Source organism: Loxodonta africana, chromosome 15 (genome assembly GCF_030014295.1).
Source record: "Loxodonta africana isolate mLoxAfr1 chromosome 15, mLoxAfr1.hap2, whole genome shotgun sequence".
NCBI lineage: Eukaryota > Metazoa > Chordata > Mammalia > Proboscidea > Elephantidae > Loxodonta > Loxodonta africana.
The window spans coordinates 7,799,249-7,921,144 of record NC_087356.1 but is presented as its reverse complement, the minus strand read 5'-3'; the positions used below and the strand labels follow the sequence as shown (position 1 = coordinate 7,921,144).

At 40.6% G+C, this 121,896-nt stretch overlaps 1 protein-coding gene and 1 non-coding gene across 2 annotated transcripts; one reads left to right on the top strand and one right to left on the bottom strand.

The window, feature by feature from the left end:
• Positions 1–1,749: 1,749 nt before the first annotated feature.
• SLC9A2 (solute carrier family 9 member A2) lies at positions 1,750–109,469 on the bottom strand. Its single transcript, XM_064268575.1, has 12 exons — positions 109,292–109,469; positions 68,180–68,643; positions 59,020–59,270; positions 37,410–37,627; positions 36,119–36,321; positions 23,278–23,367; positions 22,834–22,904; positions 16,672–16,833; positions 8,020–8,116; positions 5,632–5,763; positions 4,138–4,228; positions 1,750–2,162 (listed from the first exon to the last, which is right to left on the bottom strand). The coding sequence occupies exons 1-12, from the start codon at positions 109,452–109,454 to the stop codon at positions 1,795–1,797; spliced, it is 2,310 nt and encodes a 769-aa protein (XP_064124645.1). The 5' UTR covers positions 109,455–109,469; the 3' UTR covers positions 1,750–1,794.
• LOC111751587 (U6 spliceosomal RNA) lies at positions 88,313–88,419 on the top strand. The gene has a single exon (XR_002786720.1). It is a non-coding gene; the product is annotated as a U6 spliceosomal RNA (small nuclear RNA).
• Positions 109,470–121,896: the final 12,427 nt, after the last annotated feature.

Below are 121,896 nucleotides of genomic sequence, written 5' to 3'. Positions count from 1 at the left end.
AAGTTTAATTTGTTTTGGCATAAAAACTATAGAAAAGAAGTTACATTTAAAGTTGAGATATTTTTGGCACAAAGTCCTAAACTTGGAGTTTTCAAACTACAAATCAGTGCTTTCCACTGATCAGCCTGGGAGAGTTTGGGAAAGAAAGTGTACTCTAGATGAACTTGGACCTTTTGTTTCTAGCCTACCCTCTGCCGCATGCCCAACAATCTAGCAGTACCCCAAGATTTTAGAACATGAGAAAAAAGGGTAGAATATTTACATCACGTTGGTGCGTGGACGAAAGGCACTGGAGAACCATTTTCTAAGTCCTGTGTCTTTTCGTCTAATTCATTTGTGTTTCTTCCAATAATACTATGGACACTTGTATCTTTTGATGTGTCTCCCATACAAAACCAAGGAACTACGTGAGTGGCTTCATCTAGTAGCTAAACCCAGAAATTTAGAGTCTTATTCCAGCCAAGTTTTAAATAGGGATTGTTGAGCAAAAATAGCAGGCAAAGAAAATATACAGTTTAAGAAACAGATTTAAATATTAATCTTTAATGATTGTGTTCCACGTTTTTTTTCTTTCTGCCATACTTTAAAATGGTACTCAGATGAGTAGAATCCATTTTATATGAAAAATAGGAGATATATTTTATTGAGGAGATGTACCAAATTACAGCCTGGTGCAAAAAAATAGAACTCCCACATTCTCTAAAGTGCTTCCTGAATAAAATTCAAAACCTGAAGTCTCACCCATTTGTTAAACACTCCAATACCATTCATATAAACCTCCATCCTCATGTGGAGCCTATGGCCTGAATTCAAATTCTAGAACATGCTAGAGGAAAATTCTCCTAAAGCAGTTGATGGGTGTAAAAATCACCTGCATCCTCCTCCAAGTATTGCACAATATAAAACCCACCAATAAGCTGTAAACAAGTGCTGCCTCATTTCCCCGCATGCCACATGTGAGGCCCATGTGCGTGGAACTTCATTCAAAGCTGCCACCAAGCCTGTCATACACTGGAAGCTGCCTTCACCCACACAATTCTCTCTCCGCAGCGTTTAAACAAGAAGGGGAGATGGACGTTATACGTCAGGACCAAACACACAACGGACAGAGGAACAAATTAAGAACCAATTGACTCTCGTCATTTCATAGGCATACTGGGGCCTATAATTTGTGCCATGGGACCCAGGCATTTTATCTGCCTAGGTGATCTGATTGATTTCCTAGTCTGAGTCATTGGATCTCTCTGCTACGTCCTGTGGTCTTCCTTTACCACCTGCTTTTTTTTCAGGATGGGAAATTCCAATATCATGAGCTGATGGACCCACCACCGTCCAGGAGCTGCCCTTTAACTCTTGGAAAGATGCTGTGAATATTTTTAGTGCCATTCACTTAAAAACTGATGACAGACATACATAAAAATTTTTACATAAATAAAATTTGAGGCATATACGTATATATTAAAATTTTCAACAACAGGGTATGTTAAAAATTTCAAGTTCTGTCATTCAAGTTCAATAAAGGCACACAGTTTTTGTTTTGTTTTGTTTTCCTTTTAGGACTGCAAAGAATACAATTGCTAAAAACAAGTCATAACAGATACTTGATGGGACTTTTTTTGTTTGATTTTCCTCTTCTTGAGATAAGCATTCATCCCATTAATCAATGACATGGCTCTACCACCCAAAGAAAGATCCATAGAAAGTTTAAAATGGATTCCATTATTGTCAGGTTTCAGAGTAATAAACTGTGGGTGTGTTGGGTTCATCTCTCCAGGTCTGCTTTGGCCGTTTCCATTAAGACTTATCGCTTCCAAATCTGGCTTTCCGATTTCCAGGCTCCGATGCCCTCCGGACCAGCCTCGGAGCTGGCTTAGGTCGGATACCTTCAGTAAAACCTTGGTGCACTGGGCCAGTCTGGCCTTTGGAGAGAAGGGGCTGTCGTAGTAGGCCTGGGGTCTGGGTGCCCCCCTCTTTGCTGTGGGGAGCCAAGGTGCTGCCAGGCTGCCCTCTGCTGGAATCTCCTTCTACCTCATTCTTGTATTCCATTTTGTAGGCCTGCTGGGCTTTCTTTGAGAACTGTTCCGGCAAGAAGCGCCTCGCTCGGGGTTGCAAATTGAGCACGGTGGTCCCATCACCTGTGTCTGAGTCACTGCTGTTGCCGTCTATCACAGAGCAAAAGGACAACCATTTTAGAGAGAAGGTGTTACCAGTGACAGCACATTAGTGGATCTGTGTGACTGTTGTGTTCTCAGGCCCTAGGGGGCGGGGAGCCCCCAGGCCTCACTGTAACCCTAGCCGTGTGACCCTGGGCATGGTACACAACCTCTGTGAGCCTTCATTTCCACAAGTGCAAACTAACAACAGAAACCCTGGTGGCGCAGTGGTTAAGAGCTATGGCTGCTAACCAAAAGGTTGGCGGTTTGAATCTACCAGCCACTCCTTGGAAACCCTATGGGGCAGTTCTACTCTGTCCTATAGGGTCTCTATGAGTCAGAATTGACTTGACAGCAACGGATTTGGTTTGGTTTTGTACTAACAAAAATACTAATTTTGCAGAGCTTACAATGCACCAGGCACTGTCCTGAGCACTTTAAAATGCATCAACCCACTTAATCCTCATAATCATCCATTTTAGGGATGAGGTAGCTGAGGTTCAAAAGTGAAGTGGTAAGTGGTAGAGCTGGAATTCAAACCGAGACAGTCTGGCAGCAGGGGCTACGCTCTCACCAGCCTCTCGGGAATGAGCCAAGGAGACAGTGTAGTCAAAAAGCTTAGCACTCTGCCTGGCACATAATAAGTAGTCTGATTAAAAAAAAAAAAAAAAAACGGTTGCCATCAAGTCGATTCTGACTCATGGTGACCCTATAGGACAGAGTAGAACCGCCCCATAGGGTTTACAAGGAGTGGCTAGTGGATTCGAACTGCCGACTTTATGGTGAGCAGCTGTAGCTCTTAACCACTGGGCCACCAGGATTCTAGGTAGGCCCTGACTCATGGCGACTCAGAGCAGAACTGTGCTCCGTAGGGTTTTCCATGGCTGATTTTTGGGAAGTAGATCATCAGGCCTTTCTTCCGAGGCACCTCTGGGTGGACTCGAACCTCCAACCTTTCCGTTACGTGTTAACTCTTTGTACCACCCAGCAACTCTAAGCAGCCTGATAACTTGCTGCTCTTGGGAAGATTTTTGTCTTAACCTGGAATCTCATACTCAGCCTTGCTTATTTCATTTCTATCTTCATAAAAGGGCAAGAGGAGGTCCAAGCCACCAACGTGTATTTCCCAAACAGAGGGAGGAGAAGGAAGGATTAGAACCAGGGGATTGTGAATATTCAGGTGGTGGAGTACTGGGAAGAAAAGGGAGCACTGAATATTTAGAACATTGGGCCACGTTGTCACCAGGTGACCACCAAAAATGCTCTCAGGTCCCAGGAACCTCAACTCTTGGGATAGCTGTAGGTGAGTCACCCAGTGTGCTTGCCCAAGTGCTTGAGGTTCTTGGGACCTGAGCGCATTTTTGATGGTCACCTGGTGGCAACATGGCCCAATATTCTAAATATTCAGTGCTCTCTTTTCTTCCCTTTCCTCCCTTCCCATTTCTCACCTCGCCCTCCATTAGCAGGAGCATCATTAGACTTTCTTCTTTTCGGCTAATTATGTAAACAAGCTCCTCCCAAAAGGGTATTTCTGTTATATCCCACATTGCACTAACATGAAGTCCTAATGTGGTTCTTCTGGGGTTCACAAAACTGACTTGAGAGTCTACATAAAGATTATAAGCAAATCAATAGATGGTAGTATTAGACCTCATGATAAAGATTTAATAATTAGAGTCAGAAGTAAAATACATGGTTCCTTTATGAATATATATTAGAATTGTAAAAATTTAAATATTTACATATTTATAATTTTCTGTTTACCTGAAATAGCATCATTTTGACGACTATCTGAATTATTTATAATGTGCGCAGAACTCCATTTATAAAGTCTGCAATGCCAGTAAAAGATCCCCATATTATTATCTGACATTTGCAAGCTATTGGACTCATGGCCCTTAGTGAAGAAGAATAGGGAAATTTTTCTTTTATGAGCAAATAGTAAATAAATTTGAAATTGTTTTGTTCCAAGGGTATTCGTTACCTGTATTAGAAAAATTATTTTTCTTTTGTAGCTTTTCTGGAAGCTTTGTATTTTTAGGTAAAGATAAATATCGGGAGGTTGCTGTAGAAGCCTGCCAAGGAAACAGAAAATCTTAATTAGACTACACAAATAGCTTTGATTGTACATTAGGAGTTTAGAAATTCTTGGTCAAACTTGAATTGGTGTTAAAAATTAAAATTTTAGTTCTTGAGTCCAGACTACTTTGTGAGGAGCTGTAGAGGTAGGGAGTAAATTTCTAAGCAATAATTACTGTATTTGAAATGACTCAATTCCATCCAAAATATAATCGAAATCAGTACTAAGGAAAATTAGAAGTAAACGGGGACTGTTAGAAAAAAGATGTGAAAAGCACTGGGTTTTCTTAAAGAAAAGCTACTGAAACATCTATTCCTAAGATTATTACTAAAAATACCTAGAACTTATATATAAGGGAAGAACAGATGTGAAAAACACAGCATATTTAAGTTTTATTTACTATAACAGATTTTGGGAAAATGATAGAACAATAAAAAGTATTACTATAGCTAATTTGCTGATATTTCAAATGCCATAGTCTCTGGTTTCTTTAACTTTTAACTGAGACCACCACATTTTATACATAAAAACGGTAATCTTGTTCACATATAGCCATTCTGATCCCTGATGACTCAACACAGAATATTCTAAAAGTGAGATGTAATGTCTGCTCTATTAAATCAATAAATCGTATCATTGAAGAAAGGCTTTTCTACTCGAAATTCCCCTGACCAACTGAGCAAACCACACCGTGAATGTTCCCATGCCCCCAGCCACTGTCGTCTTCTCACAGGTCCTCAGGGAACACACAGGCTTTCACACCTCAGGGCCTTAGCACTGGCTGTTCTCTCTCCTTGGAAATCTCAACTATTACTTTCCAAATGAAGCCTGGCCCAGCCATCCTATTTAAAATGGTAGCTTGATTTGACCCTTCTCTGTACTCTAAGCTCCTTCCTTGACTCTATTTCTGGTTATGTTTTCTATAGTACTCGTACCATCCATCCCAGTGTCATTTACTCAGTCTATTGACTTGTCTTCCCCTTTGCTAGAATATAAATTCTACGAGCATAGGAATCTTTCTCAGTTTTGTTCACTGATGTGTTTCAAGTGCCTAGAACGGTGTCTGAAACATAATAGGTATTCAAAAAAATATCTGGAAATAACTCATAACTAATTCCACCCCAGAATCAGTCCTCAGCAGCTCTTCTGTTTGCAGAGCCTCTGGAACAGCTGGCTCTGCCACTGGAAGCCACATTCATTCCACCCATTAAACCCAGTGCCATTGAGTCGATTCTGACGCAGGGCGACCCTATAGGACAGAGTAGAACTGCCCCCATAGAGTTTCCAAGGAGCGCCTGGTGGATTCGAACTGCTGACCTTTGGGTTAGCAGCTGTAGCACTTAACCACTATGCCACCAGGGTTTCCGCATGCATTCCAGAGGCACAAATTCCAGTTACCCTGCGATCGCGATTTAAGCTGCTGTCTTTCCTAATGCTCTCTCTCAAGCTGTGCCGTCGGCGGATCAGGATCTCTTTGGCTTGCCTCTCGCTCGTGTCAGCAGTCAGGTTGTGTCTGTTGTACGACAGAGTCTGAAACAGAAACACAGAAGTGCCATTTTACAGAAGAGCTGATCATCCTCCTAGACATTGTAAAACTTGACCAGGTTTCTTGGTCTTTGCACCTCAGTTAGGCATTTACAACGTCTGTGCAGAGCATGGAAACAAATAAAAATATAAAAGCTAACAGTCTTTCACATTTTGAGGGTCTACTTCATCCCTGAAAAAAAGTCAGTGAATGGTGTTTTCACTGAAACATGCAATCTTTATAAATAAGGAAAATGACTGAATTCATGAGGTGGCTTTGTCTACATCAAAGTACCTTATATGTATTTAGTCATCACTCTCAGCTGACAAAAAATAAAGATCATCTTCATACATTCTCTACTGCATAGAAATTACTGGTATATTAAAAACAAACACAACCACCACCACTTGAAGCCACTTGGTGGTGCCATGTCCTTCTGATCACCTTCAGAACATGCACTCTTTTCTACTGGGTTGTCACATGTAAAAGAAAGCTGTGGCCACCAGCAATGATCATGGCCCAGTACTGAAGCCCTGGTGGCGCAGTGGTTAAGAGCTCGGCTGCTAACCAAAAGGTCAGCAGTTCAAATCCACCAACTGCTCCTTGGAAACCCTGTGGGGCAGTTCTACTCTGTCCTATAGGGTTGCTACGAGTCCGAACCAACTCAACAGCACATAACAACGGAAGGCGAAAAACTGTCTATATTAGGCCTGTACAGGGCATTTTTAGAGTTTTATAAGCTACCTAGATATGTTTCCTAAAATAAATCATAATTAGTAATTAAGTTCATTTTTTGATACAGCTAACATATTTCTTGGGAGCATTCCTGTGCCCAGAACTATATTAGGCCCTGTAAGAGATATGCAATGGTAATACAGAACAAGGCTTATTCCATGTCTTGAAGACTTCACTATCTAACTGGACATGCAAAGCTATCAAAATAATACAAAATCAAGTAATTTACTGCTGAAATTATGTGGTATAAGCTCTATGTGTTATCCCATTTGAAAACTGTTGTTGGGTTGTTAGGTGCTGTCAAGTCAATTTGGACTCATAACAACCCCATGTGACAGAGTACAACTGCCCCACATGGTTTTCTTGGCTGTGATCTTTACAGGAGCAGAATGTCAGTTCTTTCTTCCACAGAGCATAAGTTCAAACCACCAACCTTTCAGTCAGCAGCTGAGCTCTTAGCCATTGTGCCACCAGGGCTATCGCATTTAAAGTGCTCTCCCACTCAAAGGTAGGGCTGGGAATAGTCTGGTGGCTGTTGGAGAGACATTAAAAACTGGAGGACACAGATCAGCTGACAGGAAGCTGTGGGGTATTCCAAATGGAGACAGAGAAGAGAACGCAGGCAAAGGAATGAAGACAGAACCCGGAAATCACGGGCCTTTGGGGAGAGTGGACAAGAGAGTTACGGAAAATAGGCTGTATGAAATGGAATTTGGAAATAGAAACCCCAGATTCTGAAAGAATAGCCTGGAAGCCACAGCGATTGTTTAATTTTGTTTAAATAGGAGAATACTGCCATTAGAAGGGGGCTTTATGGAGACAAGCAGAACAATGGTAATGTAGGATGCAACAGAGAAGGGTTTTCGGGAGACCTGCTAGGAAACTACAGAAATGAGCCAGACATGAGAGAGGAGGACTTCTGATAAGCTATGTGACCCTGTGTGACACCTCACCTCACTGTGCCTCAATTTCTTCATCTGTAAAATGGAGACAGTATTAACCCCTGGTCGGAGGTTAATTAATACACCAGTGCACTGAAATAGAGCTTAGGCAATTGTATGCACGTAAGTGTTAGCTATATTATTAGCATATTGTTAGAACGCAGTGCTGACGATGGAAATGCAGTGACAGAAGTGATACAAAAAACGCATTGCAAGAAAAAACTATAGAACTCTATGAATATAGCAAGGAGGACTGAATACATTTAAAAAGTCTTCTAAACTATAAAGTTATTTCCTTAAAAAAAATAGCAATCAGTTAATTTCTTCACAATGAGTCAACACATACTTCTTTCTCGCTCAGCCCATAGTAGCAGAAAACCCAGGGAACTCTGAGGCTTTAGCCATGGACCCCAAAAGGAGAGTGGTCCCCTGACAAGATGGAGATGCTGTGAAAAGGGGTCTGAGAAAAGAAGAGAAGATGCCGGGTGTGGGACATGCAGAATTTGAGGTTAATGGCGGGGCATCCAATTATAGAGGTTTTTAGCCAAAGGCAAGCAAGTGTTTTGGTAAATAAATTATTCTCACTCGCTGACGAATTTGATAGAGATTTCTTGATAATATTTCTCGAATTTCATCCATTTCACCAGGTGTGAGCTTTCTTATTTTTTCTTCACGACAGTCACTGCAAAAGTATAGGGGAAAAAAAGTGTTTTACTACTCAATAAATATTGGAATAATTGATTTATGTAGGATTATTATTTAAGAAGAATTATAGTTTAATGAACAATACTTAGGACTTATTACATGCAATATTTTTAACTAATTCCAGATTTTAAAACTTTCATTTCACTGTCAAATTCATTCATGACATGAACAGCTGCCTTTTTTGCCAAAAGACCAGGAGATCTGGATGGTGCCCAGCTGCATTACTGAACATTTTAATCAAAGATTCTGTAAAAGAATCTTGATCAAAAGGGGGAAAGATGTGGAACGGAATTTCAAATTCTCATGGAATCCAGAATTTCTGGAGCCATCAAGACTGGATGAACTCCCAGAGCTACTGCCCTGAGATAATCTTTAAAATTTTAAACTTAAAACCAAAAATATCTCTTTAAGTTTGAGCTTAATTAGTAAAGAACATCTGCCTTGAGCAATGCGCTCCTTTAAAGAACTATCTTTGTGGGATCAAATTGACAACAGCGACTTGAAAGGCTAGTTAGGAAGCTTAGGGGGCAGTGAGTGTATGTTAATGGAAAAGGAACAATTTGGAAAAGAAGGGTAAGAATGGTTGCACAACTTGAAGAATGTAATCACCGTCACCATTATTTAGAAAACCATTCTTTCTCTACGGCTTTGTACCGTAAACTGTGTCCTTAGTTGAGTGTCCACATGTGGGTGGGTCAATTCCAAAACTCTCTGTTTTGTTCCACAGGCGGATTTACCTGTAATTGTTCTACTATCACGTTGTCTTCATTGCTGTAGCTTTGTAATGAATCCTGTTTTTTCTAATAGAGTAAATAATCTGAATTTGTCCTTCTTCAAAAATGTCTTGGTTAATTTTGGCCCTTTAAATTTCCACAGAAGTTTTAGAACCTGCTTCTCTAATTACACACACAGACACATACACACACCACAAACTGTTGGGATTCTGAATAGTATTGCTTTGAATTCATCGAACAATTCGGTAAGATAAAACTCTACAATATCGAGACTTTCTCTTTTTATTAATGTCATCTTTAATTTCTCTGTTTTGTACTTTCTGTGTGGCTTTCTGTGCAGAGCTCTCACATGCTTTCTCTACATTTGATGTTCATGGTTGATGTTCACAGTTGATGTTGTTTGATATTGATGTATGTGATGTCTCACAGTGCTATATAAACAATTTTTTGGTTTGTTGATACTTAGGAAAATACCATTTTTTTACTCTGCATTAAAAAACCTGCATAAATTTACCTATTATTTCTAATTATCTACCTATAGGTTTTTTTCGATTCTGTATGAAAACAATCAGGTTGTTTGTGATTAATAACAACTTTGCCTTTTCCTTCCCTATTCTTATCTTTTTTTATTTCTTTTTCTTGCCTAGAACTGATAAAATATTAAATAGAAATGGTAATAATAGGCATCCTTGTCCTGTTCCAGATCTCAGGGTAAATCATTCAATGCTTAAATATTAAAAATAGTATCTGCCGACTAAAGGACCATAACTACCTCCGCCTCCACCAGACTGAGTCCAGTACAACTAGATGGTACCTGGCTACCCCTACTGACTGCTCTGACAGGGATCACAATAGAGGGTCCTGGACAGAGCTGGAGAAAAATGTAGAACAAAATTCTAACTCAAAAAGAAAAGCCAGACTTGCTGGCCTGACAAAGACTGGAGAAACCCTGAGAGTATGGCCCCGGGACACGCTTTCAGCTCAGTAATGAAGTCATTCTGAGGTTTACCCTTCAGCCAAAGATTGGACAGGCCCATAAGACAAAACGAGATTAAAGGGGCACACCAGCCCAGGGGTGAGGACTGGAAGGCAGGAGAGAACAGGAAAACTGGTAATAGGGATCCCAAGGTTAAGAAGGGAGTGTTGACATGTCGTAGGGTTGTTAACCAATGTCATAAGATAATATGTGTACTGTTTAATGAGAAATTAGTTTGTTCTGTAAACCTTCATCTAAAGTATAATAAAAAAAAAAAGTAGTATTTCCTATAGTTTTTCATGAATAGAATTTATCAGTTTAAGAAAGGGTTTCCTCTATTCTTAGTTTGCCTAGAGTTTGTTGTTGTTTTAAATCAAAGATATTGGATTTCATCAAATAATCTTTTTCTGTATCTACTGAGATTATAGGAAACCCTGGTGGCATAGTGGTTAAGTGCTACAGCTGCTAACCAAAGGGATGGCAGTTCAAATCCGCAAGGCGCTCCTTGGAAACTCTATGGGGCAGTTCTACTCTGTCCTATAGGGTCACTATGAGTCGGAATCGACTCGACGGCACTGGGTTTGGTTTTTGCTTTTTTTATTGAGATTATCATGATTCTTTCTCTTTATTAATGTGGTAAATAATATTGATTGATTTTTGACTGTTACCCAGCCTTATATTCCTGGAATAATTCCAAATTGATTGTTATGCATATCCTTTGCTGTAGAATCTCTGTATTTGGTTTGCTAATATTTTGTTTAGGATTTCTACAGAAATGTTATAGAGTGAAGTTTGTCTATAATATTCCTTTCTTGGAAATATCTTTGTCAGGTTTAGTATTAAGGTTATGCTGGTCTCAGAAAAACAATTTGGGAAGTTTTCCTCTTAATCTCTCAAAGAGCTTGTATGAGATTATTATTATTTCTTTCTTAAATGCTTGGTAGAATTCACAAATGAAGCCAAATGTTCTCAGAGTTTTATTTATGGAAAGGGTTTCAATTACAGATTTATTTATTTAATAGTTAGATGACTATTCATATCTATTCTTTTGTGAGTTTAATGTGTCGCTTTCTCTTCTAATTTCATAATATGAGTGCTGAGATAATTATTGATTTTCAGCCTGACTTCAATGCCAGTAATTTTATTTAAGGCTACAAGTTTGCCCTTTAAGTACTACTTTACACAAATTTGTATGTGTAATAATACTATATTTTTAATGATAACATTTTCATTATTATTCAATTCAAAATATTTTATGATTTCTACCATGATTTCTTACTTGATTCAGTTTTTATTTAACTTCCAAAATATAAGGATATTCTAGTTTTTGTTTTGTTTTTATTTTGTATGTACTTCTTTTGTGGTAAGAAAACATATTTTTCATAAAAATTTTTAAAGATTTGTTTGTTGATTGTGTTGTTGAAACCTTTTATATTCCTACTGAAAATTTGCTTGTTCTAAGGGAGAAATATTACAGTTTCCACAATGTTTATGAATATGTGTATTTTAATTGTGGTTCTGTCATACTTCGCTTTATGTATTTTGAGACTATGTTATTATTCATATACTAAGACTTGCTTTATCTTTCTGCTAAATTGAACATTTATCATTTTGCAATGTAGCTCTTTATCTCTAGCAATGCTTTTTGCCTTAAAGTTTAGATTTTCTGATAAAATAGTTACACAGACTTTGTAAAAGCTTTCATTACATATAGATACCCTGTTAGGTAACAAGACATGCTTTTTTTGTCCTTTTATTTGCAATCTTTCTATACCTTACATATAAGGTATGTCTTTAATAAGCAACGTCTAGTGAGTTTTGTATTTTTATCCACTCTATCTCTCCATTTTAATTGGAATATTTATTAAGTTTATATTTAATGTAATTGCCTTTGGGTTCAAGTCTACCATCTTACCATTTACATTCTATTTTTCCTGCCTCTTATCATTCTGTTTTAGGTGAAAATTTACGGTACAAATTAGTTTCTCTTTCAAAAATTTATGCAGAAATTGTTTTGTAAAATTGGTTGCAATCCCCCTAATGTGTCAGCACTCTCCCCCTTTGCCTTTCCACCCCGGGTTCTCCGTGTCCATTTGTCCACTTTTCCTGTCCCTTCCTGCCTTCTTGACTTTGCTTTTGGGCAGGTGTTGCCCATAAGGTCTCCTATACTTGATTGAACTAAGAAGCATGTTCCTTACCTGTGTTGTTTGTTTTATAGGCCTGTCTAATCACTGACTGAAAGGAAAACTTTGGGTGTGGCTTCATGTCTGAGTTAGCAGGGTGTCCGGGGCCCATGGTCTCAGAGGTTCCTTCAGTCTCTGTCAGACCAGTAAGTCTGGGCCTTTTTTGTGTGTGAATTTGAATTTCACTCTACATTTTTCTCCCTCCCCTTCTGAAACCCTCTATTATAATCCTTTTCAGAGCTGTGGATGGTGGTAACCAGGCACCATCTAGTTCTTCTGGGCTTAGGCTGGTGGAGGCTGTGGTTCATGTGGTCCGTTAGTCCTCTGGACTAACATTTTCCTGTCTTTGGTTTTCTTTATCCGCCTTGGCTCCAAATGGGATGGGACCAATAGATGTATCTTAGATGGCCACTTGAAGGCTTTTAAGACTGCAGATGATGCTCACCAAAGTAGGATGTAGAACATTTTCTTTATGAACTGTGTTATGCCAGTTGACCTGGATGTCCCCCAAGACCCTGGTTGCCAGCCCTTAGCCCCAGTAACTCGGTCTCTCAAGGTATTTGGATGTGTCTAGGAAGCTTCGACAACATTGCCTTGGCCAAGTGGTTCTGACTTCCCCTATACTGTGTGTTGAGTTTCCCTTCACCAAAGTTAATACTTGTTTGCTATCTAGTTAGTGATTTCCTCTCCCACCTGTTCCCTCTGTCATTACTATTGTTTTTGAAAGACATTTTAGCAGGGTATGCAACTCTAGTTTGGCAGTTGCTTTCTTCCAGAATTTTGAAGATACCATTCTTTTCCATTGCTTTTGTTAAGAAGACAGTTTTACTCCTTTATATTAAATGGGTTCCTCTACCCCCTACCTTTCTGGGTATGTTGAAGGTTTTCTCTTTGTGTTTGATTTTTAGCAGTTTTACTTACACTTGCCTAGATTTGGTTTTTGTTTTATCTTATCTGTTTGGAATTTATCATACTTCAAGTCTTTTATCAGTTTTGGAAAATTTTCAGTCACTATCTATTCAAATATTGATTCTACCCGATTCTATATTTCATCTTTTTGTACGTTTTCACCATATTTAATACATTTCTTACTTTCTTTTCCATATTTTTTATCTTTTTTTTCACCCTGTGCTTCATTCTGGTTATCTCCTTCTGGACTGTCTTCCAATTCACTACATTTCTCCTCAACTGTATCTGATCTGGTGTTAAACCCATCAAATGATATCCTAATTCCAGCTATTTTTATTTTTTTAGATACAGAATTTCCACTTAGGTATTTTTATTTATATAGTCACCATTGCACTGACAAAAGTGTTAATGCTATTTTCTTTCCTTCGACATTTAAGGTTTTTTTTTTTGTCTGATAAGTCAATTACCCCCTTTCTTCCTGTTTCTATGTTATACTTTCTTTGTCTTTTTCTCAATGTTTCAGTCACATTTTCTTGTCTACTCATAAGCTTGGTTATTTTTTAGTGATTGCTAGACATTATGTATAAAAATTCATAGATGTAGTTTAAGGATCTTTATGATCTTATATTTCTTCAGAGCAGATTAAAGTTTGATTTTCTCAAGCAACTGGGATAGGGGTATGATCGGTCTCAGATGATTGAAATAGCCACAGATTGAGATGATTCTAGACTGGACTTCTTTTGTTTAAGAGCTAAGGTACAGAACTTCAAAGTAACAGCCGATAGCTGGATACAAGAGCTCCCCCTTCTTGGTAGGTTCTGAATTCCAATTTTATGCTCCCAGACCAATTAGTCTGTTATAACTTCCATTTAGCCACTTACGTTCTCAGATGCCATCTCTTTAATTAATAGCTCAAGGAGGAAAATGGCCCCAATTGCCAGAACTGTCTTCCTCCTCTCTTGAATCTTGACTAAGTATTTCCTCAACGCCTTGGTAGCCCTCCTTTCAAGGAATTTTAAAAATATATTTTCTCCTCTTTTCCTAGTTGTTCTTAAAAAAAAAAAAAAAGTTGGCTTCGAGTCGATTCCTTAGAAGGTGATATAATGTGAACTACTCATTCCATTATTTCCAGAAATACAATTCCTTATTATGCCCCCTACTGCTTCTATTTTCCTCTAGAGAAAATACTTCAGGAGATGTGAAATGCTTAATATGACAACTATATAATCAGCCATTAATTTTGTTACATATTTCACTAATCCTAACCCTTCACCTTTACTCTGCATACTACCAGTTTAAAAGTAAATTGTGTAAACAGAGAGTAAAAATGAGATTTCCTTCATCTTTGATCACAAAGACAACAGCTTGCCTTGGAAAAGCTGGATAACTGAGTTTTCCTTTAATGCAATTACAAGTGGTATAGTACGTAAGGGATATCATAAAATTTTAAAGCTAGAGAGAACCTTAAAGATCAATTTGAACCCCATTTTCTAGTTGAAAAAAACTTGAATTCAGTGAATTAAATGGACCTGCTCAAGGTCACACAGCAAGTTACCTGAAGATCTGGGACTGTAAGTCAGTCATCCTGATGCTCCGGACACTACTGTTCCTAATGCAGTACCATTTCTTTACCTTCCAGATATCTGTACCAGCACTCCTTTTATTCTGAACCATGTAAACTCTCATAATTTTTATAGGGAACTTTTGAGTCCTAGTAAAACATCACAGTTTATATGGTTGGGTATAAATTGCAGCTTCCTTTGTCACTTCAACCCTACCACAGGCAATATTTTAATATCAGTGACATTTAGTTTAAACGAACTTCAAGCTCATCAGTGGAGAAAAAATCAGTGGGAACCTGTAATTTATGTCACTTTTGTGATAGAGAAGGGACAGTGCTTACATGATAAAATAACCTCATTTGCTAACTTAGGTTTTAATCTATTGACAGTTCTACTGCTGACAGGCTCTAACAATTGCGGTAAGTCACTTCATCTTTCTGAGTCTTTATTTTCTCATTTTTAAAATTAGGGAGATGGATTAGATCAGTAGTTCTTAATCCTGGCTGAGTATTACAAACATCTGAAGAAATTCTAAATACACTTATGCCTGGGCCTCAACACCAGAGATTCTGATTTAATTAGTCTGGGAATAGGGCCCAGGCATCTGTATTATATAAACACTCCTGAAGGTGTTTCTCATATGGAGCCAGGGCTGAGAACCACTGCACTCGATGGCCACTAACATTCTCTCCAGACCTTAAACTGTGGTTCTATTCTTCTGGACTAGGTGATCGCGAAACAGTAGGTGTTCTCAAAGTACAAGAACTGAAGCAAATATTGTAGTATGCTATTTACTTGGATTAGCTCAGGTTGTGCCCATAAGCACCAAGCTCAAGCCCAAGCTGTTTATTCTTTTTTATTATTATTATTACTGTTGTAAAGATATATATTATGCAATATTTGCTAATTTGAGGTTTTTAATATGTACAATTTAGTAAGGCTAATTATACGAATCTTTTTTTTTTCTATAAAGATCCAAATCTTGAGCTGAGTAGTTAAATGTTATGATTTACATTTAATTATAAGGGTACCACTTACATTTCACTGAAAAAATATGGGTGGGTGGATGGATGGATGGATGGATGGATGGATGGATGGATGGATGGATGGGTGGATGGATGGATGGATGGATGGAAACCCAGGATATTATAGGTATTTTTCCATGGGTACTGCTTTAAGCACAAAGGAATCTTACTAAAAATTAAGTACCCAGAAAAATACTTACAGTACTTGATCAAAACATGAATTGGAAATGCTATACTTTTCCTTTAAACTAGGCCCTCAGAAAAGGGATGCAGAGTGCAATTATATCCATAAGGTTGATAATCTATGAGAAAATGGCAATACAATTACATGTGTGCTTATCATATAGTTATAGAAGTGTACTTATAAAATATTCCATTTCGAAAGGCCTACTAAGGAGACTTTGATATACTTTCAATAAGCACTGAATTTCCCAAAGCAAGTAAAATAAAGGCATAATAAATCTCTAAATATGAAAGAGTATTTTCTGACTAGTCAATTCTATAATAACCTAACCTAACCTAAAATAATGTACGTATTTCTAGGCTTTCACATTTTAACATAAGTCAAAACTTTTTATTATTACTAGTTTCGAAAAACTATAAAGACATACTTAGTGATACTGAAAGAATGAATTTGTCAAGGGTTTCATTTTACTTGGATCCACAGTCGACACCTGACCCAAGCCATGGTGTTTTCAATAGCTTCATATGCGTGCGAAAGCTGGACGATGAATAAGGAAGACCAAAGGAGAATTGACGCCTTTGAATTATGGTGTTGGCAAAGAACATTGACTATACTATGGACTACCAAAAGTACGAATAAATCTGTCTTAGAAGACGTGCAACCAGAATGCTCCTTAGAAGCAAGCATGGCAAGACTACGTCTCACATACTTTGGACATGTTATCGGGGGAATCAGTCCCTGGAGAAGGACATCATACTTGATAAAGTAAAGGGTCAGCAAAAAAGAGGAAGACCCTCAATGAGATGGATTGACACAGTGGCTGCAACAATGGGCTCAAGCATAACAATGATCGTGAGGATGGCACAGGACGGTGCAGTGTTTCATTCTATTGTACATAGGGTCCCTATGAGTTGGACAACAACAGTAACACTGAAATTTATGTGCAAAAGTGTACTTACTTAAGAGACGCCAAAGAAGGAGTGGTACATATCATCCCAGTCTCTGCCATCTCAATGGCATGTTTGATTTCAAGCTTCTTATATAAGGACACAATGCTTGACTTAGGTTGGTTTTCCCGAATCAAAAGCTTCCGCAGATATTTATCATCAAACTTCTTAAACCTGGAAGAAAATCAAACCTTGGATTAATTACTACTATGCTGACTAAGGGAAAAAAAGGCTTTTACTAATAAAACCATTCCCACGACTCACAGGGAAAAAAAACTAAGTAGCAGTGGTTGGCTCTTTTGATCATTATGTATATATTTATATGTGCACACATATGTATATATGTATATAAAATATGTATATATGACACATACTGGTGCATTTCTGTATGTGCATGTGTGTGTGTAATATTTACTAAGCACGTATAATTAAAAACTTAAAATGAATACATCTATTTCTGCTTTTCCCATTTCCCTGCTTCCCCTTTCAGCAAATTACTCAGAAGTACCTCCAATACTCCACTGAAGCTACTCTCATCAAGGTCATCAATGACCTCCACAGTATTAAATCCAAAGGCTAATTAATAGTCTTATCTTTCTTGACCTGTCTTACATAAAACATTCTCTTCATCTGACTTCCAGGAAACCACACTCTCCTGAGTTCCCTCCTACCTCTTTCTCAGTCTCTTTTGTGGGTTTTTGTTTTTTTTTTTTTTTCTTTCTGACCAATTCATGTAGGACTGACCCAGAGCTTAATTCTTGATCCTCTTTTCCATCTCCACTCACTCTCTTAAAGGCCTCACCGACTCTCAAGTTGCATCTTTCCCAATGACCACAGTAATGGGTATGTGTATCTTTTGCTCTAACCTCTCTCCCAAACCCCTGAAATGACTATTCAGGGGCTGAATCAACAGCTCCACTTGGATGTCTAATAAAAAAAAAAACATTGCCATCGAGTTGATTCCTATTCATAGCGACCCTATAAGACAGAGTAGAACTGCTCCATAGGGTTTCCAAGGAATGGCTGGTGGACTTGAACTGCCAACCTTTTTGGTTGACAGCCAAGCTCATAACCACTGCACCACCAGGATTCCAGATGTCTCATAGGCTTCTCAATTTTGACATGTTCAAACTGATCTGATCCCCTCCCTCAATCCCCCTCCTCCCATAGTCCTCCCCATCTCAGTTAAGGACGACTCTACCAGGTCAAAAACCTTAGTGTCATCCTTGATTCTTCCTTTTGTCTCGCACTCCATATCCACTCCATCAGCAATTTCTGTTGGTCTCACCATTAAAAAATATATAAAATCCAACCATTTTCAACTAACTCTACTGCCACCACCCTGGTCCAAGACAACATCATGTCTCATTGGATTCTTGCAACATCCACTTAATTAGCCAGTTTCCACCATTGCATCCTTACGTTCTATTCTCAAGACAGAACTTAGACTGATCCTGCTAAAACGTAAATCAAATCGTGTAACTCCTCTGCATCTCACGTAAGTAAATGTATGATGGCCTGTGAGGTTTTCCACAATTTGGATCTGCATCTCTTAGTTCAGTTCTCTCCCCTCTAACTCAAATCAGCCTTACTGGCCTCCTTGCCATTCATGGAAACTCGCCAGCCATGTTCCCACCTCAGGCTTTTACGTGGCTCTTCCTTCTACTGGGAATGCCCCCCCCCCATACCAGCATGGCTTTCACAGGTCTTGTTTAAGTCTTTCCTCAGTAGTCACTTTCTTAAAAAAAACACCTTTCCTATCCATCCTATTTGAACTGCAACCCCTCCCCCCAGCACTTCCTATTTATTTTTCTCTAGAGGAGCTATCATTTTCTCACATGCTGTATAATTTACCTATTTATTTCAGTTATTTTCTGTCTCCTAGTACTTTTAGCACTAGAATCTAAGATCTATATGGGGGGATTTTTTTTTTTTTTTCCCCCTGAATCACCAGTGCCTAAAACAGTACCTGGCACACTGTAAAGCATCCACGGTGAATTGGATTATTTGATCCCATTCCTCCCTGTATCCATGCTCTCTGCCATATTACTTAGAAGGTCCTTCCATCATGGCCTGGGCCACTTGCCTTGCCTACCTGCCCCATGTCAGTGGGTTCAATAATGTTACCTGCTCTGGCCATTACAATATCAGGAGACATGATGAAAGCAGAGACTAATAATGGGCTTGCACAGTGAGGGTTACTTCTTGTGCTTCTGCCATTCCCATGAGAAGGATATGCTTGGACTGGCCCATTGTTCCCAGGACAAAAATAAAAGCCACATGAAGCAGAGCAAAGTCACCTTACTCACAGGAGACAAGGCCAACATAGATCAGTTGAAAACCAGCCAATCCACTGAAGCATGAGCAAGACCAGCCCAGATCAGCCAAGCCTAGCGCAGGTCAGCTGACTCTCAGCCTTGTAACTCATGAACTTTAATAATAAATGACTGTTGTTTTGAGCCACAGAGTTTGGGGATGGTTTGTTATGCAACATTAATTAGCCAATATATAAGTGACAGCATGCAGTAAATACTTGTTAATAAAGAAATATGTGTATTCCAGTGATCCCCACAAGCCCAAGGAAGGTTACAGGCACACCTTTGTGGAATTCGTGAAAGGAATGAATGTTAACTCACATTCTTGGTGCCAGTTCTTTGTTCTAAATGCTGGAAAGCTTTAAATAATTAGAGAACCACCCTTAGAGTGCTTTGCTGCTGACTGGTAGTTCCAAAAAGATTGGGCCTACCTTTTTCTAAGTTTACTTTGCATTATTCTAGGCCCATTGAGCCAGCACCCCTAACAGCACCTCAACATCTTTTTAAACTTTTATTATTATTATTATGTTAGCTTTTCACTAGAGATAAGCAAAAGGAAGAATAAATATTATGACAATGACATCCTATCTAGTTAGCATAGGGATTGTGCATGTTCTTTCTTTGCTTCGTTTCCACACCTTCCATTCCTCTGCCAAGCTATACATAAAAAAAAAAAAATACATAGGTGTATTATTTCACCATCATTAGACACCTTTTGCCAAGTCTGAGAACTTCCCTACTGCATAACCCTTTCATTTCATTCTCAAAGTATCAAATGCCCCCAGAAATCTCTGGCAAGGCCACTAGAAATACATAGCATAAAAGTTTCAAAGGAAAGGGAAAGATGCCCAACATGTCTGAAACACTTTTTTTTTTTTAATCTCACCTTTTAGTAACATCAAACATTATGTATATATCAGAGATGTGAACTAGGCAGAACTGATGTAAAAACTGACCTGTATTGGCAACAAATCCTTCCATCCCCACTTCCTTGTTCTACCTGTTATATACAGTGTATTTGATAATCCACAAAATTATTTGAAATTTACCTGGAACAACATTCTGCGTGGAAATACAGAAATGCTTATGGAATTATTAAATGAAGAATGTACACTACAGAGACCATATAACCTGCATTTATAGTGTGGTTTTTTAAGGGCAGAGTGGTTACTTTTTCTTTTAACACTAGAACTAGAAGGAGACATAAGAGGCCACTGACTTTGGTAGTTTGCTTTTGGGCTGGATGTCTTCAATCTCCACCAAGATGGGGAGATTATTTCAGGTTAGCTTTAAACCACATTCAAGAGATGTTAGGAAGATTGATTTGGTAAATTGCTTAAGTCCAATATTACCTTTTGGACATGAATCAAACTTGGCTCCGCCATCTTTAGTACATATAGACCAATTAGCCTGGAACAGATTCGTATACTCCAGAGACAGAATTTCTTTTGTCTAACAGATAGGACATAGCCAGACTTCCCATGTCATATTCTCGCTTCAGAGTTCCAGAATAAATTTACACGATCTTAGTGTCCACCTCTTCCCTGTTCTAACCGTACCCAAGTTCTGATGACCAGATTTGTATGCCTAATCATATCTTTCTCTTCTTTTTTGCTGTTTGGGAGGCAGAGGAGTGGTAGAAATCTTTAGCCATATCTTCACTTTTGAAAAGGAACAAACTGTTCTGGGTTACTCCTCATATTTGTCACTTCAGGGAAGTACAGATGGGGTGCTAGAGAAAGGGAGAAAAGTGGTTGAGCTGAAAGGGAGAAAGTAGATGAAAAATAGACATGGCTATGAAAAAGGAAAAAAAAATGGAGAAAGGGAAGTCTGTTTTAGTGGCTTGGCACAGACAAGGATGCATCTATGTTAGGAAAGGTCCAGGAACATAAAGCCGGGTATGGTAGAGAGACAATGTTTAGGGTTCTGTGATCTAATTCCTGCCTCCAAAACAGTGAATGCTGCCGAAGGTAAATGGTGATCGTTTTGGTCTTATTCTCCAATAGAGATTTTATTACCTTGTGCCCTCATGTGGCTAACAGAACACTCTCTCCATGCAAAGGAAATATTTTTCTTTAGTTGTGAAATAAGACTAAGTCCATGGGGTGCCTTTCTTACTTATTACACAACATGACTAGGCTTATAAAGATGGTTCTAGCATTTAAAGTCTTTGTAACTCATTTTATTACTTAATGATAGCACTCATACACCCCCCGCCCCCCGCAAACACCTGTTTTCTGTGTGAATATTGTGCCACCTTTGTTATGTTATGTTGCAGAATTTCAGAGGCTTGAGGCTATGTCTTATCCTTCTTACACAGGCCAATATCATGTCAGAACTGGTGAGGGAACAGTAAATATTTAAATGTTCCCTTTTAAATGATATATACCAATGTGGTAGTTTGGTCAATGTCATGTAAATTAGCAGTGGCAAAAAATCTGTTAACAAGTTAGGAAAAAAAAAAACCCCACAAAATGTATCTACCAAATATGGCTTAGAATGTTTCCTTATGCCTTCAGGGACTGGCTTAAATTCCACCTCCTTCAAAAGGTCTTTCCTAGCCAATGGTGTGCTCATACATATTTTTAGGAAATTGCTATAGGGAAAAAAAAAAAAAAAAAAGGCCCTGATTTGTAGCATTTGTCAAATTCTACTGTATAAATGTTCCCACCATCGTTGATTCAAGCTACCGTCAAGCTACCGCCACAGATGCGATGTCACTGAACTTGGAGTGGGGAAGCAATGTGCCCAGTCAGCACTCACTGGCCAGCACAGTGCTAACTCTATTGCCAGATCTTATCCTTACTTCTCGGTCCCATAACTCCGATTTTAGTTTATGTTAAAGCGCACACCTGATTCTGCCTGACTAGCCTATCTTTTCCAATTCAACTATAAGTTTCTTGAAAAAAGAATTTTATTTATTCACCACAGAGCCTTTCACAGGAAGATAAGCTAAATGTGCATTTATATAAATGTATATAACCTTTCAAATAGGTGTAGCCTTTATGTAAGCTATTTATTTCTACTAGTCCCTTTAGCCCTTGGGCGCTTGGAATCTCCCATTTGATAAAGCTCCTTACCGCGTGGGCCTGAGACTGACAGTCATGGAGTACCCAGTTTTTAATTGAATGGGCCACACATTCGTCAGCCTCTGTGCAGTGAGCAGTGGCCATGCCACTGAGTTCTGGCTAGTGGAAGTCTTGTGCGTCAGCTTCTGATCACTTAGGTTAAAAGGCAGTCAGTGCATATCCTTTGTCTCCTCATTATCTTTCCTCCTTCATGCAACCTGGAATGTGGGCCCGATAGCTAACGTGGGAGCAGCCATTTTGTTCTAAGAGGCAACCATGGAAATGGTAGCCACTTTTAGTGGATCAACTAGACAGAAGGGTCCTGGCACCCTGAGGACTCTGTGAGGCACAGCTGATTCTGTTGCCTTCCTCTGGCTTTTTACTTTAGAGAAAAATAAACTTCCACCTTGTTTAAACTACTATCATTCCAGATCTCTATCCCAGCTGAACTTTATCTTAAAGGATATGGTATGGCACAACATACGAAAGACTTGCAGCCCTCAAGAATAAATCCACTGCTGTCGAGTCGATTTTGACTCCTAGTGACCCTATAGGACAGAGTAGAACTGCCCCATAGGCTTTCCAAGGCTGTAAATCTTTATGGAAGCAGACTGCCACATCTTTGTCCCACAGAGCAGCTGGTGGGTTAGAATCTCTGAACTTTCAATTAGCAACCAAGCACTTAACCACAGTGCCACCAAGGCTCCTTAAAGAATAATACAAGTTAATATCTCTTGCTTCAAGAGTGATACAGATCCACTTTAAAATACAATTGCATAAGGCCTCCTTACTTGTCTCTCCAAAAGTTGTGACCCCAGTGTCCACATACATCTTCAATCCCAGTCTTCACATGATCAAAAAACTGAAAAAGAAAAAGCAGGCTAATTGATTAATTTTTACCTGAAATCAGTGATTTTTACTCTGTTTATGTCATGCCTAAACTCCAAAGCCCCTGATAGTCTTTTAATGAAAGTAATAAAGCAACAATTCATCTTCAAACAGATTGAAGAGATTATCTGTCCTATTAATATTAGGCAATTCTTGGGCACTTTTGCTCATCATTATGCATCTATGTTCACTCCACCCTCCCCCAGGTCCTCCCCCAGTCCTCCCTCCCTTCTACCTCTTCCATTTCCTTCTTCAGGAAGTGAGCAACTTGGTGTCAAGTTGTTCAACTGAATCCATTTTTTTCTTTTCTTTCATCATTTAAATCGTTACAGGAAGTTAAAACCTACCCGACAATGGATTTCTTCACTGACAGCTTGCTGTTTCTTATTTGACCTCTTAACATCAAGAAACTCCACTAGTGGTCGAATAGTTATTCCCTGCACAGAAAAACACAAGTGCACTGTTTCACAAAAGAAAACAATTTAAGAATCAAGACTAATTATTTCTCCTAATATTTGATAACTATCAAAAGCAATTCTGCTCCCAAAATTTTAATCAGTATATGTAGCATTTTGTTAAGTTTTTCTTCCCCTTTGCTAGCTGGCAGATTTTCAGAAGACTACGTCCCAATATCTGCTATCAGAAATAAAACAATGAACAAAATGGAAAGAAATTGAGAAAATAATTCCGAGAAATAATAAAGTATTACCAAAGTTTAACTTTTTGCATTACCCATAGAGTACTATTCAATGTTTCATTCATTTATTTATCAAAAAAATAACAGTAATTGAGTGTTTACTGCATACATGTCAGGGAGTTTGGCATTTGGGACACAAAGATGAATGGTGAAGGACCTCATCTTTAGGAGCTTTTAATCTCATGGAGACACAGATAGGGGGAATGAGAGAGATGCACACAGGAAGTACGCCAAGGAAGCCTTCATAGAAAGGGAATGCTGGGTAGGAGCCTTAAAGAACAGTGGTAGTTATCTCAGCAGAGATTACAACACAGCAAAGGATCAGCAGTGAGGAAGGGCATGGAGTGGGTTTGGGCATGTTTCGAGGTGAATTTGGGAAGAGAGGGGAACCATACGCTATTTAGCAAATTAGGAGAGAAGAAAATTTCCTTAACGTGATAAAAGATGTCTTCAAGAAATCTACAAAGAATATCTCACTGAATAATGAAATATTAAAATCATTTCCATCAGAGCCAGGGACAACACAAGGACTCTCCTTACCTCCCTGGCTCCTGACACAGCTCTGCAGGTCCTAGTCAATTAAATAAGAATAGACAAAGAGGAGGTAGAGGTGACAAGAAGTGAAAAGGAAGCGACAAGAGTTTTGTTGTTGGTGAATGATCTACTTTTTCTTGTTGTTGTTCTAAAAATCTAATCATTTTTAATTTAACAGTAACAAGCTACTTGTAAAATTACCAGACAAAAATTCGATACACACAAATCCATGTGATTAAGGTGCACCTGACCCAAGCCATGGTGTTTTCAATCACCTCATATGCATACAAAGCTAGGCAATGAATAAGGAAGATGGAAGAAGAATTGATGTCTTTGAATTATGGTGTTGGAGAAGAATATTGAATATACCATGGGCTGCCAAACGAATGAACAAATCTGTCTTGGAAGAAGTACAGCCAGAATGCTCATTAGAAGCTAGGATGGCAAGACTTTGTCTCACATACTTCAGATATGTTACCAGGAAGGATCAGTCCCTGGAGAAGGACATCATGCTTGGTAAAGTGGAGGATCAGCGAAAAAGAGGAAGACCCTCAACAAGATGGATTAGCACAGTGGCTGCAACAATGGGCTCAAGCGTAACAACGATTGTGGGGATGGCACAGGAATGGGCAGTGTTTCATTCTGTTGCACAAAGGGTCGCTATGAGTTGGAACCAACTCGACTGCACCTAAGGACGACAACAACATCTGATATACTTTTTAGGAAGCGTAACAAAATATAAACACCTACATAATAGCAATGAAAAAAAAAATATATATATACACACACACACGCCAAGCAATAACTCTATCAAAAAATGCACAAAACCTTTACAAAGAGAACTATAAAACTTAACTAGAGCATATTAAAAAGACTTGAATTAAGAAAAAGACATAAAATTCCTAGAAGGGATGACTGAACAATATTATGATGACAATTTTTTCTCAACTAACATGTGCTTTCAATACAATTCCAATAACATATTCCTAAGAATTTTTAACAAAACTTGAGTGATTGATTCTAAATTAATCTGGAAGAGTAAATGTAACTAGAAAATTTTAGAAAAAAAGAGTGAGGGGGAACTTGCAGGTATCAAAACAAACTATAAACTAATAGATTTAAAATTATGTGACAATGGCACTTAAATAGGCTGGGCTGAGGAGAGGGTATGTCTGAGAGTATGGTCAAGGAAAATGCCCAAGTCACTTCTTAGTTGGGAGGTGGCTACCAACCACCTAACATAAGCATAATAAATAGGAAGGATTGGTTTGCTGGGTTTTTGTTGTTGTTTTTGAGGGATTTTTTTTTTTTTTTTTGGCGGGGGTGGTAATATGTCCCCTGACATGCATTTGATCTTCGCCTTACTTCCTCCGTGTTTTTAAGTATTTAAGAATGTTGTTTGAAAATGTAAAATGACTGTGGTGTGCACACACACACATGCACACACATACATGCACACTTTTTAAAGGAGGTCCCATTTTTGTTCCATCAGTTTAGCTGTGGGCACTTTTCAGCTTGATTTAAATTTTAACCTTCTGAAGTGTGAGCTGATTTTTACCAAGTTTGGTGTAATACACAGCTCATGTTCTGTTTTATTTCAGTCTGCTACTCTGAAATACCACAGGAGGTAATAACAGTTTTCCAATCAACACAAAACCAAACCTGTTCTGTAATTTTTAACTTATGTAAATGAGGCGACTAGTTTCATAAGAGCTTAAGGCAAAATCAGCAAAATCAGTGCAATTTCTAAAACTATATAATGTGGTCTAAAGACACTAACTTGTTCCACATGCTTTTTATCTATCCGTGTTTACTTCTTAAATAATTAGGAAATGCCCAGTATCTGTTAATATGAACATGAAAAAATACAGGACACAGGACCTGCCCTGACAATCTCCATGTTGATTCCTTCCACTAGACGAATAATCCAGAAGTGAACATACTGCCATAAATAAAACACAAGAGGTCAACTGCAGGAAGCAAGTAAGGCCAAGTGTCCAGATTGCTTCAAATATCTGAAAATATAACATACTTAAATTTCTAATTAATAAAACTCATTGTTTACATACAATAGATTATTGACACCCATCTGTTTAAAATATGTGTTTTTTCAAAGGGCTCTTTGTCTCTTTTTCTTTTAATTATTTGTAGTTTCTATATCATGCTCATTAGGAATTATTTGATAGATTCTACCTTACTTCTTTCCCCTCCCTTCTTCCTTCCTTCCTTCTTTAATCCATCTATTTCTAGGGTAGATTACATGGCATTTGTGTATGTCATATTAAGTTCCCCAAACTGGACATTATATTCTAGAAGCCAGAGTCCCTAGTTTGGAGAGAGAGAGGAGGTAAAAAAAAAAAAAACTTTGAGAAGGCATCTTATTTTGCTACACTGGAAAATTTCTAATTTAGGTCACCTGGGGAGCCACCTGATAAGGGTTAGAAAAATAGCTTGTGACCATCCATGTAGGTTAAAAAAAAAAACCTCTTCATTTTCAACCAAACCACTGGAAATGTTTTGCAAAACGCGAGTTAAATTTTTACCCGTTCCTTGTGCTTTGGCACAATAACCACAACACTTCAGAGAGAAGCCTGCCTGAGGAGAATTATTTAACAGCAGTCACTGGGAGAATGACAGAGAGGTAAGATATGTTTTCTACATTGTTCCATCTTTGCCTTCTCCCTGCCTTGAACCCCTCTATTTCCATTACTGTCAGAAAGAAATGAGAACTGCTGTTTAATTAAAATGAGCATTCTTTTGGTAGAAAATGATTTCTTGTTTTGTTTTTGTTTTTTGGAATTAAATTTTGCAAAAACAAGGCAAACCAAAACAAAAAAGAGAGAGAGGAGCTGCCTTATATTCTCTTGTTGATGTATCAGGCAACTTCCCAAAGAACTTGAAGAAACTATTTTGTTTATTTGAAAAATATGGTGGAGGAGCCAAGATGGCGGCTTAGTCAGATGCACCATACTGTCCCTCTACAGCAAAGACCTGAGAAACTAAGTGAAACAGATGCAGATAACAGTCTTAGAACTCTGAACATCTAAAAGGATGGAGAAAGAATTGAATTGAACATGGATTGGAAGAAAAAATTGAATGAACGCAGCAAAAGAGAAGTGACAAGGAGCAAAGGGGCTCCTCCAGTTGCCCCAGCTCAACATGGCCATCTTGAGACAAAGCCAGTAGTGATCTCAAATGAGAAGTACAGGAAGGCAACTTCATGGCATTCCCATAAGAGAGAGAGACAAACTTTATAAACAGAACCAGAGAGAAGCTAAGTGAGTGGATCATGATCCAGATTTAAGGGAGGAAAACATATAAAGGAGGGTGATAATTCCAGGGATCCTGCTGTTCACAGAGCAGGGAGAGAACCAGGGTCCATAGTCAGGTATTCGCACGAGCAGCAGTCCCTGACTTCCAGGATGGGTGGTGCACACGAGGTGGTCGATCAACAACTATTGGTGGGAGGTCCCCCAAATGACTGGACTCCAGGCGCCCCCTCCCCACACTTGGTCAAGGACAGGTCCTGACTGCTAGCTGCAGCAGACACAAAGTGCCCAGGGCCCCATGCCTGCTAGCTGAAGTGGCACACTCACCCTTTCCCCACCCTCCTGATCGGAAGTGGCAGAGGGTCTCATACCCTGGCCACACCACCCAAATGGAGACCAAAATATGAGCCCCCCCACCCAGCCCTGTACACCACCCCCCACTCATATGAACAGCAGCAATAAGCATGCTCCTATGCACTCACCCACCCACCATTCAGCCCCCTCAAGCGGGCAAGGGCAGCAACCACAAACCATGTGTGCGCCTGCCTGCCACCCCCTCCCCCCTGACCCAGCAAGTGGCAGCAACTGCATACCCCCATGCTCGCCAGCCCATCACATCCCCCCTGGTGCAGCGAGCAGTGGCAACCATGCCCCCACTCACCCACCACACCCCCCACACTTGCCTCCCCATCTACTCAGCAAGTACCACTGCCCACGCTGTGCCATTGGATCAACAACGGATAGTGGCCAACACCCACCCAGCCCACCCTCAGCTGCCCCACACGAATAGCAAATAGAGACCCACATTCATGCTCCCAGTTGCTGCCCCACCCACCCAGAAACAGGTGGTGAGCACTCTAATGCTGCCAGACTAGTGACCAGAGTAGCACGCCCTCCCCACCCTCTCGTATCAAAACAAAACAAATAAAAATAACAGGATGAGGCAAACAAACATACAATCAATAAACTAATATAACAACACCTTTATGCCTTGGAGACAACAGACAGTATCAAGTCACATAAAGAAGCAGGACAAGATGGCTCAAGCAAGTGAGCCCAAAAATCTTCCTGGAGAAGAAATGACAATGGAACTACCTGATAAGGAATTCAAAAGACTTATATATAGGACCCTCCAACAGATAAAGAAAGAGATCAAGGAAGCACAGAAGGAAAACAGAAGCAAAACTCTAGAAGAATTCCGAAAAACAATATAAGAACAAAATGACAAAATGAATAGACAATTAAAAACCATACAAAAACAATAACTAGAAACTAGAAGATTAACAATAAAATTTTAGAAATAGATAACTCAATAGAAGGATATAGTAGAATTGAATCAATGGAAGACTGAATCAGTGAAATACAGGACAGAACTCTTGACACTAATTTGTTTGAGGAACATTCAGAAAAATGAATGAAGAAAGCGAAAAAGTTATCCTATCAAGGGGAATAATTTATTCATGCTAGGAATTCCAGAACAGGAGTAAACGAAAGAAAAAAAAAAGCACAGAGAAAAATTTTGAAGATACGATGGCAGAAAACTTCCCTAGTACCATGAAAGACTAGAAGATATTCATCCAAGGAATCTCAACGAGTCTCATTCAGGATAGACCCCAAAAGAAAGTCACCAAGACATATCATAGTCAAACCTTCCAAAACCAAAGACAAAGAAAGAATCCTGAGAGCAACAGATCCCTCAAGCTCAGTGTTCCCCTCCAACAGTGCAGCCCACTTCCGTGGGATTTGAGGTGTATCAGGAACCAGTACAAAGTAACATGAAGCTCTGGCTACTGCATTTGCCATGAGTAATGAAGTCCAGTGTCTCTGACCCAGGAGTGTTGTGTCTTCTGCCAGCGTCCACAAAGCAGTAATAGATTAATTTATTAACTTTCAAGTAGGAAAAATCCCAGACATTTCATTCTGCACAAAGATTTATAGTAAATTATAACACTAACCTGTAATAGAGGGAAAAATAAATAGCCATCTCTTTAATTCCAACATTGCTGTTGCTTCTTGATAACCACTAAATAGATTTCCAGAATTCTGGAAATTGGCTATTTGATGATAGAGATCAATTAAATAATAATTATTGTACTCTAAATATTTTTCCTTCCAAAGAAAAATGTATTGGAAGGAATTGTTTTGTTTTGTTTTGTTTTGCTCTTCTTCCTTTTCTTCTGTGTTAGATATTAAAACATAGCAAATCATGAAACTAAAACTTTATGCCAGGCATTGTTTTACATACATATTTCCCTTTTCATGACTGAAAGGAGTTAGTACTATCTACATTTTACTACAATGTAGTAACTACTGAAAGGAGTTACTACATTTTACAGATGAGTAAACTGAGGCTTACAGGACAGCCTTACTCTATAGTCTGTGCTTTGTACTACTGAACCCCACCCTCCCCAATTTCCGTTGTAATTTCAAAACATGAAACAGCTTATGTTTTACATAACATTACTAACCTTATTTAAAAGAAAATGAACTTCAATGTCCAAAGAATCTGAATTGTTTATTAATTCAATAGTCCACAAGCATGATTATATTCCAAAAACAGGAAAATGTATTTCATAAAGAAGTCATTTTCTCTAATTTTCAACATAATTCAAGAAATATTAAAACTGTCATTATAAATCTTGGTATCAAATAATAAATTATATGTCATGTGAGATTCTATTTTGGAAGATAGTGCTAACTCAACATTTCAGGATGGAATAGCTCATCATATAAGAAATACTGAAATAAGGAGGGAAAACCATTTTAATGTTTAATGGTAAGTCCATCAATAGAAAAGTTGTCATTTGGAGAATACATAGTTCTTACTAGGAGGGCAAAAATTTATTCATCAATTCATAATTCTGTCTACTATATTGGTAACCCATTAAGTATCTCCCTCCAGGCTTCTCTCAGGAAGTTCCTTAATTATTGATGTATTCTGGAAAGAAAGATCCTTTCTGAAGAGAATAATGTGTGTGTGTGCCTGTGTTTGTAATTTCTTGAGAGATGGTGGTATGTAAGAGAATGGGAGGAAGAGGGAACAATATCAAAGCATCAGCCTCTAATCAGTGCACATACAGACACACACACACACACACAAAGAGAACAGAGAGAAGTGAAGATATTAGTAGGTGTGAAACTACAGCAATTTCTCTTCCCAAAGTGAGTTTGGCCAGGCTGTACTTAGACCTAGTCAGAGAAAGAACTGCCCATAGGGTATGTTTACAAACACCAAATATTGAGCCCAAATATCTCCACCACTGGACAGTTAACCTGATATAGTTATAATACTCAATTATTCTTTTTCTTGCCTAGGTTCTTTCCCCTTTCCCATCAGGTGCCTACTCACCTTCATCTCTCTTCTTCACTTCTACCCTCCTCCTCCCCTCTTCACTCTGGGAGAAGACCATGCTCCTACTTTACTGAGAACAAGGAGACCATCTCAGACAAGCTTTCTGACTTACAGCCTCTCAACTTCCCCACTTCCTAAGAACTCCCTGACTTTCTGCACCACACAGGAATTATCAATTATCCTTGGAGCAATCCTTGATTCTGCTCGCTTCTCACATCTAGACTTGAATATTCCTCCAAAATAAATGGGAACTCTTTCCATTTCTGCCACTACTATCCATATACAAATCATTATCATTTCTTGACCAGGCTATGATGTAAGCACCCAAATTGGTCTCCTTGTTTCCATTTTTGTCTCCTATAATCCATTCTCTCACCCAATGGCCAGAGAGATCTTTTTCAAACACATGTCACTTTCCTGCTTAAAGATCTTTTCATCCCAGTGGTGTATCTACAGTATTGCACCAGCCCTGGGCACATGGCACCACTGAGCAGTTTCTACTAACCCAGTACAGCCCAACATCTTTCCTCAAGCACGTACTGCGTTTATTAAAAGATTAACAAGCAACCAGGCCAGGGCAAGGAACGTAACATTTCTTAATATGTTTTGCCACTTAGTTTAGACCAGTGCTACTCAGAGTGTGGTCTGCTAATCAATGCCATTCCACTGATCAATGCCAGTCTACAAACAAGTCAGCAATGAGATAAATATAGAATCTCAACCTCAATTAGGTTACAAAACAAGCAAGAAACAAGCTCATTTGTCACGTTAAAAATGCTAACTATTTTTACACATGGTATTTGTTCAAAATGGGCATGCAGACGTTTAATATGGGACATCAATATTTTACTTACATCTTCTAGTTTAGTTATGATTCCAAAAAGACAAAACAACTTATGAGATAAATAATGACACTCTATTTTAATCACATATATACATAATTTTTAGTGAACAATATTATACAGTTTTTGCAATGTTTTTCTTTTTTCTTATGCTATGTTGTTCTGATTATTAAAAAAAAATTTTTTTTTTTTTATTATTACAGAAAAGTAATTTTGGGTCAACTGAATCCAGTAAGCAAAAAAATAATTGAGCTTGTATTTTGCATATCCTGTCTTGAATTACATCTTTATATTAAGTCATTTTTATTCTATTTTACACATACGTATGTCCATGATTTTTGGGGGGGGGGGGAATGGTAATTCTGAGTCTACTGAATCCGATAAGTAAAAGAAATCAAGCTTGTGTTTTGTATGTCTTCTCTTGAATTACATTTATATTGTCATTTTTATTATATTTTATAAATTTTGTATGTCCACGATATTTTGGGGGAGTAATGGTTTTGCACTATAGATATTTGAGAGTTCCCAGTAACACTAGGAGGAGGCTGGTGGTGCAGTGGTTAAGTGCTCAGCTGCTAACCAAAAGTCTGGCAGTTTGAACCCTCCAGCCACGTCCATAGGAGAAAGATGTGGCAGTCTGCTTCTGTAAAGATTACAGCCTTGGAAATCCCATGGGGCAATTCTACTCTGTCCTGTAGGGTCGCTATGAGTCGGAATCAATTCAATGGCAATGGGTTTAGTTACACTAGACTAATATGGTTCTATTTTCATATTCGATACTTATTTTTGACACCTTAAGTTCTGAGAAGAAGGGAGAGAAGTCCAGAAGCATTTAATAAGCCTTGGCAGAATTCACCCTGGGTAGTAAGAATAGGGGTGGCAGGTCTAGAAAGAGGGGATGCAATCACTCACCCCTTGCCTGACCTTTCCCCTCAAGCATTCTGCCCCAGGATGTTCACTGAGAGATTAAAATACTCCAGGTAACATTGATTCATTTCACAATTTTGCCACAGGCAAGGTGTGAGAGTAACAAATTGGGTGACTAGTTACATAGATCCTATGAACACCCAAGCAAAGGAATGAAGATGAAAATTTGCTTCTCCTCTATGGCATCTCCCTGAGTTGAAGGAGGGAAGTCAAGCCCACAAGGAACATCTGAATCAAAACTATTAGGGATATGTATAATTGAAACTACTAATCATAAATAATGTCTTAAGGGAAGTCACTATAGCTTAATAGGTAAGAGCTTGGCCTATGGAGTCAGCAAGTCCTGGGCTCAACTTCAGCCTCGGTAGCTTACAAAATGTGCTTCCTTGGGCCACTGTGTTCCCCTCTTTTCATCTGTTTCCTTAGCTGGAACATTGGTCTCTGTCTCAAAGGTTGGTCATGAGGATGAAATGAGATGATGCCTGTAAAAAAGCACCTGCCAGAGTGCCTGGCACAAGGAAGCAACCACTAAAGGGTACCAGCATTACAAAGGGGTTGATAATAAAGTCAATAACAGGAAGTGGTCATCTTTGTAAGTCAGGAAAGGGTCTCCCAAGGTACTCCTCTCTAGGATTGCCACCAACCCACTGCTCCCAATATTGAAGAATGAATGTTTTTTGTTTTGTTTTGTTTTTGAGAAATGACTAAAGGGAGAAAATCACAATAAGTAATAATACTGAGCACTTACTATATGCCAAGCATTTTACTAGACATTTATTTAGAGTTGAGATCAAACAGGGCTTAACTCCCTGCTCCCCCACTTACTAGCTATGTAAACTTGGGGGAATTACTCAGCCTCAGTTACAGAGCTTCAGTTTCCTCATCTAACAGATGGGAATAGTAACAGTGACTTGCTCCTAGAGTTACCTGCCATAGAACTTCTATGAAGATTAAACAAGTTAGTATGTAAAGTGCTTAGAATCAAGGCAGGCACCTAGAAAGGATTATGTAACAACTGTTAAAAAAAAAATTTTTTAAATCTCCTGGTTTTCCTTCTTTGTCACCGATCGCTTGGTCTTAGTCTCCTTAGCTGCTTCCCAGTGAAAACCCTATAGATCACAACTGAATGTTGTCTGATATAGTGCTAGAAGATGAACCTCCTAACTTGTAAGGCACTTAAAATACACAGTGACCACAGCAATGGGCTTAAGCATACCAGCAATCATGAAGATGGCAAGCACTGGAGAATGTTTTGTTTTGTTGTACATGGGGTCACCATGAATTGGAGCCAATTCAAAAGCAACTAACAACATCTGCAGATAACGCCAAAACTTATATCTCCAGGCTGGACTTCCTTCCTGAACTCCAGAGTCATAATAATCCATTTATTCAATGTCTCCACTTGTACATCTAATAGATATTACTAGCCCAGCATGTCCATAAGTGAGCTATTAATCTGCTCTCTCATATCTCCTCTAGCCACAGCCTTTCCCATCTCACTTGAGGACAAGTCCATCATTCTAGTTGATCAATGCTAAAACGCTAGAGTCATCCATGACTCCTCTTTCTCTCAAACCCACAGCTAATCCATCAGGAAATCCTGTAGGTTCTAACTTCAGAATGGACCCTAGAATCTCACAACTCTACTGTCGCCACCCTGGTTTTGCTTAGATGACCACATTGGCATCCACATTGAATTTCCTACTTCCACCTTTGCCCCATGTCTTAGTCATCTAGCGCAGCCACAACAGAAATACCACAAGTGGATGGCTTCAACAAAGAGAAATTTATTTTCTCACAGTCTAATAGGCTAGAAGTCCAAATTCACCTCCAGAGGAAGGCTTTTTCTCTTTGTTGGCTCTGGAGGAAGGTCCTTCTCATCAAACCTCCCCTGGACTAACAGCTTCTCTGCACAGGAACCCCAGGTCCAAAGGATGTGCTCTACTCCTGGTACTGCTTTCTTGGTGGTATGAGGTCTCCCTGTCTCTCTGCTCGCTTCTCTCTTTTATATCTCAAAAGAGATTGGCTCAAGACATAATCCAGTCTTATAGATTGAATCCTGCCTCGTTAACATAACTTCCAATTATTCCACCTCATTAACATCATAGAGGTAGGATTTACAACACATAGGAAAATCACATCAGGTGACAAAATGGTGGCGATCACACAATACTGGGAATCATGGCCTAGCCAAATTGATACACATATTTTGGGGGGACACAATTCAATCCATGACACCCCATAACAGTCTATTCTCAACACAGTAACCATGACGATCCTTTTACAAAACAAGTCAGATTATACCATTCTTCTGCAGAAAACCTTCTGATGGCTTCCATTTCACTCAAAGAGGCAAAGTCCTTATAATGGCCTGCAAGGCCCTACATGATCTAGGACTCCAGTATCTCCCTCACACTCCACACCACTGTAGCTACACTAGCCAAGAGTACACTACCTTCAGAACTTTGTCCTTTAGTTCCATTTGCCTGGAATGTTCTTCAGCTTGGCTGATTTCTTCACTTCCTCAGAAGCCTTTTCTCAAATACAATTTTTCTCATTGAGGCCTTCCATGATCATTCTATTTAGAATTGCAGCCCCTTGACTCCCAAGACCACCCTCATCACTCCTGATCCCCTACTTTCTATTTATGGTAATACAACTTCCACTTTCTGAACTACTGTATGACTTATTTGTTTATTATGTTTATTGGCTAATATCTGCTTTTCCCACTAGAATGTAAGCTCCACAAGGACAGGGATCTTATGTTTTGTATTTTTATTCATAGATTTTAAGCTTCTAGAATATTGCCTACCACATAACATGAGCCCAATAATTATTTACTAAATGGATAAAACCAAAAACCAAACCCTTTGCCATCGAGTCGATTCCGACTCATAGTGGCCCTATAGGACAGGGTAGAACTGCCCCATAAAGTTTCCAATGAGCACCTGGTGAATTTGAACTGCCAACCTTTTGGTTAGCAGCTGTAGCACTTAACCACTATGCTACCAGGGTTTCCAGTAAATGGATATCCACAAAATATAATCTCCTAAGGGCTGTATTATTAATTTAAAGATATTAATTAACTTTCAAAGTCAAGATCTGGACACAGGTCCATGTTCTTTCCACCACACTTTCTGCCTCCCAATACTAACTTATTTTCATTCGTTCCACTGTTTCACTTATGTCAAATAGCTGTTGTAAGGTCATCACATACAACCAGCATTTAACAAGTACACTTATTAGGTCAGAGATTAAGACAAATGACAAAGATTAGCAACTGAGGCTCAGAAGTTTCCAGTAGTAAGCTTAGATCACTTAGCTGAGTTTCCTTAAATAATAATTCACCTGTGTGGGTCAAGTGGCCAAACTGGACTCTCTTTGGACCCTGGACAATCCAGGACATGAATCCAGATAGGAAATATCATTTTTCCTAATGTCATAACTACTAAAGCTTACACCTTTGCCACTTGACATCCTGTGAAAAGAATTCATCATCAGAGTCTGAAGATCTTATTTCCTCCAGATAAAGAGAGAAACATTGCTGGGAGAAAGACCTCTACTCACCAGGATGAAAACAGTAAAGAATATGACGACAATTGCAGCCGTAATGAACAGCTTTTTCCGGGGAAACACAGCAGCAGGAAGGAGAAACACTAATGCAAAACAGATGGCACCTCGGAGTCCTCCGTAGGCAATGATGAACTGATCCTTAAAGGTCAGGGGAATTGTACGGAACCAGTTAATGACCTGAGTCAGGATAAAGACACCTGAGAAGAAAGACACAACCCAAAGAAAATAAGCTGTGTGAGGCTAAGAGATGAAAACCTGCAGAGTGATTTTCATGCTTCTGTAACAGAAGTCAAGTATTTCCAGATCCAATTATTATTTTCTGCTTTGAATTTTTTGTGGCTACCGTGTGTTTTCATTAATGGAAGAATGCTGAATCATTGACTGTTACTGAATTTTGTGTAGGTAGTATGGATTTTTTTTCTTGCCCCCTCCCACAAGCCTACCCTTAGTATCCAGAGAGACATACGGTGTTCCACTAATTCTACCCCCACCCCCAGGGCTCCCCCACAAGTCTACTGGGACATATGTGTCCCAAAACTTTTTTTCAAAATTTCTCTTTTTCCTACCAAAAATGCACACACCTCATACAACACCCTGTAGAAACAGTAATTTGTGACACACACTATTTTTTTTTTTTTGTTTCAGACAATCATAAGGCCCCTGCCTTGTGACAGTGTGCAGTATCAGTGGGAAAGCACCTTCCCAATGAACCTAAGAGCAGAAAATATTGGTGGGCAACGGTATATCCCACTGGTCATAAAAAGGTTTGAGAATGGGCCTCCAAGATCTTTTCTTTTCCTCTACCCCAGTAGTACTACTAGGCTTTTGGTCCTTTGCTGTTGTTGTTTCAGAATAATGGGTGAAAAATGAGGAATCAGAGAAACTATTGTTGTTGTCAGTTGCCATCAAGTCGATTCTGACTCACGGTGATCCCATATGACAGAGTAGGGCTGCCCAATAGGGTTATCTTGGCCATAATCTTTACAGAAGCAGATCACCAGGCCCTTCTCCCACAGAGCTGCTGGGTGGGTGGTTCAAACCAACCTTTTCGTTAGCAGCTGAGTGTGTAACCATTGCACCACCAGGTTTCCTTTCAGAGAAGCTAAGTGAGGCTAATTTGATTTGTAACAAAGGCATGAAGATACTCGGGGAAGAAAAGATTATATCAGGAAGGGAGGGAGAGAAGAAGCAGCAGGAACAACAGAAAAGAAAGGACAAGAAGAAGTAAACTCCACTGTTTCAGTAAGTTTGCTGAATGTTTTTTTAGGAAACAAGTGCTTGTTACCCAGTGCTCGCCAGATCAGACAGAAGGCCAGGGTGAAGCAGACGAAGGGCCAGTTCCACTCGTGGTTCTTGCCAACAGTGGACACGCCCATGAAGATGAAGATCAGGGTCTCGCTGACACTGCTCAGCATCTTCATGAAATACTTGATGGTTGTGTAGGATTTCTGAGATACATTTTCTTCCACGTACTTATTCATAGTCATTGCACAAGCCGTGATTCTGAAAGAGAAAACATGGCATCTATTTTAGCATTTAACGAGGATCCTCAGCAGAACGCAAGAGTCAGCACTTAAGAGAGAAATCATGGCTCTACCCTTCTTCCCATGACTACAACATTATTGACTGATTTTTATAAATGAATGTGATTTTCATGTAAACTTCAGGTAATGTACTTTCTCTGGAGAACTCCATCGATACCCATAGCTTGAACTACCTGCCTTCACACAGCTCTCTAATCCCACAGCCCTCCTTCCTCCTGATCCGTATTCTCAAGTGTCTATGGACATCGGCACCTTCAGCTCTCCTGCCAGCATCTCAAATCAAACAAGTCCTAAATAAATTCAAAATGGATTATCTTTCTATAAAATCAATTTCTACTATATATTTTCCACCCCTCCATTGACTAAAATCTGAAACTTGAAACTGGGGTCACATTGGACTTCTCTCCCCTGCTACACGTACTCTGTGCTCCCCACCCCCCAGTCTAATTGGCCACCAGTGTTTTTCATCCTGAATATCTTTTGAATCCACTTCCTCCTTTCCACCCTAATGCCTTGGTTCTGGGTCTCATCTCTATTTAACTGTTTGAGATGAGGAACAGTTTGGGAAAATTCAAAATATATTCATAGGCTCTGAGAATTCTTAAAGACTTATCTTCCTTTTTTCCCACAACATTTCCAAACCATTGGAATAGAGACCAAGACCCCTTATTTCCACGTAATTTCTAAGTGGAAATTTCTAAATTTGCACACTCTGGAAAATGAAGGGCTCTAGGATCACATCCAAACTCCTAAGTTGGTCTCCAAGGCTCTTCACATTCTTCCCCCATTGGACAATTTCAGCTCCACATCCCACCTTCTCTCCACCAGGCACATACCATGTGCTTTGACTGTTTACAATTTCCCGAAATGTGCCACAGCTCTGTATTGTCTTCTGTCTGGAATGCTCCTCCTGACCAACCCAAATGCCACCCACAGAGGGAAATTTATTATGAAGTAAGTAGGAAAATTTTAGGTTTCATCTAAAGTGGTATTACCCATTGCCATCGAATTGATTCTGACTCATAGCTACCCTATAGGACACAGTAGAACTGCCTCACAGGGTTTCCAAGGAGCAGCTGGTGGATTCAAACTGCCTACCTTTTGGTTAGCAGCTGAGCTCTTAAGTACCAAAAGGACTTCATTATCAGAGAATGGAACACAAGGACAGAATTAGAGCAAGCTGTTGCACCTTTCACTCAGCGATAACCATGGCAGAAACACATTGCTGGTGATGATTTATAAAGTTTTCCATATTCTCATAACTCTAGAGCTACAATGGCCCTGTATACATTCTCCCTCCTCATTACCCCAGCCAAACAGTGCTCCTTCACCTGAGAAGACTTTCCTGATGTCTTAAGAAAATTCCCCTACTCTTAGCATAAGGATAGATAGAAGGATGCAAGCTAAAGGGCCCTCTGTGTTAAGACCTAAACAGCTAAGCCACAGAGTGTTTCTTGACAGGAAACAGGCTCGCTCCTCATATAGGAAACTTGTATATTTATTTTTGCACCCCATATTAAAACAAAACAAACACTCCATGTACTTAGCCGTGCACTGAGACAAATGTCACTGCCCCCGGAAGGAGCAGGTACTTCTTTTAGATATATACGAGTGAAGAATGCACAATTCATGCAGTTCCCCAAAAGAAAGAACAGCCTTATGAAATGTGCTAATAAAATTCAGCCACCACAAACACATGGCCCAGCCTGTGAATAGCCATGGGCTTGTCTAATAATTGTCACATCTCTAGCACCCTTACTTTGTGCCAGGCAGTGTGCAAACCTTCGTATGGATTATGTCAGCTGAAGTGCCTAACAAGCCTCTGAAGCAAGTCCTCTATTGTTTCCACGTGTATAGATGCAAGAGCAAAGACGGACAGAGGTCCACTTACTCAAGACCACACCGCTGAGAAATGGTGGTGCCAGGATTCTGAGGCAGGCAGTCTGACTCCGAGCCTGCGCTTTAAGGACTATACACTCATTCTTTCCAAGCTCTCAAAGGGTCTGATTATCTCTGATGTGAAAGAGGTCTTCCTCTTCCCTGTGAAGTCCTTGCTCATCCCTTATTTTAAGCACAAGCTTGACTGTATTATTTCCTACAAACTTATTGCTATGGCATAAACTTATCATCTTCCAGTTCTGGAGGACAGAAGTCCAACATCATTTCCACTGGGCTCAAATCAAGGTGTCAGCATGGCTTCTGGAGGCTCTAGGGCAGAATCTTTCCCTTGCCTCATCAGGTTTCTACAGGCTGTCTGCACTCCTTGGCTCAAGCTGTATCACTCCAGCCTCTGCTCTGCAGTCCCATCTCTTCTGACTCCGACCCTCCTCCCTCCCTCTTAAAGGGACCTTTGCCTTGTGTGAGACAAAGAGTTAACACGTTTGGCTGCTAATAGAAAGGTTGGCAGTTCAAGTCTACCCACCAGTATCTCAGGAGAAAGGCCTGGCAATCTACTTCTGAAAAATCAGCCATTAAAAACCCCATGGAGCACAATTCTATTCCAACACACATGGGGTCTCTGTGAGTTAGAATCCACCTGACAGCAACTGGTTGGTTGGGTCAGGGCTTTGAACCAGGCTTGTTCTGGTTCAAACCCCTGTTGACAATTTGTATTTCTAACAATGCTAATGGTGCTGGTTAGGGACCAAGTCTGAGAACCACTAGCAGACCTGTGCTTCTCAAAATTTATTATACATTAAGAATTACCATCTCAAGATCCTAAAGAGCCCTGGTGGCACAGTGATTAAAGCTACTGGCTGTTAACCAAAAGGTTGGTGGTTTGAAACCACCTGCTGCCCCGCAGGAGGAAGAGGTGGCAGTCTGTTTCTATAAAGAGTTACAGCCTTGGAAACCCTATAGGGTCCCTGTGAGTTGCTTACATTCACCTTCCCTCTGTAGTGGCCAGGAACAAACGCACATCCCCAGGTGTGCATGGGCTCAGCTGGACACACTCTGCTTGGTGACAAAAGCTAGCAGAAGCTCTGTCACACTGACTGGACACTAAATACTGGAACCTGCACCAGCAGGCAACAGAATCTGGGAGAATGGAGTGAAAAGTGGCACTCCTCCTAGCAAGCCAACAGAGGGCAGCCTGCCAGCACCCACCTGAATACACAGCACTGGCTAACTACATTTCAAAAGGTCTCCATTTTTCATATTTTGGCTTAATTTTTTATTAACCCTGCATAAAAAAATAAGACTTGCCCACTACAAAGTAAGGAAGGGGAAAAAAAAAGTGATTAAGAATCTGAATCAAAGTTAAACACAGCAGCACAAATTAATGGCTTTCTTATATGTTGCCAAATAGTATGTATAACAAAAATAATTTCTAATGCCCATATTACTTCTTGAAATTCTCTAGTTCTTCGCCAAGGGCACTTTAAAGTGGTTTAATTAGTAAGTACTTAAGCTTATTGACAAATATGGAGAAGAAGGAACACCAAAGTACTCACAACCCAGATTTTTTCAATTGCTTTTATTGTTAAAAATAAAACATCCAGGACCAGATTACCCAATAAGCAAGGTACACACAGGCCCAAGTGTGCCTTCCCACCAATCTGCAGTGTACAATTTCACCTGTCCCCACCAAGTCAAAGATGTGGTGACACCCTTGTGAAATTACTCGCCACAGATTAGCAAGTAAATATAATTAAGCCCCTGAAAACATCAGTTATAGAGAAAGTTGAATTCCCTTTGTTCCTCACAGTAAGCCCATCCCCTTATCTCCCATCCCAGGTATGACCAATACCTTGGATTTGGATTTTTTTTTAATCATTCAAAAAGTAATTTTAAAGGCTAGAGAAAAGCGTTTCCATGAATGCACTAAATATTTCCCTCTGAAGTCATGCTACTAGCATTCATTGAGCAAAAAAATAAACGACATACGAGAAAAGTAAACTTCAGTTCAATATGTGAGCAGTATAACAAAGCCTTCTATTCAGAAATGATTGAAAATGTAGCTTCAGTGTAGGTGTAAAAAAAGAAATTAATTCTGCATGAATGGCTAAGGGCTCCTTTTCCATTGCTTAGTCTCCTTAACATGACACCAGAAGTGACGCTCATGTGTTTGCCAGACATCTGAAGTAACTGAACCTTTTCTCACCAACATAAAGTGAGGCACGTACGGGGAAAAGAGAGCTCTTATCAGGGACCGAGGGCCGCAGCATGAGGTAGTGCCCAGTTCAGGAAGTGTACCTATGTCTACTACCCTGATGTGCCCTAGGGTCTGGGGACAAACATCCCAAATGTGCCTCTTCTGATCTATCACGTAAGGCTTAGTCACATGGCCCACTGCAAAGGGATTTTTGTATTGTCACACAAACTGACTTGCAGTCAAACCACCTCGCCTTAGACAGCATTATAGTTACAGAAAGCTACAAATGAGTTAGACGCTCTCTCCAGTTAGGGAGGTACATGCTAAACATTCTCCAGGAAGAGTGAAGATGAACACGTTCTCTGCCCCCTCCTGTAGACCATTTTCTAGAGCTGATAGTCTTCTCCAGGACTGTAAATTTGAGTTTCCTACATTTTTTTCCAAGAGTCATAAGAGACCTATACTACCAGGGAATGGTGTAGGCTAGAGCCTGACTGGCCTCCGCCTTACTGGGTTTGGCATACGTGGCCAGGAGTGTCCTTGGTTACATCAGGTCACAGCACATCTCAGTAGCACTTATGCTACAGAGAGGCGCAATTTCTTCTTCCATCATCACATGAACATGTGGCAACTTCATGCCTGAAGTCCACAGGCTCTCATCCACATCCTGTAACATCAGTGTGATAATATCAACACCATCATAATAACGTGAACGGACTCTCTATATTTTGGAAGAGTCTAGTTGAATTTTATAACTCTAAAGCTTCCTTTAAACAGAAAACTATGGGCCTTTAATATTCCCAGTATAACCCGACTTTTATTAGCCCATGCCGTTATATTATCTTTTTCCCCTTTCCATACATTCCTCTCTTCTCTTATTGTCATATTTACTTAATATGATTGTGAATAGTAATTTAATATCAGCAAGTATTTTCCGAGCATCTACTCTGGGCCAAGTCCTGTGCTGGGGTCTAGGAAGATGCAATCAAATAAGATGCAGCTTCTACCTTCAAGAGTTCACAGTCTACGGTGAGAAACAGTCATAAATAGACCATGAAAAGACAATACTTTAAGGGCTAGGAATAGAGTATGTGAATGATGGGAGCACAGAAAAAGAAATTGCTACTTCTGCCACATATTTTCAATTGCCTCATATGCATGTAAAAGCTGGACAATGAATAAGAAAGACCTAAGAACTGTCACCTTTGGATTGTGGTGCTGGCAAAGAATATTGAATATATCATGGGCTGCCAGAACAGCAAACAAATCTGTCTTGGAAGAAGTACACCCAGAATGCTCCTTAAAAGCAAAGATGGCAAGGCTTCGTCTCACGTACTTCGGACACGTTATCAGGAGGGACCAGTCCCTGGAGAAGGACATAATGCTTGGCAAAACAGAGGGTCTGAGAAAAAAAAAGAAGACCCTCAATGAGATGGATTGGCAGTGACTGCAACAACGGGCTCAAGCATAACAAAGATTGTGAAGATGGCACAAGACCGGGTAGTGTTTTGTTCTGTTGTACATGGGCTCACTATGAGTCGGAACTGACTAGATGGCATCTGACAACGACAACACTTTTGCCACAAAAGGGGGACTTTGAACAATGTCTCATGGATAAGTAAGAGCTCACCAAACTGGAAAAAGAGGGGGGAAGTAATTCAAGGAAAAGAGGAGATCACATGCAAAGACATGAAAGAGAAACACAGGGTGACATACTCAGGGAATTGCCGAATGATTCTATTAGAAAGGAAGGGAGGGAGATGATAATGTTAAGAGATGAGGAAAAAAGTCAGGAGCCAGATGATGAACCTGCTTCACGTAAAGCTTAGGAGTTTCAACTTTATTCTTTAGGCTGAAGAGAAAAAGGAGAGATGCTTTGATCATATAGCCATTGTCTATCTTTCCAAGCCAACTGAAAGCTCATGGAGGGAAAAAGTGTCATCAATGCTTAGCACTATGTCTGGTACACCAATAATATATTTTGAATCAATGACTAAATTAATGAATAATTTAATAGGAACGGTGGTGTGATATGGACAGATTCGCATTTTAGAAAGAGAACCCTGAAGGACGTATGAAGAATGGATTTGGAGGGGCATTAATCTAGACGGTTCGAGGATCAATTTGTTTCCTGCAATGGTTTGTCATCTTGTTTTCAAAATCTACTGCAGCAACTGGTCCCCATAATATCCCAAAACATGTCCACATTTTGGCAGGTGTTAGATTCCATCCTGCGGGACTGCATGGAGGTGGAGTATGTATAGAATTCACAGCGCATTCTGCGTTGTTATTATCTCGCCTCACATTACGCTTTAACATAAATGTATGGTGATTACCACCAATTTAGAGATGGAGAAGCAAAAGCACTATAATTAGTGGTTTTTACATTCACCAGCAATTGAGGTTTTCCCCATCATTACATCATTCTAAATACAGCACAGGCAAAATTCAGGCCAGCTAATATTACCCAACGGTCTTGGGCAGAGGTCGGGGAGGGGGAGAGACTTTCTAGTTAGATAATATGTCATTTGACTGTTTTCTAAATAGAAATTTCCAACAAGCATTTCTTTTCCTGCAGTACCCCATGACTTAACCTTATAGCCGCCAATACAGGCTGCCTTCTACAGATACTCATTTGAGAGAGCGTGGATTAGAGTTCGTCCACGCTTAGTATGATTCTACGCATGTAGCTGTATCAAGTACATGTTCAATTTGATGGTGGCTGAGTCTCATTTAATCAAGATACAGAGCCCTTCATCCAGGTGGTCATGATCACTAGCACCAAAGAAAACAGGTGTCGATTCTGAAGGTGAGTGATGAAGTCAGATTTCTGATGGCAAAGATAAAAAATGCATCCTGGCTGTGTTTCCATCAGGGCTTTGATCCAGTTCATTCCGGTTTGAACCCCTGCTGGGCGTTTGCAGTTCCACCCCAGATACACTGAATCAGTATATCTGTACTGCTGGAATGAACCAGTTCGAAGCCCTGGTTTACACGCGTATGGTGAAGAGGCTGTGCTTCAGTTGATTCAGTTCATGAATACAAGTGCTTATAATTTTTTTGATAGATTCTCTAATTTCTATTCACATGTTAGGAGACTTTTTTCTGTAATCTGAACTGCTGAGAATTAGAGTTGAGCTGATAGAAAAAAATGTTGCAGAATTCTTTTGCTCCCATTCCATATCTGCGTGTGATCTCAAAAATTGCAGAAAAAAGTAGCTCAAATAATCATTGTATATTCTCAACGAAGATTTTGCCAAAATACGAAACCATCCACTGATCCATGCCAAGTATTAACATTGATGAAGAACAATTAAAATTCTTTCTCTGTATTCACTAAAGCCAAACCTTGTGATGACTCAGGGTATACCGTGCATGTTCTCAGAATAAAGCACTCAATCATGTGAAGTAACTTAATTATTCCAGGGCATATAATATAGTGAATTGCCTCTTCCAGGAAATGAGAGAAAAAGTGTGAGTTTGAGATAAAAGAAAACACAAAAATTGTTTCTCAAAAGAAGATCCAAGTATCAAAACCAAACGATCTTTTCTGACATATAAAAAAAATAAGATAAAATAAAGTCAAACTACTGTAAATGCCTGATCATTCATGTAGTGTTGATAACTTCATGGATTTTCCACATCTTTTGTCTCTTTGTCTTTATGTGATTTTAATTCAACCAATGGCTATAGATCACTTAGTTTGCACTGAAGCAGCTACGGTTTTATGTAGAGAGAGAAGACACATGATGACAATTCATTGTCAAAATGCAATGAAACACAAGGTGTCTAGGGACCCACAGGAGTCCAGGCAACTTCAGTTGAGGAGTGTTGAGAAAGGTCTCAGAGAAGCTGGAATATTTGACCCGGAGCTTGACAATGGATTTAAAGTTTTCCAGGTGGAGGACTCCTGGTGTGCTTTGGGAGCAGAGGGCAGGTGAGACCCAGGTATGAGAAACACACATGCAAAAACCCTGAGTCAGACACATATAGAGAATGTTTTCGGGGCTCAACACAAGCATCCGGCACATCAGAAAGAGGCACTGCATTCCAGAAACTCTTACTGTCCCTAGAGTGTATATCAAAGCAGTGTTTTTAAAGCTGCGGGATACACTGAATTAACTGGAAATCCATGGTGACACAGGAAAGCCTGAGCTCCATAGAAGACCGATGGAATTGAAATCCCTAGCTGGGACCTGGGAGCCTTCCTATTTAACAACCTTTCCAGTTGATTCCTAAAAACATCAAAGTTTGAGGAAAGCAAGTGGGAATTTAGGCAGAGAATTTGGGGGAGGAAGAAGAAACAAGAAGAGTTTTTTTAAAAAAAAAAAGCTTGAATCATTTTATTTAAAATTGTATTAAAGCTATTTTTGGGGTGAAAATAAGTGCTAGTATGAGATTCAGGGACTACTGTGGATTTAATTATGCTTTTCACCTATTTTCCCTTCTCTCTGTCAAGTTTCATTACATGGTTCCATCTTAGGTTCCCACCTTCTCTTGCCCAGACTATTATGAAAGTGTCTTCACACTGTTTTTCTAGTCCTCATCTCTATCTAGGTATCTTCACCTGGGTGCTAGTAGAGCTTCCCCACATTCCCGCCCAGGGATCCCTCAGCCCTGGGGCAGCCAGTGAACCTGGGGTCATCAGAGCACCTAGATTTGTCACCCTCAGCGTTTACCTCAGAGTACCATTAAAATATCATTTGGTATGGGTGATGAAGTAAAAATGTTTAGGAAGCACTCTAAAAATAGCACTCATTAACAACCTATGAAATGCAGATGACACAACCTTGCTTGCTGAAAGTGAAAAGGACTTGGAGTACTTACTGACGAAGATCAAAGACTACAGCCTTGGATTACACCTCAACATAAAGAAAAGAAAAATCCTCACAGCTGGATCAACAAGCAACATGATGATAAATGGAGAAAAGACTGAAGTTGTCAAGAATTTCATTTTATTTGATCCACAATCAACGCCCATGGAAGCAGCTTTCAAGAAATCAAATAACACATTGCATTTGGGCAGATCTGTGGCAAAAGACCTCTTTAAAGTGTTAAAAGCAAAGATGTCACTTTGAGGACTAAGGTGAACCTGACCCGAGCCATGGTATTTTCAATCACCTCACGTGCATGTGAAAGCTGGACAATGAATAAGGAAGACTGAGGAAGAACTGATGCCTTTGAATTACGCTGCTGGTGAACAATCTTGAATATACCATGGACTACCAGAAGAATGAATAAATCTGTCTTGGAAGACGCATAGCCAGAATAGTGCTTAGAAGAGAGAATGGTGAGACTTCATCTCATGTGCTTTGGGCATGTTATCAGGAGGGGCCAGTCTCTGAAGAAGGACATCATGCTTGGTAATGTAGAGGGTCAGCAAAAAAGAGGAAGACCCTCAATGAGATAGATTGACACAGCAGCTGCAACGATGGGCTGAAATACAGCAATGATTATGAGGATGGCGCAGGACTGGGCAGTGTTTCATTCTGTTGTACATAGGGTCACTATATACAACATATCTATGCTCCTGTGGAGCAGCTGGTTGGTTTGAACCACCAACATTTTCATTAGCAGCCAAGCACTTAACCACTGTGCCACTCCTTCTTTCTGGTTTAATCTTGTTTGATTTGGGTTCCTCTCACTAACACAGAGCCTCCCTGTACTGTTAAGAGTTGAGCTCCTGGCTACAACAACCATAGGTGACTCAAGTTACTTCAAGCAGCCAGGGATTAACTGTAAGGACACATGTGGGAAGATGGAATCTTGGCCACTTGGCCAGGTGTCCTAGGAACACTGAAAATGTCAGGCGTCAGGTTTGACTGAGGTAAGGGAAAGTAGCAGCAGAGAGAGAGAGTTCACTAAGACAAAGGCTACAGCATCTAGAGGAAAGACTCACAGCCTCTCCTCGCCAAGAAAACCAACAGAGGAAATCTCTGGGTTCACCCAGGCCAGCTTCTGCTCTGGTATAGAACATTGCTGAGAAGTAAACCTAGGTTTGTTAAATCAAGGTGAAGGGATGACTGTTTCTCCTTCACATTATTGGAAGAGCAAACTTTGACCCCAAGGACAATTCCCTGCTCTCACCCACTTCTGAAGGGGCTGTCAAACAGTATTAGCCGCATGCCCCTGCTTGTCATATTTAGAAGTGCTAGCTGGATGGTCACCGTACACTTTGTTTCAATATCAGTTTTCTGAAAAAGAAAAGTGCGTTATTTCTCAGCAATTATACAATACTTTACATTTCTGATTTATAATCTTGTTTTCCAGTTTGGCTTAAATAATTACTAAAAAGTATTTGTTTGTTTGTTTTGTCTTATCATTTCAATTCACTGATACTTACAAGGCTCTGAAAAAGGAACTCCCACATTTTAAATAGTAAGCTTTGGACCAAGGGTAGTCTAGTGATGATCTGATCACCAAATCAAGCTATTTTCTACAATATACTTGAAACATAGAACTATACATGTATATATACATATATGTGTGTATATATAAAATACATATATATATATATTTAGATGAACACAGAGAATAGCCAAGACACAGTTCAAAAAGCAAAGTGATACACAACCAGTATTATCCAGTTATGCCAATGATCTCCATTCTTCACCTAGATCTCTGAGAATCAGTTCTTCAATCACGAGCAAACTATTAGAGTTTCACGTAATTTAAATCTAGATGGCAAAAACCATGTTTCTTCCTGCATAAAGAATTCACGAGTCGCTCGCTCTTAAATCGACTCTATGATTTACACTGAAGGGGAAGACCAGTAGTATGATTAGTCCCAAACAACAATAAAACAGTATCGATATTCTGTTTTTTTAGCTAAATGTCATTCTAACAGCGTAACTGATTTTCAGAAACCAGTTAAATACAGTTGAGTATTTGGTTTGATTATGCATTTTAATATTCCTTCCTAAAAAATTAGCTTTTCTGTTCGTGTCTTACTTAACCTAAAATTAATATTCCTTTAGTAAAAACTATCTGAGAAGCACAAGAAGAGACAAGTTACCAGATGGGGAAAGACTAAACAGCTTTAAAAATCTATGATAATCTTCAAAAATGGAATATTTGGTTTTGCTTAGGGCTATTTATTTGTTTTACTTCATTATTATTATTTGGCCTCCATCAAAAATCAAGTCTCATTTGAGACTTACCTAAAATAAGGCTCCTTGGAAATGACACACCTAAGAAGGCACCAAAACCTTTGGTCAGGTGGGCTCCCAAATTATATCATTTTATTCATTTGCTCTTAAAAAGAAACTAATAAAATGTATTTCACAAAATGAAAGCCTCTAGTGGTAGCATTTGTCATAAGAGTTATTTTTACTTTTCATACTATGTTTTTAGAAACTACTCTAAAATATGCCATATGCTGCTTCCTGCATTCTTAGCATACCTTAAAATACCTAATTACAAACTGCGTAATTGAATCATATGTGACTCATGTCATTTAGAAGTCATGGGTTGGATAAGTTATGTTACCCATACAGAGCTTAATGTATGGGCTTTATTGATCTTCAGTTAGTTTGCAGAGTAAATACAGACAAAAATAGAGATCAAAAAGTTTGTAATGATGTTTTAGCTCTTAGAAGGTCCCTGGGTGGTATGTATGGTTTGTGCTCAACTTGTGCTCAACTAGTAGCTGAAAGGTTGGCGGTTTTAACCCACCCAGAGGCACCTCGGGAGACAGGCTTTTTGATCTACTTCTGAAAGGTGAAAACTCTCTGGAGCAGTTCTACACTGCCCACATGGGGTCGCCATGAGTTGGAACTGACTCAAAGGCAACTAGCAACAACTAATCAAAAGATTGGCAGTTCAAAGCCCCCCAGTGGCTCCACAGAAGACTGGCCTGGCAAACTGTTTCCATAAAGGTTACAGCCAAGAAAACCCAGAGTAGGAGCTCAGTCCTACTCTGTAACACATGGATGGTCTAGTCATATGTTGGAACTGACTGGACGGTAACAGGATTGGTTTTGGTGTAGCTCTAAAATGAGGCAAAAAAATACATAATCTTGAACACTGGATGTTTGTGTAAATTTTCAATTTCAATTCAAGGAAAATATAAAATACCCAACTCAGGGAACATTTTTAAATACTTTGCTTATCTCCATTCCTGAAGGGATCACAACTTTTCCTCAGAGAGAGTACTATTTTCAGCCAAGTTTTGAAGATGTTTATCTCAAAGCCCCCTACACTGTGGTCTTTGGGGTAACCTTTTTCCTTTCCTCCAGCTGGCTTTAAATTGAGTTCTTAATAATCACCAGCCACCCTCCACCCTCCTCTCAATTATTCTTCCCTTACTTTCTGATTTTCCCTATTTGCAAAGAAAAAATTCTTTATATAAAGGTCATGGTTACCATCGATGGAGGGAAAGCATTTTTTTTCTGTTCTAATTTTCCCATCTTCTCATGCCCTAGTTTTTTTTCTTTTAGTTTGTCAAAGGGAAGAACAGCTATCTCAACTAGTCTTCAAATGTCCAAAGAGCAAAAACTTATGATGAGCACTGTAGAACAAGAACAATGCTGTGTAATAGAAATATTACGCAAGCCATCTGTGAAATCTTAAATTTTCTAGTAGCCACATTTAAAATAAGTAAAAAGAAACTGGTGAAATTAGTTTAAAAAATATTTTACACAACATATCAAAAATATTGTCACTTCAACATGTAATCAGCATAAAAATTATTAGTGAGATATTTTACAATTGTTTTTCCCACTAAGTCTCCAACATCTGGTATGTATTTTAAACTTACCCCACCCATTGCCATGGAGTCAATTCCGACTTATACTGACCCCACAGGACAGAGCAGAACTGCTCTATAGGGTTTCTAAGGCTGCCACCCTTATGGGAGCAGGCTGCCACATTTTTCTCCAACAGAATGGCCAGTGGGTTCGAACTGCTGATCTTTGGGTTAGCAGCTGAGTGCTTAACTGCTGCACCACCACATCTCAATTTGGACTAGCCATATTTCAAGTACTCAATAGCCACATGTGGTTAGTGGCCACCCTATTGGATAGCACTGAGGAACCAAGTGACAGCCCACTGGTTTTGCTCTTCCACCATCCCTTAAATAACTGACTTCAAGGAATCAAGCAAATGCTGGCATTCACCCATTGACTCTGTTTCATTAAATAGTTTAAAACACATACATAAGGAGGAAAATCCCACAAAAACAAATGCAGATGTTTTCATGACTCATTTACACCCTTCTGACTGAGGTTTATAATTTCAAATCCCCCCACCCCTGCTGCTTTTCTAATCTTACTGTGCAATTTAGGAAAGGTTGTACCAAAGCAAAGATGTGTGAGCAATCATGAAAATCAGGTGCTTTTTGTTTGTTTTTACTTTTTGCTGAATAGGCCGAAGGCGTCCAGAAAATTAAGGGAGATACAACGTGCTTCCTCATTATTTATCTAATTCCCTGACTCTTTTTGATACTTTTTGCCCCTCTCCGTGTGTTTTTCCTAAAAGCCTTTCATATAAAATTGATTTAAGAATCAGTTAGTATAGAAGGGCACAAAGTTAGAAGTCCGCTGACTCAGTGTCCATTCCTAATAGTGCATTAATTAATAGTACATTCATTTCTATTTCACCTTGAACAGTTGCTTAGCATTTCTTTTTCACTGATATTTGGGTAAAACAATTTCTTACATTCACTGGTTTCTACCCTGTACTGCAAATGGGCACCTAAGAAATGGGAAACTGAGGAAAATGTCTTTGAAACATGTGAAAACACAAAAGCAAGATGATTTTCATTGCCTTAAAATAAAATTTCCAATGAAGTTTACAAAAAGGGTGGAAAACAAATTAAATCTTTACCTCCATTTTAGTCAAAAAATGTAATGCAATTGGTACTATTCACGGCGTCATTTTACCTTGTTGCCTTGGCTTCAATCTAACACAGGTTTGCCAAAGGAAAACCTTCAGAGGGCAATGAAAAGATCATTGTCTAAATCGTGTCTAGGCCCAACTTCTGGAATGCTGGGCTTGAGGAATTCTGAATGACCTTCACAGAGGAAGGTATTAAAACAAGTTATCCCACGGAGGTGTCTTTAAAAGACTTAAAAACAGCCATTAAAACGCAAACACACTCAAACACACACACGCACAACAGCACAGTGTCCCTCTACCATAAAAGCGTCTTTAGCAATGTCTAATGACAAATTCTTATTTGATTGTTCTTAGTTTGAATGATACAATAATACATTTTCTTCTGTAAAATCTTTTTTAAATTACTTTCAAAAAGCACCTTTTTGTAGTACATCTATCTATAGAAAAATAGATTATACATATATATAGTTGCCATTTCAGCAGTTTTTACATGTATAATTCAGTGACATTATTACTTTCATCATGTTGTGCAACCAATATAAGCCCACACGTACTCTACACATCTGTGCATCTTTTATGCTGGTAAATTCAGGTCAAACGTCTCACGTGCACACAACTGAATTTCTCTCCATAACTCACAGGTCTCTGGTTTCTTACCATTGCTCTTGCAAGAATACTTTCATAGTCACCATCAATTTTGAACATAAAAACAATTTGAAGGTTCCACCCATTCATATTTAAGGGATCTTAAATCTGTTGAAATTTGTTAAGTATCTAAAAACATAAAAACTACATTAATGTTAAAACAAACCTCTTAAGTTTAGGTGGAAAAAAGAAAACCATCACCTCTACTGCTGGAATTCATTGTCTTCAGAGGTCTGGGGTTTCTTCCCCTGTATTCCAAGCCTCCCAAGCTGAGTCTGCCATGAGTGAGAGCAGCAAAAGCCCAGCCACGACATGCTTCCGAGCCACAGACGTGTCCTATCCCATAATGCCTTGGTTTCTGTTGTCATGAGACTAAACTAGCCTGTCATCTCAGACCCCTTCGTCCTATACACCAACTTGTCCGCCGTGCATTGGGCCACTTGATTCATTTACCCCCACTTCCCAAAGAAGGAAAGCAACACATTAGGTTATTTTGGGTGGGTTTTACATGCTGTCCTAAGGTGGCCTAACTGTGGGCCTAGATGCATGTTTATGTCGTGACAAGGGCCACGGGCATGTAGCCGAGTTTCTGGCTACACATGACGATCCCATCAGATTTTAAAGGGATCAGTTATTGCCAGGAGAACCATCAGTGAAATCAGACACCATAATCAAAATACAACTTTACTTACAAAGGCAACGTAAGGTGTAACGTCACAGTGAAAAGACTAGAGAACATGGTACCAGAAATCCGAGGTGATAGTCTTGATCCTTCTCTCCATTCTTCCAAACCTGATCTTCCTCACACTTCAAAGAGTTGACATGAAGGTCGTATTGACTTCATGTATTTGCAAGTATTTTATAAATATTATGTTTTGTATAATGTTTTACGAATGGCCTGCGATGTAATGGGTTCTTTGTTTTTGTTTTTAAACTTTTGAGAAGAAGGGTGTAAAAACGGTGTGGAGCATCAGGCCTCATCTAACTTCACAAGGGGGAGGGGAGAGAATCAAGGTCAGCATCAGCCCCAGGCTGATTGCTATGAGGTGGAGGTGAGACATACCGCCTCTCCCCAACCGTTTTACCAATTCTGACACCAGCCATCCCTCCCACAGCACTCTCTACTTCTCTGCTGGGTTTGATAATTCCTTGCAATGGCCACATGCTCACAGACCATACTCACAGTTATGGGGTTTATTAGGGAAGTAACAGATTACAATTCAGAATCAAGAAGGACTCAGGATACAATCCTTTGGTCAGGACAGCTTCTCAGCTATACCTACAGGCAGGCCTCTCCCTCAGCCACTTGGCTCCTCAGCCTTTGGCCTGGCCTGGCCTCTGCCCTGCTTGGACCAGTGTTACAAAGCTCTTTAGCTCTGCCAATAAGTGTCTGGAGGCACCCCACTCCGCCAGTAAGCCTCGGCCAGAAGGCACCTAGTTCCCCTGCTCTGTGGGTCAGGGAGCCTGCCTCTGTCAAGTGCCCAGAGGCGCTTCGCTCCATCAGCAAGCCTCAGCTGAAAGGCACTTGGCTGTCTCGCTCTGTGCATTGGCACACCCATCGTAGCCACCTTGCTCTGCGGGTACCAGTCTCCTGGTTCTGTTGCCACTGTTTCTCTGCCATTGCTTCTTATCATCTTGTGCCATCTCTGGTGTTATAGCTCTCTCTGTGTCTCCTGGGTCTAGGAGGCTTTCAGCCCAGGGACCCCAGGTCCAAAGGATGCAGTCTGCTTCTGTGTCTTCTTATTGGTGGTAGTGAGGTCCCCTCTTCCCACCTCTGGAATGGTTCATTTTACATCTAGTGGAATGGCAAAACTGACCAATCCCCTAGGTCAGATAGGGTTCCATACACCTTATTTGCATGGTCCCACCCCTGTAAGGGTTTCATGCACCTTATTTGCATTGTTATCAAGCAGTCCAATCCCCTTGGTGGGCCACGAGCACCTTATTTGCATAGTCCCACCTAATCATTTTGTGGGAGTCACAAGACCACAAACGGCTGAAAGGGCCGTATTAAGTAATTCACTGCACCGAAAACAATAAGAATGAACTAGTAATTCTAGCAGTGTAGGGTTATGATTTCCTATGATTGTTTCTTGAAGAGATGGTTTTGTATATGCTACGGATGGTGAGCAAACCAAGAGAAAATCGATGGAAGCTATGAAATGGTAAACAAAGGTATGCCTTCCTATTTTTCTCAAAGTTTTAAACAGATGCCAATTTCCAATATCTAAAGAAAATCTGGAAAAAGAGACAATGTGATCTTCACGTCTTCAAAGGGAACTGCCTCAGGCCGGGGAGCTGGACCTGCTCTGGAGACTTCATTCCTGAACCTATCATTACAGGAATTTATGATACATTCTCGTTTTTTACATTTCATTGAAATTTGCTGGTTCCTGTTTTTAAAAGTGGATATTGGGATATATTTTGGACTGGCCTAATAACTGGAGGCCCATGTTCTGGATCTAACTCTCCACTGAGTCACTCTTTGACCACGGTTTGCCCATCTGGGCCTCAGTTTACTCATACGTAACGTGAGATTAACAATCTCCATTTCCTACTTTCTTCACAGTAACGGTGATAAATAATTAAGACAACAGACAGAAATTACCCTAAGTACCCTCAAGGGGAAAGAGATGAAGGAATTATTAATCTCTCAAAACACAACTATGAATTGTTAGGCATCTACTCTCTTATCTGAAGGAAGAGTTAGCCATTTTCTGAAATTCCTGGACCACATCAGAGAAAAATATTTCCCTGGCAGGTTGCAACTGCTATGAGTGTCAAGGGTCTCTCTCTCTCCAGAACAGTGAGTTTCAGTGTTCCATTGATCAGAGCAAAGAGGACTGTGTAGGGGCAAAAGGTGAGGACCAGAATGGTGTTTACATCCAAAGGGGAAAACCAATGCCCCACCTCAGGGCACTCCGTATTGGTCCAAATTTTAGGACTCGTTTTAGGCATCTGTTGGCGTCCTTGGGTAAAGAAAGGAATAATCAAGCATCACAGTGTTATATTTCTGAGAATTTTTCTGAACATAAAGCCCAAACACATGAGGCCAGGCATGAATTTTGTAAATCAACTGCTATTAATTTATACCTTATATCCCCTACTTGGAAACTCTGTGGGGCAGTTCTACTCTGTCCTATAGGGTCGCTATGAGTCGGAATCAACTCGACGGCACTGGGTTTTGGGTTATCCCCTACTCTGGTACTTTCTTTACTCCAAGGCATTCAGTGTTATTAACATGGGAAGTCACTGGTTTAGGAGACAAATAGCAATGATCCCTTAACTTTAGCCAGGAGTTCTGTGAAAACTAACTCTGAACACACACACACACACACACACAGAGAGAGAGAGAGAGAGAGAGAGAGACAGGTCTCTATTACAACCATTTATTCCAGTAGAGTCTCAAATGAACAGAAGAAGAAAATTAACAAACAGGGAATTTCATCTACCCTCTTGGTTTCTGTAGCTAAAACCATCATGAACTCACAAGAAGACATGAGCATAAGTGGTTCCTTAACATTCAATTCAACTGTAAGGCATTAAGAAAGACCACAAGGGGGAAACCAAATCTAAAATGACCATAAATCATCTCTCCAAAGAGCTTATAATACAAGGGATGAGAAGACCAGTATAATGCCACCTCATAATCTTTCACGTATTTGGTATCAGTGAAAATCACAGGAAGCTAGAGTTTCGTGATAAAAATAAAGAGCAGCAACAGTAGGCATTGTGAAGAGCAAGGCACATTGCTTTCAGCATCTCAAAGAAATCAAGATGCTGGAATCCTGCCCAGGGCTTTCCAGGCTGAAAGACTGATTGCATTTTGAAGCCAAATCCGGATCTTCTGATATACAGAAGGATATTTCTTTTTAATCAGATTTTAACAACTACCTGCTCATTAAGTAATATTCTCAAAGAGGCTGCCGAATAGTCTACCCAAGACAAAGGTGACCTACAAGGGGTTACTAAATATGGAAGGCTATAAGGAGAGGAAAGGAAGAAGAGAGAAATGGCCAGAAGAAGGGAGGGAGAGAGAAGGCAAGGAAGCAGACCAGTAGGCAAAACTCAAAAGACCACATTTTATAGCTTTACACCATTTTAGAAATTAACAGAGAGGTGGTTTAACCTCTACACAGGCTTTCCTTTCTGGGTGGCTGCTGGTTGCTCTTCAGGAAACAAAGAAAGCACTGAGCATGCTGAACATGCCGTGTGCCTTCATTCCATTAACCTTCAAATTTGTTATTGACCGGCAAAAGAATGAATGCAATTAGCATAAAGTAGGAGAGGAATGTCTGCACTCAGTACAACTTAAGCCCAGAAAAAAAATACCCGTTCTAGAAAAGAGCTGTCTATGAACGTGCAATTTTAATTAAGTTGTTGTATTGTATCCTCTTGACCCACATCCCAAGGCAAACACGGGAATTACAAAGTGGAAGTGCACCTAGTGGACTTCCAAGGTGGAAGTCCCTACCTATGCCACACAGAAGCATCACACCTGGGCTGATCACAGCGCATTAGAAAACAGGCTGTTACATCTGAGATCAAACACATGCCGAGAAAAATCTGTCCCTTAATTTGCTATCGTATTACATTGGGTGTGCACAATAACGCTACATGCCAAGCATTTTAAACCTCCTGTGATGTCTTATTTAATGGTTAATTTTAGTAAACTCTGTGCAATGAATTTATTAGTTTAAACATAATAAAGTAATTTTCTGGACACTAAGTTGTAAGATAAATACTCACTTTTAAGTTGGAAACGAAGGTAACGTTTTTCATCCAACAGCATTCTGCAGCGGATAATTAACCCAGGTGGTGCAGTGATTAGGTGCTTGGCTGCTAACCAAAATGTCAGCAGTTCAATTCCACCAGCTGCTCCTTGGAAACCCCATGGGGCAGTTCTGCTCTGTCCTATAGAATCACTATGAGTGGGAATCAACTTGACAGCAACAGGTTTTGGGGTTTATTTGCTGGGGTACATGGCCCCATTGGTGCCTGATCTCTCAATTTCCAGAGCAAGTGAGCCCATGGTCAGTTCTTCACAAGGGGTCAGCGACTTAACGCAGTGCACGCCTTCCCAACCCCGTGGACTGTGGGTCTCACCGCCATTCCAGAGCAGAGCTGCACCAGGACTACAACTCCATCCATCCCCTCAAACCCTCCTCCCATCCTCTGGCTCCTCACTCAGCCCAATACCTGCTCTTGAAATTAGAAAGGCATTTAGATAACTACTCTGTTGGTGTTCTAGAACTTGTCAACAGGCACATCTCCGGGAGTATCGGACCTACACACAATGCAACTCAAGGCCCTCACACATACTGTTATGACAACGCTGCTAAGAAAATAGACATTAACTGCCGCCCCCGCAATCTTTTTACAGACCTTGCGTGCTACCTGATCTTGTGTTTTCCCTGACACTGGCTAGGAACAGTGGGGAACTGGAAGTCGTACAAATGATATGAATAGCAACCAGGAAGATGCACAGCACTTCATTATTGGGTCAAACTGGATTAATATGTTGCTTTATTTAGATTCTGCTCTGAAGCAGAAAACCGCACAACGAACGTTGTAACTCGTAACTCAGTGGATGCTGGCTCTCCTGGGGGAAGTGAATTGGACGTTTTAGCTTTCTTTCACTGCTTTTGATACAAAGTTGCACATTCCAAGAAAACCAAACCGGTTGCTATAGAGCCGATTCTGACTCCAAGCAACCCTATAAGACAGAGTAGAACGCCGCACAGAGTTTCCAAGGAGTGGCTGGTGGGTTTTAACTACCGACCTTTTGATTAGTAGCTGAATGCCTAACCACTATGCCACTAGGGCTCCAAAGTAGTGCATGGGAGGAGAAAATCAAAATAGCCCTTAAAGCATCACCGAAACCAGGGTGCAAAAGAAAATCTTAGAAAGAAACCCGGCTTATGTTTACAACAACAGAGCTCTAAATACACACAGCAGGTTTTGCATTGAGCCTGGCACATACCGAACAATAATAAATATTTGTCGAAATAAAAGGCATTAAATTATTAAGTATGTCTCACTGACCATATATAGGATGTGACCATAACATAGTAAGGCTTGTTTCTGGAAGCTTCCAAAAACATCCACACCCAATGAGTACCCTCCTTGAAAGTGATTCTCTAAAGGCTAAAATCAGATTCAAACACTGCCAGTCTTCAGCCCACTTGTAGAAGCTCTCTTTGAGAACATCCTTCAGAATCAGTTTGCACCTGATACAAATAAATGTCTTGCTTTATGATCATACCTGTTGATTTAAAAGGAAAAAAAGCTAAACTTTTTGTGCTTTGAGTGACTTTATGCTATTATCTCAAATCAAAACTATCAAAGTAAGTATTTTCTACACCAAGATTATTCAAATGAATATGCATATGTGTTTCCAAAAGAATGCCAAAAGCAGTTTGGGCAATGCAGCCTTGTGGGAATGAGTCTACAGACTCCAACACTGACAACAATGAGTGGGCGTCAAACCCATATGGCGTCAGATCTTCAACCCAACATTTTATTGTCGTATTTCATGAGGCCCAGGACATAACTTTTAAGGAGTTTTCCATTTTAGTACCAGATTACTTTAAGTAAATTTGGCTGATAGATATTTTCACTTCAAAGAGTAAGAAAAATCGATCTTTAATCGTTCTTAAAAGAATTTAAGGGAAGCTACTTTTTTACAAAACCTATTCAAATGTCATATCTTTGCTTAAACTACACAAATTCAAGAAATTAAGTGGTTTTGACAGAATGATCAGTTAAATACTTACGCCATGATGCCTGAGAGGTGAAACATCTCAGCTGTGATATAGGACAAATAACTGTACAGGAAGACGAAGAGTGGCTCGATCACCCGGATGTTGTGTGTGAACCGAGTCGTAAACGCCGCTATGAATCCCAGGAAGACACCAATCAGCACCCCACCAATTCCCACGACAAAGAAATTGGCAATTCCAGCAAACACATCAATGGTCTCAATGGTTTTCATCTGGCAAAAAGACTTGAACAAATTGTACAGGACCTGTGGGACAAAGAAAACACACTGTCAAGACCCCTTCCAATTTTCCCATCATCATTCAGGCCACAGAAAAGTCCACCTGGCCTTCTAATAAGGAAAATTCTTTAGTGTATCAAGGTGGATGATAACTGGTGATAATTCTGTATTTGTTTATCTCATGTTTTAATACTGTGGTTTAAACAAAAAAAACAAACAAAAAACTTAGATAATAATGTGTTATATGGGAAACTGTTTCTAAATGGCAGGGAAAGGAGAATTCAAAATGATTATATAACTTATGCTTGAAACATTCTTCTCTAGATATCATCTGAAAGGTTATTTTAAAATATGTGCTTGCTATTAAACACACCCTTCTATTGCCATCCCTTGGGAAGTAGTTATGTCATCAGGAAAGCTCCTCAGTGCTGCTGTGGATTTATTTACCATTTAAGGCCCTGTCATGGGGTCACACCATAGAAGGGATTTGCCCCCTCAGTATAGGTACCCGACCTGAAGAATGCCTCCTCCCGGATCATGGAGGTGAACCCATCTCTTTACTCCCCTCCACCCCGTCCCAGACACTCATATACATGGCTGGTAATATCGGGAGCGTAACAAGAGACCCAAAAGAATTTTCTTAAAGCAAAGAGGCATCACGCTCTGTGTGTGTGTGTTGTTGTTGTTAGCTGCCATACAGTCACTCCCCAACTCATAATGACCCCATTTGTACATGAACAACTAAACAAAACACTGCCTGGCCCTGCGTTATAGTCGGTTGCGTATTGAACCCTTGTGATCTACAGGGTTTTCATATGTTAGTTTTCAGATGTAGATCTCCAGGCCTTTCTTCCTAGTCCATCTTCATCTGGAAACTCTGCTGAAACCTGTTCATCATCCTAGCAACACGCAAGCCTCCACTGACAGGTGGCTGCTGGCTGCACATGACGTGCACGGCGAGAAATTGAACCTGGGTTTCCCACATGGAAGATGAGAATTCTGCCACAGAACAACCAATGCCCCTTGTGTGTGTGTGGGCAAGGGGGTGTATATCCACTATAACCACATACGTACGTAATTTGTTCCCTTTAGAAGTTGACTACATTGCTGTTTATTTCCTGACAAATACATGCAGTATTTATACTGTCTGAGTTTAATCGGAATAGACTCGACGGTACTGGGTTTGGATTTTGGTTTTTTTGAGTTTAATTAATGCTTCAGAAATGTGAGGCAGTTTATGACAGTTGTGCAATATGCTTTCAAGCATGTTTCTGGGGGTCACAGAGTCGATTAGAATGGTAACGAGGGCTTAAAATCCACTGCTTTTTCATAAAGTCATGAAGTAAAATAACAATCAAGTGGGTGCCCAGCTTCTCTTCTCCATGATATTTATATTCCGGGGGCATCTGGGACCTCCAGGAGGGCAGACTGACAGAATGTCAGGGACAAAGAAAGGCCTTTCAGAGCGGGTGCTGTGTGACACCCTCATGTGGGTTTTGAGAAACTCAAAATTTAACCAATATCTCCACAGTCACACAAAATACCAGATACCATACCAGAATCTGGGTCTCCTGACCAGGAGCGAATTATCCAGTAAGCAAGGTAAGCACGGTGCTTACCTTGCTGACCAGATCATCTGTAGTGAACAAGTTCATGTTTTTCACCACACCAAAGATTCTGCATCTGGGTATGGCTGGCATCTGTCTCTCTCCCAACCCCACAGCACCTTCCTACAGAATCAAAGCCTCTTTTCAAATGTACAATCCCTGACAGGGGCAGATGACCCAGTAAGCAAGGTAAGCACTGGCTTACTTGTAAAATGCAGTGAAACTCATGTGAAATTGTTCACTACATTTTATAAGTAAGCACAAGTAAACCCATGCTTACCTTGCCTATTGGATAATCCACCCCTCCTTCTGACCTTCTGGTTAAGTTTTTCAAGGTTCAGCCTCTGGAATCTCCCTGCTAAATCTAGTGTGTCCTGGTGTCCTGACAAAGTGTCACGTCACTCTCTGCACCTCACCCACGGTCCTTGACTGCCTACCCATTACCAGTTTTGTGTACTTTCTTCTTTTTCTACCTCACCCATGGCCCTTTATAGCCTACACATTACAGGTTTTCCATAATTCCTCCTCTTTTCTGCTGGATTATAAACTCTTTGTGGTCAAGAATCATACCTTGTTGTGATTCATATTTTCAAGGTTGCCTAGCCCATGACAACAGATGTCTGCTGCTGTTGTCTTTTAAAAAGTAGAGGATAATTACTTAGAAAGCAGTGGGATTTCCTTTACTTCTAGTAGTTGATATAACACTCAAGAGTATTTGTCACCTTTCCACCAAGAAATGACCTGAATAAGAAGAAGAAAGCAATTCACTCCCCCAAGGGCTTAAGTATCTTGAAGGCATCATTGTTCCCCAGAGAAAATACCGGCTTCAGGCAGCAGCATCCGCTTCCTACTTTCTTCCAGAGGCTTCGGTTTCATCAGCATTGACATGCCCCAATCACTTCCTGAGAGGATAGAAGATGTGCTATACACACCCCTCACCTCAAACAGCCGAATCCAAAAGGTGACCATCGCTGGCAGCACTGAGGAGAGATGGGTTCACCAGCTGACCATTTCTGCACTGACAACCTCTCTACCAGACCATTCCAGGCACTGTGCTGCCATCCACAGACTCCTCAGCTTCTGCCATCCATGCTTCCTGCCTGCATAAGCTAATCTCATCTCTCCTTTGCTCTAACCCCCCTGCAGCCACCATAAGACTTACTTTCTTTAAATGTTGCCATTCTGTTTTTCACTCCCAAGTTTGAAATCTATGACTGCTTGACTCTGGAAAGGCTTAATAGTCTCACCCCATACACCTGGCACACTGTTCTTTTTTTTTTTTTAACCAGTTTCCAACATCCTTCAGTCTAGGGGTGAAGGTCTTATCGTACCTGCCCTTGGTTTTCTTCTTGTGGTTTCTCTTGGCAGAACCCAGCTTCACTTTCTTCCCTAAGCCTACAGAAACGTCACCTGTCTTTCAAGGCCTACCTGAAGCTGCTGTTCCTCCAAAAAGTCCTCTTAGGTTCCTACGCCCCTTGTAAACCACTTTTCCTCTCATGTCCTGCAACGCAGATGATCTCCAAAACCATTCAGCACTTAATACTGTGCCACCTTGTGTCGTTGGAGCTGTCTCATGAGTGCTCGCTTCATTTCCCCAACACAATTATGAATTCCTTGCCCTCAGAACCCTTGGCTCATTCTTCCTCCCTCTCATTCCCCAGTCCCTAGATCATCTAACACAAGGATGAGCCCTCCAAAGAGATCTCGAATACTAATCTCTAAGGAGTAACTGGCTTCAACAGACCGGCCACAAATGTATCCTCTTTCCAAAACCTTGTTCCTGAAAACTCCATCCATCAAATCTGTTAAAGGTACATTTTGTTTTAAATATCCCTTTAGGTTTTTCAGAGAGTAAAGCTGAGTCCTAGGAACTTTTTTTCCAGCACATGGGTCAGAAGCTACATTTTAATCATTCTGCTCAGATGCCTCTGGTAAAGGAAAGTGCCAGAAAATACCTGAGGTAAAATGTTAACTTGACAAACAGAAAGCTTTCCACAACCTCCCACCTGTTTTACACTGAACCGGATGTCTAATGAAAGCACAAGATAAAATTCTTTTAGTTATACTAGCCACTATCCCATAGTGAGCTCATTCCAATTAAACCCTTTACTTTATCATAAGGGAATCTATGTAGACGAGTGCTTTTGAGTTGTAATTAAGTATGTGCATTTATGTATGTGTGTATGTGTGTGTCAGTGTGTGTGCGCTTTCATTTTGTTCCGGAGAATGTCCTAGGCTACAGATACGTCTCTACTCTGTCTGTGGAAAGCTGGCCTTGGCTCGACAATTGTATGTTTAAGACACTGACATGTCGGTGGTGACTGACGGCTAAATTCTGGACTGGGCTGGCTCGACAACTGAGAACTTTCAAATCTTTCTTCAAATAATGAAAAGCGTACTCATTATTATCATCGCAAAAATAAGTCCATACATGTGTTACACTTAAATCCGCTGCCATCGACTCAGTTCCGACTCATAGTGACCCTACAGGACAGAGTAGAACTGCCCCATAAGGTTTCCAAGGAGTGGCTGGTATATTCAAACAGCTGACCTTTCGGTTAGTAGCCGAATGCTTAACCACTGTGCCACCACCAGGGCTCCTGTGCTAAAATTAGGAGTTATCTACTTTGAACATTGATTAAAAATGTGCAATAATTTAATGATTTAATGACATTATGTAAAGCAAGGACATAAACTATACAAACAGAATTACTCTGTTGCAGAAAAATTGTTTTCAGGTTACTTTTTCTTACGTGAAACATAAAGGATGCCATTTTTACATAAGGGACTGCAGATTTGTTCTGTTACTTGCAAAAGCAAAATTAAGAACCATGTGGTCACTGTGTGCTCTCCAGCTTCAGAAGTTAAATACACTACACAGTGAGCAACGCCTGGACCACCGTGGCCTCACTAGCTTCTACAGAGCCAACTCTCCTTAACCAACCTACTTATGGGAGTTTGAGGAACCTCTCGTAGGTGTACTTGGAAAATGTATTAGAACACTCAATTTTCACATTAATACAATTAACATTAACACAATGCAAACATTAAGTTGTTTGACTATGAACTCCATGGAAACAGCAGGACTTCTCAGATTAACTGAGTACCTGAATAAGCTTTGCCAAGTAAGGGAAACTTTGAAAAGTTTTCATAAAATATGTACTACAAAGGAAAGACAAAAAATTTCCCTGTTTCTATTTCCTTAAACTTTCACAAACAGAAAACTCAATGTCTGAAATGATTTGACGTTGGCCAATACAGAACAAATATATATTAAACGTTGTTAATATTTTAAATAATTGTTATATTTCAATCAGTTATTATATTTATTAGATTATTAATTACTTAAATGATTGGTTTAACTTGGCTAATTAAAATATTTTTACCTAAAGCTTAAAAAAAAAATTTCTCATCTCTTTAATTAGTCTGGTTTTTCAAATTCGATGCAGCAGGAGGTCAACGAAGTTCAAGGACAGTCTTGAGTTATCTGGTTGTATTTTATCCAGCATTGCTGTGTGTTTGCAGGAAAAGGATCCTTTCACGTCAGGCTGGCCTGCCATTTCATCGGCTGTTCCACATTTACACTCATTTCCTTTCTGTCACTGGCCATATTCTTCTCCATATCTCATCTGCAGTCTACCGATAAAGACAGAAGTGCATCCCCAAATGTCTCCCCTCTTGTTATCAATCTACAGGCAGTAGAAGCTTGGTGGCGCAGTAGTTAAAAGCTCAGCTACTGACCAAAAGGTCAGCACTTCAAATCCACCAGCCGCTTCTTGGAAACCCTATGGGGCAGTTCTCCTGTGTCCTGTGGGGTCACTATGAGTGGGAATCGGCTCAAAGGCAACGGGTTTGGATTTTGGTGTGGGCAAACACTTAGCACAGAAAACGCCTTTCAGTTCCTTCTGTGAACCCTGGTTTCACAGAACATCGTCTGCATCAAAGTCATCAACTGCTCAAGCCAAACAAAAAGCAACCTTCCCACACTACTACGAACGTGCTTCCTGCTGCTGCTCGGCCTTTGCCTTATCACAAGATTAAGTTCAGTGACCCAAGGTTAGTATGTATTCTTTTGGGGTAAAATGTATCCAGTTTCATTCATAAAGACTGTCTGTATTTTTTCTATTGTTTGTAATTTTTCCAGTTACTCCCAATCCATGATCGCCCTGGACAATAGCACAAAGAGTTTGATCTATAATTTATACATTATAAATTTCTCTTCGCTTTAAAAAATTTTTGTGCTACGTATTACCCCCTTCAACTTTGAATTTATCCTGTTTGGGGGAAGGAGTTAGTTAAGTTGACCTGTGGAGGCAGTAGTGGTTCAGTGATAGAATTCTCCCCTTTCACGTGGGAGAACCAGCCCAGCCAGTGTACCTCCTGTGCGGTCACACACGACTGTCAGTGGAGGCTTCTGTGTTCCTATGATGCTGAACAGGTTTCAGTGGAGCTTCCAGACTAAGACAGACTCGGAAGAAAGGCCTGGTGATCTACTTCTTAAAATCAGTCCATGAAAACCCTATGGATTCCACCTGATCATGAGGATGACGTAGGACCATGCAGTGTTTTGTTCTGTTGTACATGCGGTCACCATGAGTCAGGGGCCAGCTCAATGACAGCTAACAACAACAACAATTTCACCCATCCTCCAGATTTCTTTTTGAACATTCATTCTTTCTTTTTAATCTCTACCCTTTCGTCTGCAATACCTACTGAACCATCATTTTCACTGTATACATCATCGTCTGTATTTTTCATACCTTACCCTATTCCATGAGTTCCTTAAACCTCTCCTACACTATGAATCAAAGGATCTTCCATAAAACATCTTACCTCTATTCTTTGAGAGTACCCAGCTAGGAAGCAAAGTTATAATTTTTCATACTACAATTCTAATTATTCCAAATACCTGGTCAACTTGGCTCACTCTTCAGATAATTCAGTGAGAGAAACATCAGGTAGGTTTATTTTTGGCATTGGGTAGGAAAACCCTTAGGCGTATCCTGGTAGCTTGTGCTTCCGGCTGTTAGGGCCCATGGGCTTTCAACCCAGAGTATATAACCTACCAGGCTATATAACCTCTTTTATGTGAAACCATTACAGTGGTTGTGATTTATAGGTTCCGGCCATGTGACAAGGGCTTCCACTTCTGAAGATTTGCCATGCCCTTTTTCTGTCCTTGTCCACCTTCCCGTATTGGAATGGCAGGCCCTCGCTTTGGCCCACTGCCCTCCCTGGCTTAGCCCTCCCTTTCTGTCTCCAAAACCACATTTATGGCTTTTGTGCCTCTGACAGGAAACTCAGAACATACTTCTGGAATGCACAGGGCCTTTGCATACTTTCAACAGTGGTTTAACAAGATCCTTTCCTGAGATTCAATTCTTGACAAACTCAAAGAATGGACCACTGAGATGTCTGAATGAAAGGTTTTGTAACAGGAGACAAGGCGGTGTCAAGGCATGACGTTTATTCTAAAACTGGCCTGACTTGACCTCAGGTATCGTAGTAAGGTATTGTTATTCCTTTGTAAAGTTTTCTTTATACCAGATAGATGCATTCTAAGAATTCCACATTAAAATGTCCTCAGTCTCTCCCAGTGAGGGTAAAATTTACGTACCAAACATAAGTCACAATGGAAAACTTGATGCCCTGGAAATTGGAATGAGGCACAAAATGTCTTCATTATTATGGAAGTTTCTCAGTCAAATTTTAGTATATGTAAGTTAATGAATAATCACTGTTAATGAATGATGGAATAAATGAAGTGGATTTTATTGCTTCAGTGAGGTGACTTAGCTGTCTTTAAGTCTTATATTCTAAAAAAATGGGATTTCTTCATCAGTAAATTGTTTTCTACACAAGAATGTTCACACGGAATTAATGGGTATCATTAAAGATGATATCTTATTCAGTTAGGGGTCTAATCTTGTTGTAGAACACAGGCTAACATAGAAGAACGTTGGTTTCTACATCAGCAGTGAAATGAGTCAGGAATAGCATTTTGATGATACGAACTAATGGAGAGGGCAGTATAAATGACTTAAGTTACTTAATTACACTTTACTGAATCTTCTCCACCTCGACTTTCTTATCTGCAAAATGGAAAGAATATTTTATCTACTACCACATAGGTTGTCTAAAGACTGCAGCCATGCTAAGCATTCAAAACAGTTTAATGGTTATCATTACTATCACTATTACTACTACAGAATCGCAATATAAAGCGGCATCACCAGTGCTAACCGATTTGCTTAGCAATCAAGGCTGACTCAAGGCTTTCATTAGCAGAGCTAGAGCCATTCACAGGCCTGTGCGAGAAGGGAGAGGCTTCCTTATCCCTGTTGGCCACACCCCGCCTGAGTTCAGAAGGCAAGGTGGAAATGAATTTTGTCAACATTAAGATCCTAACAGCCTCTGAGTATAATTAGGTGTCAATTAACAGAGAATTATAGATAATTTGTGTTCTCTGAATAAATTCCAGCTTTTTTTTTTTTTTATGGGAAAAGGAGGACTACCAGAAACATGTTGGCGGAGTAGTAAGAGGAAGTGACTCTGTGATGAGGAGGCTGCCTCAAATCATCAGCATGACAAACTAACCAACCCCAGATAATGAGTAGCCCTTAGTAGGTATTATGGTTTCCCATGTATTCTACACACTGTAAATTGATGGCAGTACTTCTCACAAAGCATCCTGAGACTTGAAATCCTTTAAATGGTGATCAAAGACCATGACCTTTAAAAGCGCCAATCTGATAAATCTTCGAAGATAAACCTTCATCACAATCACTTGACGCTCCTCTGGCATAAGCAGTTAACCAGCTACCTTCAAGTTGACTGTGACTCATGGTGACGCTATGTGTGTCACAGTAGAACTGTGCTCCACAGGGTTTTCAAGGGCTGATTATTTAGAAGTAGACTGCCAGGCCTTTTTTCTGAGGCACCTCTGGGTGGACTTATCTGCCAACATCTTGGTTAGCAGCCAAGTGCATTGACCATTTACGCCACCCAGGGACCCCTTCCTCCAGCATAAACACAGGGCCGTGTAAGCAGGATTTGCTATATAGTTTGTCAGGCCCAGCAGAAGATGAAATGAGGGACCCCTTGTTCAAAAAGTATTAAGAACCTCAAGACAGTGACAGAACATTAAACCAAGTGTGGGGCCCTCTGAGTGCAGGACACTGCGCTGCACGGGTGCACACTCAGGAAGCTGGCCCTGCTTGTAAGGTCTCACCCAGCATGTTTACACTTCCTTTTCCTGGCTGTCTGTCTCAAAAAGCTGGTGGGTGAGCCCCACGTGCTGGAGTGATGCAGCGGGAATGTGTTACTCACCACTGTTACTGCATCATTCAGCAGCGACTCGCCAAAGACCAGGATGTACAGCTGCTCATTGACGTGAATGTTCTCAAAGACAGCAAGCACAGCCACGGGATCCACTGCTGAAATCAAGCTGCCAAAGAGTAGGTTCTGGAGCAAAGTGATGTCACTCAGGCCAAATGCTTCAATCTGGCAGATACCAAACAAAGACACTCCAATGCCAATGGAATTCCAAAGTGTCCCCACCACAGCATACCAGAAAATGGTGCCAATGTTCTCAAAGAAAGGACGAGTTGGCATGAAGTAGCCCGCATCAAGTACAATGGGCGGAAGGAGATATAAGAAAAAGACATCAGTCTTCATTGCAGGTGGAGACTTTTCATCTACTCCAAAAATAATCCCACCTAGTAGAAGTCCAACCATTATAAGAAGGCAGCTTTCAGGCACTATTGTGGGCAACTTGTGGTAGAGATGGAAGCCTGTTAAGGAAAACATACACATGAAACCAGTTATGCAGGAATTATGGAGAGGGTTATTTGGTTCTCTATGAATAACGACTGGGTCCTATTTCAGAATCTCACAGGTTAGCAAAATTGGCTACTGACTGGCTTTACAGAGTATGATTTAAAAGTCAAATGATTCCCTGAAAACCACTCACAAAGCACATTCAAGCAAAAATTTAAATGTAAATCAGAAATAGGATGTTAGCGATACACGGCATCTACGTAGCACAGTACTCTATCCTTTAGGGTCACTATGAGTCGGAATCGACTCAACGGCAACGGGGGTTTTTTGGTTTTGTTTTGATATTTTATATTTGAAACAATTTGGTGATTTCCAAAGCATTTTTACATGTAACATCTCAAATTTAATCCTCATAAAAACCCTAAAGAGTAAGTAAGGTCCTTTTTCACCCCTACTTTTATTTAATCGAAAACTGAGCTTCTTTGGATGTTTGGATTGCTGCTGTCATCTCTGACATTCAGAATAGTTTTTAACTTATCTAATTTTATTTTTACTTTCAGGTCCTTTCATTTGGAACACTGTCTAATGTTTGCGATATTTGTTCCTTCGTAGTCAACCAAATCAATTCATACAAAGGTACCTTTGGTCACTACTGTATGAAAGATACAAAGATAAGCCTGCCATTATATCCAATCTCAGAAAGACTTTCAGTGAAGGTAAAGGAACTGAATGTTTATGCCTTGACTTACTCTAATACAAGGCAAAGTATGATAAAGTCCCAATCGAGTGCTGTAGTGTTACAGAGAAAGTAGAAATCTGCTGAAGAAGACTTCATGGAGAAGGCAGCATCTGGGCAGAGCTTAAAGGACAGACAGGCATTAAGCACATCCCATAAAAAAACCAAACCTGTTGCCATCAAGTTGATGCTGACTCACATATACCCTATAGGACAGAGTAAAACTGCCCCAAAGGGTTTCCAAGGAGTGGCTGGTGGATTTGAACTGCTGACCTTTTGGTTAGCAGCCTAATGCTTAATCAGGGGCCCACCAGGGCTCCATTAAGCACACAGGGAAGGCATAGAGAGTCTTACAGAAAATGAAAGAAGTCTCTGGGTGGTACAAATGGTTGACGAGCTCAACTGTTAACTGAAATGGTGATTTGAGCCCATCCAGAGGCACCTTGAAAGAAATGCCTGACCATCTACTTCCAAACAATCAGCCATTGAAAACCCTAGGGAGCGTGGGTCTCCTCTGACACACACGGGGTAGCAACGAGTCACCATTGATTCAACAGCAATTGGTACTGGTAAGAAATGAAAAAATGGAGGGGCGTATCTTTCACCTAACCCATGGTGGAGCCCAGTGTGGCTTTAATACAGAGATCACGTTGTTAGGGCAAGGCCTATAGCAGAAAAAGAAGAGGAAATGTGGGTTGGGCCAGCACATGGAGGCTACATGGATGGTAACTTCACACATGTGAGGTTATTTGACAGGGCTTCAGTGGGGAGAGACCTTATTTGCAAGGCAACCACGAGTAGTCATGAAGGCACTCAATGCGTTTTAGAATTAAAGCATCACATGAAAATTATCTGAATTATAGGAAAAGGATATTAAAATGATAGAATAAGTCTTTAGAAACTTAAGAGCACAGAAATTTTAATCAATAAAGCCTTCAAGGCCTAATCAACCAAAACCTGTTGCCGTCAAGTCGATTCCAACTCATAGCGACCTTACAGGACAGAGTAGAACTGCCCCATAGGGTTTCTGAGGGGTGGCTGGTGGATTCAAACTGATGACCTTTTTATTAGCAGCCACGCTCTTAACTACTTCGAGTGCTGAAGTCATAGTATGAAATAGTTTGTGAGCCAAAAAGTGTAATAATCATAGTTTAAAGAAATTTAAAGAACTAATTTCTAAATTTTTTTTTAGTTTCTAAATAGCAAACCACATGTCTGTACATTGCGTATTCAGATGAATATGTAGTAAAACGATTACTTTATTACTCATATTGTAGCTGTTGTCAGGTGTCAATTCTGATTCATAGGGACCCTGTGTACAACAGAATGAAACACTGCCTGGTCCTGAGCCATCTCACAGTCACTGCTATATTTGAACCCATTGTTGCAGCCACTGTGTCAATCCATCTTATTGAGGGTTTTCTTCATTTCCACTGACCCTCTAGTTTACTGAGCATGATGTCTTTCTCCAGGGACTGGTCCCTTCTGATAGCATGTCCAAAGTAAGTGAGATGAAATCTTGCCATCCTCTCTTCTAAGGAGCATTCTGGCTTTACTTCTTCCAAGACAGATTTGTTCATTCTTCTGGCAGTCCACAGTACATTCAATATTTCTCACTGATACCATAATTCAACGAAATTGATTCTTCTTCAGCCTTCCTATACATTGCCCAGCTTTTGCATGCATATGAGGCAATGAAAAATATCATGTCTTAGGTCAGGTGCCCCTTAGTCCTCAAAGTGACATCTGTGTTTTTAAACACTTTAAAAAGGTCTTTTGCAGCAGATTTGCCCAATGCAATATGTCGTGTGATTTCCTGACTGCTACTTCCATGGCTCTTGATTGTGAATCCAAGTAAAATGAAATCCTTGACAACTTCAATCTTTTCTCCGTTTATCATGATGTTGCTTACTGGTCCAGTTGTAAGGATTTCTGTTTTCTTTACGTTGAGGTGCAATCCATACTGAAGGCTATAGTCTTTGATCTTCATTAGCAAGCGCATCAAGTTCTCTTCACTTTCAGCAAGTGAGGTTGTGTCATCTGCAGATACCAAAAAAAAAAAAAAAAAAAACCTGTTGCCATCAAGTCGATTCCAACTCATAGTGACCCTATAGGACGGAGCAGAACTGCCCCCATAGGGTTTCCAGGAAGTAGCTGGTGGATTCCAACTGTTGAACTTTTGGTTAGCAGCCAAATGCTTAACCCCTTCACCACCAGGGCCCCATATGGGAGGCTGTTAAAGAATCTTCAATCCTGATGCCACATTCTTCTTCATATAGTCCATCTTCTCGGATTATAGCAGGCTCCAATAATTGGTGGGGAGTTATGTCTGAACTATTTCTCTTTACCCAACTATTTCTCTTTACCCATGCCCTTGAGCCCTTTGGCCTTAGTGTCAGAGAAGTAAAAAGTCCATTGAAAACCACATCTTTTAATCTCTCTTCACACTGACTCCCATAGCTTCACCATGGCAACTTCCCTGGTGTGATAAGAATGTAACTGTACTGTACATACCCTTTGCTGTCGAGTCGATTCCAACTCATAGCAACCCTGTAGGACAGAGTAGAGCTGCCCCATAGGGTTTCCAAGGAGCAGCTGGTGGATTCAAACTGCTGACCTTTTGATTAGCAGCTGTGGCTCTTAACCACTACGCCACAGGTCTCCCCAAGTTCCTAGGGTCTGAGTCCTATAGCCTCCTTTCTGAAACGAAGGTCTAACCCAAAGGCTCCGTGTCAACAAGCCGTAGAGCTACAAAATAGCGACTGCCTGCCTGGCTTCAAATTCCCATCTCCTTCACTTTCTGCCTGTAACTGTGTGTTATGGATTGAATTGTGTCCCCCAAAATATGTGTTGTCAATCCTAACCCCTATACTTATGAAAATAAGCACATTTGGGAATAGGGGTTTCTTTGTTATGTTAATGAGGCCACATCAGTGTAGGGTGTGTTTTAAGCCAATCACTTTTGAAATATAAAAAGAGCAGATTAGACACAGAAGGGAACACAAACGGAGAAAGATTGGTGCCACTCAGAGATCACCAAGGAACCAAGAAAGAGTAGCTGAAAGAGACGAGGATTTTCCCCAGAGAGGGCCTTCTCCTAGAGTTGGTGCCTTGAATTTGGATTTCTAGCCCCCTAAATGTGAGAAGATAAAGTTCTGTTCATTAAAACCACTCATATGTGGTATTTCTGTTATAGCAGCAATAAGAAACTAAGACACGGTGGATGTTACTTAACTGGTCCAGTCCCAGTCTGCCCATCTGTAAAACAGGGACGAAGGTACCCACCACATAAAGTATTGTAATGATAACTGCATTGCCGGCTCCACAGCACCTACTACTGTGCCTCCTACATCACAAATGCCCCCCCCCCCCCATTTTTAGTTTTCTTGCCCTCTTCCACATGAAAACGAGAAAAATAGTTCTAAAGAAATATGCAGAAGTAAGGAATAGGAACTTGCTAGAGGCAAACCAGCCGCTCCTTGGAAAATCTATAGGGCAGTTCTACTCTGTTCTAGAGGGTCACTATAGAGGCAAACTATAAAAAGAGTGAGACTTGTTTTCAGTGGCTCCCACTTCCTCTTCTTGCCTTTTTCTGTATTTTTACTGCTGCCCAGCTTCAGGTGCAAAAAAGCAAAGAAAAGGCTTCTTGAATTACAATGTTCACAGAATAAAACAAACTCACATGTATATGCCTTTGTGGCTTCTTCATTTTTCTCAAGTATTTCTTGAAAGGGAGATGAATTTGAATAGACGGAATTTGCTTTCCCTGAGTCTGCATTTCGCCTAATAGTATAGAGAAATATGTCAGATACTGGGAAAAATCAGATGAACTTACTGATGACTTTTACAAGGTTCAGCACAAGCATCTGCAGGTACAATCTATTGGTTAGTCTAGGGATTGGCTAACTTTCTTCTGTAAAGGGTCAGATAGTAAATATTTTCAGCCTGTGGGTCATAGGTAACTCTGACTCGCTGTTTTAGTGCTAGATCAGCCATAGTGTCTTAGGCTGGGTTCTCTACAGAAGCAAAACCAGTAAAGCATATAAATATATACATAGAGAGAGATTTATATCAAAGAAACGGCTCACTCGATTGTAGAGGCTGGAATATTCCGAGTCTGTGGATTAAGATAGGGGCTTCTCCTGATTCACGTAGCTGCAGAGGCTGGCAAATCCAAGACTGGCATGTCAGGAAGCAGGGCTCTTGCTCACAGGCAGTGAAGATCAACAAATCCCAAGACTGGCAGGCAAGACCTCAAGGCTTCTTCTGATTCATATAGCTGCAGGGGTTGGTGAACCCAAGATTGGTAGGTCGGAGAGCAGGGCTCTGCTCACAGGCTGTGAGGGTTGATGAGTCCCAAGATCGGCAGATAAGGTGATAGCTCAAGTCCCAAGAATCGGAGGTCAGACAAGCAGGAGGCAGCCACAGGATCCAGACCAAGCAAAAAGCCAGAATGTTGGCTTATATTCGGATGCAGACCACACCCCCAAGGAAACCCCCTTTCAACTGACTGGCTACTCACAGCAGGTCCCATTACGGGAGTGATTACATATCAACATTGAGAATTGTGGCCCAGCCAAGCTGACATGCCTGTGTTACAATGAAACTTTATTTATGGACATTGAAATTTGAATGTCACATAATTTTTATGTCACAAAATATGTTTCTTCTTTTGACTATTTTTATTGTGATAAAATATATGTAACAAAACATTTGACATTTCAGCAATCTTCACATGGACAGTTCAGTGACATTAATTACGTCCATCGCATTGTTCAACCATCACCCAAAAATATAAAAACCATTCTTAGCTTACAGGCCATACAAACAAGCCTTGGGCCATTTTTGAGCCACAGGCGTGTAGTTCACCCACCTTTCGTTTAGTCCGTGTTCTGTATCTTCTGCTAACTTCTATTTATAGTGTTCTAAGCATCGTGCCTTAAGTCATTCAATATTTATTACTAGTACATAAAAGTCTGTGAGGATGGATGCTTTAAAAATCTATAATTTTATTTTAATTGCAAAAGAAACTTGCTTACTAGGAAAGGGACCAGGGTTAGGGGTTTCCTTTACAAAATGTATAGTTAAAATATTCCCTTTCATAGTAAATCTCTTTTCTTTCTGCATACAGATGTTGAAATTAATTAACCTTAAAAACTAAAGATCTCTTTAAAATTAAATCCACTAAATTTTCTCATACTTAAAGTAACCTACTTGTCCAGTTTGGGGGAGAGAGCAAATACAGGAAGCTTCCAGATATCAGGATCCACCAAAAAGCAACAGTGTAAAAATCAGAGAATACCAGTTTCAACAACTACAAAAATATTTAGAAAGTTTCAAAAAAAAAAATACATCTCTAAATAACAAGTAGCATCCCCCCCAAAAAACCATTGTAGAGTCAATTCCAACTCATAGTGACCCTATAGGACAGAGTAGAACTGCCTCCTAGGCTCTCCAAGGAGCAGATGGTAGATTCCAACTGCTGACCCTTTTTTGGTAAGCAGCCAGGTTCTTAACCACTGGCCACCAGGGCTCCAACAGGTAGCACAACAGAAGGGAAAGGAGAGACCAGCAAAAGCAATTAGAAACAGTGCCCTCAGGAAGAAAATACTAAATCCAGGTGAATCATGCAAACTCTTCAAATAAATACAGTACACTCTATCTTAGCTGTAAAGTAGCCCTGGTGGTGCAATGGTTAAAGTGCTCAGCTGCTAACCAAAAGGTCAGTGGTTTGAACCTGCCAGGGGCTCTGTAGGAGAAAGATGTGGCAGTCTGCTTCTGTAAAGACTACAGCCTTGGAAACCCTATGGGGCAGTTCTACTCTGTCCTCTAGGATCACTGTGAGTTGGAATCCACTCGATGGCAGTGGGATTCTTTTAATCTTAAAAGTGCTTCAAGGAAAAAATAATATCTATTGGCAAGCCTGTGGTAAGTACAATAAAATTGATGTGCATACAAAGTCAGTACCAGGCGACTGCTGAGGCCCCAAAACAGCGCTAGGCTCTGGTGCCATTCATCCTCAAAACACATGCTATGGGGAATGCTAGATTTAAACTCAAGAATGGTGTAAAATAAGTCATGTCTATTTGGATGGAAAAAAAGATAAGCATTTATGGATATATTAAAATTGTTTTTAAATATTAGGACAAATAAATACATTTATTTAAGCCAAACAATGCTGATCTTCTATATCTCAATTTATATAGTAATTAAATAGATATATTTTAAAATATCATTTTAATGAGCAAGGATAGTCAGAAACAGAGAGAAAATAGTAAATAAAGGCACCATTTTAATCAGATATTTCAACAAACCCCTATCATTACAAGATAATGCAAGTGGACAAAGAATTAGCAACAAAATTGAATTATAAAAATAGAGTTTAATTGAGTATATAAATAATAAAAATAAGCACACAAATAAATAATACAGAAAAAATAGAATAGAATTCAAGCAGGATTAACTGATCTATGTCAGGTACTTATTAACATGTGACTATAGGTTTCTCATAAAATTTAGCCACAGGCTGAACTGAAAAGTACAAAAATAATGAAACTATCAATATAGACATTTTTTAAATAGTCTACTTTTGAGATCTGCTAAGGATTCATGATAATAAAAATAACTTAAAAAAGAGAAAACATAAATGAAAACTTAAAAAATTATATGATTATTCTACAGCAGAGAGCTTACATGGTATTGAATTTTCCAATTGACCATTTAAAAAGAAAAAGAAAAACATAGAGTTTAGTCCCTCCATGAATAACACTGAAAAGATACAAACACAGAAAGTTAAACCCTTTATCGCATATTTGAATGCCTTCTAGTTACAAGGCTCTGAGGGACATGACGTTGAATCGCAGATGGGTCCTGTCTTTCATGAGCTTATATCTGGTAAAGAAGATAAGACTACAAGTAATTACAATACAAGATTGAAGATGATCAATGCTATGAAACAGAAGATGTTGTAAGTATTAGAGAAGTAGGGAGAATATGGAAATTAATTCAGATGTGGAAATTCAGGAAGACTTTGGTGGAGGAGATGGCATTAACCCTTGGGTGACCCAATTATTTTCAGCTTTGAATTTTTTGTTGATACCACGTGTTGTCATCAATGGAAGCATGCTGAATCATTGAGTGTATCTGAATTTTTGGCAGGTAATATGGATTCCCCCCCTCCCCCATAAGTATACCCTAAGTATTTAGTGGTACATATGAAGTATCACTAATTATACCCAGAGTCCCCACAGGAGTCAATTGGTATACATGTGTAACATATAAAATTTTCAAAATTTCTATTTTTCTACCAAAAATCAGAAATTTATGGCAGATGCTCATTTCTTCAGTTTTAAACAGTCATAAAGGCCCCTGCCTTGTGCCAGCAAGCACTGTTGGTGTTACAGCAGATTCTCAGTAAACCACAGAGGCTGAAAAAGCTCACAGTCGCTATATGTACTGCCAGGCACGAAGGGTTTTAAGATAGCTGGATGTGGATACCTCAGTTCCGAGGGGGATGAAGCACAAGTCAAGACAGGAAGAAATGTAGGCACAGTGAGGAAGGGGTGTCAGGACTGGCCCGAATACAAGATGCCAAAGGTGGGAAGGTCCCTGGGCAGCACAAATGGTTTGCACTCGATGAAAAGCCTAAAAGTTGATGGTTTAATCCCACTCAGGGGTGCCATTGACAAAAGCCCCGTGGAGCAGTTCTACTCTGTAACACAGAGGGTCTCCAGGACCTGTTGTTTTAAGATAAAGAAGAGAAGGCGGGTCAGCCAAGCAGGGTAGAGCCATTCTGCCAGAAGCCTTACAATAAAGTGTGGGAGGGAAGATATAAATTATGCAAATAAAACCAGGACTTATAGATTTGGAAAATTCAATTGTACAAACTAAGCACACATAAAACACAATCTGTCCGTATGCTGCCTACAAGAGACACACCTTAGATTTTAAGACACAAACAAAACAAAACTCAAAGAATGGAAAAAAAATACATCAAGCAAACAACAATCGAAAAAGAGCAGGAGTGGCGATATTAATCTCTGACAAAATAGACTTTAAAGTAAAATCCACTACAAAGGATAAGGAAGGACACTATATAATGATTAAAGGGTCAATACACCAGGAGGGCATAACCGTAATAAATATTCATGCCCCCAATGACAGGGTTCCAAAGTACATAAAACAAACTGTAATAGCACTGAAAAGGGAAATAGCTCTACAATAATAGTAGGAGACTTCAGCATACCATTTTTGGTGAAGGACAAACAAAGGAAAAATGTCCTGGAACTTTCCCCGAGGATGTGACTACACGATCTTTTGCTAAAGAAATCAGGCCGGTTCCTTATGAATCTAATCAACTACCTCAGCATAAATCCTGTCAGTTTAGACTGAAAGGGACAGAGGCAGGACAAAATAAAGAAGAGCTGTCTGACTCCTGGAATTCTTATTGCTGGGGGTGGTGGAAGTCCTGACTCTCTACCAGGTCTCCTCTGGCTCACCTCACTGTACCACCAGGGTTCCTGAAATCAATAACAGGAAAATCTCCAAACGCAGAGGCTAAACAACACACTCTAAAAACTTCCATGGGTCTTCACACTAAGATGGCTATAATTAAAAGGCAGGTAACTGCAAGTTTTGATCAGCATGTGAGGAAATCAGAACCTTCACACACTGCTGATGGAAATATAAATATAAGACGGTGCAGCCACTTCAGAAAACAGCCAGTAGTTCCTCAAGAAGTTAAACATAGGCTTATCATTTGACCCAGCAATTCCACTCCTAGGTTATGCCCAAAGGAAATGGTAACATTAGTCCACACAAGAACGTGTAGAGGAATATTTATAGCAGCATTATTCGTAATAGCCAAAAGGTAGAACCCAAATGTCCACCAAAGATGAATGGATAAAGAAAACGTGGTATATCTGCTAAATGAAGTACTATTTGGCCATAAAAAAGAATGAAATACTGATACATGAATTGTGTCTCTCCAAAATAAGTGTTGAAATCCTAACCCTTATACCTGTGGATATAATTGTGTTTGGAAACAGGTTCGTCTTTGCTCTACTAATGAGCACAGTGGTTAAAGTGCGCTCAGCTGCTAACCAAAAAGGTCAGCGGATCAAATCCACCAGCTGCTCCACAGAAGAAAGATGTGGCAGTCTGCTTCCTAAAAGATTTAAAGCCTTGGAAACCCTATGGGGCAGTTCTACTCTGTCCTACAGGGTCACTACGAGTCAGAATCGACTCGGCAGCAGTGGGTTTTGTTTTGGTTATACTATTGAGGTCCTAGGGTGTGTCCAAAAGCTAATCACTTCCAAGTTATAAGGAGAACATAGACACAGAAGCAAGCAAGCAGAAACCAGGGGGTGGGAGGGTTGAGGTAGACACTATGTGAAGATTGCCAAAGAACTGAGGAAAGTCAGGATCTTCTCCCAGAGCCAACAAAGAGAGCTTTCTCCTAGAACCATTGTCCTGGATTTGGACTTCTAGCCTTCTAAACTGGGAGCAAATAAATTTCTGTGCTCCCCTGCCCCTTCCTGATGGGCTGTGCCATGCCACCTGGCAATAGAGATATAAGCTTGCTGCCACCCCAATTCTATCCTGCCTCCAGTGACTGGTGCCTCCACCACCTTGTTTTTGGTTACTGTTTTTATTTTTATTTACTTATTTTTGTTTGATTGTTGGTTTCTTCTCTCTCTTTCCCCTTTTTCCTTTCCTTTCCTCTCCTGCCTGCCTAGCCCTGTGCAACACCCATGCCACTTCTCAACAGGTCAAGCCACAAACTTGGCTAGAGAGCCACCAGCACATGGCTTCACCAGGTCTGTCCCACCTCCACCTGCTGAATCCTACAGCACTGCCATTTTATTTACTCTTTTTATTTTATTTATTTACTTTTTTGCCCTTTTTTCCTCTTCTTTTACCCACCCATTTAGCTCTGCACATCACATCCTCTCCTTTCCCTCCTGCCTATCTTCACCATGCACCAAGTGCCATGCCCCCAAACAGTACCAATGCAGTCCCCTGGACCCAGCCCCACACTGCTGCCCAGCCCTGCCTCATTAACCCCAGTTCATGCCCCAAACTAGCCATACCCACCCCTTCACCCCATCGGACCCACACTGCTGCACCATAGCTGAGTGACCAGTCCTGCCCACCTGGAAAAGATGGTGAGAACTATTTAGCCCACAAGTGAGCAAGCAACAAAACACACCCAGCCTGCCTGCCCAGACATAACCAAATAAAACATAAAAGCAAAATGAAACTATCAAATCTACCATCAATAAATGAAGAAAATAATTCCTGAATGTCCTGGAGACAGCAGACAATATCAGAAAAAAAAAAAAAAAAGGAGATGATGGCCCCAGAAAGCGACCAAAATAAAACACCAGGTGACCTTCTGCTAGAAGAAAAAGCACTGGAGCTACCTGATAGGAAATTCAGAACACTAATATTCAGAGTTCTCCAACAGATGCACGAAAGTCTGGACAAAAATAAAGAAAAAATAGACAAAATCATGGAAAAGACAGACAAAACAATGGAACAAATCAAGAAAATAATACAGGAACAAAATGTCAAAATAAATAAACAATGAAATCATACAAAAACAGCAATTAGAAATCCAAAAGATAAACAACAGGATTTCAGAAATGGACAATGCTATACAAGGTTTTAGAAGCAAATTTGAAACAATAGAAGACAGGATCAGTGAAATTGAAGACAGATCTTGGATACCACTTTTTATGAGGAAAAACCAGAGACGAGAAAAATGAAGAAACCCTGAAAAAAATGTGGGATACAATCAAAAGTGAAAATCTGTGTGTTATCAGAGTTCCAGAACAGGTGGAGAAAACAGAAAACACAGAAAGGATCACTGAAAATTTGCTGACAGAAAACTTCCCTAATATCATGAAAGCTGACTATCCAAGAAGCTCAATGAACTCCATATTGGATAGACTCCAAAATAAAAACGGCAAGACATATAATCACACTAGCTAAAACCAAAGACAAAGAAAGAATCCTGAAAGCAGCTCAAGAAAAACAAAAAGTCACATACAAAGGGGAAACAATAAGACTAAGCTCTGATTACTTGGCAGAAACCACGCAGGCAAGAAGGCAATGGGATTACATATATTAAATCTTGAAAGAAAAAGCTGTCAACCAAGAATAATATATCTTGCAAAACTCTTACTCAAAACCATGATGCTATGATGGCAAAATTAGGACATTTCCAGATAAACAGAAATTAAGGGAATATGAGAAAACCAAAACAAACTTACAAGAATTATTAAAGGAAGACCTTCAGTTAGAGAACCAACAACATCAGACAACAGCCTGAATTTAGGATGCAAGACCTCATCACCAGATACCAACTTAGGTAATGAACTCTCAAGGACAAAACAAAACTAAAAAATTTACAACAGGGAGTCAGAGATGTCAATCTGTAAGTGACAATAATGTCAAAACAATAAAAGAAAGAATAACAGTGTAGGCACAGAACTTTCAAATGGAGAGGAAGTCAAAGCATTATCAAGTAATAAAATACTGATTTAAAATAAGGAAGATGGGGTAAATTTCAAGGTAACCGCAAAGAAAGTTCAGAAACCTATTCATCAAAATAAAGAAGAAAAACATAAAGTCTCAGTAAAAACAAAATCTACAAAAATGAAAGAAATGAAAAATATACAAAAGGAACTCAGCACAGAAGAGTAAGAGGAAAAAGAAAATGTCAGCACCACAAAAAAAGCACTACGAAATGACAGCAATAGACTCACACCTATCAATGATCACACTGCATATAAATGGCTTAATGCATCTATAAAGAGACAAAGAGTGACAGAATGGATAAATGCATTAAAAAAAAGTGCTGTCTACAAGAGACACACCTTAGAAACAAAGACATAAATTTATTAAATATCAAAGGATGGAGAAAAATATATCAAGCAAACAGCTACCAAAAAAAAAAAAAGCAGGAGTGGCAATACTAATCTCAGCTAAAATAGACTTTAAAACAAAATCCACCATAAAAGACAAAGAAGGGCATTATAAAATGATGAAAGAGACAATCCATCAAGAGGGCATAACCATAATAAAAATCTATGCATCAAATAGCAGGGCTCCAAAACATATAAAACAAACTCTAACAGCACTGAAAAGAGAAATAGATAGTTCCCAATAATAGTAAGAGACATCAACACACCACTCTTGGTAAAGGACAGAACATCTAGAAAGAAACTCAAAGATGCAGAAGATCTAAAGGCCACAATCAACCAACCTGACCTCACAGACCACATATAGAACACTCTACCCAACAGCAGCAAAATACACATTCTTTTCCAACTCGCATGGAACGTTCTCCAGAATTGATCACATCTTAGCCCCAAGCAACACTCAACAAAATCCAAAACATTGAGATAATACAAAGCATCTTCTCTGATCACAATGCCATCAAAGTAGAAATTAATAACAAGAAGAGCAACCAAAAAAAAAAAAAATCAAATACATGCAAACTGAATAACACACTGCTTAAAAACCATTGGGTAATAGAAGAAATCAAAGTTGGAATAAAAAAATTCCTAGAATCAAATGAGAATGAAAACACATCATACCAAAACCTTTGTTGTTTTTGCTAGGTAACGTCGAGTTGGTTCCGACTCATAACGACCCTATGCACAACAGAACAAAACACTGCCCAGTCCTGAGCCATCCTTACAATCATTGTTATGCTTGAGCTCATTGTTGCAGCCACTGTGCCAATCCACCTCGTTGAGGGTCTTCCTCTTTCCCACTGACCCTGTACTCTGCCAAGCATGATGTCCTTCTCCAGAGACTCATCCCTCCTGACAACATGTCCAAAGTATGTAAGACGCAGTTTCACCATCCTTGCTTCTAAGGAGCTTCCTGGTTGTATTTCTTCTAAGACAGATTTGTTCGTTCTTTTGGCAGTCCATGGTATATTCAATATTTGTCACCAACACCATAATTCAAAGGCGTCAATTTTTCTTCGGTCTTCCTTTTTCATTGTCCAGCTTTCACATGCATATGATGTGATTGAAAATACCATGGCTTGGGTCAGGCACACCTTAGTCTTCAAGGTGACATCTTTGCTCTTCAACAGTTTAAAGAGGTCCTTTGCACCAGATTTACCCAATGCAATGGGTCTTTTGATTTCTTGACTGCTGCTTCCATGGCTGTTGATTGTGGATCCAAGTAAAATGAAATCCTTGACAACTTCAACTTTAGGACATAGTAAAGGCAGTGCTCAGAGGTCAATTTATAGCAATAGATGCACATGACAAAAAAGAAGAAAGGGACAAAATAAAAAAAAAATAGCTACACAACTTCAGCAAATAGAAAGAGAACAGCAAAAGAAGCCCACAGCCAACAGAAAAAAGGAAACAATAAAAATCAGAGCAGAAGTAAATGAAATAGAGGTTAGAAAAATAATAGAAACAATCAACAAAGCCAAAAGTTGGTCTTTGAAATGATCAACAAACTTGACAAACTACTGGCCAAATGGACAAAAGAAAAATAGAAGAGGATGTAAATAACCCAAATAAGAAATGAAATGGGGGACATTACAACAGACCCAACTGAAATAAAAAGGATCATAATGGAGTTCTATGAAAAACTAGACTCCAACAAATTTGAAAACCTAGAGAAAATGTACAAATTTCTAGAAACACACTACCTACCTAAACTAACACAAACTGAAGTTGAAAATTTGAACAAACCCATAATAAGAGAAGAGATTGAAAAGGTAATTTAAAAACTCCCAACCAAAAAAAAGCCCTGGCCCAGATGGCTTCACTGGAGAAGGCTACCAAACATTCAGAGAAGAGCTTACACCAGTACTACTGAAACTATTTCAGAATTCAGAACATAGACATGGAAGGAATAGTTCCGAATTGATTTTATGAAGCCAGCATAACCCTGATACCAAAACCAGGCAAAGACAACACAAAAGAAGAAAATTACAGACCAATATCTCTCAGCAATACAGATGCAAAATTCTCAAAAAAATTCTAGCCAATAGAAATCGGCATCATAAAAAATACACCACAACCAAGTGGGATTAATACCAGGTATGCAAGGAGATTTCTATCTCTGTCACGCAAGGATGGTTCAACATTAGAAAATCAGTCAACGTAATCCACTACATAAAAGAAAAGAATCACACAATCATCTCAATCAATGCAGAAAGGGCATTCATCAAAGTCCAACACCCATTCCTGATAAAAACTCTCAATAAAATAGGTATAGAAGGGAAGTTTCTCAACATAATAAAGGGCATCTATTCAAAATCAACAGCCAACATCATTCTTAATGGAGAGAGGCTGAAAACATTCCCCTTGAAAACAGGAATAAGACAAGGATGCCCTTTATCACCTCTCCAATTTAACATTGTGCTGGAAGTTCTAGCTAAAGCAATAAGGCAAGAAAAATAAATCTAGGGCATCCAAATTGGTAAGGAAGAACTAAAACTGTCCCTATTTGTGGATGATATGACACTATACATAGAAAACCCAAAAGACTTCACAAGAAAACTACTGGAACTTATGGAAAGATTCAGCAGAGTAGCAGGATACAAGGTAAACATACAAAAATTAGTTGGATTCCTATATACCAATAAAGGGATTGCTGAAAAAGGAATTCAGGAAAACAATAGCATTTATAATAGCCCCGAAAAAAATAAAATACTTAGGAATAAATCTAATCATGATTGTAAAAGACCTATACAAGAAAACTACAAAACACGACTGCAAGAAACCAAAAGAGATCTAAATAAATGGAAAACATACCATGCTCATGGATAGGTAGACTTAACATTGTGAAAATGTCAATTCCACCAGAAGCAATCTACAAATACAATGGAATCCCAATCCAAATACCAAAACATTCTTTAAAGATATGGAAAAACTAATCACTAAATTTACGTGGAAATGGAAGAGGTCCCAGATAAGTAAAGAACTATTGAAGAAGAATAAAGTAGGAGGACTGGCACTACCTGATCTCAGAACCTACTGTACGGCTACAGTAGTCAAAACAGCCTCGTACTGGTACAACAAACATATTGACCAATGGAACAGAACTGAGAACCCAGATGTAAATCCATCCATCTACCATCACCTGATCTTCAACAAGGGTCCCAAAGTTCATCAAATGGAGAAAAGACAGTCTTTCAAACAAAGGGTACTGGCAAAACTGGATGTCTATCTGCAAAAAAATGAAACAGGACCCATACCTCACATCATACCTAAAAACCAATTCAAAATGGATCAAAGACCTAAATATAAAACCAAAAGCTATAAACATCATAGAAAAAAACCAGGGTCAACCCTAGAGACCCTAATACATGACATTAACAGGATACAAACCACAACTACCAATACACAAACACCAGAAGATAAGCTAGATAACGGGGAACTTCTAAACATCGAAAGACTTTACCAAAAGAGTAAAAAGAGAAACTACAGTCTGGGAAAAAAAATTTGGCTATGACAAATCCAACGAAGGTCTAATCTCTAAAATCTACAGGGAAATCGAACACCTCTACAACAAAAAGACAAATAATCCAGTTAAAAAGTGGGCAAAGGAACAGACACTTCACCAAAGAAGACATTCAAAAGGCTAACATATACATGAGGAAATACTGACAATCACTAGTCATTAGAGAAATGCAAATTAAAGCTACAATGAGATACCACCTCACCCCAACATTACTGTCACGAATCAAAAAAATAGAAAACATCAAATGTTGGAGAGGATGCGGGTAGATGGTAACTCTTATGCACTGCTGGTGGAAGTGCAAAATGTTACAACCATTTTGGAAAACAACATGGCACTTCCTTAAAAAGACAGAAATAGAAATACCATATGATCCAGCAATCCCACTCCTAGAAATATATCCTTGAAGAGAAGAGCTGTCATACAAATAGACATATGCACACCCATGGTCAATGCAGCATTGTTCACAATAGCAAAAAGATGGAAACAACCCAGATGCCAATCAACAGATGAATGGATAAACTATGGTATATGCACACAATGGACTACTACACAAGGATAAAGAACAATGACAAATCCGAGAAGCATCTCACAACATGGATGAATCTGGAGGGCATTATGCTGAGTGAAATAAGTCAATTGCAAAAGGACAAATATTGTACAAGACCACTACCATAAATACTCATAAAAAGGTTTACAGACAAAAAGAAAAAATCTTTGATGGTTACAAGAAGGGTAGAGAAGGGGGGAAACACTAAATAGACAATAGATAAGTGGTAACTTTGGTGAACAATAAACAGTATACAATACTGGGGAAGCCAGCACATCTTGTCCAAGGCAAGGTCATGGAAGCTCGATAGACAATACAAACTCCTTGAGAGACCAAATTACTAGGCTGAGGGCTGTGGGGAACCATGGTCTCAGGGAACATCTAGCTCAATTGGCATAAGGAAAATGTTCTACGTTCTGCTTTAGTGAGTAGCTTATGGAGTCTTAAAAGCTTATGAGGGACCATCTTAGATACTCCACTGGTCTCACCTCATCTGGAGCAAGGGAGAATGAAGAAAACCAAAGACACAAGGGAAAGATTAGTCCAAAGGACTAATGGACCATCACTACCACAGCCTCCACCAGACTGAGTGCAGCACAACTAGATGGTACCACCACTGACTGATCCTAACAAGGATCACAATGGAGGGTTCTGGACAGAGCTGGAGGAAAATGTAGAACAAGATTCTAACTCACACACACACACACACACACAAAAACAGACTTACTGGTCTGACAGAGACTGACTGGAGAAACCCCAAGAGTATGGCCCCCAGACACCCTTTTAGCTCAGCAATGAAGTCACTCCTGAGGTTCACCCTTCAGCCAAAGATTAAACAGACCCACAAAACAAAATGAGACTAAAGGGGCACACCAGCCCAGGGGCAAGAATGAGAAGGCACCAGTTGACAGGAAAGCTGGTAATAGGGAACCCAAGTTCAAGAAGGGGAGAGTGTTGACAAGTCATGAGTTTGGCTACCAATATCAAAAAATGATACATGTATTAATTGTTTAATGAGAAACTAGTTTGCTCTGTAAACCTTCATCTAAAGAACAATAATTTTTTTTTTTTTTTGGAAAAGATAAAACACTCTGACTGCTCCAAATGCCAAGTTTCAACCACCATTACAGGGAAGTCTGCTCATCTTTAATAGCATAAGGAGGTGCACAAGACACGCATGTTGAAGACGTCATTGAACAGTCTATAAACCGTTACGTGGAAGTCATGTATATTAGGGAAAATTATTGCAAAGACAATACTCACCCTTCCTAGTTACTGATAAGTAACATATGATTACTTATTCTTTCTTTCATTCATCCCCACGAATTTCTCAATGCTCACCTTGCCCCATTGTGCAAGACATTAGGGACACATAAATAAACAAGACACAGATGGTTTCTGTCCATATGGAATTTACAGTCTCTGGGGACAAAGGATGTCAAATAAATCATTACAAATGGTGTTTGTTATGGACAACGAAATGGAAATCACAACGGAAACACACTTCAGGGGCCCTTCCCTTGTCTGCCTGGTGGGGGCTCCTTAAGTAAGTGGCGTTTCACCTGGGAACTGAAGAAGAGTAGGAATTGGCAAAGCAAGAGGCGTGGAGAGGGCCTCCCAAGCTGAGGGAACAGTACATGCCAAACCCACAAAAGCAGCACAAAGTGTGGCCCATAGGAGACACTGCAAGAAGTCCAAGAGAGAGGGCAAGAGTGTGTGTCTTGTCATCCACTGGGCTTCGTCCACAGTGCCCAAGGAGTGGGTTTTCTTCCAAGGTAGTGGGCAGTTATGACACCCAAAGGGGGCAAGGAAAGGAGGAATCGGTATGCTTTTCATCTAAGGTATTTACAAGGGGTTTGGAGATGGCAGGGGGGCCCCTCTGTATTGCTCTCTGTCCCATATTAACAGTGTACAAAGGTTTTTAGCAGCGTGATTAACCTATTAGATGTCACAGATCCATATGAGGGTCCGTCTTACACCCTAGAGTGCAGGTTCCCAGTACTGAGAGCAAGTTTTGCTCACTTTTGTATTCCTATCACCTCAGCTAGTGTGCAAAAAAACAAAAATGGCCATAAAGAAAAAACTCTCAGCCTGTCATCTGATCTAGTTGTTCTCCACTAGGGCTTACACTCCAAGCCCAAGGAGTCAAACACAGTGAAAATGTATCAGATGTGCACTATAAATTGGGGGCGCGGGTCCTCGAAATGGAAAGATTTGTACCTTGCCTCTTACGACAGTCCTTGTATTTCTAGTTCTAACTTTTTGTATCTGTTTTCCTTAATTTTTTATTTTGTTTTCATTTTCCAACAGAGTGCACAGCCAACGGGTTACTATCTGATTATGACTAAAGGTTTATGCTTTTAAATCTCTTGGTGATTTCCATCTTGGTCTCAATTTCACTAAGGGCCTAAGAGCTATATTGTTCATCCTTAAAAAAAACCCAAAACCTTAAAGTCTTCATTTTCAATTTTTTCTTTTCTAATCATTCTAATAAAGTGATCATGGCAATGTGAAATAAAATATTTATATCTCTGCATAAACACTGCTACACTAACGGGCATAAAAAGACAGTGCTGCTAAAATTGAACTCTGCTGGTAGGTACTGTCACCACGCAGTGTAGCCCAGAACACCGAGGGACCAGCTGCAAGAGGCTGAACCGGGCCTTGGGAAGGCAACTGCAGGAGTGGAGATAAGGTGTGTAAAGCATGAAGCACTCAGAAGAAAAATTCAAAAAGCCAGGATTTCCTGCAATTCAAAGGATAAAATGAGTTGTTTTTTTTTTTTTTATGAAAATGTTCATGGCAAAACAGCCATTCGTAGGGAAATGGCTGAGCAAATATTGGAATCATTACAACATTGTTTATATTCTTTAAAGTTGTTACATTAGCGCTGGCTCTGACAGGACATATACTAAAATTAGGACAATAGATAGAGAGAAGACTCGAGTGGCCCCTGCGCAAGGATGACACGTGCAAATTCGTGAAGCTTTCCGTATTGTTTTGGAAAGGGGGAGTGTGCTGTCTCATGGTGGGGACTGCAGCCAATGTCACAAAACAATGTGTGTATAAATTTTTTAAATGAGAAATTAACTTGAGCTGTAAACTTTTACCTAAAGCACAATAAATAAAAGACAAAAAGAATTGTTAAATTACTGATTTTTCTCACAGATATATTTAAAGGAAAGAGCCTCTTATATGGTACCTGAGAATCTCCTGAGACCAGATATGTCCTTGTTTTAATGAACGAAATAGAGACACTTTAGAGAGAGGAAGTACCACCTTCATTTAGGATACCAGTGAATGTCAGAATGACATTTGATTTATCTAAAGAGTTTAGTTTTCACAGATGACACCGCTGCATGACTTAACTACCTGTCAGAGGCGGGTGAGAGGAGTCAGCCAGCCTCCTGAAGCCAGCCCAGCACTGCTTCCCCTGCCTGTGCTGCTTATCCAAGGAGTCAAACGTGGACGCCTTTCCGTCAGATATTCCATAGATTCAGCAGGTCGTTCCACTTTTATCAGTGGTAAGAGCATGTCGTAAGTTCTTAATTTGTTTGCCTTTTTTTATTATAACATGATTATTTCTGAGAATGGTACTGATTTTTATTATTATTAACTCAACTCTAAAACAAATTCCAACTGATCCTAAGTGTCTAAGTGTCCCAACCAACAGGCTCAGCTACCTTAAATAAAATGAGGTACAGATACTGGGAGTGAAATTTCATGTAACTTGAAAAAGTCTGGACCAGGGGTGGCAAACTGGCAGGCTGTGGATCAACACAGCAGGCAGGCTGTTTTCCCTTTTTTGTTTAACCTACACAATAGTTAGGTCCCTGGGGGGCACCAACGGTAGGCACTCAGCTATTAACCAAAAGGTTGGTGGTTCAAGCCCACCCAAGAGGCACCGCCTGGCAATCGGCTTCCGTAAAGATTACAGCCAAGAAAACCCTACAGGCCCACTCTGTAACACAGGGGGCTTCCTTGAGTCAGAATCGATTACACGGCAACGGGTTTGGTTTTCGGTTTTCCGTATACAATAGTTAATATTGAGAAATTGAAAGGTCTCACATATACATTCTCCTTTCTGGTGTACCCTGAAAAAATCAGCAGAACTGGGCCCTCTGCTACTCATAATATCAGGTTAATTCTGCAAGGGGGCAATGGGCTGGAGCCCGGCAAGGGCACGTGTTTGTCAGGGCACATGTCTGCTCTCCAGCATGCCAGCCCCCACGCCCTCTGTCCTCCTCTCCTCCTCCCCACCTCACAGTACCGGCACGTCTACAGGGCCCCACCACCTGCCACCTGCCCATACCTCACGTCCGAAAAGCCAAGCATCAGAACGCTACTAGGGCTGTAATGGAGATTGCAGTGGAGGAAATCCTTCCATTTTCTACTCATTTTCACTGTTCTTTTTAGAAAACCAGACTTTGAATCACAACCACAGCAACGAGAATGCAATTTAGACGCTGAAATCCCATGAATTACAGGACAGGCTTCTATCTCTAAGTCAGGCACATGAGCAAGCGCTCAGTTCCTCGGGCGTCAGGGTGCCCCACTGTCCCTCTTTGGAACACCATGGCTGGTTTCAGTCAGTGCGGCCAGATCTTGGACAGGTCCAGTACACTGAATTGGTGCAGCTCACTTCCCAAGCTTTGAGAATTCATGGTATGAAATTCTGGTCTGGAAGTTTCCACTGGAGGCAGCTGCACCCTAATCTGATCTTTGAGTCAGGGTCAAGCACAGAATTTGAGTCATTACCACCGACATTAAATACCCTCCCTTTTTTTTTTAATTTCAGGCTCCTTCAGACATTCCTGGGTCATCAGCAAGGAACAAGGTTGATAATCAGTATTATATTTTCCTCTCCACAAGGTGCTGGGTTAAGAACTAACCTGTATCTAATGAGACTGAAAAGTTTTTTGGCGGAGTAGGCTTTTCAGACATCCTTAACTAGAAATTACATATTTAGTTTTCAGAATTCAACCTTCTAATTACTCATGATTGACTTGAAAGATGTGAGTATATGTGCATGTACGGAGGTGTGCATAACCCAGGAAAGCAAATACATGCACGGGGCACATACAGGAACTCATAAAGCCTTCTGTTTCATTTTGCTTCATAAAAGACACTGTATCAAACCAAACTCTGATTAACAAAGTTTCCTGTCCTATAAAAGAACGTATCCACTGGAGCCAAAGGCAGAGGCAGCTGGAGATGGCGCTCTCAGCAATTTGCTATTGAACAAAAGACGGTATCTCTCTGGGCTTCAAGGAGAGTCCCCAGATGAGAAAAGAAGATGCCATCAATCTAGGAACTGAGTTCCTTGGTGGCTCAGCCAGTCATGGATGAAGCGCTCCCGGCTGCCGAGGAGCCTGAGCTATGTCAGCGAGCAGATGAAGGACGTTGTTAAAATGGACAATTCCATTTATGCAGCTCCCCGTCTTGTGACCTTAAGGCATTTTACAGCCTTCCAACATCTCTTAAAAAATCTAAATCCAACAAAGTCCTCTGCTGCTGGATGACAACTTCTGTCATTAAAAAAAAGCTCAAGATTTTTCCAGGAATTTTTAAAGATATTGATATGCAAGAGATTGGCTAACTAGCATCTGTGTATGATATAGGATCCCTGGGTGGTGCGAACAGTTAAATACTTGACTGCTGATTGAAAGTTTGGAGGTTCCAGAAGCACCTTGGGAAAAAGACCTGGAGATCTACTTCTGAAAATGTACGCATTGGTCACCCTACGTAGCAGAGTTCTACTCTGACACACACAGGGTCACCAAGAGTCGGAAATAACTTTACGGCAACTGGTTTTGTTTTATTAAATATATAAACCCACTGCTGTCAAGTCGGTTCGGACTCATAGCGACCGCACAGGGTGTCCAAGGCTGTGATCTCTGTGGGAGCAGGCTGCCACATCTTCCTCCTGAGAAGCTGCTGGTGCTTTCAAACTGCCCACCTTTCGGGTTAGCAGTCAATCGTTTGAACTATAATTCTTTTGCATACTAATCTTATAAAAAAAGAAGTCAATGTCTTCCTTTTCAAGATAAGGATGAAATTGTACTTAGAGGAGAGTCAATGAAGAAATAGTAAATAACACTTTATCTTTCTGAAAATAATATTTCTCACTTCTTATTTAGAGTTATTCTCAGTTTTAAATGTTATATTAGATTTTTTACTACTAACTGGCTTTCAAATGCAGGTTGGCCCTCCATATCTGTGGGTTCCCCATCCTCAGAGTCAACCAACCACAGACGGAAAATATTTGGAAAAAAAATAAACTAAGGAAGCTCCAGAAAGCAAACTTGAATTTACCACGCGCTGAGCACTCTGTTGAAGGCATGGGGACTAAGTGACGTGCAGGCATCCCCTGCTGTAGCCTCCCGCCATCACACAGGTCCCCAGTCTCTCCAGCACTCATTTGAGCATCATTTGTCTCGAGTCTCCTCGCTTTGCTACTTTTGTTGCGTGCACCTTTGTTTCTGTGCAAAATGACTCCTACAAAGCAATGAAGTGGTCAAAGCACTCCCACAAAAGCTAAGAGGGAGCAAAGTGCTGTTTACATGGCACTTTACAACTATTTACACAGTATTTCCATTGCATTAGGCATTACAAGTAATCTAGAGATGATTTAAAGCATATGTAGGATACGCGTAGGTTATTTGCAAATACTATACCATTTTTATACCATTTTATATAAGAGACTTGAGCATCCATGAATTTTGGTATTGGGGGGCATCCTAGAACCAATCCCCCAAGGATACCAATGGACAAGTGTAATAAAAATGAATTATGTACTTTACCCCCTTGGCTACTTCCTGTTAAAGGACACCATCTTAGGTTACTCTGCTAATGGGTCACTGTTGCAGATTGAGTTGTGTTCCCCAAAAATGTGTATCAACTTGGCTAGGCCATGATTCCCAGCATTGTGTGACTGCCCACCATTTTGTTATCTGATGTGGTTTTCCTCTGTGTTGTAAATCCTATCTCTATGATGTTAATGAGGCAGGATTAGAGGCAGTTATGTTAACGGCAGGACTCAAGCTACACAATGAGCTTGTGTTTTAGATCAATCTCCTTTGAGTATACAAGAGAGAAGCAAGCAGAGGTGGGGGAATTTCATATCACCAAGAAAGCAACATGGGGAGCAGAGTTCAGCATTTGGACCGGGAGTTCCTGCGCCGAGAAGCTCCTAGACCAGGGTAAAACTGATGACAAGGACCTTCCCCCAGAAATGACAGAAAGAAAAAGTCTTCCCTGGAGCTGGCGCCCTGAATTCAGACTTGTAGCCTACTGGACTATGAGAGAATAAAATTTTTTGTTAAAGCCATCCACTTGTGGTATTTCTGTTTTTAGCAGCACTAGATAACTAAGACAGTCACCATACCCCTTTTTGAAGCAAGAAGTGGAAGAGGCCTTAGGGAAGGGCAGCAGGGGTAAGAGCCAAGCTCTGATTCTGCATATGCCCAGTTCTTGCCATCAGCACGCTCAGATTCTATGACAGCCAGTGGAAAAAGGCTTGGTTTTTGTCATATTAATTTTGCAAAATACTCCACGAGTGCAGTACAACAAGGACCAAATACACGTGCAGCACCCCCCACACAGCTCCCGAATCACAGCTGGCTTAGCTGTGCCCTCACTGCATACAGGCAGCAACTCTATGCCAGGAAATAATAATACCAACACTGGGCAGTTCTCAAGTATTTCTGCATATAGTATACCTGGGTGTGAAATGCATGCCTCCCCACGCTGAGCAATCCACAGGTGCCAAGGGGATTTTTCATACAGTCAGGTGAGAAATAAGATCCATGCAGGTAAAATACTGAGTGCCGCCCTTGAACACAACGACGCCGCCCACTTTAGACTGAGTATTCTTATTTAGAAAAGTCTTGGACTCACATTTCATGTGGCGTGCAGCACAGAACCCGCACAGAACTTGTTCTGAATCTATCACGACAGCAGCTTTAGATTTCACAGCTACGAAGCAGATTCAATAGCCCTCATACAATTCCAAACATCTTTAACTTTACTGTTTCCCCTCCTTTGGTTCTAGGCCCCCCACATTTTTTCCCCCAGAAACAACATTGATGATGACGTTTGACCAAGAATGGATTAGATTTGAAAAGATGGTTCTGAGAATAAAACATGTCCAGTGTGTAGGCATTATTTAGGGGAGGTTACAGAGTTGGGGGAGTAGTTAAGTTCTGGTGACTATTTCTGAATTGACGCTTTCCATAGTCCATACACCACCAGGGCCCCAGTCATGTGGAGGGAGGGAAGGAAGGAGGAAGGGAGCAGTCTGCTGGTATACCATAACCTAGGTTCAAAACTTTCCATGCAGGCCAACAATCGAAAGCAATCTTTATTCTATTGCCCCAGGCTAGATGTTAAACCCTAGGATTTGTCATTCTTTCAGCCCATGTGTTAGTAAATGATTTATGCCATTTTTTTTTTTTTTGCCCTTTGCTATAATTAAGTTGTAGAAGGCTATGCAGGGAGTCTACCCCACCCACTCAGCTACCTGATGTTGTAGTTTTATTTTTTCTTTGGTTTTTATTCCTTTACAAGCCTGCCTTCTGAACACATTTACCACTTGCTTAAAATAAAGAAATCAAAGTACAGTCAAGAAATCCACAATTGCCAGTAATTGCACTGGGTTTTTAACACTATACTGCAGTCACCAGTTATTTACATGGAAGGGGAAATAATTGCACACTGGTGCCTGGGGCTAAACTAAGAGACAATTCAGTAAATCACACTATTTTCTATATATTGTAGAACCGTAACATTTTTGTTCACTTTTCCTGCTCCCTGACTTCTGACTACCAACTCCATGGTCTTTGCATTGTGACCCATGTGTATCCAAGTAGAACTGTGCTCCATAGGGTTTTGAATGCATGATTTTTCAGGAGATCTCCAGGCCTTTCTCTGAGGCGTCTTGGGGTGGAATGGAACCTCCAACCTTTTAGTTAGCAGTGAAATGTGTTAACTGTTTCTACCACCCATGAACCCAACCAACCAACAGTGACCAAGTTGCCATCAAATTGACTCCAACTGATGGTACCAGAGACTCCTAAAAACCAATCGCAATCGAGTCCACTCCATGAGTTGAAAATCACCTCGTTGGCAACTGAGTTTTTGGTCTTTGCACGTTTACCTTCCATTTACCTATAGTTGCAAACACCAAAGGTATTTCAGTGAGTATCAGGATGTGTCTTAAGGATTCATGTAGATTCTTCTTGTTTCACCTTCATCATAACTATTATGTTTCATTAAGATTATAGCCAAACTGGGGTCTTAAATGCTAGCAAGTGACCATCTAAGATGCATCAATTGGTCTCAACACACCTGGAACAAAGGATAATAAAGAACACCAAAGATGCAAGGTAATTATGAGCCCAAGATTCAGAAAGGGCCACATAAAGCAGAGACTACATCAGTCTGAGACCAGAAGAACTAGATGGTTCCTGACTATAACCGATGACTGCCCTGACGGGAAACTCAACAGAGAATCCCTGATGGAGCAGGAGAACACTGGTATGCAGACCTCAAATTCTGGTGAAAAGACCAGACTTAATGGTCTGACTGAGACTAGAAGGACCCCAGAGGTCATGGTCCCCAGACCTTCTGTTAGCCCAAGACAGGTACCATTCCCAAAGCCAACTCTTCAGACAGGGATCAGAGTGGACTATAAGACAGAAAATGATACTGGTGAGGAGTGAGCTTCTTGGCTCAAGTAGACACATGAGACTATGTGGCAGCTTCTGTCTGGAGGTGAGATGAGAAGGCAGAGGGGGACAGGAGCTGGCTGAATGGACACGGGGAATACAGGACGGAGAGGGGTATGCTGTCTCATTAGGGGGAAAGCAACTAGGAGCACACAGCAAGGCGTATATAAATTTTTGTACGAGAGACTGACTTGATTTGTAAACTTTCACTTAAAGCACAATTAAAGAAAAAAAAAAAAAGATTATAGCCAAACCTACTAACTCATTGAACAGAAAATGGAGCACTGGAGTCCCGCCAATTATACACGGTGTCTGTTCAGAGATTAAGGAAAAGTAACAACTCCCCTGGTTTCAATATCCTTAAAACACGAAAAGGAAACATCAAGACCAAAGGAAAAGAAAGAGAAAAAAAAAAAACTACTGTCGTGGAAGTAAAGTCATTAAACGGGGAAGTTAGCTATCTTATCAACCAAATCCCTTTGGCAAAATCAAGAGCACTCAGGGTGGAGTTTAGCATGTGAGTGCCCAAAGGAATGAATGTCAGGCGTAAAGTAAAACAAAACAAAGACTATTATGAGGATCCCACTAGATCACAGATGTGCAACAATGAAAAATACAACAGGCTACTATTATTAAGAATGCCGATATCATTAATTTTCAGTACGTGCACTGTTTGTTTTTTTTTTTTTTTTACACTGTAAGCTCCACTGAGGGAGACACAGAGGAAAGAGACCAGGCCTTGGACTCTGGAGCCTTTGGTGTAGGCGGGAAGGACAGGGAGTGCACTAGCCAGCTAATAAATAAATAATTAAATGTCCAAGAGTGATAAAAGCTCTGAAGGAAGTAAACCCAGGCAGCAGGATGCAGAGTGACTGTCGTTGTGAGCTGACTTCACGTCAGAATGTAGTGATCTACAAGGTTTCCACTGACTGATTTTCTGGAAGTAGATCACCAGCCCTTTCGTTCTAGCCCATCTTAGTCTGGAAGCTCTGTGGAAACCTGTTCAGCGTCCCAGCAACATACAACCCTCCCCTGACAGATGGTGACGGCTGTGCACGGGGTGTATTGGTTGGGAGTCAAACCTAGGTCTCCCGCGCGGAAGGCGAGAATTCTACCACTGAGCCACCGATGCTCCCCACAGATTGACTAGGACAGCAGCTTTTCACACACGCATGTATGTTTTCTTATTCCCTTAAAAAATTGAGCTTCTCAAGACAGAGTCAGCATCTTCTGTGGTCTTCCAGACAGTTCATAAGAGAATGCACAGAGAAGGACACCCTTCTCCTGAGTAAGCAGAGGAAAGCGTAGACACTAACAACGCATCGCTCTCCCCCCGAAAGACTGTAGATGTTGCAATCAGACGGGAAGTGGGGGAGCGCCGCCTCTCCTTAGGATCTTCCCTTGGCATGTTACCGTTTCGGTAGAGAAACGGTACGGTCAGTCCACTGGTGATTCTGCCTTAGAGTCCTGGCGATACAACACGCTGCTTGACATTTCAAAAATAACACTAATTCATTTAGGCAGCTTTAAAATGCTTTTACATCTAGATTTCTAAAGAAACTCTGTACAAATAGTGCAAGGGGACTTGGGAATCATCTGCTGAAAACGCCTTTCCCCCTCGCATGTGCTAGAGCTGACTGTTCACGGACCTTAGTGGCACCGAATGGATCCAGCAGCTGTGGGCTTTCCGGAAGTGTTCAGGAGGAATACTCCCATGTCGACACACAATTTTAGTACAATAAACCACGCTTTTCTTGGTTTGGAAGCCCTGGTGGTGTAGTGGTTAAGTGCTACAGCTGCTAACCAAAGGGTCGGCAGTTCGAATCTGCCAGGCGCTCCTTGGAAACTCTATGGGGGCAGTTCTACTCTGTCCTGTAGGGTCGCTATGAGTCAGAATCGACTCCACGGCACTGGATTTGGTTTGGTTTTTGGTTTCTTGGTTTAACTTTCTTTTGTAATAGCTTTGTTGTAAATGATTTCCTCCCTTACAGAGACTCTCATTTTATCCTTGTGGAAATATTAAAGAGATGGAACAGACATCTATCTCTACTGCTACTAATTCAACTTGATGGTGAACTAGGTGAAGACTTGCTGAGGTCACATGACCACATCAGTGGCAGAACTGGAATTACATAGGGTCTCCCTATTTATAACCTGGGGTTATCTTTTCCAAAACTTATTCAGTCCAATACTTTCAAAACTGTTCATACTTCATGAGTGCCTACTATATGCCAGATACTGTTCTAGACAGTGAGTCAAACCAAGTCCATTTCCTCATGGAGCCTATGCCCTGATGAATGTCATTTATGTGTATAAGTGTGTCCTCACATGTATTTTGTGTGTTCAGTTTGATATGTGTGTGCATGCAAATATGAAACATACTTAAACATCTTTCTCCTATAAATCTGTCTGGGTTGAAATTTGTACTTTTGATGTGTGTCAATTACATGGTACCCAAGTTACATGAGTTTAACCTTTAACCTATGAATGCTTAGCATATTAAAAATATATCTCAAAAACATTAAAATTCTATGTTTCCTAAATCACAGATGGTAGAAAAAGGCTAGACCAAGATTCAGAAGTTCTAGACTCCAGTTCTAACCCTGATACTACTTACAAGTTATGCCACCTTGGACAAGTCCCTCAATCTTTCACGGTCTCCAGTTTTTGTTAGTTCTTTCTGTCCCACCTAACTTATAGAGCTGTTGTGTAGTTACGTTAATTTAACTTTAGGGTCACGATTTGCTTACTTATACTATTTTAGTTGGTCCTCAAAATGCTCCTGTGAAATACACAGGGGTGGTATTATAAATGTTGTCTGATCTTACAATGAAAACCTGAGATTGTCAAAATGAGGTCGCAAGAGGCTAAAGGGTAGGCTGCTAGCTCCAGGTTAAGAGTGAACAAGAGAGGACACATTTAGGTGCTTCATAAACTGTAGACAGATGTAAGAAACTTTAATACCCTTTTCCATGAAAGGTAGAGAGGCAGAACAAGCCATTTGTTGTTGTTAGCTGTCGTCAAGTCAGCTCACGGTGACCCTATGCACAACAGGACAAAACGCTACCCCGTCCCGCTCCACCTCCCTGAGCTGTCACAGATCTCCAGCCTTTTCTTCCTAAGCCATCTTAGTCTAGAAGCTCCGCTGAAACCTGTTCGGCATCATAGCAACACGCAAGCCCTCACTGACAGGCAGGTGTGGCTGCACGTGAGGTGTATTGGCCGGGAATTGAAGCCTTAGTGGAGTGACAAAGAACATGAGCTGTGGATGCAGTCCACAAGGGCTCAAATCCCACCTCTACCACTTAATAGCTGTGATACCTTGGACAAGTTACTTAAGCTCCTTAAACCTGTTTCCTCATCTATTTTTGAAGACTGGGGATAATAATGGTGTCTACCTCCCAGAGTTACCAGGAGGATTAAATAAAATAATGGATGTAAAGCACTTCGCCCAGGTATCTAGCACAGAATAATTCTCCATAGTTGTTAGCTATTATCATTTCATTAAAGAAACCGTGATGGAGGGATTACTCAGTCTCACCGGGCCCCACCCTCCAATGCCACAATGAAAGAGCACACTTGGCCGCATTACACTGATCAGGTTTCCCAGCCTGCGGATCCCTAGGAAACCAGCCCAGGAACTGAGAGGAGCAGAATTACCAGTGAGAGAGTCGCGGAGACATAGTAAGGGGGTTGTTTTACTGCCCTGTGATTCTATAAGGAACTTTCTCTGAATAACAAAACCTTCAAGCTTCTTCAGAGTACTTTCACGTGCAGGGTGGGCCATGTGCAATCTGATCCATTAGCAGTTGAAATTTCTAAACATAACTGTGTGATTTTTTTCTTTGCCTTTCACATGTGAGCCTTTGTATGCCAATCCTAAGTAATAATATGAAATTCACCTTAAAGATACGATGCTGCTGTAGAGTCATGGAGTGCTTGCAGAGGGAAACCCCCAGTCTCTCCTGGAATTATTGAAGAGGCAGAAGTACACAAGGCATCTTCAAACAAGGGATGCATTTTAAACATGAAGATTAGAAAGCCCTTATATGGAGATGAACAATGTACAGGATTGTTGCAGGAAGTACATCAATTATGATTCATTACATTCAAAAGATGTAATTGCAAGACAGCACCCTGTAATTGTGCACGTATCACTGAGAATGACAATACGCCCACGTCGACACATCCCTGTAATGTAATAAAGCCATACTTTTCTTGGCTTAAGTTTCTTTTGTAAAATCTTTGTTATAAATGATTTCCTCCCTTACAGAGAATCTCGTATTATCCTTGTGGAACTATTAAAGAGATGGAACAGACAAATATCTCTGCTTCTACTAATTCAACTTGAAGGTGAGGTAGGTAAAGACTTGCCAAGGTCACACGACCATATTAATGGCAGAATTGGGATTTCAATAAAAATTCGTTGCCATTGAGTCAATTCTGACTCATAGCGACCCTACAGGACAGAGTAGAATTGTCCCTTAAGGTTTCCTAGTTTGTAGTCTTTATGGAAGCAGACTGCCCCATCTTTCTCCTGTGGAGTGGCCGGGGGGTTTGAACCACTGACCTCTTAGTTAGCAGCCTAGGGTTTAACCATTGTGCCACCAGGATTACAATAAAACCAAACCAAACCCGTTGCTGTCTAGTTGATTCTGACTCATAGCGACTCTACAGGACAGAGAAGAACTGCCCCATGAAGTTCCCAAGGAGCAGCTGGTGGATTCGAACTGCCGACTTTTTGGTTAGCAGGCGTAGCTCTTAACTACGGTGCCACCAGGGCAATAGGATCTCCCTATTTCTAATCTGGGATTATCTCTTCCAAAGTTAATTAGGTCCAACACTTACAAAACTGCTGAGCAATTCCTCCTGTATCCAAGTGTAAAAATACAAAAGATGAAACACAGACAGAGTACTCAGGCCTCCACATCCTGCTGACAGAAAAGCTAGTAGACAACACTTTGTTTTTGCCCTTCACTGAAGAGAAGTCTTTAGGGTGTTGTGAGAATTATTTAATATATGTAAAGTGTTAAAATTCTTGTCTGGAACATAGTAAACATAGTATTTGCTATGGATTATTATTATCTTCTTTCTGAATGATACAAGAACTCTAAAATTTCTTTAACTGCTATCTCCCTGTTCCATTATTCCAATTTTTCATCTCGTAATTTAGATCTGGTTTGTATTCAACGTCTTCCAAATTAGTTTTTTGTTTTTTTTTATAAGCATTTACATAGACTTGCAGACATGTTTACAAGTTTTTCTTCATTGTTACTTCTTCTATCCTCTCATTTCCTCCAGGTTGTTTTCTTTTTACTGAAACATGACGCTCTTCAGTAGATGTTTCAGGGAGAACCTCTAAAAGGTACATTGTCTTGGTCTTTGTTTGAAGATGTCTTTGATTTCCTCTTGAATGATAATATGTTTTGGTATTGATTTAGATGTCCTTTGCGGCTTTTGGGGTTTTGAGATTTTGGGTCATATCGTTTTTCACTTAGGTGATATCATTTCATTATTTTCTGCCCTCTTGTTGCTAAGGAGAATTATGTTGTCACTCTCATTGCCTTTGAAATTAATCAGACTTTTCAGATACATTTACGATTATTTGTTTGGATATTTCTGATATTACACAGTTCCCTTGATATGTCCAGGTATAGATTTATTTTTTATTTTTCTTGCTTGGAACTTCTTGTTTCCATGTTGCTTAATAGTTGTTTCATATTTTTCACCTCTTTTCCTTTCTGTGTTACTTCTTGCTGATTTTAAGATGTTCCCAGTTTGCCAAACCACTCTTTGTGTGTTGCTAGCTGGTGCTTTACCCACTCACTGGATATTTAATTTTAATTATATTTTCACTTTTTTATGGGGGAGTCCTTTTTCAAATCCATCTGTGTTTTGTTCATACTCTTCTACTATTTTTGATATTTCTGTTCCTCCTTTCATTTCTTTACTTATTTAAACTATACTCATTTTGCAGTCTCTTTCAGATTGTTCTGTTATTTCTAGTTTCGGGGTGCCAATCCTTTTTTTTTTTTTTTTTTTTTTAATCACATCTGCTGACTTTCCTTTTTGGATATTCACTATATTCCAGACAATTATTTTAACATTTTACATATATTAAAGAGTTTAATTCTCACAATATCCTATGATGTTGGTCCTTTTATTGTCCCCATTTTCTGCTAAAGCAACTGAGCCCAGAGAGTTTAAGATACTCACCCAAGATCACAAGACTACAAATGTGTGGTGAAATGTGCCTGGGATGTGAGCCAGGCACTCTGGTCTGGCTCCTATTAAATCAGATAATCATATTAAATATTTAAAAGTGACCACAAAAGGCACAGAGATAGAATGAATAATAGCATTAAAAAAAAAAAAAAACTGACCAACCCAAAATAAGGCAAGAAAGGAAAATAAAGAACCAAGCAAAAGACAATAAACTGAAAACAAAATAAGTGTAAATACATCATTACAATAAATGTAGAGGGGTTAAAATTTTTTTTTAATACAGAGATTTAAATTTTTGAATTGAAGAGACAAAATCTAGTTATATGTGGTTTAATGAGATATACCTAAAAGAAAATGATCCAGCTGGATTGGTAGTAAATATACGGGAAAAGATATGTCTGGAAAGTACATTTGTGGAAAACACAGATATGGAAAAAGGTATACATAAAAAAAAAAAAACCCTTTATTTTGAATAGCAATAAACTGTTTACTAAAGCAGACTTTGAACCAAAGAGAATTACTGGGAACAAAGAGGGAATAACTCAATGATTAAAGGGAGAATTCTCAAGGAAGATACAACAATATTGAACCAGGATATACCTAATAACACAGCATCAAATATATAAAACAAAAATTGAAAACAGTAATTAAGATCCCCAATCTTAGAAGCTGATTTTAACGTACTTCAGAAGCAGATAAAGCAGCCAAAAAATTGGTGAGGCTACTGAAGATATGAACATCACAATTACAAATTTGATCTAGTCTGCAAATGTGTCTGTGTGTATACAGGTATGCGTATAAAATACTCCCCCCAGCAAACAGAGAATATATATCCTTTTTCAGAAATACATAGGAAAAAAAAAAAAGTCACATACTAAGCCCCAGAGAACATCTCAATCAATACCAAAAATTCATGTCATGTAGATCACACTATCTGACCAAAATGCAATAAAATATGAATAAAATAAAAAAGTCACAAAACTATACGTTTATTAACTAAAAAGTACACTTCTAATTATTAGGCTAAAATTTAAAAAATTACAAGGGCAATTTAAAAATACTTAGAACTGAATAAAAGTGAAAACTTTACAATGCAAGATCCAAAAAAAGAAACAACTAAACCCATTGCCATCGAATGGATTCCGACTCACAGCGAACCTGTATGACAGAGTGGAACTGCCTCAGAGAGTTTCCAAGGAGTGCCTGGTGGATTCGAACTGCCAACCTTTCGGTTAGCAGCCGTAGCATACAACCACTATGTCACCAGGGTTTCCAAAGCAAGACAGAAAGGTGTGTTTCTAACTTTAACTATATATACTTTTTTTCCTCTAAGATATATCCATTTGGGTCATGAGAATTCATCTTTTAGAAGAGTTTCCTTTAATAATCCTATTTCGGTTCACAAGGCATGTCTCTGACTTAATGAAAACCAAGCTGGATTTTATGAACTTTAAAAGCTCATAAAACTTTTATGAACTGAGCCGAGCATTTTATGAAGTCAGGCTGAGCACCCTGATAGGAGGTCCATCGAGCTCTGGAGCTGTATCAGTGATGTTGTGTTAAGCTCTCCTCTCAGAATTTGCACTGTTTGCTAGTTAATAGTAACAATGATCTGACACAGTTTACTCAGAAAGTGTTACTTTTCATTTGTATTGTTTCCCTAAATTATTTTGTCTTTGTCATTCCCTTCATTATTATTATTAACTGCAATAAAATGAATTTGCATAAACTTTGAGTATCATGAATATGTCTTGTATGTGGCATATTCTTAAGTGTACCATGTATCCTCGCTTTGAATTTAATGAGAACAGGTAAATCACCATATTATTGAGAAACTGATTAAGGAAGGAACAATGGCTTCTTAAGAGTTATGACTGTAAAGTTGACTATAGAAGTAATTTTGCCCCTTCTAATAATACTGATGTCACTTTAGCATAACTGCATGTCAATTTTGGAGCTCAGCGGCTCATAAAAAATATTTAATATTAAAAATATTAAAAATAAGATTACTTAAGTTTTCAGCTATAAGTTTTTTTTTTTTTTTTTTTTTTTTTTTAAGGAATGAATTACTCTTATAAAGGTGTTGTGTGCTATTGAGTTGACTCCAACTCATAGTGACCCTGTAAGATAAAGTAGAACTGCCCCATAAGTTTTCCTAGACTGCAATCTCTATGAGAGCAGATTGCCAGGTCTTTTCTCTTGCGAAGCTGTTGGTGGGTTTTAACTGCTGACCTTTCAGTTAGAAACTAAGAGCTTAACCATCACATCACCAGGGCTCCTTTCTTAAAAGTGGGAGTTGACGTATTAAAAAACAAGTACATTCAATAATTAATGAGCTAAGTCTTCAAAAATTTAAAAACAAATTTTAAAGTAGACCTAAAGTAAGAAGAACTAAATAATAAAGGAAAGAGTAAAAGATGATAAAATTAGAAACCAACCAAAATATAATTCTTTGAAAAAGTATAAAATTGATAAACATTTAAGAATTTTGATCAAGGTAAAAAAAAAAAAATAGCAATATTAGAAATAAAAAGAACATAAATGAAGATAAAATAGAGATTTAAAAAATAACTTCCTGCAAACTAGTCTGAAAATATAAATAAAAATAAGAATTTTCCAGAAAAAAGATAAATTACCAAAATTGACTCAAGAAGACAGAGATAAGCCAAACAGAATTATAAACCATTAAACAATTGAATCATTGGTCAAAATCGATACATATGCAAGCCATTTGGTTTTATAGGTGAGTTTTTACAATCCTACATGGAACAGAAGATTTTACACAAAAGATTCTTTGTGTATTTCTCTGGGCTTCAAGATACGTAAAGACATCTGTAAGATACAAAGCATCCCATCAATGATAAATATTGTTTTCATTGTTAAAGCTGATACAAAAAGTAAGATTTTCAGTTGGTAACAAATTATCTGGTATCCACTAAAAAAGGTACAAAACATTTCAGTGGTAGAACTACAGTGAGAAAATTCTAGAAGGCCACCTCCCAAGGAGGCGCTTGAGTTGGTCACTAGAAAAAGCATGAGAAAGCTGGTGAAGTCATCCTTCAGACAGAAAACAGAAAATGCATGGGTGGCACGATGTAGGCTTTGAGACCAAAAGGGATCAGAACTCTTTTTTTAACCTTTTTACAAATCAACACACGGCAGAGTTGAGGGCACATGACACCAGGAACATTTAGCTTTAGAAGTACTAACATGAGATGTGGTTCAAATAATTGTATGTGAAAACCATGAGCTTCCCCCATTACCTGAGTCAGCCTCGCCAACCAGTTGGTGAATATGCTTCAGGAAAACCAAACAGGACAAAGAGAAACAGATCAAGGGCAAGTACAGATTGCGGAGATCAAGATATCAGCAATTCAGCCAGATATGAAATGCTTAGGTTTCATATTTCAAATTCAGGACAGTCTGGAGCCTGGAGGAGAAGCCCTCATGGACCAAATTGCTTGATGTCTTCCCCTTAAAATAATAAGAGTGCAAGTCCTTTAATTCAGAGGCAGCAGGATGGATGGAAGGGGAACATTTTGCATCCTAACCCCAAGGTTAGGGTCAAAGGAAATGAAAAGGCAGGGAGAGTGGTGATACCTAGAAAAGAGAGGCAAATAAGCCAAGTTCACGAGACTCTAAGAAAAAAAGGAAGGGGTGTTTTGGGAAACCACTCAGGTTAAAGAAGGGAGCTCTGCTACTTTAAATAGCAGGGGATCCAGTGATACCTCCTTGAACAGTGTCCTTGAGTTAGACTATACACCCAAGTTCACCCACGTCTTCTGATTCCCAGTTAAGCACAAATTCCACTGACCTACTTCATGGACTAGGAAATCTGAATAAAAGAGACAATCTTAAAACACACCAGGACTTTTTTCTTTTTCTTCTTAATTCTTTGGCTACCTATTACTCCAGGCTGTAGAGCTCCACTGCTGTGTACAGGGTTTATCAAGCAAAGCATGCATTTATACTTGCAAAAAATCAACACTTGTGCAAAATATGTCAAATATATATATATATTTTTAAAGAACAGTAAGAGTTCCCATGTGTGAGGGCCAAGTAAAAAATGAATTGGGAGACGCTGCCAAAATTTTTGAAACTTTTCAGAAGGGTACTAAATGTGCTATGTTCTTTTATCTTAAATTTACTTCATATACACCCATCATCATCATATGAAAGTTTACAACTACAGAAGTACTTTTTTCTTGACCAGACAACTACAAAGTGGATTTTCCCTGATAATCAGGTAGAGCAATGAAGCTGAATTGAGCTTTCTCACTTCTGATTGAAACATTTCAAAGATTTTATTGTTCTGTCGTCTAGAAAACTATTCTGAATTCATCATCAGACATTATTTAAACCTCCTACAAATGTTAACAGGCACCTCTAGTTTTGGGCAACTTGTTATCCTTGTTTAGATAAACCACTGACAATGGTTTCTCCATGTTCCCTGTGGTGAGTAAGTTCAGGTACACTAGGAACATGGCATAAAAGTGTCCTAAATATAAACTGTGGCATTTTTCATGAGTTAACACTTGCGTTACCTGATAGGCTCATGTTCCCCTGAACAGTTCAATTCATTCTCCTTCCCAAATATGAGCAAAATAAGTCACATAACACCCCCCCCCCAAAAAAAACACTCTCTGCCACCAAGTGGATCCTGAGTCATCGCAACCCTGTAGGACAGAGTAGAACTGCCCCATAGAGTTTCCAAGGAGCGCCTGGTGGATTTGAACTGCCCACCTTTTGATTAGCAGCCACAGCTCTTAACCACTATACCACTAGGGTTTCCAAGTCACTTAAGTCACCCCAAAATAACAGCCTCTCCAGTGCAAAAGTGAAAATAGAAATTGAACGACTTGATGACCGTTCAATGGGCTGTAAAAGTGTCCCACGGTACCAGGGCAGTCTTCTCCAAGCCAGAGAGAAAGTTCTGGATCCCAGGCGGGAGGGGGAGCACAAGGGGGAATGGGCTTCTGGGCATTTCCAGCTCCCCTAGAAGCAGTTACAGGAGCAGGACAGTGCTGAGCTATCGACAGGAAAAACCTAGAGAGATCCCCCAAGTACTGGCTTTGGGATTCTAAAGCTACACTTTCTGCTCTGAGAACTAACCCTGACTCCACCCAAGGCAGTTCCAGTCAGCTGCTCAGACCCGTCTCTGGCCAGGAGGCACGAATGTCCGTGTTACCATCTCTGTGCCACCCATGTCTATCTCTCCCGAGATGCCCGGAGTTAAGAGGAAATAGTAAACAGTAACAAGAAATGTTCAGAATTTGGGGGCAGAAGATGGATCAGGAGACCAGCAAGTACAATTTGTAACACCTGCCAGAGTAAAACACAGTCCAAGAGAGGCCATAAACTGTGGCAAGTAGAATATAAGTGGGCCCGGGAATATCAGAACATCCAGGATAAGCAGACTGAAGAAGGGCAGATAAATACATCTGGGAAGAACTTAGAGGGCAGTGAGTTTATGTGAATGGGGGAGAAACAACTCAGAAAAGGAGGGGGAGAATGGTTGCACAACTGGAAGAAAGTAATCAACGTCACTGAATTGGACATGTAGGAACTGTTGAGTTGGTCTATGTCTTGCCGCATAAATTCTCAACAACAACAACAAAATAAACATTTTTAAAAAAGAAAAAGTACACCTGTGAACTTTCACAAGAGCACAGATGCCGTTTAACAAAAGACCACACCATTAAAGTGAGAAGGTTGAATCAGATGAATAGACCAAGACAGAAAGAGAGCAAGTGCAAAAAGCCTACAGAATGAGAACACGTGAATAAGGCTGAGCGTAAGACACAAGTCGGGAAAACTGGGAGGCAGCCCAGGACAGTGGAAACCAAGCCGCAGTGCCAGAATCAGCACGGTCACTCCTGCTACTGTTACTGCCACTACCACCGCGGCTAACAATGGCAAAAATTATTTAGTGCTTCCTACGTGTCTAACACTGTTCTAAGCATGTTACACACATCAGTTCTCATTGAACCCTCGCCACAAAGCAAGCCTCTAGGACAGAGACCAAGATGAGGTATTAGAGAGACCTGGGTGGAATTCTGGCTCACCACCTAACCCTATGAGCCAGTTAATCTCCCCATTTCTCCATTTCCTCTTAAATGAAACAGGGGTAATCATACCTGCCCTGGATGGCTGTTCTGAAAATTCGAGATAATGAACCTAAATGGTTACTAGCAGCTGCTATTAATGCAATTAATCAGATTAAGATAATCAAGAGCGAAGACCAGAGTGAGGAGTTGTCATGGCATAGAAATGGCAACAAAGAAGCAGTAAGAGAAACAGGGCACAAAAGCAGCCTTCCCTGGAATCAAGGCTCCAGGCTTGGAGAGAGTAAGAGAGTGAGTAGGGCGCTGGATTTGGCACCTTCTCTTAGTGTCTATGTTGGCTACCCCTGTGAACTCTCTGAGCTTCAGCCTCCACATCTATGGAGTGGGGGTAATAATAGCCTCCTTTCGTGTGCTGAACGGTTGTTGTGAGAACTGTCTGTGGAGATGGCATCTGAGTTTATTACTATAGGCAAAGCATTATTTAAATGCGCATGTCTGCTTGACATACAGGAAAGTTTATTTCCCTTTCTTTTATTTCTCAGGTGGCATTAAAACATTCAATCAGTAGGACCATGTCAAAGACAGGCTGCAAGGTAATGAAATATTACGTGCCTCCTTTGGTCACCACTAACAGAATCTATAAATTTATCTGACTTCAAAGGTTCACTTCAGGTTGACCTCCCACAATTTCCCCCTCTCCTATAAGCATACACCTCTTCTACCTGCTCTGTGCTTCCCTCCCCATTTACACCTTTGTTTATTCTTATTTGGAATGCTGCTCCCTCTCATCTTCAACTGCCCATGTCCTGGCCATCCTTGAAAATCCAGTTTCAGTATCTCCTCTCCGTGAAGAAACGATCCCTGCCTCCCTGTCATATTCTCACCCTACTCAGCACTTTCCTGTGTTGTAATCACGGGTGTGCGGGCTGTCTCTCCTATTCATCAATCAGTTCCTTGAAGACAGGCAACGTGTCTTTCCATTCTTTGATGGAAGCCTGCCTCCCCCTATGGCACAGGACCTTGCACAGGACAAATGCACAACACAGATGTCACGTATGAATGTCTTTGACTTAACTACCTTTCTTTGGATTATTATATTTAGTTGATATATTCTTAAAATATAAAGAAAAAATGTAAAGCACCATGATCATCACATAAAAGTCTGCATGGGGGAAGAAATGAAGACGAAAAAGCTGATTCTGAGGCTTCCTTTTTCCAAAAGAGAGTTAAAGGTGGTTCGAAAGTAGGATAATTGTTTTTAAATATGCATCTCCCTCAGTCACCTCTAAAAAAATACAGAAACACTTCCTGTATAGCCACAGTTTCAGTCCAAAAGAGGGAGGAGACAGGGTGCTCCTGTCACAGGTGCAGGCACTCAGGTGTCCCTGGTCCCCTTCCAGGTACCTCATCAGTCAGGGGCGCAGAGCAGGGTCCCTGTCATTGCCAAGCCGCGACTCTCTCTTCAAGCATCCAGGGCTTTAAACATTTTAGCCTCTGGGCTCCCCTGTAGGTAAGACTGATAAAATTCAGCCCAGGGCCTCCTCCATCGGTAAACAGGTCTCAGCTTTGGCAGTGGGCTGTCACACTTCGAAGCAGAGTGAGCAGCAAATCCCTAAGTTTGTGTGGGCTACGACTATCGGGCCATTTCAAGGCCACTGGCCACTTAAGAACCAAAGCGTGAAGCCGTCCTCCCGGAGTCCTTTCTGACCAGTAGAACCTGCTCTATCTGTCGCCCCCGTTCTGGTCCGGGGGCGGGGGTGGCCACGACCCAGAGGTCAGCTCGCTGGCCCCTACACACTCCGGCCCTCCCCCTCCGATCGCCCACTCCCCACCTCGTGGGGTCAGCTGGCTCACCAATCTTGGCCAGGGAGGCCAGCAGGATCCACAGGGTGATCTCGAAGGGGATCTGCACGTGGGGGTAGTCCAGGGTGAACACCGGCAGCCGGCTCTCCTCGAACGGCGTCGTACCCGGAGCCACCACGCTCGCGGGGCTGGGCGGGCTGGAGCTGGTGCCCATGGCCCTCGGAGCGCCCGGCAGGGTCTCCGCCAGGGCGCCCGCCGGCCCGGCCACCTGCAGGATCAGCAGCAGCAGCAGCGGCGGCGGCGCCCAGAGGCTCCGCCCGGTGCCCGTTGGCTCCCTGGGGTCGGCTCCCGGCGCCGCCATGGAGCCCCGCGCTGCGTCCGCCGCGCGCTCAGCGCATCGCGCCGGGACAGCGCCACCCGCTCGGGACCGCGCGGTGCGGGACAGCGACAGCCGCCCGCCGCCGTGGCCGCGGGCCCGGGTCCCTGCGCCGGCGGGTTCGGATCCCGCTGCCAGCGCGGCCGGCCGTGCCCGGCGACCGCAGGCTCCGGCGCGGCCCCTCAGCTGCCCTCGGCCGCCGGCCGCCCGCCCATGCCCGGCTCCGGGCTCGCCGGCCGCAGCTGCAGGCCCTGCCCCGGGCGGCCCGCGGGCGGGGTGGGGCGGGGCGGGCGCGGTGCCCTGGCCGCGGGCGGGAGGAGCGGGCCGGCGTCCGCGCACCTGCGCGCACCCACGGTCGCCGGGGCCCCTGCGCCTGCGGCTGCGCTTCCCTGTCGCCCGGCCCGCGCGCCCACACCCGCCGCCCTGGGAGCCGGCGAGCACTGGGGGGAAGCGCCGCGCCGGGCGCCCTGTGGCCGGAGCTGTCCCCGCCCCGGAGGCAGCGTCGGGGCGTCCATCCAGTGAAGGGGCAGGCGCGACCCACGCGTCGCCTCCTTTTGGCCGCAGGCCCCTGCGAGGAGACACCCCGGGGCGCTGCACGCGCGGGGAGGCGCCTGGGCGCGGGGTCGGGGAGAGAAATCGGGGAGGAGAAGCTGGGACCCGCGCGGTGGCGGGGGAGCTGGGGGACCGACCCGGCGCTGCTGCGCTGAGCCGCCCAGCGAAGCTCTCCGGATGATACAGGGAGGAGAGAAAAGCCTTTTGCTCCCTTCCAGGCGTTATCACGCCGAGTACAAAGTCTTCCCTCTGCGCACTGGAGTCTTCTGTGCAGAACTCAGTGTTCCCCAGGCTTCCATGGAAGCCTGTCTTGTCTTTTCCACCGTGTACTGGTTTTACTAATTGTAACACTGTCACTTCCACTTTTCTTCTCCCTCCCCTCGCTCACGGACAACAAAAACATCGTTCTTTGTTTTTAGGCTTAAAGGTGTACATGTCCGTGAGCATCAGAAATATAATTATTTCATGGGAAAACTAGTGATTCGCCCCACTCAAATTGACTTGCTCTGCTAATTATAGGACAGTTTGTGTTTTTTGTTTTTGTGTGTGGTTATGGAAGGCAAGGGAAGCAAGCGCGACTCTCCTTCTGGGTCGCAAAGAGCTTTATCTTCCAGAGCCAACCTTCTTTCTCCTTTCCGCCTCTGGAGCGCAGCCTTCTCATTCCTGAGTGCCGTTTATACCTCACGGGTCACCGACTGGAAATCCTGGTGGCATAGTGGTTAAGTGCTACAGCTGCTAACCAAAATGTCAGCAGTTCAAATCCAGGAGCCACTCCTTAGAAAACCTATGGGGCAGTTCTACTCTGTCCTTTAGGGTTCTTACGAGTCCCTTACGGTTACGGTTCTTATGAGTCGGAATCAACTCGAGGGCAATGGGTTTGGCTTTGGTTTTCTTTTTGTTTTTTTGTTTTGTTTTGTTTTGTTTTTGGTCACTAATTGCAGTCTTATTGTCACAGCATCTTTATCACCAGAAACTGAAACGAACAAAAAAGCAGACCAACTGTCACTCAATTCACGTTAACTGGGACAATTTACCCTTTGATATTCAGGAAATAAAATCCTCTGTTGTCAATTTTTAATGTGTCAAAACATGGCTATTGAACAAACACCCTGCAGTTCAACTTTTTTTTTTTTTAAGGGAATCCATAAGGACCCTGGGGATGGTACCAGAAAAAAAATCCTTCTACCTAGAAGTAAATAAGAAAGCCATTTGGGGGCCTTGGGAAGTAATGCATGAACAAGTGCAGGCTAAAACGTTAGGTTTCTAGCTGATGACACAGGGCACATCAGTTGATGTTTTAGAAAGCACAAGTGCTCCAAAGTGCTTAAAGTGCTGGACTGCTAACCAAAAGGTCAGCAGGTCCTCCTCGCCAGTGGCTCTGCGGGAGAAAGAGGTGGCAGTCGCCTTCCATAGAGATGTACAGCCTTGGAAGCCCTATGGGGCTGCTAAGAGTAGGAAAGGACTGGCGCTGTCAGGGGGTTTTGGGAAGCGTTTCAAAAGGACAACAGAACTGAACCTGAAGGATATTTTGTCTTTTCAAAAAGAATCAGTGAGCCATCCCAAACTCATCCTCCTTTTCCTTTTTCAGTGGAAACTTGTATGAAAGCGAAGTGCCTAGCACGCCCTTGAAAGAAAGGAGGAACAGATAACTGCTGTTTTTTTTTTTTTTTTAATCCAGCTCTGCCTCAGGCACAATACTTGTGTTTTTGTTCAACGACCCAGAGACAGATATTCTTACACACATTTTACAAGGGAAGACATTTAGATAAGGGGAAAAAAACAAAAAACAAAAACCTTCATCCAAGTTTACAAATGGAATAAGGGTCTGGAAGGAATTCAAGCCCAGGCCTGTCTTGGGTAAAGCTGGTTGCATCCTGCTCTCCACGCAGGGACTTAGCTAGGATACAGCACGTGAGTACCTGTCCAGCGTCTCTCCAGGCGGGGCTCCAAGGAGCAGTTTCTCTTGGCCATTGGTTTCCACAGTCAGAGAGATTGTTCAGCGACTGAACACTAATTGCCATAGGCGCTATTGTCGGTAAACAGGCCCCTGACTCTGTTTCCATAAACAGCAGGTTATTTTCTCAGGTACTTTCAAACACAACCATGGGGACTATTTCAGGTATTGTCCCCAAAAGCCATAGCAGAATAAAGTTCCATTTACAGTAAGCAAGCAGGCAAGTCTCACACATGTAGTGAAGCAACAGGGCAGGAGCACATTCAGGCAGTAATGTCCAGTAGTTTGAGTCTCGGTGATGCTTTTAAGAATGAAGAAGAAGATGAACGACAAACCCTATTTCTGGGACCTCTCTGTCTATAGCACCTGTGGCAATAACAGACTTACTATGGCTTTAACTTTATAAATCTACCTTACCGCAGTTAAAGGTTATCAACTTTTTCTTTCTTCCATTTTTTTTTTTTTTTTTGTTGTTGTTTGTTATTTTGTCCCTGGGCTGGCGTGACCATTTAATCTCATTTTGTTCTGTGGGCTGTTCTAATCTTTGGCTGAAGTGTGAACCTCAGGAGTGATTTCATCACTGAACTATAGGGTGTCCGGGGGCCATACTCTCCAGGGTTTCTCCAGTCTCTGTCAGACCAGTAAGTCTGGTCTTTGTGTGTGTATGTTAGAATTTTGTTCTATATTTTTCTCCAGCTCTGTCTGGAATTAACTTTTTCTTACATTTGGAAAAATGTTCTTTTACTTGTTCTTGCGAATGGAAGGTGAAGGACTTAGTTTGAAACACACGCTTTTCATCTTTTCCCTGAAACGAGTAAGACAGACTTAAACTACTCCTCCCTGCTGACACGATGGCTGGGCCATTTCTTCAGAGAGCCCTGTGACCAGGAAGGAGTTCAGTCCCTGAAAGTGGTAACGTCACTCATTAGTACCTACAGGATGAATGACAGCTTAAAATTTGTCAGTGATTTCTCAGTGCCATTTGGAAAGGCCAAACTCTTACAATGACTTAGGTGATTTGAACTTTGCCTTTCTCTCCCACTACCATTCTTCCTGTCCATCCCAGGCACCAGGCTTCATGAGCTCTGGCCAATTCTGGCTCCCTCTCACCTCAGGGCCTTTGCACGTTCTGTCCCCTGTGCAAGGGAGCCTCTTCTCACTGCCCTTATCTCCTGAATTCCTCACAGGGTTTCAGCTCAAGGAACTAACTTAAGTAAGTCTTACCAGGTGCCTCCCTTTCTGGAATAATTACAAAAAAAAAAAAAAAAAGAAAAGAAACCAGTTGCCATTGTGGCCATTCCAACTCATGATGACCCCATGTGCTTCAGAGTAGAACTACACTCCATATGGTTTCCTTTTGGAAGCAGATCACCAGCCCTGTCTTCAGAGGTACCTCTGGGTAGGTTCAAACTCCCAGTGTTTCAGTAAGCAGTCGAGCACTTAGCCATTTGAGCCACCAGGGACTCCCTGGACTAATTAGGGTCACCTTTTATGTACTTGGGGCCCTGGTGGCACAGTGATTAAGCATTTGGCTGGTAACCAAAAGGTCGGCAGTTGGAATCTACCATCCTCTCCTTGGAAACCCTATGGGGGTAGTTCTACCCTGCCCTATAGGGCCGCTGTGAGTAGAAATCGTCTCCACCGCAATGGGTTTGGTGTTTTTTGTTTTATGCAGTTAGATCTATCTACCTGTACCTTTTCTTTTTAGCATTTAATTATTTCACTTTTTTCCTGCTAGACTGAAAGCTCCAGGAAGGCTGGGACAGTCTGTTGGCCTCACCATTTTATCCTTAGCACCTACCACAGAGCTAGAGCCCAGCGGGCACCTACTAAATATGTGTGGATTAATAAATGTGTGATTTGGCCAGAAATCAACAGCTGTCCTGCCCTAGAAATCTGGGCTGACTGCCTTTCTCATGGTAGGGTCAGTTACAGGATGGACATAAAATTTCCTAGATCCCACAATCCCAGGTTTATATTTTGGGATCTCACATCTCTATCATTCTTTCCCTTCAGCTCAAATGATTTGAAAATCCAACTACATTACTGGATTTCCAAATATTTTAATAAATAATAGTTACCTGGTTGGAGACTGATCTTCATGTAGCATAGAAATGTTTACTAGGATCTTAGGAATTCTCTCAGAGAAACTCATAAATCCTTTTTTCTGTCTTTTGATCTAAAATGGTCTGTTAGAGTATTGGTGTGTTTAATGGAGTCCTTTTACAGGAATGGTGGTGCAGCGGTTAAGCGTTTGGCTGCTAACCAATAGGTCGACAGTTTGAATCCATCAACCACACCCTGGAAACAATATGGGGCAGTTTTATTCCATCCTATAGGGTTGCTATGCATCAGGGTTGACTCAATGGCAATGGGTTTGGTTTCTTTTGTTTTTTTTCTAAACAGGAATAACTCTCCTGTCGATTGAGCAGGACAGTATCCTCTCCATCACAAAGGATCACAATGGATTTTGGAATACTTCTTGGATATAAGGAAAAGGAGCTGGGAAAATGAAGCTAAATTAGCTTAAGAGAAAGTGTATCTTAAAAAAATAGAAAAGTGAACTCTGTACAGGAGATTACTATTGTCATGTGACACAAAACTGGCCTCCAATCTCTTCTTCTGCCCTGGAAATCTCTGGAGGACCAGGGCTGTGTTTTATTTATTTAACTTTATGTTTCTTGCCACACAGAGCTTAGAGCTTAGTTAAATTAGTTAAAAGTGAAACCCAGAACCTTTGTGCAAATGAGCAGGCAAAGGTCTTCATGTTGTTGTTGTGTGCTGTCCAGTTGATTCCGACTCACGGTGACCCTGTATGACAGGGTAGCACTGCCCCATAGGGTTTCCTAGTTTGTAATCTCTGCAGGTATGCCTGACTCAAGCCGTGGTGTTTTCAATCAATCACCTTATATGCACACAAAAGTTGGGCAGTGAATAAGGAAGACCAAAGAATTGATGCCTTTGGATTATGGTATTGTCGAAGAATATTGAATATACCATGGACTGCCAAAAGAAGGAACAAACCTGTCTTGGAAGAAGTACAGCCAGCATGCTCTTTGAAAGCAAGGATGACGAGACTTCATCTCACATACTTTGGACATGTTATCAGGAGGGCTCAGTCCCGTGAAAAAGAGGAAGACCTTCAATAAGATGGACTGACCCAGTGGCTGCAACAATGGGCTCAAGCATAGCAAGCATCATGAGGATGGCACAGGACAGGGTGGTGTTTCATTCTGTTGTACATATGGTAGCTGTGAGTCAGAACCAGCTCTATGGCACCTAACAACAACAACAACAATCTCTACTGGAGCAGATTGCCAGGTCTGTTCTCCCACAGAGCTGCTGGTGGATTCCAACAGTGGACCTTCTGGCTTGTAGCCCAGCACTTAAACCCTCGTGCTACCAGGGCTCCTTGAGATCGCCGTACATCATCAAACGTAGTCTCTACGACAACCCTAGAAGGTTTAATCTATCATCCCTATTCTTCAGGTGTAGAATGGAAGTGGACAGACAGGAAGTGATTTGCTCATAAATGGCAAAGACCCCCCTGCTCCCCAGCAGACGCCAACACTCTCTCCACTAGGTTGGCTCCACCGTTAGTACTTCGCCCTTAGGGTGTGCTTGGTCAACAGATACGGAAGAGAGGAAGGGCTTCATTGCTGGATACTGGTATAATAGGTGCTATAGTATCTAATAAAATAATTAGCACCTAATAATAATTCAATAATAGATACTAACATTTCATACTATTTATTTTTATGCTTTTTATAATAGTCATATTGTAATACCCTTTTTTGAAATCTGCATTGTACAACCACTGACTCTTAGTTTCTTTTATTTTTTATTTTCTAATTTTACTGTGCTTTTTTTTTTTTAGGTAAAAGTAGACCCTTAGTTTCTTAATGGCATTTTAATTAAAAATTCTTGCCTACAAAAAATCAGCACTCGTAATATTGTTGACTTGATGCCTTTATTATTGATATTTTAAAGTCCTTAAACTCTATTTTGTTTTCAGTTTTCTTTTTTTTTTTTAAGACATTTTGTCTTCAGTAAAAATCTAGGGCCTCCTTAGAGTACAGCTCTGTAGAAGATCTTGAAGTGGTGGGAATGTTTTACTGAAATGCGTGGAAATAAACTGTTTTCTCTTTTTGTTTTTAGCCAGCGATATCTGTCTCATTGTAGCAGAGAAATGTTTTGCTTTATGAAAACCTGGCAGCGGCCAGTTGCCGTTGAGTAGGCTCCGACTCCCGTGTCAGAGCAGAACTGTGCTCCTTAGGTTTCCAATGGCTGGTTTTCAGAAGTAGACCTCCATGCCTTTCATCTGAGGCACCTCTGTGTGGACTCAAACCTCTAGGAAACCACTCAAGAAACCAGGATTGTTAACCTTTGGCACCCCCCAGGGACTCCTATGAAAAGCTACTTTCTCCAAATGCAAGCTTATAAATTAGAGTGATACTTTTAATACTGAACACTCGGTATATTTAAAATAAGATTCTGTTTTTAAAAATTTACCCGCAAAGTTTTGTAGAGCCTTATTTTTCTTCCATAAAATAAGAAACTTGGAATAAAGAACACTATGTTTCTTTACAAAAGGATTTAAAAACCTAGGCTGCTAATCTAACACACCTTGTGTAAAGAAGCGTACACCTACATCTTGCCTCGTCCGCCTCAGTGTACTGTGATTTCATGTGTGGGGGGAGAGACTCCTTGTCTTTTAAAGTCTGCCTACATTATCATCTAAACCCTGACATGCAATACAGTCACAAAGCAGAAAACAGCCCACAGGAACTCCTAAACATTATCTGATTATTATATGTAAGGTACACTCTTTTATCAAACAAATATTTATTGAGTCCTTACAGTTGCTAGGCACCTGCAACCAGAAATCTCTTTCTACCTTTGGAAAACCAATAAATGAGAAAGCTTCAAGGGCTTATGGTGGAGATGTTCCTAGTAACAGGTGTAGAAATGAGGAGTGACTTTGTAAAATGCATATTTTACTTAGCATTCCAGATTTAACCAACTGCTACCATATTAGACATAAGCAGAAACCTGACCAAATCCAAACTTGGAAATAGAAGACACAGAGTCTAATACATCAATATCCAGCCAAGCATCTTCTTTCACTTCCCACCTGCTCTTGGATCTTGAAGTAATTCCTTAAGAAAGCGTTTCGAGTTCTCATTTCCTTGTTCGTAGTTCACTCTAAAGCATGTTTATACAGATCTTATTTAGTAAGAGTTCTACGCTGAGAAAATCTCACCAGGTGCTTCCAATGTGACCTGTGGCCCAGACCCGAGGGAGAATTGTTTCTGTCGTGCTTCTTGGTAATTCTCTAATAAGGAGAAGGAAGAGCTGGGGAATATGTCTTTGAATATCCATGCTAGACATCTGAGCTCTTAGTGTTCTTATTATTAGCCTTAAGACTTAAAAATATCTTAAAGAAACAATATTAATTAAAAAAAAGACTCTGTTTTACATTTTTCTTGCCTGTTTTTGGCCTATGTGTTTCATCCAACCATCCATCCATTTATTTATTCATACAAAAACATCAATTATTAATTTAGCTTTCTGAGAATCTACTATGCGCTAAGCACTATTTCCTGCAGAGGATACAGAGCCAGACCACGTGGATCTTGCCCTTAAGAATTATATAGCGTGTCAAAGAATATAGGACAATGACAATAGCTAACATTTACCCAACATGTACAACGGGGCAGGAACTTTTTAAAACACTGTGTCTAGTATCTCATTAAATACTCATAATAGCCAATAATTTCAGGTGTTATTAGCATACCTATTTCACAAATGAGGAAGCTAAAGACAGAAAAATTAAATAATGTGCCCAAGATCACACAGCTAGATTTTAATATAGGTAATCTGATCCTAGAATCTACACCCTTAAACACTATGCTATAAAACAATGATGATTATTATGGCAACGATGGTGATGATGGTGATGGTGATGAACAATGGTAAAGACAGTGGTGAGGATGATGATGATGGTGCTGGTGGTGACAATGGTGATAATTATGACTCCAACTTGAATTTATAGCTTCTTTAGTACTCTGTCCTATAGGGTCACTATGAGTCAGAATCGACTTGATAGAAACGGGTTTGGTTTAGGGTTTTAGTATATTATTTCTAACAACGCTAGGTGATAAGTATTATTTTCTCCAGTTTAGAAATAAGAAAGGGGAGACTCAAAACAGTTTAAACAAACCTGATCAAAAGCTATTCGACTTCTAAGTGACAGAGCTGCAACTAGGATGCAGGTCTCTTTTCACTCTTCTAGGTTGTGCATACGTAGCCAGGAGAAGGCCTCCGATGTAATAGAAACCATAAGAGAAACAGATATCAAAGGCTGTGGAAATTGAGAAGTGGGAACTAGTGAAGAAACAGGGTGTTGGCCCCAAAAAGGTCATTTTTTTACACTAAGATGAGAAATCTTCGATGAGTTTGAGAGTAAAGAGTGAGATGTTATGACTCTTATTTTAATAGACTCACTCCAGTTACTGTGTTGAGAATGGACTTTCGGGGAGCAAGGGCAGGAACTCTTGCTGCAAGTTAGGAGGCTTGTGTAACAATCCAAATCAAGAGGGGCTGCTGACTTGAGTCAATGTGGTAGCAATAGGGATGGTAAAAGTGGTTGGATTCTGGAGATACTGGAATTCTGGAAGTATTTTGAAGGTAATGCTGATAATTAGCTGACACACCGGATGTGGAGGATGAGAGAAAGAAGGAATCTAGGTTAACTGTAAGCTTTTTGCTCTGAGATACTGGAAGAATAGACTTATCTGAGAGACTGGAAAGGCTGAGGGGGAGTTGGTTTGGGAGGATGTTAATCAAGAACGGAATTTTGGAAACGGCAAATTTAAGGTGGAATCCCTGGGTGGTGCAAACCGTTAGTGCACTTGCTACTAACCAAGAGCTTGGAGGTTTGAATTAGCCCAAATGCATCTCAGAAGAAAGGTCTGGCAATTTGCTGCCAAAAGGTCACAGCCATAACAACCCTATGGAGTACAGTTTTACTTTGAAACACATGGGACTCCCGTGAGTCAGAATCAATTCAACGGCAACTGGTAGTGGGTTTAAATTTAAGTTGCCTGTTGGAAACCCTGGTGGTGTAGTGGTTAAGTGCTACAGTGGCTAACCAAAAGGTCAGCAGTTTGAATCCACCAGGCGCTCCTTGGAAACTCTGTGGGGAAGTTCTACTATGTCCTATAGGGTCACTATGAGTCAGAATCGACTTGATGGCAATGGGTTTGGTTTGTTTTTTTATTAGACCTTCAAGTGGAGATGTCAAAGACCATTGAATATTCAGGTTTTGGATTTAGAAGAGATGCTCAAAATAGATACATAAATTTGTGTGTCATCAGCAAATAAATCAGTGTATTAGTTAAGTAATACCCCTTCTATTAGAGACAAACCCTAATCTTCATCAGCTTAACTTAATGTTGTTGTAGTTAGGCCCTACTGAGTTGATTCTGACTCACAGCAACCCTATCGGGCAGAGTAGAATTGACCCATAGGGTTTCTTAGACTGTAATTTTTATGGGAGCAGATCACCAGGTCTTTCTCTCACAGAGTTGCTGGGTGGATTCGAGCCACCAATCTTTCAGTTAGCAACCAACTCCTTAACCATTGTGCCACCGTGACTTGCTTAACTTAATAGAAATTTATTATTCCTTTACAGTCCAGTCCATGGTGGGGAATTAGGGATAAGTTAGGGTGGGGGTTCTGCTCCACATAGTCATTCTGAGGCCTTGTTAATAGAGGTTCACTAACTTTAGCATGTGATTTTTATGCTCACCCCATTGTCATCACTCTGCTTACAGGGAGGTGAAAAAGGAATGCACATGGGAAATTCTTTAGGGGGCTCAGGTCAGTTCTGCTCTTATTCCATTAGAAAGAAATAGACTAGTGGTCACAATTAGATGTGAAAGGGATATGGTAATATGGTCTTTAGTTGGGCAGCTTTTTCCGAGCAACAACTCCACACTAGGGAAGGAACACTGGTTATTGGAAGATAACCAGCCCCCTCGTCCATAGTTAGCACTGATCACCTATGGTGTAAGCATAGAAGGAAAAAAGAAAAGATCCAAGGACTGAACCACAGGTCACGCCAATATTTGAAAGTTGGGGAGTTGAGAAGAACCAGCAAAAGAGGCTTTGAAAGAACATTGACAAAGTAAGAGGAAAATGAGATGGGTGCTATGTCCTAGAAGCCAGATGAAGAGAGTATTTCATGGACAGGAGAGTGAATAATAGCATTAAATGCTGCTGATAATTCAGGCGAGATGAGGACTAAGACATGGCTTTTGATTTAGAGACCCGGAGGGTCTTGGGGATCCTGAGAAGGACAGTTTTGGTGGAGTAGTAGATGTAAAACTCCTGACAGAAGTAGGTTAAGGAGAGAAGTAGAGGGGAGAAATTGGAGAAGCAAGTATTAACATCTATTTCAAGAGATTTTACCGTATGGGGAAGGAAATAAATAAGATGGTGGCTGGGGGAAAACATAGGGTCTGGAAAGAAAAATTTGTAAATATTGGAGATATAATGGCATCTTTCTGAGATGGAAATCAGCTAAAAGAGAAGGGGAAAAAATGGATGACTCAGGAGAGAAAGGGAGAAATTGCAGAAGCATTATTCTGGATAGATGAAAAGGGATGGTACCTAGTGTGCTGGTGAAGGATCGGGGTTGGTTAAGAGCAACAGGAGAAGAAGGGGACAGACCCAGGTCAGTGAGGAGGTGGAGGAAGGTGGATGAAGTTCTGGTCTCAGTTCTTTAATTTTTCAGTGAGAATGAGGGTGAGGAAAGAAAGAGACATTGGAGTTTTAAGGAGAAAGATGAGAAAGTATGAAATAGCAGTCAAAGAGAATGGGAAAGAGAATGACTAGGGAAATAAGTTATGAAACACAAACAGAATTAAGGGCCCACTTGAGGTTAATAACCATGAATTTAAAATGGGACCAGTGAGGGCAACTGTGTGTTTTTCTGCATCTACGTTCACTTATACAGGTGCAGGCACAGCGTGGGCAGAGATGGGATTTAACTGATACTGTGGTCTTTCCAGGATGTGAAAAGGGACAAGGTGGTTGAGAGTGTGTGCAAGGTAGTGGTACAGTAGTGGGCCACGGAAGTTTTCCACTGTGCGTGGGGTTGCCATGAGCCAGGTGCCAACTTGACAGCAGCTAACAGCATCATCAATAACAACAACAACAAAGAGCAAAGAGAGACATTGGGGTAGGGGGAATCCTCTGCTAGGATCAATGGATTGCAAGTGCCAGTAAAGGATTAACAAAGTTGAGTTATTAAAGGGAGTGAACTGGAAAGATAAGAAGGAGGACTGAATAGTGCAATGCTTAAAATTTCAATTTGTTCATTAATTTGTTTATTTTAATGTACACTTTGGTTTATGAGTAAAGGACTACGAAAGGTCCGTATAAGTAATTCATGAAATCTGTTTATTCAAGGAGCTATTCATTCAACAAATAATTATCTAACTGAATTATTCTAGACTTCGTGATAGACGTTTATCATTGTATAACATGAAGTATTTCAACAATGAGAGGTTCATTTTCTCATTCTTTGAAAGAAAGAGGCAGGGTTTTGAGGAGAAAAGTGAAAGTATGAAATATTTATCAAAGAGAGTGGAAGAGAGAATGACTAGGGAAACAAGAATTCCAAACAGAATTAAGGGCCCACTTGAGGTTCATTCATTTAGAAAATCACTACTAACTAAAAGGTTGGAGGTTTAAACTCACCCAGCA

Coding starts and splice junctions, on each gene's coding strand:
- SLC9A2 (XM_064268575.1), bottom strand. CDS start 109,454: ATGGGCACCAGCTCCAGCCCGCCCAGCCCCGCGAGCGTGGTGGCTCCG. Junction 59,271..68,179: donor TGAATGATGCAGTAACAGTG/GTGAGTAACACA, acceptor TTTGTCCCACAG/GTCCTGTACAATTTGTTCAA. Junction 2,163..4,137: donor AAATAATTTTTCTAATACAG/GTAACGAATACC, acceptor GCTCTGTGATAG/ACGGCAACAGCAGTGACTCA.